The 111,654-nt window shown below is 36.9% G+C and overlaps 4 protein-coding genes across 19 annotated transcripts in view; 3 read left to right on the plus strand and 1 right to left on the minus strand.

Annotated features, from left to right (window-relative positions):
- The first annotated feature begins 7,527 nt into the window (after positions 1-7,527).
- Positions 7,528-8,579, plus strand: id1 (inhibitor of DNA binding 1, HLH protein). Its single transcript, XM_067387342.1, has 2 exons — positions 7,528-7,973; positions 8,076-8,579. Exons 1-2 carry the CDS (start codon positions 7,623-7,625, stop codon positions 8,109-8,111), a joined length of 387 nt encoding a protein of 128 aa, XP_067243443.1. The 5' UTR covers positions 7,528-7,622; the 3' UTR covers positions 8,112-8,579.
- Positions 8,580-11,651: 3,072 nt separating this feature from the next.
- Positions 11,652-62,739, minus strand: ncoa3 (nuclear receptor coactivator 3). Of its 6 annotated transcripts, none has more exons than XM_067388279.1 (23): positions 62,611-62,739; positions 26,807-26,911; positions 26,539-26,699; positions 25,269-25,369; positions 24,872-25,046; positions 24,242-24,427; positions 24,068-24,154; positions 23,469-23,612; positions 23,007-23,154; positions 22,407-22,903; positions 20,188-21,200; positions 19,901-20,027; positions 19,537-19,695; positions 19,214-19,435; positions 18,993-19,107; positions 17,801-17,972; positions 17,295-17,660; positions 16,357-16,458; positions 16,209-16,274; positions 15,862-16,042; positions 15,209-15,389; positions 13,675-13,858; positions 11,652-13,583 (listed from the first exon to the last, which is right to left on the minus strand). In XM_067388279.1, the coding sequence occupies exons 2-23, from the start codon at positions 26,890-26,892 to the stop codon at positions 13,572-13,574; spliced, it is 4,485 nt and encodes a 1,494-aa protein (XP_067244380.1). In that variant the 5' UTR covers positions 26,893-26,911; positions 62,611-62,739; the 3' UTR covers positions 11,652-13,571. The 6 variants fall into 6 exon arrangements, with proteins under 6 accessions (XP_067244380.1, XP_067244375.1, XP_067244379.1 ...); XM_067388274.1 differs by having other exon boundaries at positions 15,862-16,045; XM_067388278.1 differs by lacking the exon at positions 62,611-62,739 and adding an exon at positions 62,496-62,531 and having other exon boundaries at positions 15,862-16,045.
- Positions 62,740-65,122: 2,383 nt separating this feature from the next.
- Positions 65,123-99,212, plus strand: zmynd8 (zinc finger, MYND-type containing 8). Of its 5 annotated transcripts, XM_067388282.1 has the most exons (21): positions 65,123-65,160; positions 65,856-65,974; positions 72,373-72,440; positions 72,617-72,768; positions 75,354-75,575; positions 76,431-76,544; positions 78,931-79,023; positions 79,141-79,228; positions 79,320-79,375; positions 79,458-79,535; positions 79,630-79,745; positions 80,597-81,093; positions 81,303-81,440; positions 82,103-82,264; positions 82,963-83,523; positions 87,064-87,564; positions 89,713-89,912; positions 90,009-90,089; positions 90,179-90,257; positions 90,700-90,939; positions 97,563-99,212. In XM_067388282.1, exons 3-21 carry the CDS (start codon positions 72,416-72,418, stop codon positions 97,736-97,738), a joined length of 3,579 nt encoding a protein of 1,192 aa, XP_067244383.1. In that variant the 5' UTR covers positions 65,123-65,160; positions 65,856-65,974; positions 72,373-72,415; the 3' UTR covers positions 97,739-99,212. The 5 variants fall into 5 exon arrangements, with proteins under 5 accessions (XP_067244383.1, XP_067244381.1, XP_067244385.1 ...); XM_067388280.1 differs by lacking the exons at positions 65,123-65,160; positions 65,856-65,974 and adding an exon at positions 67,917-68,011; XM_067388284.1 differs by lacking the exons at positions 65,123-65,160; positions 65,856-65,974 and adding an exon at positions 67,917-68,011 and having other exon boundaries at positions 75,432-75,575.
- A 3,818-nt stretch (positions 99,213-103,030) lies between these two features.
- Positions 103,031-111,654, plus strand: part of dido1 (death inducer-obliterator 1) — a 21,518-nt gene continuing 12,894 nt past the window's right edge. For 2 of the 7 annotated variants that reach the window (XM_067388286.1, XM_067388289.1), the window contains exons 1-5: positions 103,943-104,316; positions 105,455-105,498; positions 107,046-107,159; positions 107,510-108,422; positions 110,819-111,164. In XM_067388286.1, coding sequence (XP_067244387.1) covers positions 107,078-107,159; positions 107,510-108,422; positions 110,819-111,164 — 1,341 coding nt within the window. In that variant the 5' untranslated portion in view covers positions 103,943-104,316; positions 105,455-105,498; positions 107,046-107,077. Of the gene's footprint in view, positions 103,135-103,941; positions 104,317-105,454; positions 105,499-107,045; positions 107,160-107,509; positions 108,423-110,818; positions 111,165-111,654 lie in introns of those variants that run through there. The other 5 variants (XM_067388290.1, XM_067388288.1, XM_067388287.1 and 2 more) reach the window with 4 other exon arrangements.

A 111,654-nucleotide genomic window follows, 5' to 3' on the forward strand; every position in this document is an offset into this window, starting at 1 on the left:
GGTGACTTGAGCACACAAAGATCTATTAGATGCAACCCAACCATACCATAAGCAACAAGTTGTGACAAGCTGCGAGACCACGAATAGTTGCTGACGGCAACTTTTTTGACAGTTCTGTTGAATATCGGAAATAGCACAGCACCTGACACACAGGGAGATTTGGGTTTAGAATAGAACGAGCAGAAGCTCTCCAGAGGGTCTCTGGCTAAATGGCCTCTGTCCCTCTCCCCTGCTGGTGGTGACAGCTGCCCGGTAGTAAGGGTCTTCCCTCCAAAACTTGGCCATTATACCCCAGCTGTGAGCAGCTGGTCTCCCATAAACACACACACACATCCTCTGGATCCGTCCATACAATGGCAATGTGATGTAAATGAGGTTAAGGCGAGAACATCATTCAGCTTCTCTTGTTTTGAGGTGGGACTAGAGTCATCTAAGCATCTTTAACGATCAACTTCTATCCACCTGGAGTGGTTTTAACCCTTTAAATGCACATTAAATAATCACGTCGAAACAGATGTCTAAGGGGCTGTTTACATGACAGTATTTTCAACTAAAAATGGAAAACTTTTTATGCGTTTTGGCCGTTCATTTACACGACGACAGCATTTTGGAGGCCTGAAAATGCAAACTTTTGAAACGGGTTTCAAAGTGCAAGTTTTTGAAAATGATATCATCTCTGTGTAAACTACAAAAACAAAGTGACTTTCTTTACAAAGTGACATCGCCCACTACTGGCCTGGCATGCACAATACAGCGTTTTTAGTTGTTTTCGCAGATCCGGGGATCTTTTTGATTACGTTGTCATCTGTACATAGAAAAACATTCCCGTTTTTAGTACATCGTTGTAGTGTAAACATAGCCTAAATGTGCGGTCAAATTGGCAAAATTGTCCATTGTCTATCGTCTATAGTGTAGCAATGTTTGAAGCACAGTTTTGAAGCACTTGACCTGTTGTGAAATATGCGTGGGGAAATATTTCGCCCCCAAGCGAAATTCCTAATCACATGGATTCCCATTGAAATGATTGGATTTGGCCTACGAATGCTAAATGTGACTCTTTTAGTGTCCACTCTGTATACCCCACGCAGACCGGACATTACACTGTCGGTTCCTTTCAGAAGCTCTGCCTTATGTCGCTTTTCAAGGATGTTAATATGGTGCTGTCTGGTTGCATTTATTACCCCACTAACAGCACAAAACAAACGTCTGTTCCCAGAAGATGACACAGTCACAGATTAACTCGAAGAAGCAGAGCTGTTGCCAATGAGCATGAGAAAAAAAGGAGGAGGAAAACAAAATGTGTTTGTGTGCGCGGGGAGCGGCGGGGGGCATCTAGGGGACAGAAAGAGCTCCAACGTTATTAGATTTGCAACAAGCCGCAACACTGTCGCCCATTGTGTATCGGCCTCCTCCCCCGTCCTGTCCCGTGCGCCTCCCGGAGTCCAGAGCTTCTCTCCTCTCTCTCCGTAACCCTGGCTCTCCTGTCCCATCCCTTCCCAGAGGTCCAAGTCCTCTCCAGGCAATCTCCAATGGAGTGGAAACGATCCTGGGACACAATGGCCACTCTTTGAATGGGGCTTCAGCATGCCACCGGTGCTCTGTCACCAGCAGATGGGGAGCTAATTAGGAGCCATTAAGGCACTTTGATAGTGTGCGTGGGAGCCAGGCGGAGAGTGTGGAGTGTGAAAGTGTGTGGCGAGAGTGGAGATCCGTGTTCACAAGATGCTACCACAGAATGTAGGAAGGAGTGGTAAATGCCAGAAGCGTTGATGAATCATTATGAGGTCAATCTGATAATATCTAAAAATGGTATTGGGATGTGTATTGAAACTTCACAAGATTAAATTCAGCTACCAATGGATTTGAAAGTTGCGATTTAACGAAAGTAGCGACAGATCTTCTCTTCTATGTTGTGATGGATAAGTGAAATAGATTATTGAAAAAGAATATAATGTCGGGTGGGGGTCCTATGCATCAGTTGTTGATTGGATGGAGGCAGATAGATTGTATGAAAGGGGTGGCTGAAATGATTGGAGAAGTCCTGCATATTTCACCAGAGAGAAGTCTGACGTTCTACCTGAAGATCCAGTTATGACATTTTGATTAGGAATTATGAGGTCAAAAAAGACGGATGCATGGATGAATCGTTCGCAATAAGAGCAATAACATGCATTTAGAAAATAGATGACTCAATTTTCCATTTCATGCAGACTTTAAAGCCAAAAGACAAAAACAAAATGATCAAAATCTGAAGCTCAAACAGTAGGGGATGGCACTACCAACACCATGGTTATGGGTTAAATTCCCAGGAAATGCATTAACTGGTAAAATGTATACCTAATGGGTTAGTTCACCCAAAAATGAAAATTCTGTCATTAAAGGGATAGTTCTCCCAAAAATGAAAATATGATGTTTATCTGCTTACCCCCTGGGCATCCAAGATGTAGGTGACTTTCTTTCTTCAGTATAACAGAAATGATGATTTTTAGCTCGAACCGTTGCGGTCTGTCAGTTTTATAATGCATGTCAATGGTAACAGTTTATAAGAGTCAAAAAATATACATAGACAAATCCAAATTTAACCCTGCGGCTCATGACGCCACATTGATGTCCAGAAGTAGCATTCATTGAAGTATATGCGCGAGACATCACTGCCGTTGTCAGAGCGCGATCAGACCTCACTAAGCGAGTGCTGAACGCAGTTGGACATAGTGGTGTATTAGAGGTAAAAAATTTGATAAATACTGTTCGGTTTCTCGTACAAACCGATCTTAGGATATGGAATGTGTCGTCACAAGCCGCAGGGTTTAATTTGGATTTGTCTATGCATATTTTTTGTCTCTTATAAATTGTGTTACCATTCACTCGCATTATAAGAATGTCAGACGGCAGCGGTTTGAGTTAAAAATCATCATTTGTGTTCTACTGAAGAAACAAAGTCACCTACATCTTGGATGCCCTGGGGGTAAGCAGATAAACATCAATTTTTCATTTTTGGGTGAACTATCCCTTTAATTACTCACCCTCATTAATTACTCATCCAGAACCCATAAGACCTTCGTTCATCTTCGGAACACAAATGAAGATATTTCCTCGATAAAATCCGATGGCTCAGTGAGGCCTGCATTGCGAGCAAGATAATTTACTCTTTCAGATACCCAGAAAGCTACTAAAGATGTATTTAAAACAGTTCATGTGACTACAATGGTTCAACCTTAATGTTATGAAGTGACAAGAATAATTTTTGTGCGCCAAAAAACAAAATAACGACTTTATTCAACAATATCTAGTGATGGGCGAATCAGGAACCATTGAATTTTCGAAACATTTCGAAACACTTATGATGTAATGAATCCTTTTTTACTCAAATCATGTGACTTTGGCAGTTTGAGACACGCTCCGAACCACTGATTCGAAACAAAAGATTTGTAAAGCTTTGAAGCTTCATGAAGCCCATCACTAGATATTGTTGAATAAAGTCGTTATTTTATTTTTTGACACAAAAAGTTGCTTCATAACATTAAGGTTGAACCACTGTAGTCACATGAACTGTTTTAAATATATATTTAGTAGCTTTCTGGGCATCTGAAAGTGTTAATTATTTTGCTGGCAATGCAGGCCTCACTGAGCCATCGGATTTCATAAAAAATATCTTAATTTGTGTTCCGAAGATGAATGAAGGTCTTACAGGTTTGGGACGATATGAGGGTGAGTAATAATGACAGAATTTTCATTTTTGGGTGAACTAACCTGGGATGAAAAAAGAAGAAAAAAAAAAAGAAACTGTAAAATGTCATGACTTTTCCACTTAGGCCTCGCCAGCTGTTGGACTATGTTAACCAATATCCAAATATCTATTGAGCAAACTTGCATTTATTTTGGCTTCATTCTGGTATTTAATGGCCACCATGCAATTAATTCCCAATGGATAAAACCCTGTTTCAGAAATACGTCATATTCCGGAAGCAAAATGTGTTGCAAAAAGCCATTCACGTTGACTTAATGTCAATTGACTCATACAAGCTAATTAGGTCATTTTATGTCTGTTCTTGGTGAACTGTATTGTCTTATTGCGCTTTGCATCGAGCACTTCCTTTCTGTGTCTACTGCTTTGTGTAGCTGTGATGTTGTGAATTAAAGACTTCATAGCCAGCTGATGACACAGCACAGAACACTGCAGCCTTGTCAGACAGCGATCACATGACTTCTGACAGGATGTGATTCCCTTGAGGACAATTATCTGAGGCCACTCTTCCCACGAGAGGGAAAAGTCAAAGATGCATGCAGATGCTTCAAGAAGAAGAAGAGTATTCACACTGATCCCGCACCAGCTTTTTTCTGCTGCATGACATATTGTGAGAAATCTTAAGATCAGGGTGGACAAATGATTTATATGCATGTTTATGTTATATAGAAATTATTCACACTAAATGAATGAAGGAATTAATGAATACGAATAGCCTATATTTTTAACAGAATAAAGATATGGGTCATTTGTGTGAATGAAAAACTATAGGCACACATGATGCCAATTATATATGTTTTACTGAACAAATAAAAAGAAGTGATTGCTGTCCAGTGTCCAGCATATGAGGTAGGCTAATCGAGCAATAAAGCATATATAATTTGAATAACTTTTTCTTTGAACTTCCTTTCTCCACTTCTAGGAATATGTTTTATATTTTACCAAGAGTTCATAAGGGTGTGTGAGTGTGTGTAAGGGGGATGTTACACTCTTTGCCTCTCTTTGCCTTGATGTGCAGTAAACAGGCTTTGGAGAGCCCAGCTGTGAGGGCTTATTGTTGGAGTCGGTAGGAAGTGCTGATAGCTTGCGCAGCTGAACAAAAGCGGGATGAGCGAGTGGAGGGGCGCTCCAGACTCGTCGGCTCCAGCCGAGATTCTCTCTCACAGTCCCGATACTGCACTCCCATTGTTCAGCTCCTCCTCCGCCTCCCCTCAACCCCGCTCAGCTGTGACCGAGCCAGAAACGCTCCAGTCCCTCGAACTCCTGCAGGATGTACAGCTATGTGCACGAGCCATCGGTAAAAATAACGTGCACACATTCGTGCACGTCATCGGTGCATATTTAGGTTTTATTTTAAATGAAATTCGCCTGTTACTGTTATAAAAAGTACATATATTGCAAATAAAATTGTCGTCTCTGTTTTATCATTTTCTTGGCAAATGATAACAAAATGGCGTCTTGCATGTTTACTTTTTATTTAGTAGACAAACTTGTTTTTCTTTCAAATTAGCCTACAAAAAATGCAGAACTGCTTATTTTTTTAAATAAATAAAAGCCTAAAAACATTAAAAATGACTTTTTATTCGTTAAACATGTTAAAATGTAATGTATTTTTAAATAACTTCGCAATAAAATAAAAGCTTCCCTCGAATCTAACAATCCCCTCTGGCTCAATAGGCTATTTTTCACTTTGTCTCTCACTTTTTGTGTCTTCACAAGAGTCTTTCGCAGGACGACAATGGCAGTTTGCAGGTGCGCGGAGCGGTAATCGCATCAGAGGTTTTAAGTGATAAATGAGCGCTGACCAGTTTGTTCTCAGGATTCCGCAGCGCGCAGGTGAATGGGGGAGAGCGGAGGGATGCTAGCCTGTTGTTTGTTGTTGCTATAGAGACCGCCCGCTCGGCGCCAGGCTGACAGGCGTCAAGGCTCGAATGAATGGGTGACGTCACGGCGCTGGCGCCCGGCAGTCTGCTTCGGTTTGTTTGGACAATCTGGGGGAAGAATCAGAGCACAGCAATGCGAAGTTATGTGAGTGCGCGCTCAAGGCGACGCGCACAGATGAAGGAATTTAAAAGTTTGCGCGAGGAAACACATTCGAAGAAAGACAATGAGACAATCATTAACAATTTGAATAAAAATGAGATTGTGGCGAGACTTAGTTGAGGATAAACCTCAGCACTATCCACAAGTCATGTAATGGACTATGAGTATTTTATACAATACAAAATAGTTTAAATGTAATGGTAGCAATAACATTCATTTTAACCTATAGCCTACTTAGGCAACAGTTCACAGTCTATTTGTATATCATGTCCTGTTGAATCACGATTTTATCAAATTTTATGCAAACCACAAAAACAAATAGGCCTATTTGATATTAAGCAATGATTTATAACTTCATGGCTTAAAAATGCACTGTAAAAAAGTTTCACTGCTGCTCTAACAGTCTGAAATTCTTGAAAAGCAACATAAATAGTTTGGCATATTATATATTTTCTTGTTTCTTTTGTTTTAAAATATTATTATCAAAATCAGTGTTGCATAACCAAATGCATGAAGCCATTTTGTTGTTCCCATGTGAAAAAAGTACTTTTCAATAATGTACTTAAAGTGCTCTATTTTCGTTCACTAATTTTGTTCTTAATATACTAAAAATTCTTCTTTAGTAGAAAAAAATAAAACTTAAATGTGCTTTTAAAATACTATCTCTGTATTTAAAAAATGTATTTAGATATAGTACATTTGAAGCCATAGTGTACTACAAGTGGTAACTAAATATATTTTTTAAATACAGAGATAGTATATTAAAAGCATATTTTAGTTCATATTTCATGGTGTCACACAGTTGAGTACACTTAGATGTTCTTAAGATGTACTAAAGAGGAATTTTTAGTATTTATTAAGTACAAAATTAGTGCGCAAAAATAAAACACTTTAAGTACATTATAGAAGTGTACTTTTTTCACCTGGGTTACTATGTGACTACATTGTAAAAAAGAATTGTTGGTTTAACTTAAAAAAGTAAGTTGGTTGTCTTAAACTTTTGAGTTCACTGAAATTAAAAAAATTGAGTTAATACAATGAAAGCGATTGGTTTAATCTACAGAAACTCAAAAGATTATGTTATCTGAACAACGTTAATTATTGAAGTTGATTTGATAAAAGAAAAATTGTTGTGATAACAAAATAACAAAAGTGTAGAAGGTCATTGATTTTTTTTTTAAAGCATAAAAAAAATCATATTTGTATAAAATGGTTTTGTGTGCACGTGTGTAGCCAAAATATAACATGTTTTGAACCTTTATGGACACTCACATGTGTTCAAGGTGCACATTTCGCGCTGCATAATGTCAAAAATGACTGTGACGAGTTAAATGGATGGAAACAAAGATGCTGATGAAACATTTTACAGTGTGCTTTGTTTCTTGAAGCAGCCCACATACGAAGAAAGCTTGTTTCATTTAAAAGTAATAACTGTTGCCTGTTGATCCTCGACCACCCCCACCCTCCGCTTGATCTGTCTGCTTCACCTGTGGAGTGCACGGACAGCTGGATATCCACAGATCATCCGCAGAAGACACACATTTGTTTCCATTTGTAACACCATCCCCCAAGCATATTGAAACTGCGATAACAGAGCCGCGCCGTCATTGGCTCAGCGAGGGACTCCGGTGAAATCCTATTGGCCCAGGCCTGCAAACACGAGTGTTTGGTGACGCCCACAAGCCCCGAGATCCTTTATATACCGAACAACTCGGCACTGTGAGCATGTGGTGAACTGTCATCGCACTCCCGACGCCTCAAGACCCAAAAGGAGTACGAGCATATCGCTTCAACTCAAATCTCTTTGACTTAATCGTCAACTTTTACAGCCAGAATGAAAGTTGTGGGACCTACCTGCGCGCTGAAGAGCGGCAAAGTTGGAGGCGAAGATGTTGTCCGCTGCCTCTCCGACCAGAGCCTGGCCATCTCCAAGTGCAAGATCCCGCTGCTGGACGAGCAGATGACCATGTTTCTCCAGGACATGAACAGCTGCTACAGCAAACTGAAAGAGCTGGTGCCCACGCTACCGACCAACAAGAAAGCCAGCAAGATGGAGATCCTGCAGCACGTTATTGATTACATCTGGGACTTGCAGGTAGAGCTGGAGAGCAAGAAGAACCAGAGCTCCGCTCCGCGCACTCCCCTCACGACGCTGAACGCGGAACTGGCCAGCATCTCCGTTGAGGTAAATATCAAATACTAGGCTATATATGGCACTTTCTGTTGAAATAAATATGTTCGTAACCAGAATGCCTCAACTCATGATGTTTCCCCTCTTGTCTTGCAGAACGGCTGTTCAGATGACCGAATCATGTGCCGTTAAAGCTGATGCTCCGGTTTCACATCAACTGATAGAAGCATCGCGAAGAAACAACAAGGTGCGCTGAGGTGATGATGGAGAACCGCCGTGACGCCTTGAACTGTGTTGGGAGAGTCTCATTCTCCTGTTGTAGAGGAAAACAACTTTCAGTAGAGAGTCACAAAACCCGTGGACATGAGAAGTGTGATGTGCTTTCTCTCTCTGAGATCTTCCCAAACATACCGATGTGTGTTAGCTGTGGAATCCATGGCGATTATTCACTTATAGTTCATGCATTTCCCTCTCGGTCAAAGTTTCTCCAATGTTTTCTTAACTCTTTAGAAAAAAAATTCTATTTTGTTGTAAATGTTTTCTCAGATTACTGAGCGAAAGAATGTATTGTATATTACAATGACATATGATGTGAATGCTTTATTGTGTTTTTTACAATGTATATTGTTTTTTTTAATTAAAACATGAAAATGAGACATATTTGGGACTTGTTTGGTCACTTTTGTATGTGAGAATGAATGAAAGTTGAACTTAAATACTTAATTTAAAAAAAAAAAAGTTTTTCTATTTTAAAATGGTTTTTTTTTTTTTTTTTTTTTTTTTTACAAGATTAGAGGTCATTTAGCTGGTTAATACATTAAACATTTTGCTGTAACATGTTTTCCTTGTGTTACACAGTTCTCTTGTCAGTAAATGAACCGAAAGTGATCTTATCACTGCAGATTGTATAGTGTATACATGAAACAAAATCAGCCATTAAACTTTCAGTTTTAGTGGCTTCACTTTAGTGTGTTTATCTGTTTGAAATTTCACAAACACAACAAATTTAGTTGGTCTACAGCAACATTTCATCTGATATAACTACAATAACAAGGAATATAGACTAAACCAAAGGCATTAATAAAAAAATAAAAAAAAAAACTATAGTTTAGGCTACTCAGATGGAACTAATCTTTAAAAAACAAAAATGCTACTTGTATAAATTTAAATAATTTTAAGTATTGCTTCATTCACTATTAAAGCTATTTTTAGCTATAGTGATATTTGCTAACTCTTTTTAAATCTATAATTCGGCTTATTTTTATACGCATCCCTGTATTTAAACACGGGTAGCGGAAGGGTTAAGTGTTTTCCGAGAAAAAGGCAGTTCGTTATAAGATTTATTCCGTCTCCCTGGTGCAATGTTTTTCTCATTTCCCTGCGGTGTGATGCGCGCAGCTGCAGGCCTCGCGATGTGCGGCTCGGCCAGTGTGTGTGATTGTGTTTGTGTGATCGCTTTGTGCCAAGGGCAGGGGAGGGCGCAGACTGAGCGGCGCCGCCGCACACCTGGGGAAGTTCAGGTTAAATCGCTCCACATTCCTCGGCACACAGCTGATTGAAACATTAACAAACAGTAATCCGCAAGCCCGGGCTGCAGATGGGCCGGGAACACAGCCAAGGAACTCTCACTCCCTCTGTATAGTTTCCCACATACTACAACGAAAGCTTCTTTTAATAAGAACTTAGCGCATTTAAACATAGAGCGCCACACATTATACAGCCAACTTTTCCACTAGAACATCAACTAAGCTCAACAGCACGACTTTTGAAACTGGGGGACAAAAACAACATGTTGTTTTTCAGGCCAGTGCGAGATATTTCAATTAATTATAGTTATGAAGTCCCCCTCCACTCCAAATTAAAACAATGTAGCCTACATGCTAATTAAGGGGCGTTTAGCCTTGCATATATGTAGGCTAAGTAGACTATTGAAACTTCTCTTAGACAGACGGGAAAGTGATGGATGATCTGTAGTCCAAATCCATTTTTAGTAATTCCTATGCTCATTGTTTTCATTGAATGACACTTATTTACAGCCTGTTAATAAGACAATCCCTTTTCAAGGATAAAGTTCGTTTTGTAGTTGAGGCAGGACATTTTAGCCTCTAGCGCCCCTCTGTGGTAACGCGGTGAACTTTATTTTACCTTCCTCCATCTGATCCCAAACACACACGTAGCCTATTGGTGTGTTGAAGACTTTCCGTTGACTTGTGACTTTTTGTTTTGAACTAACAATATTTTCTGTACCATCACAGAAACATTTTGAAGTATTATTTATATTTATTTAGTCGCTTTAAGTCACTCGAACAGTGAGGGGATTTTATTAGTTTTACACCGTTAGGAGGACACGCTAATGTTGCTTAACCTGTATTGATGAGGATTTTGTTAGTGTTTTTTTTTTAATTCGACTGCGATGATATTTTGTTAACTTACCTACTAAACTGTTAACCCTTGAAAAAAAACCTGTTGACATAGTGAAGAGCATTTCAAATGTCCTCAAAAGTAAGTTTTGAACATGTTTCACTATACACAAACACACTGCTCTATCGTTTACAGTTACTTTCCATAGACATAATGATTTTTATACTGAAAAAAATCCTGGTATTACGATCCTTATGGGGACATTTCATCCTTACAACAAATAGGGAATACCTGAACCGCACACACATGTTGGGTTTCCATGTTTTATGGTGACTTTCTATAGACATGAACTCCAACTTCTAAACTATTAACCTTCAAAAAAAAAAAAAAAAAACCTGTTGATATATGTAGGTTAAAGTAGCCTTAAACATAGTGAAAAGCACTTCAAATGTCCTCAAAAGTCAGTTTTGAACATGTTTCACTTTACACACACACGTTGGGTTTGTTTTTACTGTGAAAAAAATATGGTGTGATATGGTTTATGAAATTCATGGTATTACTATCCTTATGGGGACATTTGGTCCTTACAACATATGGGAATACCTGAACCACACACAATTTAGGATGACTTAAGTGAAGTTGTTAGTTAAGTTAAGACTTAAGTTGTTTTCCTTAATGGGGACCAAAAAAAAAAAAATTGGTCAAAATGATTGTTATTACACTCTTTGTGGTCCCCACATGCTAGGGTTTATCAGGACCACACACACAAAGTTTTTTTTTTTGTGAATTGTGGGGACATTCCATAGACGTAATGGTTTTTATACCATACAAACCATATTTTCTATCGCCCTACACCTAAACCTACCACAGGAAACTGCACATTTTTACTTTCTCAAAAAAAGCTCAGTCTGTATGATTTAGAAGCCTTTTGAAAAATAGGGACATGGGGTAATGTCCTCATAAGTCACCCTCTCCTTGTAATACCTATGTGATACCCATGTCATTATACAAATTTGTGTCCCGATATGTCACAAACACACACACACACACACACACACACACACACACACACACACACACACACACACACACACACACACACACACACACACACACACACACACACACACACACACACACACACACACGTTAATGGGGACATTCCATAGACTTGTATTGTTTTGCATACAGCTAGTTATAAAGAATATAAGCAAAACCTAACTGAAAATTTGCTGCATTTTTACAATTTAAAAAAAAAACTCAATTTACTTCATTTTATACCATATTTACAAATGAGGGTGTACTCAAAATGAGATTTAGATCACTTCTTAGTACAAATTTGTCATCAAAATAAAAAACGTAGGTACACACAAACTGCAGAACATCCATGTCACGTTTAAATAGAATTTTTATTTACAACAATATCAACATCAAGCAAAATAATTAAGTGTAATGTAATTTACATCCTGTAAAATGTGAGCTTATCTTCCATGTTCACACCCCTCCGTCAACCAGTTCTGAAAACACACCAGAATAACCTCAATTTCCCGGAATTATCATTTCAAAATATACTTTGTCACAATCAACAGTAATCTAGTGAAATGAACACAAATGATAGTTGCTTTCCTGAAAAGACTGAAGAGACTGTCTTATTATTAGTTTCCCCATTGTGTTTCATTCCCGCACATGGGAATCAGCATTATTTGAAGTCACTGATGGTAAAGACTTGACTAATGAAGCGGCCGAGGATCACTGCAACACAGAGATGCACGGATGAGCGTCTTTGTCAGAATGGATTCCTTATTACTCGTACTTTTAAAAAGCACATCCGAGAGGCTCTTAAAAGTGGTTTAAGAAACGTTTTAAAACGAGGTGTGTAGTCACAATTCGTCTTGGCAGTTCTGTAGATAATTCATAATCATTAAAATCTTACAAAACTTAAACTGAAACCGCATGATAGAGAAACCCTCCAAAAGCACAGACAATACTGCTAAAATATTAACTGGCCTTAAAAATAAACAGGTATACTTGGTTTTGTATGTATACAGTATATAGTACAAAATCATAATATGTAGTAATATGTTCATATGATATGTACCTTTTACTCTGCGCATTTGCGCAAAAACATATATAAATGGATACATTTCTGTAATCAAACTTGAGAAAACAGAAAAAGAAAAGACTGAAAAAATATCTTTGGATTGTGCATGTTTTTTTAAAGGTAGATTTCCGAAGAACCGACAGTACGATACAGTGAGAAAGTGAGTTATTTTCCTTAATAAGAGCTAGCTTAAAGAGCAACATCAAGCGTATCATCTGAAAACTTGCACCATTATTATTTTTTTCGGTCAGAACAACAAATGGAAATGAAAATAAAACGATGAAAACGTCACTGCATAACATTTCTGCGATAAAAAAAAAAAAAAAAAAAGTGCCATCCAAACATAATGGCAGTCATTGTTGGAAAAAAAAAAGAAAGAAAAAGAGGCTGTGCTGGAAAAGATAAAAATAAAATATTTTCTCCCTTTGATAAAAGTTAGAATAGATGTAAAACCCAGAGCAGTATTGACCTAAAATATAGATAAGATGGACCTAACCGGGCCCAAACTCTGTGCAAAAAAAGTATGTAGTAAAAGCATGTATGATACATATGTAGCATACAGTATTTACAATTCCAATCTTATTCACACAAAAAGAAAAGAAAAAAAATCCCGTCTAATACTGCAGTACCATTTGCTTTTTGTTGACACACCACTTCGGTGGATTGAGAGGAGGATTATTGCTTTGATATGTGTAAGTGATGAAGTTCTGGTGCTTACAATTCCCACGGTTTTAATTAAAACAAGGCTTGTCCGAAACAAAGTCAAAATAGACAATATGCACATAATCGTTCTATAAGGCTAGAAAAGCAAGAAATATATTGCAACTATCCTTTTCCGTACTAGCCTTAAAATAAAGTGCTCCCCACACTGTCAAGTTGTACCACAACCGTTCCTACTCTGTTCCCCCTGGTGGTTATGTTGTGTACTGCAGTACAGCCACGTGGGACAGGAGAGAGAGCCTGCTGCACTTGCTACTGGGCATATTCCGAAAACCCCCCACAGAGAAGGCTCGAGTCTCTCTCTTTTTCCCTTTCGATGTCTTTTTCTCTCTCAGTCAAGTTTTCACTGAAGAGTTCCAGTGATATCTCCTCTACGAGGCGTATTTTATAGCTTCATGGTGACATTTCCTCACTGGACTGATGTGCGAGTCCGAGTTAGACTCCAGCTTTGACAGAGATGGCTCATCGCCTCAGCAGTACTTCTGTAAAACACATTATATATGCACAGATTAGTCACATGTGATGTGTTTTAATGAAGTTATGCTAATGTAACTGAATCAACGCTGCCTGTACCTGATCGGGTCCCATTGGCATGCGTCCCATGCCCATGGCGTTCATGCCCATCTGGCCCTGCATTGGGGGCATCTGCCCTGCACCGTTGCCATTTACACCCCCCTGCATGGAACCGTTCATCATCATTCCCCCGTATTGTCCCGGCGCCCCCTGCTGGGGATATTGCTGCTGCTGAGAGTATGAACTAGGAAACAGATAAACAGGAGAAAATTTAAATACACATTATAAAAACCATTCATTAATGTTTGATGGTTTTGACTGACAGTTTCAATTAATTCACAATTATTTTTGTCTGAAAAGTTTCTCATTTATTTAGCAGTGTTATTTTAGTATTATTCATATACTATTATAATATTTATTAATTTAAGTTTAAGTTCTCGTAATTTTATGTGCTTTTGTCATTTTCATTATTATTATTTTTTTTTAAATATCTCTATTTAGCTTTAATTTTTGTTTTGTTTTGTTTTAGTTAATAAATTGTACAATTTTATAGCATTTCTAGCAGGTTAAATATTATTTTAGAACTGAACATAACTAGAAAAGCTTATATATAATAACAATAATATATAATAATACATATTATATAAAACCGTAATATAATCTCTAAAATAAAATTTATATATTTATATATATTCATATATTTTTATATTTTTTATTTTTATAACTATAGTAATTTCCATAACATTTTCAAGACTTAAGCACCATTCACAACAAGAACAATAACTATGACGATAACTATATTAGCATCCACACCAGCGAATTATATTATTCTGTAATGCTCGAGCTCCTTAAAGCAGGATGAATTCTGATTGGCTGTCTATATTTTTATTGCTCATCAGCTGAAAAAAAAAATATATATATATATATTGTTAATGTGATTACAATATTTTTTTCTCTGTGCTGTTATCATTATAGTTGTGGTGTGGACACTCCTCTTTTACGATTTTTAAAAATATATTATTATAGTTATCATCCTTTGTGTGAACATGCCTTTAAAGGAACACTCATTTTCTCATTTTCCAACTCCCCTAGAGTTAAACAGTTGAGTTTTTCCGTTTTCGAATCCATTCAGCTGATCTCCGGTTCTGGCGGTACCACTTTTAGCATAGCTTAGCATAGTTCATTGAATCTGATTAGACCGTTAGCATCTGGCTCAAAAATGACCAAAGAGTTTCGATATTTTTCTCGAATTTCCAGAATGAGAGTATAGTTCCTAGCCATATCAGCCTAGAAAATCACAACTTTTCATTTTCTGTCAGTCTTAGTACATGATGTAACTACAGAAGAGTCGAGTTTTAAATAGGAAAAATATCAAAACTCTTTGGTCATTTTTAAGCGCGATGCTAACGGTCTAATCAGATTCAATGAACTATGCTAAGCTATGCTAAAAGTGGTACCGCCAGAACCGGAGATCGGCTGAATGGATTCGAAAACGGTAAAACTCAACTGTTTAATTCTAGAGGAGTTGGAAAATGAGCCAAAATCGTCTTGACATTTCCATAGCTTATATGCTGCATAAGGGTTTATAACTTACTTATTCATAGGCATGGGCCCCTGTCCCCAGCCCTTCATCTCTGCTGATTGGTACATGGGATTGCTCTGTGGGTGCTGCTGCATCATGGGATTCTGAGGGCCACCCATACGACCAGATATCATATTGTTAGGGGGGCTGCTGCCTGTTCCCACAAATGAAGGGTCCCCCTGCTGGCCCATACCTGCAATCACAACACAGAGATATTTACAAGAAAGCAAGAAGAGCAAGCATAATTTACAACTGATATGCCTAAGCTAATCAATATTCTATCCAATGCTGTTAACCACAATGTTATTTTATAGTGCATCTCAGGAGTGTTTCTAGCTTTTTCCATGAGTACTTGGGCACATTAAAAAAAAAAGTGTCCCTATATTTTGATACTATTATAAATAAATGTGCACAATTTTTTTTCCCCTGCAGTAAAGAGTGGTTCATAATCTGCACGCAATTTGCCTGTAAGGGTGGGGCAACCTGTCACTCACTTGAGATTGCAATAGCAAACCACAAGCATCCACTCAATTCCCATTGGACAAAATCAAGTCCCGTCCATACATTTTTTTCTTGTTCGAGATCGGTTTTACTAGGATATATGTCACAATAAGGAATGTGTGTAGACTTTAAACAACGACATCCCAATATGATAACTAGCCTACCATAGTTGCCTCCATAGTTAAAGGCCTGCTGGGCAGGCTGGTTTATTGGGGGTCCTCCCATCGGATTGTCCATTCCTGTGGGAGCTGTGACATTTGGAGGGGGACTGAAGCCTCCGGCTGCAACCTGCTGCTGTTGCTGCTGCTGCTGCTGCATTATCATCATCATCCTTTGTCTTCTCATCTGCTGAAAAGAAGAAAACAAAGGATAAAACTGACACTGGTTATGTTTTTGTACATCAGTCTTACATAAAATTGTATACTTCAGTTACACTGCATAAATTGGGGGTTAAGTATGACATGTGCAACTCCACAAAATGCAAACGCATATGAATATGGTCTGTTTATACCTCTGTTTGAAGATTCATCATTTCTCGGCTACGCTGGGCCATCATCTGAGCATTCAGAAAACCGGGCTGAAAGATGAGGAAGGGTGATTTTAGAGAAAATTAACATGTATATAAGGTTTCAGATTTCATTAAAAGAAGAAGAAAGTACCTGTCCACCCATGCCTTGCTGCATGCTAGGTCTCATGCCAGGGTTTCCAACAGGGTTGTTATCTGGCCTCATCCCCATGCCCTGCCTGCTCTGGTTCAAAAACTGCAGCAAAGAAACATGTTGTTGAAAATGGGATTTCAAGTTTCAATCATGGTTCATTTAGGCCATGTACACACTGCAGCTAAATTAGGTTGTCAGTTCACCTTTTAGTGCTTAATCGCGTTCTGTACACACATGTAATGATAATTTAGGGGATTCACTCCCGCATTTAAATGCGGTTGTCACTCCTAAAACTTATAGTGTGTACGTGGCCTTAGATCCTAAAAAATAATAATCTGCAACAGCAACATTCTATATCTCTGTCTCCGTATTACTATTTTAAAAATTAAAACTACTTTAAAAAAAAATTAAAAAATGGAACTAAACTTTGAATCGCAAATATTTATTACTGAATTTTTTAAATGACAATTATGTTTGTAAAATGTCTTCATTTGAAATATTCCCTGCTTAAATATTCAAAAATGTTCAACTGCAGTCCTCAAAAATGAAAGCCCTGTTTATATGTTTATTCCAATAAAATCTATTTAATTACATATTATTTAATAACATTTTTGTCATTAATATTCTTACATGTGGTTACGCTACATAAATTTCATTATGTTTTTAATGTAAATATACAAGCATTACAAGTAAATGTTTTATATAAAAAGGTGTCCCACTTTTTTTTGTCATAGCAAAAAGATCTGACTGAACAATAATGATTTTTCTGCCATTAATTATTAATTAGTAGTCACAGCCCTACATTACACAAAATAATACAGCCAAATATATTCTGGAAAAGTATGATTTCTAAAATGTGGATCAGCTGTAAAACCATGTTAATCGATTACACTTCCTCATATTTGTCAGTTGAGTGCCACTGGAGTGCAGCTGCTCACCTGCTGTCCCTGCAGTCTCTGCTGGAGCTGTAGTCTGAGCGGCTTGGCCGTATTCATCCGAGCTCTCATCATGTTAGCACGAGGATGCATAGCTCCCATACCACCCATTCCGGGAAAACCACCCTGCTGGCTCATCTGACTCATCATGGGGTTAAACCCTGGTCCAGACTGCCCCTGCAGGGGACCAGGTCCAGGGCCAGGACCGGGGTTGGGACCAGGGCCGTATCCGCCCTGCATCCCCATGGATGGGGGGCCCGGGTAGCCCTGCCCATACATGCCCTTGGGCTCCATACCCATAGAAGAGTCAGGCCCCGGACAAGGACCAGAGAAGGGGTCTGTCGGAGGGGGCTGGTCTGAACTATGACCCTAAAGGGAGAAAATCGCAAGATGTTGGTTTTCAGGGAATGTGATTGGACGGTTGCTCTAAAATCTCTAATGCCACAGCATTAATGATTGTGATTTATAAACTAAACACATCTGTTCCATGAAGCGGGCTGGCTGAGTACCTGGTTGATGAGATCTGGTATGCCAAGGGCACGGTCGATCTCCTCCAGAGCAATGACGTCAGTGTTGTTGAGTAGAGAGTCCAGCTGGTCCAGCAGAGCTCGCTCATCACTCTGACCCTCAGTGGTGGACGGAGGGACCAGAAGATCATCCAGAGAGTTATTAAATGGCAGCCTGATATAGAAAAAGCAGAGAGCAAAGATGATGCTATTGACTTTTGGGTGTAAAAACATCTTAACATCCTTAAAAATTTACTTGAGAAGCAATAAGATGCAGATTTCAGAGAATATATCTTGAATTAAGTACTTTTTGGGGTTTCAGAATAAATCAAAAAAAAAAAAAAAAAAAAAAGTTATATATATATATATATATATATATATACACACCAATGCTATTTTACCATTATATTTTAAAATGTAATTTATTCCTGTGATGCAAAGCTGAATTTTCAATTATTACTCCAGTCTTTAGTGTCACATGATCCTTCAGAAATCATTCTAATATGCTGATTTGCTGCTCAAAGAAATCGTTTGTAACATTATAAATGCCTTTACTATCACTTTTGACCAATTTAAGGCACCCTTGTCCTTGCTTCTTTCCCAAAAATGCTGATTTCAACATTGATAATAATAATACACTTTTCAGCATATTAGAATGATTTCTGAAGGATCATGGGACACTGAAGACTGGAGCAATTATGCTGAAAATTCAGCTTTGACATCACAGGAATAAATTACATTTTATAATATATTAAAATAGAAAACAGTTATTTTAAATTGTAATAATATTTCACAATACTACAGTATTTTTTCTTTTTTTGTATTTTTAATCAAATAAATGCAGCCTTGGTGTGCAGAAGAGACTTTAAAAACAACAACAAAAATGGCAGTGGCAGTTCATTTTGAATGGCAGTGTATATATAAAATTACATGAATACTTTAAAATGCTATTATTTTATGGACTAAAAAACAATAATATTTAAAAGAAATTCAGTGCTGCTTTCTTATTCAGAATGTTTTTGTTTGCTAACATGAAACAATCAATTTGGAAGGGCATCGGGGAGAAGACATGTGATTGGATGTAAGGATGTGGTCCATTTTAGTGAACAAGTCTAATTTTAAGCATTTGGCATCATTAAAAGCAGCATACAAATGATCTTAAACTGTAGCTCTAGTGTAGTATCATCTAATTTACCTGTTTGCATTTTGTGGTCCCTCCATTCCCATCCCACTGTCTGGCCATGAAGGGGACTGTGGCGGAGGTGCCTGCCCTCTGAATGAATTCATACCCATTCCTACATCATAAGGCCCTGCAAGAACAACATCATGCAGTTTGAAAGATTAAAATTGAGATATTACCTGTTTTAATAGGCCCACTCTGCTGGTTTTTAATTATTCTGAATTAACAGCACTTACCCATATCCATCAACTGCTGCTGCAACATGGATCTGGTAGCAGGAACGCTGTTAGATCGGTTAACCATGGGTCCTCCCATCATGCTCTTAGGATTGTGGTCCATGCCTGCACGACCCATGCCAGGGTGTCCGACAGGGCTGCTGGCGGAACCGGACATTCCCCAATCTCCCGCACCTGCCATAGGGGGCCGATTGGGCATTCCCATTGGCCTGTTTGGACCTCCTGGGAACAACATGGTGGAAATGTTAAAATCCAGCTATAAAATGAATATATGCATGGTTTTAGTTACATTTATATAAGTAAAGTTAAAAAATGAGACTCACCCATGCCCATCTGGTTGTCAGTGTGCTCCTGTTTGACGAGAGAGGAAGGAGCACTCCTCCTACCCGTCATGCCCGGCCCGCTCAAGGGTTTGCCATCGACAGACACTGCTCTCTGGAAGGGCACACGCTGACCAGGGCCCATACCAACAACTTCCCGGTCTGGAACACACAATGATGTATATATTTTGCATTAAGAATAAAACACAATGGGCAGCACTTTTGGTAATCTACATGCTCATCTGCAGTTACCTTTAAAATATTTGTCGAGTTCATTTTCTGTTGAAGTTTACATGTTGTCATCTAGTCAGATTAAATTTTCAACATCCCCTCCTGGCTTTGAGGCCCTCGAGGTGTTGTGACTCACCATGTGCGGTGCTGTTAGGTCCATTGCCTTGCTTATTGACCCCTTCCATCCCTCCAGTTCCAGAATCAGCAAACATTCCAGAACCAGAATTCCTCAGCCCTCCAAGAATACTCTCCAAGTTATCCAGCTGGAAAAACAAAACAAAAAGGATTGATTATAGAATAATAAACAAATAAATCTGAATTGGATCAGAGTTTCATTATTAATTCCAAAATATAAGACTGATGTGATCTTGAGAAGTATAAACCCACCCCAAAAAAATAAATAAATAAATCAACCATGAATACCTCATCGGGTGGTTCAGTCTTGACTTTGCCCTCCTGGTTGTTAGAATTGGAGGTTGTGACACCTGACCCCTGCCCTCCATTGGCCCCTCTCCCTTCCAGCTCCTCCAGCTTTGGCTTGACCTCTGTGGCATTGGGCTCTTTGGAGTCATCCTTATTGAGGAGGTAGTGAAGAAGGGCTTGGGGCTTTTTTCCTTCTTTCGGACTGTGCTGCTCCTGTTTGAGATCCAAATTCCTCCCTTCAGCGCCTGGGTGCTCCGAACCGAGAGAAGTCTTTCCAGTGGCCTCGGCTGTTATGCGAGCCACCTCATCGGGTGTGTTTCCATTTTGAAGAAGCTTATGGAGTATCTTGTGTTTTTCCTGTAAGGTGTGAGAACCGTGATGTCCACTGGGACAAGCTGTAGACGACACTCCTCCCGAGCTTTGCTGATTTAGGTTATTCCCCGATGATGACCCGGATGAGGAGGACACCCCCGTCGAAGAAGGACTCATCATGCCACTTCCTGCCTCCTTTGAGTCGGAGCCCATTGGAGTGGAGGCACGACCTGGGACAGGTCCACCAGTCGCAGTCCCAATCCCAATCTCTTCAGTTGGGGATGTGAGCAACTGAAGTAACTTCTTGTGGCCCTTTCCATCAGGAACTCTCCGGTTGACTTCCGCCCCAGTGGAACCGTCCTTGTTGGACTGACTGTCTGGCTTATCCGTGGTTTCCGATGAAGAGGCCTGTTGTTGATCCAACCCTGTGCTGTGAGCACTTGACGGGCTCTTGGAGTCACCAGTGCTGGGTTTGTTGTTGCTGGCCTGGCCTTGCTGACTGGACTGGGTCGAGTTGATGCTGGGAGAGCTGTCGGATTTGTGGGCAGGTGAGTTGAGAGCTGAAGGTAGAGAAGAGCCAACACCTTCACTGATGGCCTGGAGGGCATTCAGTGAGCTGCTAGAGAAGGTGTTCCCAACTGACGGACCAGAAGATCCACCACTGCCACCCATACCCACAGGACCCATGGGAGAGTGCATGCCTGTGACATCAATAAAGTAAAGAAATTATAGCTAAATCTTGAGCTTGTTTTCACATGCAGCACATATGCAGATCGCACATATGCATTGACGTTTTATTGTACTAATTAGTTTGTCCACAAGATGGCAACACTGCCAAGGCCGGATTTTACATAGTTGAAAATGAAACCAATAAAACGACTACTAGAGATGCAAAAACAATAGACGGTCATGTTGACAAGCGCTCATGTGAAGGAAGAAGTACACACAACTGTAGTTTAAACAGGTACAAAGACATTTTTATCGGCGATAACTTCAGGAGAGAAATAGCGCAGATACACTGAACAAGGACAAAACTTTCTAGTGTGAATGTATCGAGTGCCTGTGTTCACGCACACTATCAAATGGAGTATACATTGAAGCACCGTGCATTTGGCTTACGCATACAATAAGCATTTGTGTTAAAACTGAAATATATTTTGGGCTTAATAGACAAAACACTATATTATATATATATATATATATATATATATATATATATATATATATATATATATATATATATATATATATATATATATATATATATATATATATATATATATAGAATATTTTTAGGCCAATGAAATCTGGAATATTTTCACATATTTTCTGTGATGGTTGAAAGTGAAGATCTGCAAAACTGATTTAAATACAATGAAATTTGTTAATATACCAATTAAAAAAAAAATAGACAACTGTGCTTATTTATTGGCAGGTGAGAAAATTATCAAATTTGCTAAAATATGATGGTGCCGATAGCCTCGTGGGCAGCATGCAGACATATAGAGTTGTTGCGCTTCGGGCAACCCGAGTTCGAGTCGCAGCTCGCAGACCTTTTCCGATCCCGTCCCACTCTCTCTCTCTCTCTCTCTCTCTCTCTCTCTCTCTCGCTCTCCCCCACTTTGCTTCCTGTCCACTCTATACTCTCTCTCTCCCACTTCATTTTCTGTCCACTCTATACTATCTTGTCATAATAAAAGGCAAAAATTGGCAAAAATAATTCTTTAAAAATTAAATATATTTGCTAATTATTTAACAAATACACAAGGTGCTTGGGATGTGTAGAACTTTTGGAATGATATGTTTGAATGCTGTGGAACTGAGCAGAGCTTTCAGTGGAATTCTGTTAGATTCCGCATGACTAATATTCCATCCATTTAAAGTAACTGCAAAAACAGGACACATACCTCCAGGTGAGAAAGGACTTGCACCCATTTTAGGACTCCCTCGTATCCGTGGTGACCCCATGAGGTTCTGCTGGGCAGGGTTCATACCGGGGCTTCCTTGTGAGGGACTTGTCATGCCCATTCCATAGCCACCCCCATGAAACTGACCCTGTTGGTGCTGATTCATACCAGGATGGCCCATCTGATTCATAGAGTTCATCTGATTCATTTGATTAATCTGATTCATAGAGCTCATTTGATTCATGCAATTCATCTGATTCATATTCATTTGATTCATTGAATTCATCTGGTTCATTTGATTCATCTGATGCATGGGGTTCATTTGATTCATCCTGTTGGCTGGGCCGAACATAGGTCCTCCTCTGGGTCCCATGTGACCTTGCTCGTTCATACCGTAGCCCCTGGTATTGCCCATGCCCATCTGGGCATTCGGATTTGCATTGCCCATAACAGATCGCATTACACCACCCTGGTTGGGTCTGTATCCATTTTGCTCCCTGTGTGAAAGAGATTGAGATGAGGGTGAGGACAGCACAGAGGTATTTTCATGTAAAATCAGAGTTGTGTGTAACTGTTGGCTTTGAGCAAAGGTGTACAAACCTCTGCAGAAGATGGGTAGAGAGGAATGTGACTGGATCATTGGTGACAGGGTTTCGGCATAGCTCGCTACGCGTTTGTGCCGTTACTGGAGTGCCATCTGACAAAGAGAACCGATAGGGTGGAGTCTCTGCTCTGCCATGAACATATGCTGAAAAGAAGTAGAAAAAAAAACATCATTAGCAAAACAAAAGTACTCAGTCTTTCCATTTCACACCTCATGCAAAAGCAGCATGTTTTCAACAAGTTACAGAATTCACACTTCCATTTTGTCTTTCAACATCTTTTCTCAAACTATATGGAATCATATATATAAATATATATAAATTTTCACACCAAACTGAGCTTCCATTCACCGCTATAGAAATTTACCCAGCTGATGCTTCTGAGAACCCCAGAAATGTAAAAAGGGTTCATAGTTCATACCAGAAAAGAAAAGATTCATACAGGCGTACTACCACATACCTTCATGATAGTGTCTCTTGTAGGACCAGGGCTGACCCTCGCTGCGATGCAGGAACATCTGCATACATCTGCGCACTAAATCCTCCCAGCCAGGACGCATGGTGGTGTGCAACAGGCTCTGCTGCTCGATCTCGATCAGTTTACCTGTGGTCAAATGCACACACTCAGATTTGGTACCAGATTTGTCTCAAATGTATGTCTATGCAATTCGTTTTATCCATTTCACTGTCCACCGGTCCAATATCATCTGATATTAATAGCACACTTCCTTCCCCATTTATTGTAGTCATTTTTGTTCTGTTGAAAGTGACCTTTATACTTATCAATATTATATATATAATATATATATATATATAGCTCAAAATTGGAATTTTCACATGAATTCTTTGTGCATTCACTTTGTAAACACTGTTATGGTCTTTTTAATATCCGGCAGTGCTATATAATGTTTTCATTAACAGTATTTAATGAATTTAAGTAATTTCAATTAATATCATCATATTAATGTCATAATTTTTCACCTTGTCTATGTAATGTAGACGAAATCAAAGAAAAAATTCACATGTAATTGAGTTGAATGTCACCGTAATCAATTTTACCTGATAGTTCGTGTCTAGTGCTGAATCGTTCTGTCCTCTCCACTGCTGTCACTCTTCGTGCTACACAAATCATACACGACTGCAGGTCTGAAAGACAGAAACACTATTTATACTTAAGCTGCACTGCATGCAATGTTGTGCAAAAGTATCGAAATGTATAAATTTAGAACTGACCTTCCCCTTCCTCCATCATTGCTTTAGGCTGTGTGAGAGCAAAGCATTGCATGGTCTCATAGCGTGGTCCACCGGCCCCTTCTTCACCTCCAGGACCGCCATGGCCGAACTTCACCAGCATGCGGCAGTTAAACGTGTGACTCTTCTGACGGGAAGCATCGCCACCCCATGACACACTGTTTGGACCTTAACATATATACAGAAATGCTTTGCGTTAATCAAGTGGCATTAAGTGAACTTATGTATGTATGCTTATGGTTTTTTGAAGAGTCAAAGAGCAACATTTACTTAAAATGCTGTTTTAGATATAGGGTTGTCAAAAGTAACGACTTTTTATTAATACATTTTAAAAATGTTACAATACCAGCATTTCCCCCTAGCATTTTGACCGCTGTTCTTAAACAGATCTGATTGAACGCTTCAAAAACATTCTGTAAACAGATATATTTGAAGCGTTAATCATTGTGGCCAATCACAGACTTATCTGTTGAGCATGTGAACACGATGACCAATCAGAGCTGTTTAAGTATCCACTCAACAGCACTCAAAATGCAAGGGGGAAATTTGTCAATAAAATTTATTTTAAAACTTTTGACAACCCCATTTAGATACATAGAGTAGCATTCATACCATTGCTTTTGGGCAAGTTTTTATGCAATTCTTCTCTGTCTTCCTCATGCAGTATGTTGTAGATGCTGGTGTTGATCAGTTCTTCCTGTTTATACTGCAGGTACTGAGTCACATTATCTGACACAAACACAATGCTGCCTTCACGACTCACCACAAACAAAAACCCATCCAGAGCCTGATTGAGAGAAACAGATGCAGAATTAATATTATTAATTCATTATGTATTATTGTAGTATATTAAAAAATAAACCTAAATACTTTTAACTTGTTTTGATCTTTTCTCAATCCTTTGGATACTTCATGAAAGACACTAAATTATAATTGATAAGGATCCTAGTATGAGAAATGAGCAAATGTTCTTCAAGACGACAATTGACCTTTAGGTCTGTAATCTAACCTGTAGCAACAGTGGGCCCAGATGGTCCTTGTCGATGACTCCTGGACCAGTAGAGGAGACATCCGCCTTCTGGACATCATCATCCCCACATGAGCTTTTACCTGTGTGACGTGTAATTATAAACCACATATTAGAAATATTTTAAAAATACACAAAGTTGTAAAGATGTAGATTACTGTTCAAAGGTCATCTCTTTATATTTCTGTAAGATACATTTATCCATCAAAGATGCATTAAATTGATCAAAAGTGACAGTACTGACATTTATAATGTTACAAAATATTTCTATTTCAAATAAATGCTGTTGACATTCTATTCAAAGAAACCTGAAAAAAGTTTCAACAAAAATATTAATCTGTACCGTTTTCAATTTTAATAATAAGAACTGGAGTAATGATGCTGAAAATTCAGCTTTACCGTCATTCGGGAATAAATGACACTTTAAAATGCATTAAAAAAAGAAAATTATTTTAAATTTGTAATAATATCTCACAATATGACTGTTTTTACTGTATTTGTGATCAAATAAATGCAGACTTAGTGAGATTAAAACACTAAAAATTGTTTTCTGTGTCACCATGCAAAAGAACGTAGAATATTTTAGCAAGAGAACAAGCTTAAACCTCAATCTGTTCATTCTAATATGTAGATTTGTAGGTTTCATTCCTGTAAGAAACGATTAACCAACAGAATGTCAAATAAGGAAGAATGAACACCAACGCCTATTCATTGTTTTGCAGTGTGAACACCGGGTTATATAGCCTAAATAAAAAAAGGCATGTATAGGCCTGTCTCATGCAACAGACTTGTGGAGAACACCGTTTTGAATGCAATATATAATTATGAGAGGAATGAAAACAGGGCAGTCATTGTAGAAAATATAACGAAAATCTTACACATATAGCAATTAAGTTAATTATTTTACACTATGTTTTTCTTTCTATAAAATTATTTATTGATTTTAGTCCAATTTGATTTGCAAGATAATCCAGTCTCATTCACATTTATTTACATCCACAGGTAAATTCATGATTGCACAATATTGAACAGAAACTTTTTTTTTGTTCAAAAAACTATTTTATATCAGCTAAATTCTAGCAAATGCATTAAAGACGCACTCAATGTTGATTCCAGACTGCAGTAACACAACATTCCCCTCGCCACCAGGTGGCAGTGTTTTATAAAACCAAGCAAATTTCCCACACACTGTGGGTTTAGTAAATATTTTTACAGACTGATATGTAAAAGAGCAGTTCGAGCAGATGTGTACCTTGCTCTTTAATCTGTCGTATCTGGCGCACTGTCTCTTTAAGGATGGCACATTTATCGGGTTTGACATTGAAGCTGTCGATGTCACTAAGGTTGGCGGAAATCAGTTCGGCCAGCTCCTCTATATACTTGCTCTCCTGTTCCCTCCTGCGCTTATCACATCTGTAATAAAAGCCACACATATGCAATTTTAGTGAGGAAAAAACATTTAATACATTGCTTGATTTGTGTTTCCGTTCAACCTAAAAAAAAAAAAAAAAAAGTCTCACCCTTGTCCTGGTGTGTCACAAGTGGAGAGTTTGCGCTTCCGGTCCGAGCACAACGGCTCAAGTGAGTTCTCACCCACTCCACTCATGTTTAAAACATATCAGCACCTATGAAACACACACAAAGTTTAGATTTGGGGCAGAAAACACACATCCAAAGGCATATTATGATCTCAAAAATGATAGGAAAACAAAACAATCAATTCTATTTCATCACAAGTGCACTACAAACAAATAATGAGCTGACTTTGGCACTTCTACACAATGCACTTGAAGGCTTCATCTCTTTCAAATGGTTTAGTAAAAAACTACATGTGTGTGTGTGTGTATGGCTTATTTTTAAGTGTTCCCACATAGAGCTGAATGCGCGGAATGTTCCAGGCCTCAGCAGCGGTGCTGCGTGTGTGTGTGTGTGTGTGTGTGTGTGTGTGTGTGTGTTTGTGTGACAGTGTGTCTGAGAAGAGACACTGATTATGATGGAGTGAAACGGGGCCCCAGGGGAAATGGATCAACCCTCAGTGTGTTTGTGTGTGTGTTTCTGTAGCAGCGACTGGGTCAATTATCTCAATCCGTGAAGCCGTACGCCGCACAACATATAAATGAAATGTATAAATGATCTAATTAAAAAGCAGACTAATGAATCTGAATCACTAATACGGTATTAAAGACAATATGGTCACTCAGCCCCCCTCCCAAAATGCATTCAGAAACACTGTGATATAATGTCCTTCCTCCACACGTCTCATTATGACACACAATCTTCCTACTTTTACCGTCATTGCTCCACCCACTTCACCAACAACAACACTTCCTCCTCTTTAGTGACACTTTTTTTTTCTCTTTTTGTTGTCGTTACTGGCACTGCCCTTTCGGATACGTCTGTCTTCCTTTCAAGTTATGTATGCAAAAACATATTAATCACACTTAATTAAGTTAATGAATGAATGAACAAAATATCAATCAAGTGGCATTTATTTAAAGTGTACTGATTTTAAAATTGCTATCTTCGTTTGAACAGTACCGATATTGATTCCAAGATCACACAGGCCGATTCCCAAAACAAATGGGCCGGTTCTTTTTAATGAATCCCAAAAAAAGCCTGACTAGTGTAGTCTAATTCCCAAATAGAATGACTCTCATGAGCCAGTTCTTATTAGTGAATCAAAAAAAAAAAAAAGGCTGGCCAGTATAATCTGATTCCCGAAATGATTGACTCTTATGAATCGGTTCTTGTTAGTGAACTGCCCAACCAGTGTAGTCCGATTCCCAAATTGAAATGAGCTTGTGAAGCTCCACTAGTGTCACCAAGTTCAAAAAAGATGACTGTTTTTTCCTGAAAATTCTGCCACTGGTCGCCCAAACAAATAGTCCCGCCTCAAACCCACAGCACTAACTGAGCCAAAAGTTGTTGTGTCGGGCTGTGCAGATTTGATCATTTTAAATGCATTTTTATTTCTGATGTATTATTAGAGCCATAGAGTGACATCATATGCTGTTAATATTTATTGCAGTGTTTGAAGACATTTTGCATAAGCCTACAATGACAATTTGCATACTCAAAGCCTATGATGACCACACCTTTATGTGGAACACATCCATAGTTAATATGATGAACTACAGCTGTGGTTACTCTGCTAGAACATCCGTGTGAACTTCATACATTCGCTAAAAATCAACTTAAGGCCAGCTGGTTAAAAGTACAAGTAATCACACATGGCTGTCTTTCCATCTCCGTTCTTTTCATTCTCCCTGGCTTCTTCTGCTGTTATCAGTCTCTGTCACGCTGGTCATAGACCCTCTGCTGTATGCGTGCATGTGTGCAAGAGTGTTTGTTTAGAGCCCTGACCTTGCCCCGCTCCTGACCCCTCCCAGAGTTCAGCGGAAATCTCAGAGCACAGACCATCGGCTTGCAGTCTTTTCCCCTTCCCTCGCTGAACACACACATGCAAACAACCTTTTCCCCTCGCTTAAAGAGATTGTTCACTCAAAAATGTAAATTCTGTCATGGTGTTCCAAACACTTTTCTTCATCTTTAGAACAAAAATGTTTTTTTTAAATATATACTTTTAATATTCTCTTATCATTTTTGTCCACTGATTTAAACTTAAGTTGTGATAATCTTTTCTGCTCTATTATTTAAGAAGCTATATTATTTATATATGTCACAAGAAAAAATGTAGAGTGGGACATTACTTTGTCAATTTTGCAGGATTTGATATTTTTTAATATTCCATTTTAGATTTTAATAGCAACATTAAAGGTGCCCTAGATTCAAAAATTGAATTTACCTCGGCATAGTTAAATAACAAGAGTTCAGTACATGGAAAAGACATACAGTGAGTCTCAAACACCATTGTTTCCTCCTTCTTATATAAATCTCATTTGTTTAAAAGACCTCCGAAGAACAGGCGAATCTCAACATAACACCGACTGTTACGCCCCCAATATTTACATATGCCAGCCCATGTTCCCAACATTATGAAAGGCTTTAGACAAGGGCAGAACGTCTGGATCTGCACAGCTGAATCAACAGACTAGGTAAGCAAGCAAAAACAATAGCAAAAAATGGCAGATGGAGCGATAATAACTGACATGATTCATGATAACATGATATTTTCAGTGATATTTGTAAATTGTCTAAATGTTTTGTTAGCATGTTGCTAATGTACTGTTAAATGTGGTTAAAGCTTCCATCGTTTATTACTGTATTCATGGAGACAAGAGCCGTCGCTATTTTCATTTTTAAACACTTGCAGTCTGTATAATGCATAAACAACTTCATTCTTTATAAATCTCTCCAACAGTGTAGCATTAGCCGTTACCCACGGAGCATAGCCTCAAACTCATTCATAATCAATGTAAACATTAAAATAAACACTGTACTTACGCAATTGAGGGTTATATTAGCTGTTTGAACTTTTTTTATGTTGTTTAAGGCAAGTGCAAGCTCTTGGGGCGTGGAGCACCAGATTTAAAGGGCCACACACCCTGAATCGGCTCATTTCTAATTATGCCCCAAAATAGGCAGTTAAAAAAAAATTATAAAAAAAAAAAATCTATGGGGTATTTTGAGCTGAAACTTCACAGACACATTCAGGGGACACCTTAGACTTATTCAACATTTTCACGTTTCAAAGAGTTCATAAAGACATCATATAAGTAATAACCTGAAGGCTAAGCCTTTAAAATACACAATTGCTTTATATGATGAACAGATTTAATTTAGGCTTTTATTCACATATAAACATTGATCAATGGACATTAAATATGAACGTCAAATATGGTAAACAGAAGGACAGACAAGCCGCTTCTGTTTACCATAAGCAAGTCTTCTGGATTACTTTTACAATGTCTTTATGTACTTTTTGAAGCATTAAAATGTTGATTTCTTAGCCTTTTAATGGATGAACAAAAGTTGACGAGAGAATATTAAAAATATCTTCATTAGTGTTCCGTAGGTACAGGATTGGAACGACACGAGGGTGATTAAATGATGACAATTTTCGTTTCTGGGTGAACTATTCCTTTAAGAAAAACACACACAGTTTGCCCTCTGTCACCTCAAAACTCTAAGAATGAGCTCATCATTCCTGACTGACTGAGAGACATTACACAACTGTACCCATACTGCACTACCTGTGCTGACACGTACAGCTGTCCATCACAAACCTAAAACACACCGAAAAACTGCTGCAGAATTGTTTGCATCTTCCAAATTTCTTTCTTACTTTCTCTGTCTCTACTTTTAGATATCTTTTACCCTTTATATCTCCTTGAACTCTGCAGTGGAGTGAAACAAATAATAGACAAATAACCGCTCATGACTGTTAAGGTCAAGGCACCGTTCAAATCTATCAAGCCATTAAAGAGATATTTTGTCCAAAATTGAAAATTCTGTCAACATATATTCACCTCCATGTCATTCCAAACTGTTCCAAATGTTTTCCGAATGTGTATTAGGGTTGTCAAGACTCTAAAAATGACCAAAAAAAGCACCCTGAATTGATCACAAAAGTGGTCAATGTACCTTGTGGCCTACATTCCAATCTTCTAAAGCCATTTGATAGCTTTATGTGGTGGAGAAACCCCAATATAACTGATGATTCATTGACACAACATATTTAAGCAACAACAAGGGGTTGTGGTTGCTGCGCCGCATGTTGTGCCAAACATCAGTCATTAGCCATGACTAAATTCAGAATATACACTGTAATCCAATTCAATCTAAATCCAGGAATTAAATTTTAGAGTTTTTTTAACTGAATATACGTGAACGCAAATTAGATTTGACAGCAATGGCAGAGGGGCAAATTGCCAGTAAACAATAACCCAAATTTGGGCTGCTCCTCACATAAAACTATCATAGGACTTCAGAAGATTTGAACATAGTGAAAGAGTCACATGGACTATTTATACGATGCTTTTATGGTGTTTTTATTTAATTTTGGAGCTTGACCGCCTCAGTCCCCATTTGTTTCTATTATAGAATACAGAGGTTATTTACAGGTCATACAGATTAGGAATGACATACTTACTAGAGGTGTGACGAGATCTTGTGCCACGAGATCTCACAAGATTAAAATGTAATGAGATTTCTTGAGGCAAAAAAAAAAAAAAAAAAATCATCATCTCATATTATCTCATGATACTGCCATGACGGAAACTTAGGTGAAATTAGGATAGAATATAATATGTCGTTTTGCTTTTTATAGAAAAAAACAAACATTTCATTCAGTTGGATAATGGTCGCTTCAATTCCATCCATTTCATCCAACACGAGCTGCAGAGTTGTACTTAGTGCAGCAGGAATCAGAGTTCACTGATCACGTGATGAGAGTAAGTGATGAGATGACTGACAAGACCATGGCGGAGGATTTGTTGCACAACAGTGTCTAAAGCCCAAAGTACAGTTCACTTTTTACGTGTACGTGAGGGTCAGCATATCGTACGTGTGGCGCAAATTTCGTAATCAGAAGAACACGTGCATACTATACGTGCATCGCCGTATTTTTGTAACCGTGCGTACTTGTACGTGTAGGTCGCATGCGCATTTATATTTTTTGCAGTAATTGATTTATCCTCAAGGTGGCAACCGCGACCCGGGGGCATCGATTTACAAGGTAGTCGAAGAAAAATTGCATAAACAGAACAGACCACATGCAAGCTACTGTGACAATAGAGGCATTGAATCAATCTGGCATGAAAGAATACAAAGATATTAACATGGGTTGTAACTCGTGGCAAGAGATTGCTCAAAACTGCGCATATGTCGAACGCCTGTTCAAATGAAGTACACTTTGCAAGGCCGTGAATAAGACTCTGCGCAAACGCTCGTGTACGTGTAAAAACAAAGAAGTATACTTTGGGCCTAAGTGTGTGACAGATGTCTTATCTTGAAGAATGTGCGTTCAGCACCGAAGCTCCCTTTTCACAGAGTATGCGAGATCGCAAAACCGAAAGCGAGAGTAAAACGCGAGAGTGCATTCAAGCGCGATTTCAATACCCAGAATTTTGAAACCAGCTCCCTGATGCATGCAAATATCTCCCAATAAATAAAAAAAAAAATCTACTTTAGGCTGGGCTTTGAAGTTGTAACCATCTCTTAGTTCTGTATCATTTGCACTTTGGTCTCAATTTGCACTCTGAATATTGAGTACATTTTATTGATTATGGTTGTACTTATTGTTTGCACTTAATAAGACTAAGAGAAAACTGTTATTCATTTTTACTGTTTTTATTTCTGTGATCAATTTGTGTAAGGGAGTTCAGTTAGGAGGTTAAAAGTTGTAGAAGCTCATAAATCATGTACAGTAAGGTCTGAAGAGACTCATATGAAATCATACAGGAGAGAAGCCAGTCAGTTGAGTTTGTGGCAAAACCTTTTACAGTGCTTGAGTATTGTTCTTTGACTGTCATTCTCAGAAAGTAGAACTGAAATGACATTCATTGCAAGATGATTAGTGAAAACATTTCAAATGTCAGACAATTTTTCTAGTCATGAGTATTTCATCATTGAGGATTTCTTAAAACAGATACTGTGTACAAATCTCATCTCGTCTCGTTCCTCTGAATTCAATCTCGTGTCTCATCTCATGAGCTAGCCGTCTCGTCACACCCCTAATACCTACTGGAAAAAAACAATACAAAGCTAGTTTTCTGCTCCAAATTGATATGCTCGCTGGTTTCAAGGTGGTTTTAGGCACCTTTCAGCTGGTCTAAACCAGTTAAGATGCCAATTGAGACCAATAAGCTAGCTTAGAAGTATTTGTATCAGCAGGAATGAGAAAGTAAATGACAGAATTTTCATTTCAACTGTTCTTTTACTACTCCATTCATGTACAATTCCATCCTCATCGATACTCTAAGTGCACCTGCAACAAAACCAGACACCACATCAACATTCTGCTCAAGAGAGCATGAGAGCGAGGGCGAGAGTGAATGCGAATGCGAGGAACGAGTGAAACCAAAATACTGAGAAAGAAAGAGCAAGAGTGAGACAACTTCAGTTCAGTCCAAGGATGAGCACTTCACATACGCTTTTAATTAAGCAGGAGATGTGGAATGTAGAAGCTCATGGCAGAATCAAGGATACAAAAAAAGAGTGCAACTTCTGTCTGAATGTCGCTCTTATGTTTCCGATCTAACGGTCGAGATGGCAAATGGGTTTTAAGGACATTATGGCTCCATTATACAGTGAGGCAGTTCCACGTCTTTCAGAAGTTCAAAAGGTGAACTGAATATCTGATAAAAACATACAAGAGCACCGCTCATTATAGCTGAGTTCTTGAAACGGCTTCTTGCAGAAAGCACAAGATGAGCATCTCTAAGCTAAGAGTCATTATTCTCAGAAAGACTGGACGTGGATATTTTAATGGGAAAGTTATCGAGAATATCCGAATCAGGAAGCAGCAAAAACAGGCATCCTGTTTGCGCCTTCCCACACACACCGAGTTCTGCGTCACCACTTCCTCTTCCTGGAAAAAGCCTGCTGGCTCTTTGCAATCATATTTACATATTCAACCTCATGGGCTAAACTGGTTCTTCTGTTCTGTCTCTTCTAAGCTAATCTGTCTGTGTCTTTCCGTGGGTACTTTATCTTTCACCACCACCAATCATCTTTATCACTCTCTTAATAAGAACTTCATTTCAAAGGAGCCATATTCTAAAACTCTGCAGTTTTTTTTTTTACCCTTAATAAGCCCATAAAATCATAATTTATTTGATCAGTCAGAGTTGAGTTGCTTAGAACTACTTAATGAATAAAATATATAGAAAAAATATACTTTGACGATGTTTGATCTCAATATTTATTAGGGGTGTAATGGTACAAAAAAAACGTACAGTTCGGTACGTACCTCGGTTTCGAAGTCACAGTTTGGTACGGTTTCTAGTACAGCAGGTGTGGAGAAAACTAAAAATTAAATTGCTTTTTTTTTATTAAACAGTGGTTTACTGAACAAATTGTGTTTTTGTCTTTAAATATATTAAAATAAATTATAACTAAAAGTTTCTTAAGGATAAAAAACATTATCTTTGCTAATGCTATAAACTATGTAGGGAGCCCTTACTTGAACATTATGCTATACTATAATATTAAAGGTTAACAACTGAGCCCAAACTATTAGCCTAAATTCAATTGCTTTTTATTTTTAACACTCAAATAACAAACTGTATGCAAACATGTAAGCTGCACATAAGGCAGTGTTTACATTAATTTCTAAATGTTTTTATTCCAATTCGTTGATGAAATATAATCGTTTCTACACTGTAAAAAATGACTGTGATTTTAACAGTAAAAGACTGTAAAAATGCTGCGGTGAAAAACTGTCAATTGGTTTACAGAAAGTTTCCGTACTATATACGTTGAATAACTGTAATAGATCTAACGGTACATTTACTGCAAATTTACGGTAAAATACCGTTAAATTCACAGTTTTTGGAAGTGAAAAATAACAATTCATTGTAAAATTTACAGTGAAAAAACGTAAATTGACATTCCCAACTTGTATTCTGTAACTAGTATTAAAGAGGAAGAGATGATCACGTTCACTCGCGCTGCCGGTTGAACTGGAGCGCCTGTACAGTGATCGGTCACGCCACATCAAAGAGCTTCAAAGCGGCATTTTCTGTTTAAATTTCGAGATTACGTGGACAGAATTTAAAGGATGACACTTTGCGCTTTGTTACTTTCGATAAGAAACAGAGCTTATTGCGATTATTGGTGGTTAGGCTATGTTGCAATGTAATGCTTTGGCACGCACGTGCACCGTACCGAAAGCCCTGTACCGAAACAGTTCGGTACGAATACGTGTGCCCTTACACCCCTAATATTTATGCAAAAAAAAATAAAAAAATACAACAACAAAATAGCTAAAGCCTGCACTGTCTATACAATGTAAACAGTGTAGGAGGCTGACAGGGAAGAGAAGACATTTTTAAAATAAAGTCATTATTTTTGTTTTGTTTTTACGTGCAAAAAGTATTCTCGGGGCTTCAATACATTAAGGTTGAACCACTGTAGTTAAGTTGACTATTTTAACGATGTCTCTACTTCTTATCTGGACCCTGAATGTGGTAATTACGTTGCTTTCTTTTGGAGATCAGAAACCTCTCGGATTCCATCAAAAATATCTTAATTTATGTTCTAAAGATGAACGGAATTCTTACGGTTGTGGAATGACAAGAGGATGACAAATTTAATTTTTGGGTGAACTAACACTTTAAAATGACTTAAAATGCATATATAATAATAATAATAATAATAATAATAATAATGAGGCAAAAATAATTGGTTCAAATAAAGTATCAAAAGCAAGTAATCATATGGTTCTATTGAACAGCACTGTTAAATTACATAATGTAATATAATATAAACAAACAACTTATGTTCAATATAATATGGCTGTACACACGTAAATAGCTAATTAAAGCATCACACTGCACTCTGAAACCCACAGCGCATATAATTATTTAATAAAAAAATAAATAAATAAATAAATAAATAAAAAAAATCACAGACTTTGTGATTTCACAATAGCACAATGCTACAGTATTTTATGATTTTTAAATGGTTTTCAATATATCGTGCAGCCTTATAAAATGGTCCAATAATGCGGTTCATGGATTCTTGTCCTTGGAATGCGGCATTTCAGGTATTTTTGATAAGGGTACTTTTTTTTTTTTGTTAAATCTAGCACTCGAATTTAATTGAGGATTTGTGACAGCCCTAGACACATTATTAACCATCGTCACTAGACAAATGTCGTTTTATAATATAGGTCTATGTGACAACCAAAATCATCATGCATTTATTGTGTGACATTCAATACGTTGCCCATCCATAAATACATAACACCTCAATCTTTGTTAGTGATTTTGTTGTAAAATTTGAATGCAGAAGCAGTGAATTCAATGATTATTTGTAAATTCAAATGCATCCGTCATGTTTTATGTGTATTAATACACTGGCTGGAGGGGAAAGAATAATTTATTAATGAAAATTAAGATATGAAAAACTAGAGATTTAGCTACTGACTACAAATTTGACAGATATAGGCTACAAAACCACAACCACCCTCCCCAATTGCTGCCATCTCCTCTGCCTGTTTCCCTGACGACCAGTAGGGTAACGTCTTAATATCCCATCATGCCTTGACCCCATACAGAGAGAACCTGCATTATTGATGGGGCTGCCTCCTGTCGCCACATACACACAACACACAGTCCACCTCAGCATCTCGGAGCCCCTTCTCCATACATATCAACAGTGAAATTCAATGGGCCGTTCAAAACTCTCACACTGAGTTAAAGGGAGAAATATATTATTGAAAAGAAACAGTCTTATAATTGTGTCAGCTGCACCTGCGACTGTCTGTCCTTCATGTGCGATAAAAGGTCTATCAAGCATTGATAAATCACATGAACAAATCATGCTTCAATCATGCATTAAGATTAAAGATGTCATTAGCTTATTTTCAATACCTCATAAAAACTGGCATTTTCTATAAAACTGATGTTTTGAACCAAACTGCCACTTACAGAGAAGGGAATGCAAGACATACGCCACGCACTGACTGTCAGAGGACAGCAAATTGCACATTACACAGTTTTTCCTCACTGTATACCCATTTACACTGGGAAATATGACATTTAGGAAGCCAAATAGGTTTGTTAATGCTATTTCATGTTCATTCACTTTTCACACACTGTTCAAACCCAAAAGTGAATGTAGGGAAAAAAAAGTATTCAGTTCACTTTGTATTTGCATTATAACATTTTCCAGTAGAACTGCATGATTCTGAATATATTGAGAATCATGATTTTGTTGTTTTTAAAATAGAGATCATGATTCTCCCACGGTTATGTACAGACAACTAAACAAAATAACATGAAATTAACTAGAGGTCCTGACAAAATGTTAAAGACTCAATATGTAAGATTCACAGCTAGAGGTCACTTATTCAAAACTAGGGCTGTTCAACGATAACCGTGGTTATCGTATACAAAATAAGAGTCTGTGTTTACGTAATATATGTGTTTGTTTTGTGTATAATTATTATGTATATATAAATATACACACATACATGTATATATTTAAGAAAAATCTTATATTTCTATACAAATATTTACATTTATATATAATTTAAATATATACAAATATAAATATATTTATATATTTATACATACATGCTTATATTTCTTAAATATATACGTGTGTGTATTTATATATACATAATAATTATACACAAAACAAACACACATATTACGTAAACACAGACTCTTATTTTGTACACGATAACCACGGTTATTGTTGAACAGCCCTATTCAAAACTATAATAAAGCCGTAGCTTGAGGAGTATGGAATCATGCGAGTTGTTGTCTTCACCTCCACAACCGATAGCAAGCAATCCGATGGGACTATGTTCATGGGTGAGCTAATGTAATAAAGTTTTATTAATGTTTCTGTGGTATGAAGCAGAGCGGGGCCGAGAGCCTTGTACATTTTACGTTGACGTTTTTAATATGCTTATATTCCACAGTCGACCGCGGCCACTGCCGCTCCTTTCGCTTTGTCGTTTATGCTTATTTTACTATTAAAATTACATTTAACATCCAATATTTTATTTAATTCTAATGAAATAGCCACAAGTGCTAAATTACTACTTATAAAGGTCACTTTACTTAAATTAAAATTTAATGGGTAATGCAGAGCTGTTTTATTTAGTAATGCTGTATTACAGTTACTAAAAAAAAAAAAAAGCTGTATCTGATTTTGCTATGTTAGCCACTTGACAAAATAGTGTTTTCTCTTAGGCATTTGTACAAATGTGATACGCGCAGTAAATCAAGAAAACAAAAGAGTCAAACAATAAGACTAACCTTGTTGAGCTATAACAATGATTAGTTTTCTGTAAAGTAAGTATCCAAGCAAGTATCCAAACAGTTGCTCACCTGTCTAATAAAACACATTATATATTAAAAGCATCTTTGGTGTTTCCATGGTTTCAACCAAAGGTAAAAAGGGAAATCGCTGATTTCTCTGGATTTAAACTTTGTTGGAAACATCTGGGATAATGTAAGTACTAGGGTTGGTGCGATAGACAATGCCATCATCCATTGTTGATGCTGATTGACATCACGATGTTGAGCCGGCATTTTAATTTGATCTAAAGCCAAACCCACTTCAAGCCCTTTCAGCTCCATGCACGTTCTCTCTTTTTCTTCAGATGCGCGCCACATTAACGATACATGTCCACTAGCGCGGAGCAGAGCGAGCGTTTTTGAAGGGATAGTTCACCCAAAAATGAAAATTATCCCATGATTTCCTCGCCCTCAAGCCATCCTAGTTGTATATGACTATCTTCTTTCAGACGAACACAATCAGAGATATATTTAAAAATATCCTTAGTCCTCCAAGGTTTATAATGGTTGTAAATGGGGGGGCCGCGTTTTGAAGCCAAAAATAATGCATCCATCCATTAAAAAAAAAAAAAAAGTAGTACTCCACACAACTCCAGGGGGTTAATACAGGTCTTCTGAAGCGAAGCGATGCGTTTTTGTAAGAAAATTATCCATATTTAAAACTTTATAAATTCAAATAACTAGCTTCCGATGAAGGACCGTACGCAGAATGCGCAAGTTGATTTGCAGAGGAAGAGTAACCTTTGACCTGACATACAACATAATGATGAACGCAGAGGAGAGAGCAACACAAATCACCGGTCACAAATTAGAAGTCTAAAACGCTAATTTTTAAAAGATAAATTTCAGAGGATTTTGATAGAAGAGAAGAGGAGCTTAAATTTGTTGCACAGCCCTATTTGTTTGAACCGCGAGAGATGTCTAAGCTTATCCTGCATCATACATCACGGCAGAGGATTAATTATTTGGCGCAAATCGACTTATTCTGTGTACAGACATCCACCGGAAGCTAGTTATTTGAATTTATAAAGTTGTAAATATGGATATTTTTCTTACAAAAAAGCATTTATTAACCCCCTGGTGTCGTATGGATTACTTTTTTTATGGATGAATGCATTTTTAGTTTAAAACACAGCCCCCCCATTTAAAACCATTATAAATCTTGGAGGACTAAGGATATTTTTAAATATATCTCCGATTGTGTTCGTCTGAAAGAAGATAGTCATATATACCTAGGATGGCTTGAGGGTGAATAAATCATGGGATCATTTTCATTCTTGGGTGAACTATCCCTTTAATTCATTCCAATTAATTAAATCGCCCCACCCCGATGTCATCGTCCATTGCGATGTTTCATCATGCCAATTTAGTGGAAATTGCCCAACCCTAATAAGTACACAAGTCAACACACTATATAATTGTTCTAGTGTTTTTGGGATTTTTTTAACCCAAAAATCTTTCATATTGTGCCTTTAATTGCTGCAGTCTATATAGAAAAAAGTTTCATTTGGATTAATTCTTTTTAGAAAATAGTTTTGAATGAATGATTAATGAATTTCAGCCAATTGCACATTTACTGAGCTCAGTTCTCTTTCTATTCATATTGTAAATTTACTCAAATCTCTGTCTGATCCACTTCAGTTTCACTTGCATTGAAGTTAGGGCTAAAGAATATCATACTACTGTCATTTTATTTTGATATTAAATATTAGACAGTATGTATGCATGTATTAAATATTACAGTATGCATACTAATACTACTAGGTCTTATTATTATTAAGCTGTAATTTGATGTTACAGTTTGAATAAGTATTATTTCTATTATTATGCAGTATTTTTTTTTTTATCCACTTCATTTTACTTACACTGTAGTTAGTCCATCTGAATATCATATTAATAATACACTGATTTTAAATAATAGACCTAATATAATATTAATCGCACAGTTAAACCCTTCAGCCTATAATTTAAAATGGGATAAACCAGCAAATTGCATGATTGCTGTTAATTGGAGCCTCTTTTTAAGAGTCAGGCGAGTAAGTATACATGTGACTGCACATATATCTGCCCAGTCATGTTTTCATTGAGACTAGGGCGCATGCAGTCACAATGGGAACACACACCATAGATACTAACAGTATGTATATTGTGCGTATGAATGCAAACTGATGAATTTAGAATGTAAAGAAACGGAAGAGATGTAGGAATGTATGAAGAATGACTCTGAAGCAGGAGCCATTCAGACCCAGAATAGCCACCACATTCTGGCAGAGCCTGAAATAAAGCATGAAATCTGAGCTCAGTGAAACACTCACTAAATAACAAACAGACAATACAGCATGCACACACGCTCTGCCTTTTCAAAACGAGGATGAAAACACAGTGGAAATGAACTGTGGCAAAATCTATTCAGACACGGTGCAAGAGGAGGATGAGGTGGCACAAGTTACTGGACGCCGCTCTCTTTCTCTGCAATAGACGCTGCATGACCACTCAGGACGGCTCCATACTGCAGCAGAGAGGAGCGAGACAGCAAGTGCAAAAGATGAGCTGAGGTAGAACAAAAAAGGAAAGGAGGGAGGGAGAGAAAAAGAGAAAGAAAACAGAACAAGAACAAGGGATAGAGATGGGATTTGATTGGAGGAGGAGGGTGAGAAAAAGCAAGAGAGAACAATAGCGAACAGCCCAGACATGCAGACATGTGCCAAGCATGTGTGTACATGTGCAGACATCCAAAAGCTTTTCGCAGTAACACTCGTTGCATTATCTGAGCTCAAGCGTACTGACACATGATTCACTTGCGCCAAACCTGGATTCACTCACAGACCAGCACTGAAAAAAGTGGCAAAGATATTTGAGGTCTAATGTCTTAAAGAAAAATCTGGCTAAGTGATGAAATCATCAAGTAAAAATGATCACAATCAAAGCATTGTTCATTCCAGAAGGACGATACGGTCTTTGTCTTTCTTGAGCACACCAAGTTTCCATCCACTAAATTATTAAAAAATTTTGTAGCAATATAGACATAGACGGAGTTGCCATACTTGTGTATTAAGGTGCACAATTTCATTTCATACGGCGATTATTTTAAGTATTCTGATTTCAACTGCGATATGATGTGCAAAATGAACATCTAAAATGTTATACCTCAGCAGCTTAGATAAAACAGGTATAAAAGGCACATGACACTGACATATCCCATGATCAACAGGGTGTGCACAACCTAATTCGTTCTAGTACGGAATGTTCACTTTTCATGGGCCAATGAATTCCTGATGAAGGAAAATTAAAAATCAAAGTTTTATTCTACTTTTCTCTTTGTTTAAAAACCAGTTCAACTTGGAAAACTGTCACATTACAAAAATAAAATGGATTGTCAGAGCAGTTTCTTTTTGAATTTGTATTATACCTGGACTTTAAAGTAGACTCAGATCAATAACAATAATAATAATAATAACAATATAATAATAATAATAATAATAATAAAATATTATTATTATTATTATTATTATTAATGCTATAATTTTTGATGTTACTGTCATTCATTAGGACTGTTTAACAATTAATAGCATCCAGAATAAAAGTTTGTGTTTACATATGTGTGTGTACTATGTATATTTATTTTGTATTTATAAACGCATACATATACGTTTATTTATTTAAGAAATACATAAAAAAATATTTATATACAAATTTAAATGATATATAAATATAAATAAATACATGTAAATATTTCTTATATAATATATATACACATATATGTGTATCTGCATATAAATACAAAATAAATATGCAAAGTACACATATTATGTAAACACAAACTTTTATTTTGGTTGTGATTAATCATGATTAATCGTTAAACAGCCCTAATTATTATTAAATTTATATATTGTTTTATAAAACGGTTAGTTCTTGTCCTTGATTCTGATTGGTCAACAGCTGTGTTTTATTCACAATAAAACATGGCTATGACCGCTTCACCTAACAGTTCTGCGTATCACAACACAACACCCTTAGCAACCACTCTTAGCAATGTGAACTGTTTGTACTCAATTGATATTGTTCATTGAAGCTTACTATATTACGTAGAAGAGTATTGTGAGAAAGAGATCGGGTGAGCGAGTTTATTACCTGCAGATTTAGCATTTTCCTTCAGGTCAGTCCTATGTTCATAATAAAACATCTGTTTAAATATCCAATGTATTATCTTGTCCTTTTAACAGTTAAGGGGTTTTCCCATGACTGACAGCGCTAGTTAAAGCACTTGTCAGTTGCGTCTTGTTCCGTGTTTATCTTGTTTAACAGTTTAGTCTTTTCAAAGTAAAAGTCTTCGCTACTGAGTGACACACTCATAAAGACAGTCTTTACCGCCACCTAATGGCGTAATAATGTAACTTCTGTTGCTGTTCACGGCCAGGGACTATTTTTTCCAGCGGAAGGAAGGTTTTTAGTGACAGTTCACTTCATGAAAGTTGCATTGATACATATTTTTGGCTTTAATATTTGTATAGTATGGTAACCGTTTTATAAAAGCAGTAAGGTACTTGAGGCTAATACTGTATCGTGAATAAGTCACGGCTGAAGGGGTTGCAGGCACTCCGCTTCAGGTCGTGCCTAACAATGCCCTTCAGCCGTCACAATACAGCACAGCCTCGAGTACCTTATTGCTTACTTATTACTTATATACACTACCGTTCAAACATTTGAGGTTAATTTTTTACAGAAATTAACATTTTTATTCAGTAAGGATGTATTAAATTGATCAAAATATTACAGTAAAGACATTTACAATGTTACAAAAGTTCTCACATAAATGCTTTTGAACTTTCTATTCACAAGTCCAGAAAAAAAGGCATCACAGTTTCTAGAAAAATATTAAGCAGCAACAACTGTTTTCAATATTAATTATAGTAAGAATGTCTCTTAATCAGCAAATCAGCATATTAGAATGATTTATGAATGATCATGTGATTCTGAAGACTGGAATAATTATGCTGAATATTCAGCTTCGCATCAGAGAAAAAAAAAAAATTAAATATATCCAAATATAAAACATTTTAATTTACATGTTACTTTAAATTGTAATATTTCATAACATTAATATATTTATATATATATATATATATATATATTAATAAATATATATATATATTAATAAATATATATTAATAAATATATATATATATATATATATTAATAAATATATATATATATTAATAAATATATATATATATATATATTAATAAATATATATTAATAAATATATATTAATAAATATATATTAATAAATATATATATATTAATAAATATATATATATATATATATTAATAAATATATATATATATATATATATATATATTAATAAATATATATATATATATATATATATTAATAAATATATATATATATATATATATATTAATAAATATATATATATATATATATATATATATTAATAAATATATATATATATATATATATATATATATATATATATATATATATATATATATATATATATATATATATATATATATATATATATATATATTAATATATATATATATATATATATATATATATATATATATATATATATATATATATATATATATATATTTATTTATTTATTTATTTATTTATTTATTTATTTATTTATTTATATTACACACACATAAAACACATACATACAATATATATACACTACAATTATTATTATTATTATTATTATTATAGAAAAATAAGTCTCTCTGAAACAATGACATGCAGCAAATATGAACATCATATTACAAGCCACATGTGCTTAAAGAATGAGCAATAGATTAGAGGGAGATCAGAGTGCTCTCCTTCACTGTGAAACACACTATGCATTTATATTTATTGAATTAAATCACAGCCTTTTGAGGTTTAATAACACCATATCACACCAGGCTATATCACGATTTCGATTTTAATCCGATTAATAGTGGAGCCTAATGTGTATGTGGTGTTGCTTATGGGCGTGCGCCACAGGCCCACTTTGTGATACATAACAATAAATCTGTTAATCCAACTGTGATACTGTACCAGACCACCAGATAATAAGTCATTCCTGCTGTGCAATACCAACACACACACACACACACATTACATGTGTTTAAGTACTAGATTAGGGAGGAGACAGAGAAGGCACTTTAACGTTCGTCTTCCCTCTCGTTCAAGAATCTGGCACACGCACCTCGTACCAACAATGAGGAGCAAAAACTGCAGAGTTCAGGAAAAATGCAACAAACGCTGACAAAATCACCTCCGCAGGAGAGAGAGAGAGAGAGAGAGGGAAAACAAGCAAGCATGGGGGTACAAAAAATGTATTTGAACACAAAGTCCATACTATGCAAATTCATTCATTAATCTATGACAGAGAGGCTTTCAGCAGCCTGACAGGGAGAAAAAAGCATGGAGGGAAAGAAAAAGACTGCAAAAGTGAGGGGGAAAAGTAGCAAATAAAGAGGAACAGGGGGTGAAAGGGTGACATGTGCCTGGTCATCTAGTCCAGTTTTACCCAGGGAGCTAATGTAGCATCCACTCTTTCAAGCACATAAAAACACAGAGCTCTGAGGGCAAATGGAAAAAGCAGAGGGTGGGCCTCATTTTCCTCATAAAAAAGCCCATTTAAAGAGCACAGCTCCACTCTGAAAAACATCCATGGATTTCTGAACCCATAATGAAGGGAGAAAAGAGAAAGAAAGAGAAACTTGTGCAGCATTTCTTGTTTTTTTCCATCTGTGTTTTTTATTTTTTCTTGAACTCATGTTGACTGCTCTGCGCGGTTGAACAACTTATTCATTCCAGACTGTGACTGTGTCGATTCCTTTTTCCAGCCTCCGCTCTTTCTCCCTCCCTCTCCCTCTCTCTCCGAGTAAACAGAGGAAGAGCGTAGGCTCCATTCCAAACTGGTCCTGGGCGTTCCTGCGCAGCTCCGGCAGGGTCAAAAGTTTACAGTGGTTTTAATTTCACCTTTCCTCAGCCAATAGCAGCACAGCAGCTGAACTCTGACCTCTACAAAAGGATTCTACTGGCAGGAGGATCGCTGCTCTCTTTCGCTCTCCCGTCTCCCCCCTGCACTCTTTCTTTTTACTACTCCGTTTCTTTCTCACCGCTCGGATTTGTTTTGAAATCGGTAGAACGTGGGATTTCAAACAATGTTAAAAGCAGGACGACCCAGCAGAGCTAAAGCGAAGGTTTTAGTGCTGATGTTGAAGATAAAGTAATGCTGTAAATATGAATTTGCTGTTGCTAAGGTGAAAACTACTTCCTTGTGGCATTTATATTGGCTACAAAGTACAAATGTTTCAGGAGGAAACTACTAATAATCATTTCAAAGTCACAATTCACTTTTTTTAATAGTATTTCTACCTACTGATGTTTATTAAACAAGTCTTTTCAACAATCGAATGGAGGATTTTAAATGGATAGCTTGCTTAAAGCAAATAACACAAAAGTAACAATATAACCATACACTAAAAAAAGGATTGTGATTTTAACAGTAAAACACTGTAAAAATGCTATGTTAAAAACCTGTTAATTAGTTAAATGATCCCATGATTTACTTACCCTCATGTGATCCTAGGTGTATATGACTATCTTCTTTCACATAATCGGAGTTATTTTTAAAATATCCTGGCTTTTCCAAGCTTTATAATGGTAGTGAATTGGAATTTTGATTTTGAAGCCCAAAAAAGTGCATCCGTCCATCATAAAAATAATCCATATGGCTCCAGGGGGTTAATAAAAGTCTTCTGAAGCAAAGCAATGCGTTTGTGTATGAAAAATATCCGTATTTAAAACTATATAAACTAAAATATCCAGCTTCTGGCAGACATCCGTACGCATAAATCGACTTGCGCTACAAGAGTAACCCCTGACACAATGCGTATGGCGTATGGATTTTTTTTATGATGGATGGATGTATTTTTTTTGGGCTTCACAATCGAGCCCCCCATTCACTACCATTATAAACCTTGGAAGAGCCAGGATATTTTTAAATATAACTCAAGATTGTGTGAAAAAAGGTAGTCATATACACCTAGGATGGCTTGAGGGTGAGTAAATCCTGGGATAAATTTTCATTTTTGGGTGAACTATCCCTTTAACAATAAGCTTCCTTACTATATACGGTTAATAACTGTAATATATCTAATCTTTTAATGTAATTTTACAATAAAATACTTTGTATTGAAGTGAAAATGATAAAAGAAAATACAATGAAAAACGTAAAATGACATTCCCAGAATTCCCCGCGTGACACTTCACATTTTCATTGAAATAACTGTGTTTCTTAATGAATGTTTATTGCATAACTTTATTGTCATGTGTTTTGTATCGGTGCGAAAGACACACCTTTTATATTTCAGTATTTACCTTCTCAGCTGGAAAAGCTGCTTGTCATGTGCTTTGATTCATCATGTGACTTTCTAATCACCAACTGTTTTTGATGGATGTATTACAATGGTACAAAATATATATTAGTACTTTAATAGGTTGGTATATTAACACCAAATCGGTTAATGAAATACGTTTTTTACTGTAAATTTCACAGATTTTTTTTTTTTTTTTTTTTTACAGTGTAGATAGTGAGGACAGAAAAAAAGTCTTTATAATCTTTAAAAGGACTGAGAAGATGGTTGTTTAAATTGATGTCAACAGCCAAACTCAAATGCCAAACCAAGCTGAAACAGTAATTTGGTTACATAAATTAATCGGTTACTTATTTGTCTACAATTTTTTGACTTTTTTTTTTTTTTTTGTTCCGTATGTTGGCAATTTGCATGTCATGGCAACATTTTAAATATTTAATATGATTAATTATTAAATGATTAAATTCAACATTAAATAAATAAAATAGTAATTAAATATGAAAAAAATAATTATAGAAATATGTAAATGACTTGCTGAAATGTTTTAAATAATTAAGTCCTTTTTGCATTTAATTTTTTTATGTAATTACACCATTTTTAACATGAATGAGTATTTTCATGCCTTTCATAGTTTGATTTTTGGGGGATTGTAAACAATTTTGGTATTTCAATGTAAAATGAAGGTCATTCAATTAAATTGGACTGGCTTAAGACAGACCCAGCCTGTGACTTTCTCTCTCTTAAACTGCTGGTTTTCTTGGAGAATAAACTGAATGCTTTTTTCTCCTCCATCGTCCTCATTCACAAATCAAATTATGCAGTTTTCATAGTAAAGGGAGCTAAGTGCCCCATGCTGACCTCAGCCTGTGACCCTTTCTGTTCTCCAGGTTCTCTTTCCTCTCCCTCACCACATGCTGCCCCAACACGGGCTAAACGCCAGCTCGACGTAGGCTAACACTATTAAAAGCGTGTTTAAATGACTTATGAGCGCTGAGACAACAGAGAGGTCGAACGGGCCGAGCACCCAGGGAGCACGAGAGAAAGGCCGAAGGCTGGGGAACGCTTCAAAGTGCCTCCAATATTGAAGATAAAAATCAACTAATCGAGTTTGAACTGCCAATACGTTCGATGAAGCCCGGTTGGGTTCAAAAGGCTTCTCTGAATATTTCAAGGTTACACTCTTAGTCACCTTGGCAGAAAACCGTTGGCTGACTGGCAAGTCACAGTTATTTCATGAAAATGAATTGAGCTGCAAACAATGGAAGCTCTGAAACCAGTCAAATGGTAAAAGCTACACAAAAAGGGGGTTTGAAGGGGGACGTTATTTCCTTTAATTTACAATGTCAAAAGAGACGGAAATCAGTAAATAAACAGTAAAAGACGGGTGCGTGAGAGAAAACTTACCTCAAAATGCATGCGAAAATGGTGCAGGTTTTTTTTTTTTTTTTTTTTCACAGCCATCAGTGTCAACTAGGTGAAACTCTCCAACATATCAGTGCAAAACCACAGTTATGCCGTGACCTTCCTAACCTGAATTACATCAAAACTAAACTAAACCTATAAATAAACCTGGAAACTTCCTGTAACAGCACATTCTACATATAGACTTGCTAAAGCAAAACTGCAGCTAGCTCTCAGCGCTCTAAAGAGCAGAATGAACGGGGTTAAAGGCCAGTTGCTTTTGTTAGCTTGTTCTTTTCTTAAAGATAACCCTTGACCTGTTCTGGGGTCAGCAGTGCTCTCTCGCCACTGCTGATGGTGTCTGACTGGGTGCTGAGTGAGAGATCGGTCACTACGCACTGATCCTGAACACTGTTTGGTCAGATGCTGATTGGAGACAAGCACAGGTGATGAGTCAAACTGTCAGGAAGCATTGTGGCACTTTCCTTAGGCAAAAAAGCACATCAGCCTTTTAGCGTGTTCCGATTTCTAAGCATCTGACAAACAAATAAATCACTGTGGATCAATCCATTGGGCAGATATTGGTACATTACAATCAATCAGAGAGATTTTTGCATTAAAATCCTGTTAAAGGGATAGTTCACTTACTTCTGTCATTTACTCACCCTCATGTCATTCCAAACCTTTATGACTGACTTTCTTGTGTAAAACACAAATAAAAATGTTTTTAAATGTGTTTTTTTCAATGTTTTGTCCATGTAACATTGGACCAAGGTCATTGATGTTTGGACCCCAACGTTCTTCAATATATCTTTATTGTGTTCTGCAGAAGATGCTTATTTTGGGGTGAATTATCCCTTTAAGTTATTTAAGTTTTATTAGTATATTAGTAACTGATGTAAAACACAAAGCTTCTAAATGCATCGAAATGTGTCGATTAGAGGCGTTCTTTTTTACTTTGAATGAAAGAACTAATCTCAGAGCACTATTATTTTAGCATTATTAATACACTAATAATAACATGAATAAAAATAATGCAAATAAAATTAACACATTTAATGCACTCGCCCCGCCCCAGACTTACGCAGGACATCTTAAACGAATGCTATTCATTTTCTCAGGTTAACGCATTAAGAATATTTAACACAATTAACGCATCAACCATTTTTCTGTCATAATTTGGCTAGCGTTACATCATATGATCACGCTCTTATTGCATGCAAATGCTTTTAAACCATTCAAGCACCACAATTCATGTGCACAGAAAGAAGTGCGACAGTTTCGAGTTCTCTTTCGCACTGGAACAAACACCACCACACAGGATTATGCAAAAATGCCCGTTTTGTCGAGTATCCTCAAACGAGCAGTCTTAAATGAACAAAGAGTTGTAAGAAAATGAGATGCGCGTCAGATCTGCATCATATTCAGCAGCGACAGGTCTTACGCCTGTTTCACACATTATCCGTCTGCAGTGCGTATGCGTTGCGTATTTTTTTACGCACCCATGTTAACGTATTAGAGCGTTCACACTGCACGCGGTTGCGGTCCGTCATTGCGTTCCAGGAGCGGTGCGTCTGCAGCAGTGCAGCGATCGTTTACGTACCGAGTCTATTTTTGCTGTACTGCAAGTGCAGCACAGCAGATTGTGTGTGGGCAAAATGAACATGGATTGACCTGAAATTGTAAAAAAAAAAAAGAAATTATGCACATTTAAACTACTTTGTATATTTAGTACATTACATAAAGGATTTTTTTTTTTTTTTTTTTTGATTTAACGCCATGCCAGCAACAAGCTATATTCATGCCAAAAGGAAACATTTCAATTGAACATGGATTGTTGGATACACAGTTCAGTTGTATCATTTCAAAACAATTATTTTATTTTTAAAAAAATGAACAGTGTTTACTTGCATAATGCGATCAGATATGTTTTTCCCCATCGTTGGAGGGAAACTCGCATCCCAGCAGGCAATGACGTGACTTGGGTAAAGTTGGTTTTATATTCACACATTCGGACATCCGTATTCAGTAGCCTTGTTAATCACACTACATTGGACATTCAGTGGACATTCACAAGTAAATATGCCATTAAAACAATACTTGACTATTTTGATCGACTGTGAAAAAATGTTGTAAGTTGACAATCGTTGGTTGTCAATATCATGTCGCTGCTTAAAATTCGCAAACATTTAATTTATTGCACATTTATTGGAAAGTCTGAATTTATCAGAAGTCCGAATGTGCGAATATAAAACCAACTTTACCCAAGTACGTGACAGGCGGACCTAAACCAACCTATTCAAAAACAAGGTGACATGGATGACACTCGTCTCATCGTTGAGGTGGAAAAACATAAAATTCTGTGTGACCCGCAGAATGTATTGTATAAATATTTGAATGCGAAGGAAAAGGCTTGGGAAGCAGTTTCGTTGACTGTTGGTGTCGACAGTAAGTTTTCAAATCTTTGTGTCATGTTTACGTGTACTAAACTACTCCAGCAACTGTCAATATATAAGCGTAATGAATATAACTTTACGCACTGCAAACGTGTGCTGTGTGAAAGCACAATGGCCGCTTCCTGCTTCAGCAACACATACGCACTGCATACGGACCGCACATGCACTGCAGACGGATTATGTGTGAAACAGGCGTTAAAGTGACAGCAGCCTAATAAACCAGTGGCAAAGGTAACAGAAAAAAAAAACTGTAGCTTTAATAAGGATTAATCTACATTTAATTTATAATTCATGCTGTGAAGACTGTAAATTGATTGATAACTTTATTACAATTTCTGTTTTTCCTACCTGTTAGACTGTTATGACATTTATTATCATGGGTTTATGTAAAGATTGTTTCATTTAAAAGCTATTTTTTTTAAGCCTCATAAATGTTGAAATTGATAGCTTTCAGTTATACTGTAATGCTGAATGTCTAAAATTAATGTTTTTAAAAAAAATCTATTTCATAGAGACATCAGTATCAATATTAGTATCAGTGATACTGGCCTTCATTCATAAAAGATGCCATTTAATCAAATATTTAAAATATACTGTCTTTAAGATGTTTCTACATTAATTTAGGAGAGTGTGAAATTGTGAAATTAGTACAATATAAAAATATTAAAAACTTCTTCAGAGATATTTTGCAGATTTAAAATTCATTGAGCGCCTCCCAAAAAGGCATAAGATATAGACCAATTTGGTGTTTGCAAACAGCGATGACGTTTTTTTATGGGCGGAGCCTACCTGGTTGCAGAAAATGACAGTTGAGCAGTAGCAGTCTATGGAAGTCACGAAATAAAAGAATAAAAAAAGTTAATTTCGAGTTTATATCTCACATTTCTTACAAAGAAAAACAGAATTGTGAGATATACTCATTATCCTGTTTTTTCTGAATTGCAATTTATCCCGCAATTCTGATTTTTTCTCCTCAGAATTGTGAAATATACTCACAATTGAGAGTTATAATGGCCGAACTGGGAGTAATAAACACGCAAATGCAAGAAAAAAAAGTCAGAATTGTGAAATAAAAATTTTATAGACTATGTTTAAAAGTTATCTATGTAAAATGTTATAGGTTTAAATATTATTTCATGCTGTAACTGCTATGTATGTATGTCCTCTGAACTGCATATGTGAATATTATGTAGACTTACTGTTTACATCAAATTCCTGCTTTAATAGTAGACTAATCATTGCAGGTGTCATCAGTCCAGTCTGTGAAACGTCTCCGTTTAGCTTCAAAGGACGTTTTCAACGATGGTTTTCTTTAAAAATGAAGACTATATTTTTTTGCATTCCGATTCCAACATCCAGAGGCACAACAAAACGTTTTTCTCTTATTCTGTGGATTTTGCACATTTTCCTCCAATTGCTACCACTATTTTTCTGCAACCACTATGCGCGCGCAGCTGCAAGTGACGTAATTGTGACGTATGCTCCAAAGAGGTCTATATATTTATTTATTGTTGGTTGTAATAAGTGTTTTGTCTAATTTCACTGTATGTTGATGATAATGCAATGGAGAGAGAGATTTTAAAGCAGAACTAAGTAACTTTTTTTACCTTCATAAATAGTTTTCTAACTCCTTACGATGGTTAATTGACTTGTAGTGGTGTGTTTGAGGCGTGCACTAACCCCCTCTGGCACGTCTACGCCAAAAACAGCACTTGCAAGTTGAGCTGCGCCGACCCGACATAATCTCGCCTCATGATCACGTTCACGCGAGAGTGACAAAATGCTTTACGGTAATTAAAAAACAATGTATATTATGACTTTATAAGACAATTTCGAAAATTACCCGCCTCCAACGAGATTTCTTGTACTGTATTTGCAAAACTACTGCGCTGGTGAGCGTTGTAGTCGTTGTAGTCCAGAGCTGGAGTATTTACGACAGTGTGATTCACTGAAAGAACCTGTAGGGGGAGCTTCACAAATCTTACTGAGTTCCGCTTTAACGTGCACTTCTTGTTTAGCTCTTATGGTGATTTTCTTTTTGGAGTGAAAACGGAATAAACTTAGTAAAGTAAACTCAGTAAAGTTTTGGTCATTATTCGGATGCGGTCCGCTACACTTATGAAAGTTACAAAAGTTGCTTAGTCAAGAATAGTGTGCAATCTTTTGTTATTTGATTAGCATTAAAGCGCAGACAGCAGCGCTAGGATTACGCAACAGTCATTATACAGCTCAGTGCCTTCACAAAGTTAATTTATAAACCATCAGTTTGTTATATCGGCCTTTTTCCTGCTACAGCCGATATGTGATGGTTGTAAACTGAGCAAAAATTGGCCGTTAAATAACGGCGGGCGATTCTTCGGTGCATCCCTAATTTTATATATATTATATATAGTTACATTTCAACTTATTTCCAGTTAGTTTCCAAGGAAACATTTCTAATTTTTAGTTTTAGGTATTAGGGTTATTCAGGGTTTACATTTTTTTATTTTTTTTATTTTTAGCTAACAAAATTGTCGAATCAAATTGTGGTGACTGACTGATAAAAGTTAGCAAAATTACTTTAAGCACTGTTAGAAACTTAACCATAACTGAATGAGTCAAAGCATGTGCGTAACGTGCACTAACTGCTAGGCTCTGAAACATCTTACAAAAGTCAATAGGGGCACCTCCCTTCATATCAAATGTTGTACAGCAGTCACAACAAGTTCCATTGGGACACTTCCTGTAAAATATTTACCATTTGTCATCACTTTCTGTGTCTGTACTCCATGCTAAAGACAAAAGATTGGATTAGTCCACCCATTGAAATGCCTCTGAAGAAAATGGCAAATGTCAAGATGTGAAATGAATGCAATAGATCATCCAAACAGTGTCAACCTGTGTTTTCGGCATCAGGGTTTTGTATCGTCATTTGCAACCACAAAGAGTGAAAGGTTAAGCAGCTCACTCCAATATGGTATGATATATATATAGCGGAAGGACCTTGGCAGTGTATGTACACATATTTAAGTTTAATTAATATTTCGTAATGACAAAAGGCCAATACAATTACAAGCTGCTCTATTAATAGTGCATAGATGGACCTCCTAAAGGGAAGAGGACGCCCATCATCTTTTCCACAGCGAGGAGAGCTGTCCCCGCCCACGACTGGCCTCGTCACCTTGACAACAGGCCACAAACACAAGTGAAGCCATGGCGACAGGCAGACAGACAGCAGAGACCAGGATGTAATCTGCTTTACCACACGGTCTTGGAGTGTGTCCAGTAGAATGAAATGCATTTCAAACCAAAAGCCATAAGACCCTCCTACATCCTGTGGCATAAGCATCTAAATCCAGATTCCTAACACAGACTGACACTGATACTGAAATCGTCAATATATTCAATGCAAATATGCATTTTAGCCATATTGGTCAACCGTAGATTGCAGACTCGTGGTGTCCGTTTCATCTGTCACGATCTTTGATGAGTGGCACGTGTGTCTCAGGTGTGTGACCGGTCCCGACAGCACACGACGGCTGCGACAGTAGCTAATTAAAACATAAATGATGTGATTAAAGGGACAGACCGTTGCTTTCCCCACCTGGTGCAATCTTTTTTTTTTTTTTTTGTCGAGGCAGACGCATGTGGTGCATCTGCTGTGCTGCAAAGCTGCGATGACACCGCATACCTGTTTTTCCTCACAAGCTTGTATTCTACCTTTGATTTAATCACTGTAATGCTAAAATCCTATTCAGCGTTGTCCCTTCAACATCATCAGATTATCTTCCTGAGACAGAGAGATTATGGACTCTGTGACGCTCCTCAGGAACAAAGAAAGCTGAAGCCTATGGAAATACACTGAGCAAAAGAGGGGTGCATCAACCATGGATGCAAATAAGCTTCACGGTGTGAAGGTAGACATAAAAAAAAAAAAGTCTACTTCTCCAATAGTGTTGCAATGACGTGCTTCCACAACATGCCTCATCCAGTCATATTTATAATGTATAATAATTATAATAATAGTAATATAGTATAATTATATTATTACATTCATTTATAACCCAATACTAATTCATTATGGATCTAACCTTTTGTTTGACTAAATTATCAACAAATATAACGCATCTTTGTTGAGTACCAGAATTAATTTCTTAAAGGAGTCATGAACTGTATTTTTTAAAATTTTTAATTTTATAATGCTTTTTGAGGTGCACTTTAAGGGCCCTATCATACACCCTGCGCAATGCGGCGCCAGGCGCAACGCAGGTGTTTTTTGCTAGTTTAACCCTGTTATCATTTTCACATCCAGTTAAATACCATATGCATTTGTGCGTCCATGGACGTGCTGGTCTGAAAACGAGGTGTGTTCAGGCGCATTGTTGGCGTATTGCTATTTTGAGGCAACTAAAACAGACAGCACCATTGACCAACAAAAACCTGGTCTAAAGTCAATAGCGCAATATTTTTTAGTTATTTAAAGAGCGCGTTAGTAATAATAACACAATGTGCGTACACTCCACTTATTACACACAAAGGGCGGCAGCGCACAAACAAGCCAAATATTAAAAATAAAAAGGATTACAATGTAAATAAAATATTGTGTGCATAAAGATAAAAATGCTTTGGTGGAATCTGGCTTGGTCTGCTAGCACGCTTTAACCTCACGCACAAGCAGATCCGTTTCCTCGCTAGAGACGCATTCAGTTTTCCCACTTATGTAAATAGCGAATCCGCCATGGCACAAGCGTAACTGGCTTTTAAAGGGAATGGCAGATATATTGCACATTACAACCAAAACACACCCATTACTCATTAAGAGAATAAGAGACAACCCTTTTAGACCATGCGCCGGGCACGCCAACCATTTTTCCCTAGCAAAAGTGGATTCGGACACGCCCTAAATGCACTTGCACCGTGCGCTTTAGACAATGCACTTAGATTGTTAAAATAGGCCCCGTAATGTTAATATGATTTTTACATCAAAAAATTGTCATAATTTAGAAATAAATGGCTATTTTCTACCCCGATTTTAGCCCTGTGATTTGAATGCTCTGTTTGAAGGGGCGTGTCTGCTGTGAGACTTCAGTGTAAACACCCACTGATGTGATTGGTTGACATCTTTGCATACGAAATAAGTATTATGTGTGGAATCCTCTCGAATACTTTTACAACATTTTTACTAAAGCAGCTGTCGAATTTAACGAATCGTGAAAAGTGTTGATTATTGCATTATATTTAGATCTATTCCCATCACATAAAAGGTTGCAGTGATGAGCATTGAGCAGATGACAGCCTGTTGATCGCGTGAATGCTGTGATCTCGTCAATGCAATGCAATTTCGCACTCTCACAAAATGCTTTCACCATAACTTACAATGTAAATGCAGTAAGAGATTAATTATGTAGCGTAAGAGCGTCGGTTCTGGCAAGTGTCCAGATAAACTCGTGCTGCATGATCGATAGCTTCAACCATTATAAAAATACTAGGATTATTCATTTTGAATTTAACTTATTTCCAGTTTAAAAATTAAACATTACTTACAGTTTGCAGGGTACTTGCTGGTTCCAAAAAAGTTGGCACAGCCTGATCTTTGAGCAAAAGTTTTTGGGCAAAGCCAGTTGCTGGTAAAATGCATGGTACAAACATGTCAGTACTGACATGACTAGGACGTTCGTTAAAAATAAACAGAAACCGTTTTTCTCTGACATCGGTATCCTTCAGCAGCTCATGTTTTTCCAGAGCCAGGAACAGCACAACGTCTGCGTGGCATCGCAATCTTATTATTATCAAAATCTTATCATAAAACAACTACTTTAGATCCACTGGCTGCTCATCGACTGAACACCAGTGGGTGGGGACAACGATGTTATGATGTAAAAGTAGCCGTTATTGTCTTGCTCTAGAGGCGTATGCAAATGATTGTGACGTCACATGCCCCCTCGGGTCCAAACGAAGCTTTTTTACTGCTTGATTATATAAATGCTTTTATGCTGATTAGGAGGGCATTTTAAATTATAGAACTTGCAGGATATATTAATGACACAAAGACCTCTTATATGCCAAAAGATCAAGGAAAATTTAATTTCTCATGTCATGACCCCTTTAAAAAAATTATTAACCCCAAACTTTGAACGGTACTGTTACTGATCATGCAGCTCATCCATATAGGTAAAAAAAGAGTGGCGCACAAACTTAGGCACAAGAGGGCAAGAGGTGAGGAGGGGTTACTACACACAGGAAAAGGTAAGCATAGAGTTTTAAAGGGGCATGCAATACAAAAAAGAAGAAAAAAGGCACAGTTCATGTTTAAAGATCACTTTCATATGTCAGAAGCAATCATCAAAGGATGAACACTTTAATTACTTGTGTATGAGACAGTACGTCCACATGACCCACAGCTGCACTGAAACAAAACTCTCACCTGGAACAACAGTTCAGTTCACCCAGAAATGAAAGTGTTTTTTTAAGACATTTTGAGTAGTGACAGAGTGAAATCTGTCTATATTTAGCCATTTTAAAGGAATAGTTTAACAAAAAATTTAAATTTTGCCATAATTTCCTGACTGTGGAACAAAAAAGAAAGTCAAACAACATTGACTTTCATTGTACTGGCAAAAAAAAATAAATAATAATAATTCAAAATGTCTTTTGTTTGTTTGTTTGCTTGTTTTCCACAGAAAAAAGTAAGTCATCATCGACTAATTTAAAAGCTGGCACATTGAGATTGGTCAAGTGACAACGAATGGAGCTTTGTGACTGGAAAACTTGATGCACGAGTTTGAGAATAGGAAAAAGAACTTTCAATATTCTTCAAAATATCTTCTTTTGTGTTCCACAGAATAAAAAGAATAAAAAAAAAGTCATACAGCTTTGGAACAACATGAGGGTGATTAAACCATGACAGCATATTCATTTTGCGTTGAACTAATCCTTTAATTGTAGAATAAATATTCAACATTATTTCAGTTTGGCTGTAGTTCATACTCCAGCAATACAGTGGAGTTTTGTAAGTGTGGAATTCTGACTAACTCTCCACAAACCTTTCGTCAAATTGGGGGCTGGGGATGCTGGCAAAATGAAAACAAGGTGGCCGCTAAGCAGTTGAGAAGTTCATCCAAAGTTGACTTTCTCTCTTTCCATCGACTTCTCTCTCTATCTCTCCCCCCTCTCCTTCCTCTAGGCTCAACTGCTGGAGAACGCATCTGGTAACATTTACCTCGTGACTTAAAACTTTTCTCTACTATTATACAACAGGGCCCTAAACACAACACAAACACACACCAAGTCTTGCTAACTTTTTACAATGGTAACAAGACCAGACCAGGGCCTTACCCTCCCGTGGGCTTATTCAGGTGAACCCGTTTTACGAGCATTCTTCAGCAGAGGGTGAGAAAGCCAAAAAAGAGAGAGGGAAAAAAAAAACAGGAGTGTGCACTTTTCACTCTTTAAACCTCGTTAGCCGTTTTCCCCCCTCTTTCTATCCTCTTTTGACAGCAAAAACAGGAAAACAGCGACGGAATCGTGGAGAAATCTGAACTGGGCTGGAAAATGCACCAAATTAAGTACGACGGCAATGAGTAAATGAAAAACCAAACGCTATATTTTCCTCCTCAAGCCCTTTCGCCGTCAAGAGAAAGTCTTTATGCACAGAAAGTGTTTGCATGTATTTCCAAGTTTCACTTTCAGACACCCACAGTACTGCAGAGAGCTTCCTTCCGCGTATGTGTGCATATCGTGCACACACCGTCGTCAGGCACATCTAGCTCGTCGTCACCGCCCGAACGACCTTGAGCCAGTCGTGCAGGAGTGTCGTCATGGCAACACAGCTTTACACAAGCAGCCACAGCTGGATGCAACTTACACATTCCTCTTAAATTCGACTTGTGCTATAGGACACTGAAGGGAGCTGTAAAACGTATCCGGCGCGCACGACGACACTCGCACGCAGATGCCATGCAGAGACTCTTAATTATGACTCATATGTTTCCAAATGATTCGCACAGAATTTTTGACTTACGACAAACAAACCTTCACAGTTCATCTCTTGATTTGAGTCTAAAGAGCGAAGGGAGAAAGTTCACATGTTGTTTATCATCTCAGCAAATAGAAGACAGAAAGGATGCATTACTCTCTCTGGACTGTATTGAGAAGGACTAACTTTACTTTGCTGCTCGTTTCTCTAGTTAGCAGAATGGAAACTTTACAGCGGTCTACAGATTTGCATCGTAAATTACACCGTGAGCTCCAAATCCAGAATATTTACGTTTGAAAATGTTTTCGTTGAGGATCATGGAGGTGCAGTAAATCATTAATATCCTGAAAGTTCCAAGTGGTTCGTTTTTCAAATTCATTTTGCACACGAGTCACTGAGATGCGAGTCAACCTCGCGGCACGTATTAAAAGTTTACAGGGCTAAAATAACCCGCCTGCACCAACACCTTTAACTACTGAGAGCAAAAAGCCATCGCAAGTAACAGGTATCACATTTCAATTAGTGCAACAATCAAGCTTTTGTTTCAACCCACTGCCACCAACACAAGCACCTTGGAGCAACACTATACACCCCCCCACCCCACCATTAATCTTACATTTGAAACAAACACACAGATACTTGATATAACTGGACCATTTTCCCTGCTCTGAAAATAACCATCACCCACAACCACACTGTTTTCCTTCTTTCACTCTCAGAGAATGGCAGCATTTCAACTCGAGGATTGAAAAATGCAAAATGAGTTAGGACGATCAGATAAGTGTCAGAAAGGTGACGAGAAGCACATTAGTCATTCTGCTGTTTCGCTAGTCACAGCCTCCTGAGATCCAAGAGAAAAGCCACAAAATATCTGTCCAAAACAGAACATCTATAATAGATGAGACATTTTAGAATAGTTCAACCAAAGATGAAAATAACTTCCATATTTAATTTCTGACTTCAGCTGAATGTTGCATGAATATTCTAGTTGATCGTTTCCAAATAATGGAAGTGAATGGGGACTAGGGTTGGCAAGCTCCAAAATTACCAAATTAATATAAAAATAAGTGTGTGTGTATATGCTACATTGCCATTATATTTTAATATAATATAATATAATATAATATAATATAATATAATATAATATAATATAATATAATATAATATAATATAAAATATATATATATATATAAGTAAAATGGATAATAAGACTTTTGCACAAGTTTTCCGAAGTCACATGATAGCTTTGCGTGATTGATAGACCAAAACTAAAGTCATTCTTCTCTGAAACGCATGACTGAATCAGTCTTTTGAGTCAGATCATTTCACTGAATCGAATGTCATGAGTTCAAATAGCGTTGTTACAGTTTACTAAAACTATTAAAAGGGTTTCCGTTAATTGAACTAAAGTTCTTTTCAAGTTATTTGATTAAAAACTAAATGAAAATTAGATGTCTTTCTTTAGCAACTAACTGAAATAAAATAAGTTGAAGTACATTACTAAAACTAAAAAAGCTAAATAGACATAAAAAATTAATACAAATATAAAAAAATAAAAAAGATTTAGTAACATTACTGAAACTCAAATGTAAAAGAAAAGTAAAAATTTAAAAAAATAAAAGCCGATTTAAAAAAATATATAAATAACTAATATAATATAGCTGCAAGCGATGACGGGCACAAGTCCCGGTTTAGGGCAACTGTGCATGGTGGGCAATATGAATAATATAATAGTATACAAATAATACTAAAATAACATTGAATAAATTATTCATTTTATGGCCACTGGGTGGCAAGAATATCAGTGAATAACAACTTAAATTTTGGTCAGCTCATTACACAATGCTTCAGAAGACATGAAATAAAGTGCACAAGTCACTTGTTCAACCTTTATAATACTTTTATGTTGCTTTTGCCTCCAGTTGTTACATTGAAAAGATATATAGGTACATCATTAAAAATTATAAATATATATATTTTTTTATTTTGTTGCATTAACTATTCCTTGAACCACAACAATGGACATTAAAATAAGAAAAAAAACTAAAAGATGTTCAAATCAAAACTCAGATGGTCCTTCAAAAATCATGGGAAAACTTTTGCACAAGCATTTTTTTCTTCCCCTGAGAGTGTCCGAGTTAATGAGTTATAGAGCCCGAGCTAACAAATGGACGAGGACAGAGAATCTATGCATCCTTTAATTCTTAACCCCATCTGCAGTCAAAGCGTTCAACACAAGATTGATTCATAGTTAATGCAGCCTGACGCTCGGCGTGTGAGAGAGAGGGAGCTGGGGAGAAAGGAACAGATAAAGGGGGAAGGGGGGGGCTCAGCCTGCGACCAGTGTGAGGAAGAGTTCAGAGGGTCTTTTCCCACACGCAGTCAGGGCATCCGTGGGTCCCGTAGCGTGTGAGCAGCAACATACATCGCTGTGCATAACGCATGCTCTGTTCTCATACATCCACCGAAATGCTTCAAAAATATTCACACTTATATTAAACTATTTTTAAGCTGTGAAGAAGTGCATTAGTACTGACTCAAAAGGCTGCAGACCCAGCTTTGAAATTAATTAACATAATTTTCAGGAAGATTCTCATTACACTGTAGACGAGGCAACTGGTTCTAACAATATGTTATTAAACAGCGCAAGCATGTTATATACCTGTGCCTTCAGTGTGCAAATAATAACAAAAAGTATATTTCAAAGCGTATATATATATATATATGTGTCAACATAAGTGCATGTGGATTTCAGAGAAACATTGGTCCTACAAATATGGTTATGTTGTGTTTCTATAAATGGGCAGTGAATATTTTTGAAACGGTAGGATGTGGTCAAAGTCTCCTAGCTCACAAACTGCTGCATTTGGATCACTACAAAACGTGAATCGCTGTGAATTCAGTGGAACTTCCTCTAAATTTCCAGTAGCGCTGCAGTGCACTGAATACCTCAGGCTAAATCATTGCAATTAACATTGCAAGAGCAAAGAATGGAAGTGTTAAAAATAGTGTCTGATGACTCTGATAAGAATCGTTCATGTTCCTCCGTTCACAAAGTACACGCCTGCCATGTCTAACAATACTGTCTGGGTGGCGAGATCACTGGAGTTTGAGACACAGCCGTTATTCCAGCATCTAATACAGTAGGTACAACCTACATCACACTTTATCACCATAAATACGCAATACAAAAATAAATAAATGAATGCACACACATTTATTTATATATACACACACGCACACAAGATAAGAGTTATTCGGCTGACTTGAGCATCACTAAAGTGGTCAATGCTGATTTTAATTTTATTAACCCTTCAACTGATTAATACAGCACTGTTTGGTTGGCAGCAAAATAAAAGCATAAAACACAGTAAATAATCCCTAGCTTTGATTTGTTCATTCCTGACCTATGATAATTTAATCTCCACCCTCAGTGTCATTAACCAGGAAACCATCTTGTTGTTTGGGTGATTTGAACTGAGAACTATCCTCATAATATAACACCACACAATACACCTGAACGGATCGTTTAAGGGTCAATAAGTTGGAAGTCAAAAAAGTTGGAAGAATTTATAAAAAAATATGTATTTAAGACAGTCACAGATAAAGGGTTAAGAATATGTTATGCTTAAGCAAACTAACTTCAGCTCCTGTAAACTATCAGGTGATCCACAAAATGGTAAACAAACTAGCTGCTGATCAAAGATTTAAAACAAGGGAAAAACTCCATTGATTTTTGTATTAATCTCAATATTATATAAACCAACAACGGCAGTAGTACAGTAAAGTGAAAAATAACTTCATTATTTAGGGTTGTAGTTCATCTCAAAAGATTCAGACTGGATTCAAACCTCTCCAAAATGTTCATTAACTTAGGGAAACAGTGTTAAACTGCGTCTATTAATGGCAAAATGTTATTATGGTCACAGAAAAATACAAAAATCCACAAACGGAGCTTGTTATGAAAAGTAAACAAACATGCTGGAGAATGTTGTATCTGGCAACACTGTGTTACTACGATTATTGTCTCAAAGGCAGAATAACTAGGTGGCAAGATCCTCACCGTGGACAAGAATGTACTTCTGAATAACCGGCATCACGTAACATTGTTTCACGAACATAACAATTGCTTAAATGTTTCCATTTACGATCGCGATGAAGTGTTTCGGTTCACTTACCGGTGTAAATGTATCCCGTGAAACACTCCAGTTTCTTTAAGCCACTTCTACGCATCCGCCATCTTCAGCATTAGCTATGTTTGTTTAAATGGGAAACACTCCCAAAGCTTAAAGAAGCCTGCCTCAACCATGCGCGCGGGGAGTTCTGGGTAGTGTAGTTCTGCCATCCGGGTGATCAGCGCATTCCACACAGAGCAAAAGAGGAAAGAAACTACAAGTACATGAACCCCCGCAGATCGAAAAATAGACATCCAGTAGGAGATGGGCAGTAGTAGCAATATCGTAGAAAAAAATATAGTGCATTTATTTTTAGCTCATCCAAGGACCACATAGAGATAACAGTCACGAATCCCTAATGAGTAGGCTGACGTGCTCCTTTATTTACATAATTTGAGTGTGATTAATTCACTGTCTTCGCGAGAGATCGAATTATTTGTTCGTAGCACACCTTTTTATTCATAGTAAGTCAAATTGAATCACTTTATTGTCACTACAACATATACATAATTCTCGTGTGGTCCAACAACATTGCAGTAGTGACAGAAACAGACAATGTAGTAAATAATACACGATATAGGCCTACACAGTTTATACATTTGTATATATTATACACACAAAGTACACATTACGCCATACACAAGTTTCAAATAAGTTGGCGTTGCAGAATGTATTTCAATTTGCATAATATAAAGTAGTTAAATTTGCCAGCAAACGTGACAAAAATATCCGGATATTTAAAGTATAGCCTGTATAAAAATGTGCCACCACATTTAAATATTCAGGTATTTTTTTGTCACTTTTGGTGGCAAATTGATCCAAATGGGTGACAAACTGTGTGTTTTATATGGTTACAATGAAATATTTTAATTTAAAGGTAAAAGTGCCCATGAAAATCAATTGTAAGTGTGCAAATATTGCCAAGTAATTAAAAAAAGTTCATTTCTGATGATTGTATGTACAGAAGGATACAAAAACAAAACAAATTGTTTATAAATGGCACGGCAAACCTTACTGTAAATTATTAAAGGCATGTGGATGTGTGACATACATAATAATCAAATAATCAAAACAAATAATCTGCATGCAAGAGAACTGAATGGTCAAAAGGGTGTTTTAGGATGCACTGGTGTTCTTGTGGTCTGCAGAGGCTGTAAGTGCTCTGCCCTCTGAAGACCAGACATGGAAGATAGCAATGAACTCGTCTCCATGGTGATCTCTGAGGCATACCAGTGTAGAATTTCAACTGTTGGAGGAGACAGCGCTAAAGAGGGAGGGAGGGAAGGAAAAAGAGATGGGAGGTAGGAACGGTGGGAGGGAGGGGGAGGGGAGAATGAGAGAGTTAAACTGAGAGAGAGAGAGAGAGAGAGTAGTAATTAGCTCATTGCTTGCTGTTTCCTGTCATGACAGTTCCCTGCTATACAACCTCTGGTCACATCTGGCCAAAAAACTTAGACGTGAAACTGAAGCATCAAGCAATTTAGCTTGTGAAATTCAAAAAAAAAAAAATTTTTTTTCAAATTTTATTTGTCGACTTTATTTAACCTCACGGAAATGCCGCAGGTTAAAACGGAGTGGTATTTTTTAATATTGATGAATCATAACACGCTATATGAGACTGAAGTTATGAACATATTCGCATTTGACCACAAGACTGAGGGTGCCCCAATAACATTCTTGAGAAACCCAGAAAGAGGCCCATAGACCTGTTGTTGTTCCCTCCCCCAATTCACAGCACAATCTGACTTCCCCCTTCCCAGAGTGTGAGATGGTTTACCCCCCAACCCCCTCACTGTCTGTCCCCTTTGAAAGGACAGGAGATAGCAGTTTAAAAGGACAGGAGATTAGCCCCCAATCATCTGCATCTATAGATTCTCTACCTGCAAACATGCAGTCATGAACCTCTCTTTCAACCATCCCCTCTCCAGATGAAGTGCCTTAAGGATTTATTAGGTTAAATCACCTCTTTAGGAGTGTACAAATGAGCATTGAGTATGAAATTGAAAGCACAATAATTGCATCTGTTTTAATATATGGTTAGGAAATTATATCACTGGGGTTGAGGCTGCTTGAAGCAATCAAGTGTTTCATAAAAGAGATAAATGAAATGCTATATTACTTATAGATCTCTTTGGAGATCTTCAAGACGATGTATATATATATATATATATATATATATATATATATATATATATATATATATATATATATATATATATACAGTCAGTATATGTATACTAAACCCGTGACTCATCTGAGAGATACTGTAGATATGGAGCTGAATGAAATCAGCGTGCCTATGGAAAAACTCTCCATATCATCAATATTTCTTTGGCTTGAGATCTTCCATGCTGTGAGAGTGTGTGTCTGTGTCAGTATGTGTTTTGATTTATTAATGCAGCAGGGAGTCTCAGACAGCTGTCCTCAGCATAGATGACAACATGAGGAGTAGATAAGTTGAATAGCCTCCTCTAGTGGACAGCTTGTGACATGACCTTACAGGCCTCGCTGAACGGTACTGACCTCAATGAACGTTTTTAGTTGAAGAATTGTGTAAGTAGGCCTATTTAAAAGTCTGTTTAAACGGTTTTGAGTGATGCTATTACAAATCTGTGAAATATGTTGTACTAAAATCTCGTCTGTGATTTGCAGCGAAACTATTTGTGACTCATTGCTAGTAATACATTCTCACACAAGTCATTTGACTGTGTTTGTATTTTAAAAACTTAAAATGTGACAGATATTTGACAGTCCTGTGAAATGTGAAATCGTCTTTGGTTTCATTTTGTGTGTGTGTGTGTGTGTGTGTGTGTGTGTGTGTGTGTAGTGTTTATATCTTTCCACCAGAGATATGTGACCTTGCCAGATTAAATTCATGACCACTGCTAATGCCTGTTAGCTTGTTATGTGATAAGTAACACATTTATGTCATAGAAATACTGACATATTTAATTGACATGAAGGAGGGACCAAAGGTATATCTAGGAACAAAGATGTAACCAATTATTCAAGTTTGCGAGGACAAATGTAAAAACATATGTGGATAGTTCACCCAAGTTGTTCCAAAGCTTCTGTGGAACACAAAATAAGATATTTTGAGTAAAAATTGATTTGTTTCAGTATCCTTCACATCAGATTTTTGAAACCTAACCCTACTATAGAGCATCTAGTTATGTTTAGCATTATAAATTATAAAAATAGTAGGAGTTTTCTTTGGTTAAATGTGTGTTTTGTTGTTTATTTTTTAGATACTAAGATAAGTTTTGCATGGGGTGTGTTCTGGCAGATGACTCACTCAAAGGTGCTTCAGAACCTGTCTAACTAGAGTGGGTTTTAGATAAGCTGTGCCCAGACTCCACCCTCTCAGGTATGTCGGAAACATATGCTCATAACATTTTGATTTTACGTTAAAGCTGAACTACACAACTTTTCAAAAAGTTTTAAAACATTAGGCATCATATTCTTGCCAACTTGTTAATGTTGAAACTGGGCATCATACACTAAACGACTGATGATCACACACTACTAGACTTTTGAAGTCTTTCCAAACACAACAAACTTGCATGGAAACATGCGCCGTGCGAGATGAATGACAAATGAAGACAAAACGTGTCTAAAATCAGCTCAAAAAATCAAACAAAAAAAATCAGTGTGTCCATAATGCACTATTTTCTGTGAAATTTGTCAACTCAAAACTGCAGAATGGCTCTGACTTTAGCTAACTCGGGGCAAAAACTGTCACTTATTCCAGCCCTATGATTCCAGCCTTAAAGGGATAGTTCACCCAAAAATGAAAATTTGATGTTTATCTGCTTACCCCCAGTGCATCCAAGATGTAGGTGACTTTTTTTTTTCAGTTGAGCGCAAATTATGATTTTTAACGGCAACCGCTGCCGTCTGTCAGTCAAATAATAGCAGTGGATGGGAACTTCAACTATAACAGTAAATAAAACTTGCTTAGACAAATCAAAATTAAAACCTGCGGCTCGTGATGACACATTAATGTCCTAAGAGACGAAACGATCGGTTTGTGCAAGAAACCGAACATTATTTATATAATTTTTACGTCTCGCACAAACCGATCGTTTCGTGTCTTAGGACATCAATGTGTCGTCACGAGCCGCAGGTTTTAATTTTGATTTGTCTATGGAAGGTTTTTCGACTCTTATTGTTCAAGTTCCCAGTCACTGCTATTATTTGACTGACAGACGGCAGCGGTTGCAGTTAAAAATCATAATTTGCGTTCGACTAAAGAAAAAAAGTCATCTACATCTTGGATGTCCTGGGGGTAATCAGATAAACATCAAATTTTCATTTTTGGGTGAACTATCCCTTTAAAGTCACCATGAAATCAAAACTGTTGATTCTTAATTTGTATGGAATATTGTAGTATTTATTAGACCCTAAATGAGCTTAAATAAACTTCCCCTCCCTCTTGCAATGACATGACACTTCCTGATGAAGTGTTTTTCGGCATGAGGGCGGGACAACCTGTCACTCACATGAGATCACATCAATAGCAGACCACAACGATCCAATGATCCAATCAATTGCAGATGGACAAAATCCAATCCTGCCCTACTTTTTGTCTTGTTTGAGAAGCTGTTTTTGTTCAGATATGCATCACAATGGAGAAGAAAAGAATATAGCAACTTCCGTTTCATGCCGACTTTAAGTCTCTCTCATTATAGTTTGATTAATGACCAAAATGTCCACCACATTTAGCCAGAAATCAGTTGTTAAGATCATTGTAAGGCATACAAAATACATTTGTTAGAGTAAAACAGTAACAGTACTTCAAGAAACAACTAGATAGCCAGCCCAGGTTTTTATTATTTTGTAGAATCAATGATGTTGTAAGAATTAGTGAATGATTAACAAATTGAGTGAACGTCTATAATATGTATCCAAATATATGTATTAAGGCTGAAAAGCTTGATATTCATCATTTAAGTTTGATTATTCTCTCAGTGTAGAGTTTCATTTCAGGACTCAAGGCCTGGTATAGTGACACTCCTGTAACTTTAATAATTATTTGGTTTAATTAAGTGTAAAACATCTTTAACACGAGGTTGACTGTGTCGAGGTTGAGTAATTTAGCTCAGTTTTAGCTGTACAGATCAAGGCCTAGCTCCTCTTTGAGTCCAAAATCCTGCCACAGCCTGTCTGTACTGAACAAAAGACATTTACTCAGGAAACGTATCAGCCAATCAGCCGCTGCCTTTCATCCTGCCTGTGAAAACCAGCCAATCACGGAACTGCTTTCATAGCCGTTATCACAATGTTGGCTTGGCTGGCTTGGAGAGCCGAGACTGCTGTGTAGAGAGAGAGAGGGAGGGCTGTCCTCCATGTTTTAATAAGCATTGACATTGCCCACTGTGTTTTAAGCCATGCATCCACAGAGGTAAGAGATTTTTCATTGCTTATATGCTTTTTACACTACCTGTTAATGCTAATGGTTGAATTATGTCATGCAGAAATGCTGGATTTTCTGAGAGACAGGGGACAAAACCTGTCCCAACTCCAAAGAGCTGGATCCTGGCAGGCAGAGACAACTCAGAAATCACACTCACACTGTGTTTTAGTCTCCAGGATCGCATGACTGACCTGTGCTAACACTGTGACCAAAATGGCCTCTTCTGGTCTATCTGCTAGTAATGTTTCTCTAGAGCCGGAGAAGAGCACAGTCGTGTCAGGTTATGTCACAGGCCAGGCCTCTCAAAATGGAAGGCCCTGAGGAGCAGACAGTGCAGGCTGTAAGAGGAAGCGCACACGTAGAATGGCAGAAAGAACGAGCAGCAGTTTTGGCTCAGGTTGCATGTTAAAGCAACACTTTTCAATGGCCGACATAATGCTGAATGTCCATTTTGCTCAGGATATAGGCCTAATTCGCAAAAGCATACAGCAGATTGGTTTTGCTGACAGAGTTATTGGATCTGTAATAGAAGAGACTTTCTTTTCTATAAATAGATGGGGAATTAGGCTTGTGTTTGCCTTTCTAAGTTAAATACAGGCTTCTATCTGTTTACTCGGGTTGTAAAGAGTCAGTACAGGCCAGGCATTTTATCAAAACTTAGTTGTGGTATGAGTTGGCAGCCATTTCAGACAGACTTCCTTTTTCGGCTGCGCAACCACAAAGATGTTTTTTGTATCTGTGTGTGAATATAAGCATTTTTCTTGATGTGGCATAATTAATATTGCGTTTGTATCCAGTATTTTAAATATTTCTCTTGGATGGCAAGTATTTGGAGACTTATTTAATTTAGCAAGGGTCTGATCAAAAGGTTCAGGACTCTGAACTAGTGGTGTTTTTCCACAACCATAATGTCAAACTGATGTCTTTTTATTTTTTAACCTGCTGTAGCAGTCACCGTCTGCTAAATAACCTGCGCATTTCACAGTGCCTCTGTTAACGTAAGTGGTTAAACCAGATTGTCTGTTGGTGTCACCTGTCTGAATGACAGTGTATGCGCACTTGTGATTTCCTGATATCTTTTTGAGCTCGTACTTCTAGACATGGGATTTTTTTCTTTTGTTGCTGAGATTTTTGGGGGATGAGTCAGTTTATGTGTTAAAAAGAGCAGAGGATTATTACAACAGGAATATAAGAAAATTCAATTTTAAAATTATTAGCAATTTATTACAATTATTAGCAATAGACAAATAACATTGTTCATGAAAAAACTTAGGAAACTTTTAAAGCAGTGGTCTCAAACTCAATTCCTGGAGGGCCACAGCTCTGCACAGTTTTGCTCCAACCGTAATCAAACACACCTGATCCAGCTAATCAAGGTCTTCAGGATTACTAGATACTTCCAAGCAGGTGTGAGTTGGAGCCGGTTGGAGCGGAACCATGCAGAGCTGTGGGCCTCCAGGAATTGAGTTTGAGACCACTGCTTTAAAGGTTTTCATTATTAATTCTTGTTTCATTGTTTTAAAAAATATTTTCATGCAATTTTAAATGTATTTCACTCAAATGTATGTAATTTCATGTGGTCTAACCATCATTTTTTTTGCACCATGAATAAAACTGTTTACACATTTTAATCATTACTGTCAAAAAAAGTCATAAAATATATTTTTCATGGTGAATATATAATAATATATGTATATGTTTTACAAATATCATCACAAATTATTGATTGATGAATATAAGTCGCACCACATGACATTGTACAACCTGAACTAACCTTGTCTTGTCATAAAATGGTCAAATTATCTGATATTTAAGAGACTTACTGATCTTGAGAAAGTCATAAAGGGTCCATAGGGGTCCTCTCTATGACATAATTTCCTGTTTTTATTTTCTTCATCTATTTTCTTTGGTTATACCACATGACTTGGACCAAGTTTTTCAAATGTTGCAGTAAATAAACAGCAAGGAAGATAATAATTAGGCTTTTTTCTTCATTATCAAGACAGTACCACCCTGACATTTTTACTTTATGCCCCCCCCATCCCAAAAAAAATCTAAATTATTAAAAATTAAAAACATGCCAAGTATTATGTCATTATATGTATAAATTGTATTTTAAATGTGTAAAAGAAAAAACCAAAACAACAGATCCAGACCGAAAAATGAGCTTCATCATGTCACTGAACCTATTACAACATTACTGTGCAAACTGATATTATTTTTAGTTGGTACATGAGCTCATTTTGGCAGGCGGCTGACTGTAAGTCAGTCTTGAGCAGCTAAATGGGTGAACATAAGGAGTATTCCCAAGACCTGCAATTTACCATGACTCCGATTACATTTTCCAGCCTTTTCTTTGTCTCATGGTGTTTACAAGGCCCTTTCTGCATTCCTGTAAGCCGCTCATTTGTCAAATCTCCATCCGGCTCTTGCTTAACGCGGCAAGGAGAGAGAATGTGATCAAAATGGTCGCCCTTTGCAGTGACTGCAGGAGGAAGAATAGAATAAAACCATCGGATATGTTCGTCTGAACATCTACGTCCTGTGTTTATTCACACCGGTAGTTTTCAGAGCAGAATATGAGTATTTTCCTGGTAAATGGCAGCAGCAGCCCTCCCTGCATTGCAGCAGTGTATCAGAGCAGAGAGAGGGGAGCAGGGAGAGCCTGTGTGGCACACACAGCGCCAGCCGCCCAATCACGCGCCTCCGTGTGGCTCTCAAACCAATCGGCAGCACACAGCTGAGGTTAAAGATTGACAATCGCTCTGAGAGCAGCAGGGAGAGCAAGGCCCTTCTGGAAAATTCTGCACCCATCTTTGTCTCATCCCTCACTGCCTTTAAATCTGAAAAAACACATTTAAAAGGCTCAGCCTGAAGAATCTGTGTACTGTGCCTGTAAAGAAAAAGGTATGCTGTTATTATATGTCAGTTTTTAGATGGAGGATCATACAATGCTAGTGGGATTGTGTGTTTTTGGGGGGAGGAATCTTGTATTTTAAGGTTATACGAGTATCTGTGATTGTATTTTGCCATTTTTAACTCATGTTTTCGCGTTTTTGCTTGTGTAAGAAGAACTGGATTCTGCTGTGGGTGGGGAGTGGATGGTGCATGTAGGTTGGACGTGAGGAGGCCAAGATGGCAAGTGCTCATGCTCTACAGATGTTTGCCTTGTGCATGCTGTCAACACACCCCCTCCCCATCTGCATCTCTGAAGGTTGGGGGTGCAGGACACAGCAAGAAGATATCGCTGCCACATCAGTGCAAACGCATGAGAATAGACCTTGTGGCTGTCAATAACTGTGTGATTGTTGTCTTTGATAATTTTGAGGTTTGTTCTTCTAAGAGGATGTGCTCTGTTCCTCAGTTCATGAACGAGAAATGGTGGGGGGCGTGTGCGATAATGACCCAGGCATCAGGAGAGAAAAGGGGCCTTTTTAAAACCATTCAGGCTGCAAAATGGCTGAAATGGAAAATGTTATGTCGCATGGAAGGTTTCAAGTCTACGTGCCGCATCCAAAATTGAAATGGAGGTTTAGCGTTGGCATCAACCGATACTATATCTGATGAGTTATGGACCATCGCTCTGATGTGCACATCACATTCAGATGGTGTTTGTGTGTTTATTGGGATTTCTAATAGAAAATTCTCTCTTGGCAGTGAGAGGAAACCATCTTGGCACTACCTTTGTCAGCGTTATAACTAAACTGAACTGCCTTTGATTGGAGAAAAGCACATTATTATTATTATCCAGAAAGGAAACTGCTTTGCCTTTTTACATAAAATGTGATGTTTTTATGCCATTCCACTTGTTAACGAAACCATCAGGAAAGCCCACAGCTGATTTGTTTTCGCTAGTATCAAATGCTCATTTTTATGTGGACTGCCACATGATGTTTCATCTAATATGCTTATTCTTAACATGTAGCTTTTTCAGCAATAAGTGTAAGATACCTGTAAGTGTGCATTTTGGATTCAGATTAGCATTTGTCCAGAGCGAGTGGGCCCTCAGAGCAGAGAATAAGCATATTGTGTTGACTTTGAAGGAGGCCCTGCTGTGAATCTGACGTCAAAGGGCTCATTCACTGTGAACTTCCTTCTCTTCTGCATTCAAAGCTGTTGAAATAAAGCCTGAATTCAGTGTAATACTATATGGAGGCATTTGCTTTCTTGGTGTTTGGTAAAATGGTGAAGTTAGGTTAGATTTTATCATGTTTTTTTAGCTTCATAATTGCTAAAAACTTTCGGTATGAAGGTGAAAAATGAATTCAAGCATAATTTTAGTAAAGCCACAGTAGATATAGGTGTAAAAATGGACATTTAATATCATTAATTTCTTTTCATTGTGGCAGTTTGGCTGAAGGAGAAGGGAAGGAGTCAGATGCAATTGAAGGGATGGAAATCGCAACACGATCCAAGGGTGAGAATTGTCCTTGATGTGATGAGAATGCCACATTTATTTCCACATTCAAGTGTGAAAACGGCACAAAAGTGTCAGCTGCCATATTTGTTGATGTTTTTCAGTATGGTTTAGTTTATTAGTACAGTTTTACCTGTACTATGTTCACATCAGTAATTTGTCCTATTACTGTGCAGGCTCTGATCAAGGGTCAGCGGAAAGGAGTGTCCCTAAGCGCAAGGTTTCCAGCCCCCCTCACTCCTCAAATGGACACTCCCCTTCCGAATCCTCCTCCAGTCCTGTGAAAAAGAAGAAAAAACCAGGAGCCGTTAATAGCAGTAAAGATCAGGTGCAATTTTCGCTCCCTATACAAGCCCTTGTTCAGTCCTGCATGTCAGTCATTCACTAATTTCAGTGTCTGTCTGTTTTTTTTTTTTTCTTTTTTCTTTTGGGTGGCTTCTTCGTGGTGATACACTGCAAGATTTGATGGTATTCATCATTACCTTCATCCTGATATAGATGTACTTTTTATGATATAGTCACTTAGGGCCATTTGTTTTTCTGTGGTTTTAGATGAAAAGAATTTAAACCTTATTGTTAAACTGTGTTTTAGGACCCCTCTAAACAAGCCTGCCTCTCACAAATAATAAAATCAGAACACTATTGACCAGACTGTACTTGTGTCTAGTTTAACATATCAGCAAGACAGATTTACCTGGGTGATTTTTGGCCACTTTAAGATTTTTCTGCCCACTTGGGCAAATAATAGAAATGTGTCTGTTACAAAATCTGCCAACAGCCTTGTTAATTAATAATGCAATTTTCTGTTAAAAATGTTCTGTTTTCTATTTTGTTAAACAACTACAATTAAATAAATATTTATTTTTTTAAATCATATCACTCACTAAATATTTAGGTCTATATTTAAGATTTGTGTATTTTAATTCCATATAAAATATCCATTCATTTAGAGTTTTTAACAAATAAACTAAATGTATGCATATTTATCAGTAATGCATAAATATGTAATAGTACTAATAAACCAAATATGTTTAAAATACACAATTTAACTTATTGAATGTAAAATTGTTGTACATTTTGAATAAAGAATTTAAGTATTTAAATAAAAAAGTGCAGAATACATTAATATTTAGAAGAGAAATTTAAAATAACAAGTTTAATCTAATTTTTAAAAGATTTATAATTTAAATAATAATAATATATTTATATATTTACATACAAAACCATTATAATTTAAACACTACTACTACTAATTGATTTACATATTTATACAAAGGCAAAGCCACATCTGAAGGACATGATTGACTGATGTCCTCAAAATGAAATAATTAAATGAATATTAATTCGGAAGTTCATTTTAATAAGTCTGTTATAATGTCAAGAGTTAATCAATATATTAATATATTCCTGTGTTCTTGTTTTATTTGTTAACTGTTGGTATATGTTGAATATTCGTTTTTTGACTGATGTGGCCATTGAATCACACTGTTTTTCAGCATCTCACGTCATTAGCGTTTTGCTCAACAGCAAATGTTTGCAAACAGACCATCCTTAATGTCAAGCCCTGGTATCGGCTATTGATAAACCCTCTTGAGTCGACCGCTACCTATGTTTTTTTCAGGGGATCCAAACCACTTTCGACAGTGACGTTTATTTTCACAAATAACCTAAGGTCCTCGTCTTCAATTTTACAACCTGAATTACGGAAATGTTGGGACGTTGATAACTGACTGATAACACACTGGAAGGTCTCCCTGCTCTTTAGCCCGGAGAATGTCAAATTTGGACTCGTCTGACCATAGAACACTTTTCCACTTTTAATGAGTGTTTGCCCACAGGACACGATGGCGCCTCTAGACCATGTTCACATATGGCTTCCTTTTTGCATGTTAGAGATTTAGTTGGCATCTGCAGATGGCACGGCGGATTGTGTTTACCTGACAGTGGTTTCTGGAAGTATTCCTGGGCACATTTAGTAATGTCATTGATACAATCATGCCGATGAGTGATGCAGTGTCGTCTGAGGGCCCGAAGACCATGGGCATCCAGTAAAGGTCTTCGGCCTTGTCCCTTACACACAAAGATTTTTTGATGATGTTATGCACTATAGATGATGAGATTTGCAAGCCTTTGCAATTTGACATTTAGGAACATTGTTTTTAAAGTATTCCACAATCTTTTTACGCACTCTTTCACAGATTGCCCATCTATAATTCTGAGAGACTCTGCCTCTCTACGACATCCCTTTTATAGCTAATCATGTTAAAGACCTGACATCAATTAACTTAATAATTTGCTAGATGTTCTCCCCGCTGAATCTTTTCAAAATTTCTTGCTTTTTCAGCCATTTGTTGCGTCCATGCAAACTTTTTGAGCCCTGTAGCAGGCATCAAATTTGAAATGAGCTCATTTAGTGGATAAAAGTGTAAAAATTCTCTGGTTAAACAGTTATGTTATCTATGTTTCTATTGTGAATAAACTATTGGCTCACGTGATTTGAAAGTCTTTTAGCTTTTATTTTATTCTTTATTATTTTATTTAAAAACGTCCCAACATTTCTGGAGTTTGCGTTGTATGAGACAGATAATGAGCTTAGCCAAAAAAATTCAAGGCAGGTGGCAGTCATGCAAGCTAAGCAGAAATGTGTATCCAGGGACAGACTATGATTAATGTTGATGCAGCTGCAATGAATTATTAGACCTGAGCTTGTTTCTGCCTCTAACAAGGATGCATTTACCTTTGTTTTTCAGACTAAAATGCCATTAATTCAGTACCCATTTGTCTACATTTGCTCTCCTCTGTCCTTCCATGCCACTCCCTTTTTGATAACTGTTGTGCCTGCTTGTTTTGTCTTGTTACCTTTAATACTTGTTTTGAAACCCAGACCCTCTGTTTCTCTCGCCCGCATTCCAGTCAGAACTAAGACATGGTCCCTTTTACTATGTGAAGCAGCCCGCACTCACCACAGACCCTGTTGATGTTGTACCGCAGGACGGGCGGAATGACTTCTACTGTTGGGTGTGCCACCGCGAGGGCCAGGTGCTCTGCTGTGAGCTCTGCCCGCGCGTCTACCATGCTAAGTGCCTCAAACTGGCCGCAGAGCCCGAAGGAGACTGGTTCTGTCCTGAATGTGAGGTACTGGCTCATGCGGCTCCACTTCGTCTAAAAAAAAAAAAAAAAATAAATAATAATAATCTTTACAATGCAGATTGGTAGTAATTAATAAAAAAAAAAAAAAAAATATATATATATATATATATATATATATATATATATAAAATATATATTTTTTTTTATGTCAAAATTTATAATTGCCTGGCGATTTCACACCCTTTTGAATTAAACATGCTTATTTTGCTACTGTAGCTTTGAGACTTCTGTACTGTATGTAAATTACCTCTTTTTGATTGACTAACCTTTTCACATGTGAAATGCAAAAGTTACTAAGTTGCTGAATACTGAACATAAGCTGAAGCGTAAACGAGGGCAGTCATATATCATGACGATGTTTTCTGAATGACCCATTTTTGTAGCCGAGTTTCAATTCATTTTTTAAAACGTATTCTTATCTGTTTTTTATAACATTTTTTTAATCTTTGCATTTAAAGAAAGCTGTAAAGTAAGCATGAAACAGAAGTTGCGATAGTCTTTTGTTCCCTATTGTGACAAATGTCCGAGTGAAATGGCTTCTCGAACAAGAAAAAAATGTTGGGTGGGACTTGAGTTTGTCCATCGGGAATTGATTGGATCATTGGATTGTTGTGGTTTGCTATTGCTGTGATCTCGTGTAAGTGACGGGTTGTCCTGCCCTCACACCAGTAAACACATCATCAGAGAAGAGATGATGAATAAAGATTACGATGGCATGTGAATTTTAATTATATAATGATGTGCATGGATAAATAATTTATAAAAATAATTCTGCAATATTCCATAATTGTCCATTTTGATTTCATGTTGACTTTAGGCTTTTCTTTCTTTTCTTTACAGAAAATAACAGTTGCCGAGTGCATAGAGACCCAGAGTAAAGCTATGACGATGCTTACATTGGACCAGCTGTCTTTCCTGCTGAAGTTTGCTCTTCAGAAGATGAAGCAGCCAGGTGTAAGTTTCATGACTTTTGATGGTCCTCCTTCAATGGATCCAGGATTTAGTTTACATTAGAGAGTTGTGCCTAGATCTAGTGCAAAAACAAAGCAATGATGCAAAATTTTAACATTGTACAACTTTTTTTTTAATATTGTATACTTCCAAATGAAATGAGAATTAAAGCCCCCTTTCTACTTAGAACAGGCACAGACACATTCAGCACACTTAAAATGCTCCATTTACATCTCAATGGTGCTCTTTAGAGTTGCTTTCAAAGTTCTGTGCAAGTAAAGTTTTGGTGGTTAATCCAAAGGGTACTGTAAAAAAACTGTTAAATTTATGGGGGAAAAAACTGGAAGCTGTGGTTGCAAGAAATTAATTGTAAAAAAAAAAAAAAAAAAAATACCATGATAATGTTTCCAATATTACAGGATGACATATTGGTATAATGGCATATAACTTATAACCATATATTTCATTGAAATATTGTTTCAAAGCAGCTTCACAGAAAATACATGTTTCTATGTTAAAATTAAGAGTAATCTGTTATCAGGTGACTGTTAAACTAATGGCCATATTGCAGAAATGTACAGTTCTAAGACAATACAGATCATGAAGTTAGCTAACATCATATATTCATTTAAGTGAAAACAATGAGCATGGTAAAGCAAAGTTTACATGTTGTGATGATTACAATATATGGGGAAAAATGGCAATTTTGTATGTTGATTCAGAGTTTGTGTTATCTGAAGTCCTCACAAATGTTTGGTCATCTGAAAATCTTCATAAGAGCCTGATCCAAACTTTTTACCATTATAGTAATCCAGTCTAAAGGTCATGGATGCATGAACTAGCTTGTCTGCATCAGAAACAGACAACATGTTCTGTAGATTGATGATGTTTCTGAGGTGGAAGAAGGCTTTTTGTAAGTTGCAAAAGAAAAGTTGTGGTCTAATATAGCACCCAGATCTTTAACTGTAGAGGATGAAGTAATAGTACATTGTTCAAGATGTAAATTGTATTCTAAATGGCTTCTGTGTTTAGGTTTTTGAGTCCAATAAGTTATATCTCTGTCTTATCTGAATTTAATAGCAGAAAATGGCAGGTCATCCAAAATGTTACATCTTTAACACACTCTGTCAACTTGGATAATTCAGAAGTGTTCTGGTCTAGATTAAATATATGACAGGGTATCATCAGCATACAATGAAAAATAATGTTTGAAATTAGCAGAGGGCCCAAAACAGATCCTTGCAGCACCCCATACTTTACTGGTGTTAAATTAGATAATTCCCCATTTACATAAACAAAATGATAACGATCAGACAGGTAGGATCTAAACAACTTTTTATGGCTGTCCATTATATCATTAAATGATATAATGTTAATATACCATGCTACTTGAACTATCAAAATCTAAATATGCCTTTTACCTTAAAATGCACTGATAACCACCATAGGTGGCAAAATAGAAAGCCACACAATAAATCAGAGTTCATCATAAATGGCCAATATACTAGACAATGAACAGGGCAAAATATGCCTTAACTGTTTTTCACCATACATTATATAGTAATTCATAGTTTTTACTTTGTAAAACCGCTTGAAATAAAAAAAAAAGTTAAAATCTCTTATTGGTTAACTAAGTTATTAATTGTAAATGGTTTAAGATTGCATTATCTGTAATTTTACTTTAGAATACTGTAAAATGTATGGTTTTTAGTGTACAAAAAGCAGACACCCTTAAAAAGCCACCTCAGATCATGGAGCAGTCTTTCTTAACAGGAAAAATCTCATTTATATTCTCACCTTCTTCAAACTTTTTCACAGAGAAAGACTTTTATTTGGGAAAACAAATGTCTCCAATATATTTGGAGTGTTTATGTAGTATCAGTAATATAGTATTACTATCTTGGCCTGTAGTCTAAATGCCATAGTTGGTGGAGGTGGTAAAGTGAAAGATATTCTGCTCAGTACCAGTCATGCTAAGACATAAGGGCATTATTGCACTTTCGTCAAGACAGTTCATTTCCTCACACTGATGTTGATCTAAATGTGAATGTGTGGCTGTTAAGCTCCAAAAAAAGCCTCAAGCAAAAGTTATCAGAAGAATTCATGTACTACATCTCAGATCTTTTGAAACCATATGATAGCTTTTTGTGAGAAATAGACCAAATTTTTATCGTTTTTGAAATAACTAAATCATGCACACAATTTATGGTCATCATTCACTTTCATTATATAAAGAACAGCTTGGACATTCTGCTAAATATTTCTTTTTGTGTTTCATGGAAGAAGGAAAGTCATTCAATTATATAAAGACATGAATATGAGTAAATGATTTTAATTCTTGGGTGAACTATACCTTCAATACTAAAATTTCTCCCTCTTTTTTCCCCAGACTGAACCATTTCAGAAGCCGGTGTCGTTAGAACAGCACCCTGATTATGCAGAGTATATATTTCATCCCATGGATCTCTGCACTTTAGAAAAGGTGAAAGTGAAGCATTTGACTCTGGAAAAATCAACATTTTCAAATCTTAGGAATGTATGATATCTGGCATTTTATGAAAGGGTTTCATTAGTGTGTTCACTTTTTGTTCCTATTTAGAATATCAAAAAGAAAATGTACGGCTCCACTGAGGCTTTCCTGGCTGATGTGAAGTGGATTTTGCACAATTGTATAATTTATAATGGAGGTTGGTTTTTAACAGTTCCACAGTATTGTCAAATTTGTTTCTGCTGAGTGTTTATCTTAAAACTATCTGTTTCCATCTGTTTTTTTCTTAGGCAACCATAAACTTACAGCAACGGCTAAAGTTATTGTAAAAATCTGCGAGCATGAAGTATGTATTGTAATTTTTAAGAATTATAAGCCAAAATAAGCTTTGTTCAGTGGCAGTTTTTTAATCATGAATTACCTTTCAGATGAATGAGATCGAGGTCTGTCCAGAGTGCTATCTCTCTGCATGCCAGAAAAGGGACAACTGGTTTTGTGAACCATGTGTGAGTGTTTTACACTAAACAAAATGAAATTCCTACTTCACATAGTAACCAGTGTGAGTTACTCATCTGTTCATGAAATATGTGTGTGCATCAGAGCAACCCCCACCCTCTGGTATGGGCCAAGCTGAAGGGATTCCCATTTTGGCCTGCCAAAGCTCTTCGAGACAAAGATGGACAAGTTGATGCACGGTTCTTTGGGCAACACGACAGGTGAGGAACCATTGAACCACGTCATAACCATCCGCTATGTGGCAAAATGTCAATCAATAACTTAATTTGCTTAATTTGAGTTTTTAGTCGTAATCAGAAGTGAGCATCAACAGTGTTGCATAATCGCACATTTTGACAGCCCTACTACACGTCACTTATTTCTTTGAATAACTGATTAATCCGATAAAAATGTATATACATATTTAAAAAAATATTCCACATTCTGCCCAATGTTCTTCTCCAAATTGAAGGCAATAAAGTTAATTTTAAATGTAGGTTATTCTATCCATTTTGTGCATAAAAAGTTTTTAAAAAATTACTAAATAAATAATTTACCTTATCCTGAAAAACGTAAGAAACATCTACATTCATTTACAGTTTCTGTTACAGTTACAATACTTATTAAAAACATCATTATGTGCCTTTACTTAAAAAGTACTATCAATTTAAAATCTATTTAACATCAAATATTTCATCCAAAAGAATATTTTAATTATTTAATTGACATTTAACATTTATTGTGGTGCCTTGTTTTTTTTCCCAAATGTTTTTTTACCATAAAATGGTTTTTATTTTCATAATTTTCATAAAATGGGTGACTGAGCTGCTTTATGCACAGTGCACAAATTACTTTCAATATAGATTTTTTTTGTTGCAATTTTATAGATTAGATAGTTGTTGCAGCCCTGTATTTCTCCACTTCTGATATCTGTTTATTAAATAAATATGTTTTGATTGGCTGTGATTGATATTGTGCTTTGATTGATATTGTGCAGAAAAATTACTTGACATTAATTATTATGTACGTAACTTCTGTTTTTATTTTATTCTAACTTCATTTTAATATACAGGGCCTGGGTTCCTATTAACAACTGCTACCTCATGTCCAAAGAGATTCCCTTCTCTGTGAAAAAGACCAAGAGCATCTTCAACAGTGCCATGCAGGAGATGGAGGTGTATGTAGAAAACATCCGAAAAAAATTTGGAGTCTTTAATTACGCCCCATTCCGCACACCCTACACACCAGACAACCAGTTTCAGATGCTTGTGGACCCGGGAAATCCTGGCGCGGGCTCCATCAAACCTGAAAAACTTGAGAAGATCAAGTTTAGCTTTGATGTAACGGCATCTCCTAAGTTGCTCGTGGGCAAGAGCATGGTGTCCAGTGGGAGCGTAGGGGGCGGGACAGGAAGACGAATCTCATTGACGGACATGCCTCGTTCACCAATGAGCACTAACTCCTCTGCCCATACGGGATCTGATGGAGAACAGGAGACTGCAGAGAAAGGTCATGCTAGAGCGGCCCTGCCCCATTACAGCACTGGAGAGGAGTCACTGGATTGCACTGGTATATATATGATTGAAACATGCACACTGCTGCACACATATGGAAGTCAAATATATTAAACAGGGCTTTGAAGATATAGTAGAGATCAGAAGCAACCTGACAAAAACATGTACTGCTATAGTTTTAGACACAGTAATAAATGTAATTATGTTATAATGGTTTTCAAATATAGCAGTATGTATTAATAAAGCTCATTTCTACTCTTACAGCATCACCTGCCCCTCCTAGAGCAGGTCTCACGGGCAACACCTTAGAGAGCCCTAAACCCTTCCACTCACCAGCTCCCAGCACCCCGGTTAAACAGGAGAAGACCCCCACCACTGGCAGCATCCTCAACCTCAACCTTGGTAAACCTCCATCAGTTGATTAATTTGTTGATTATTTCTTTGATTAATTGTTTAATATGATAAAAAAAAAATAGCCAAATTTATTTTCTGAATATACACTAACATTCAAAAGTGTGGGGTTTAAATGTTTTTGTTTTCTTATGCTCAAAAAGGCTGCATTTATGTTGTGAATATTATTACATTTTAAAATAACTGTTTTCTATTTTAAATATATTTCAAATGTAATTTATTCCTGTGATGGCAAAGCTGAATTTTCAGCATAATTCAGCATAAGTCTTCAGTGTCACATGATCCTTCAGAAATCATTCTAATATGTTGATTTGGAGCTCAAAAAAACAGTTCTTATTATTATCAATGTTGAAAATATTTTCATGATACATTTTATTCCAGGATACTTTGATAAATAGAAAGTTCAAAAGAACAGCATTTATTTAAAATAGAAATCTTTTGTATTTTCTTCACTGACTTTTGTCAAATGAATGCATTCTTGCTGAATAAAAGTATAAAAAAAACAATTTATCTTATTTATACAAGATATACCTAAAAACAAAAAAAAAAAGAATTGGTAAACTCTCTCAAAATCTTTAATTTTATTAAATTACACCCATATGCTTTTATATGCTCATAAATGGTCTTAGTGAGAGCCTTATGATTTCTTTCAGATCGTAGTAAGGCAGAGATGGACCTAAAGGAGCTGAGTGAAAGTGTCCAGCAACAACAGCAGCAGGGGGCTCAGCCCTCCCTCACTTCCCCAAAGAGACAAATCAGAAGCCGTTTCCAACTCAACCTGGACAAGACCATAGAGAGCTGCAAAGCACAGCTGGGTGAGTTCAGAAACACAAAAGTCGTTTTCACACTTTAAATTAACGTAAAATTGCAGTGACAATTGCTTTCAGTTTTATTCACATTGGTGTGTGCCATTCACACACCATAAACAACATTCTGCTAACCATTTCATTTAATTAGAATTTTGTAAAACTAAAAACAACCACAACAAAAAACCCTTTTGAATAATTATGCCTATTTATTCCGTTAATGAGAATATGGTTTTGCTTAACCCGTTTAATCCCAAATTTTTCCCAGAGATGACATATATGAATTTGTATGGTATTTGTAAGGATATTAAACAATCAATGTCAATTATGTAAAAAAAAAAATTGAAAAGTCCATGAAAATTGGGTTTTATGTCCAGTCACAAAAGTGACCGGTGGTAGAACACAGGGAGTCTAGTTCTATGGTGTCAATGCATTTACAAATATGAGGTTCAATACACCTTTGGGAATATGTAATAGTCTTCAGAATAGAACTTTTAGATTTCTCAAGATATTTAAAAACATTTAAAATGAAACTTTTGTCACAAAAAAAATGTTAGACAAAGACTTTTTGTTTATTTATTTCTTTTAAATCGTCCTGTCCAGTCATTTATTTTACAAAGCCTTTTTATTTATGAAGAATTATTGATAGTAAATGTGCAAATGTGCCATTGCTTATCCAAAGGTTAAGCATTTGCTCTGTCTCACAGGTATAGATGAAATATCTGAGGATGTGTGTAAAGGTGTAGAGCACAGCGATTCAGAGGAATCTGACAAGTCTGACTCCAGCGACAGTGAATACGGCAGTGACGATGAACAGAAATCCAAGGGTGACCAAGACAAAAACGCAGCTGATGATAAAAATGAGAAAGAGCCACCCAAGAAAAAGTTAAAACCATCTGCTGCTGCTGGTGAGGACAAAGACAGCAGCACAGAGTCTGCTGCTACGGCCAGTACAGCAACCAAGGGAGAAACCAGCCAAAAAAGCACCTCCGACCCTATAGCTAAAGACAAACCAGGTATGGACTCGGAGAAAGAACCTCCTGAGAAACTCAAAACGGCTCAAGCATCCTCAGATTCCAGAGAGAAACCCAAGAGCTCTGAGGAGGCCGGGCAGCCGGCATCTGTGGATGTAGACATGGACTCAGATTCTGAGAGGGAGCTGGTCATTGACCTTGGGGAAGAGCAGGCAGGGAAGGAGAGGAAGAGGACCAGGAAAGATTCAGCCGCTGTCACCGCACTCAAAGAGCCCACAGCCTCCAAATCTGAAGGTCAGATTTCCTTTATGAATCAGTATCAATATTCAATTCAATATAGTACGAGGAGCAGGGTTGAAGACCTCTGGTCTAGGGTACACCCAAGCACCTAGTTTTTTCTAGTTTTTGCCCCAACCTGAATATGAGAGACCACACATATATCAATGGCCGTTCGTGGAAGGCTTTAAAGGGGTCATGAACTGCATTGTTATATAATGTTTCCTGAGGTCCACTTATAACGTTAGTGTGGTTTTACATCAAAAATGGTCATAATTTAGAAATAAAAGGAATTTTTCCTACCCTGAATTTAGCGCTCTTATTTGAAAGCTCTGTTTTAAAGGGAATGTCTACTGTGTGACTGCTGTGATTGTCTAACATCGTTGTATATGAAATCGCTAAGTATTACATGTGGAACAGTGAAACTCTCTCAAAAAAGCTCTCAAGGTTAACTAATCATTAAAAGTGTTGATTATAGTATTACATTTAGATTTATGGCATTATATTTAGATCATGGCATGAAAGGTTGCATTGATGAGCGTTGTAGCCGATTACAGACATGTTGTTTAGCATATGAAAGCAGTGATCTCGTCATTTTAACTCGACTTCTGCACACTAATGAATGCTTTCACAATGCAAACACAATGTAAAGAAGAGATTCATTTATTTAAACAGGAGTTTCGGTGAGAGTCCAGAACTAAGTCACTGATAAACTCGCTCTGTTTGATTGACAGCTTCTCCAGCGATTGTAAACACGCCGGTGGGTGGGGCCAGAGTTGCAATGATGAAGTAGCCAGTAATTTTCTATTGCAAAGGCAGTCTTTTGTCGCACTATTACTTAATAAAGAGACACATTCCACAACGAGTTATTTGTTATCTGGGCTTGGCTACAAGTGCTATCTATCTAGTCCGGTGGCTGACGATTCTGTGATTTTGGTCAAATGCAGGCAATTTTCGCTGTGTATAAAACATACAATATGCTTCAAAAGATTACACATATATGTAAATGTTCATATGCAATTTTTTACCTAGGAAGCTCGTATTTATAATTCCAATAGCACGTGAAGGCAGAATTAATTAACATTAATTAAAATTTTGCATGCACAAATTCTAGAAAAAAGATTTTCTGCTTAGGTAAGGCTTATTTACCATAATTTCTCTGCAAATATGTGACGCTGTTGTCGATTTGAAATTTGTGGAATGGTTTTCTCTTTTAGATAGTTGCTTAAATGCTTGTAATGTTCAGTGTGTGTGTTTTGCTGAATTCAGCTGTAAATGCAAGTCTTTCTTGGGCTTGCTTATATTTATTTTTATTTATTTATTTTTTTTACATACGGTTTTGCATGTAGTCCTCATACATGCCTTTTATGATGGAAATAAAGGGCACTTCAAATATGGTCACCCTAGGGCACTACACTGTGTTAAAGGTGCCATCGAACGTTTTTTTACAAGATGTAATATAAGTCTAAGGTGTCCCCTGAATGTGTCCGTGAAGTTTCAGCTCAAAATACCCCATAGATTATTTTTTATAATTTTTTTTTAACTGCCTATTTTGAGGCATAATTAGAAATGTGCCGATTCATGCTGCGGCCCCTTTAAATTCTCGTGCTCTCCGCCCACGGAGTTCGCGCTTGCCTTGAACAGCATAAACAAAGTTTACACAGCTAATATAACCCTCAAAATGGATCTTTACAAAGTGTTCGTCATGCATACTGCATGCATACATCGGATTATGTGAGTATTGTATTTATTTGGATGTTTACATTTGATTCTGAATGAGTTTGATAGTGCTCCGTGGCTAACGGCTAATGCTACACTGTTGGAGAGATTTATAAAGAATGAAGTTGTGTTTATGAATTATACAGACCTCAAGTGTTTAAAAATGAAAATAGCGACGGCTCTCTTGTCGGCGTGAATACAGTAAGAAACAATGGTAACTTTAACCACATTTAAGAGTACATTAGCAACATGCTAACGAAACATTTAGAAAGACAGTTTACAAATATCACTAAAAATATCATGTTATCATGGATCATGTCAGTTATTATTGCTCCATCTGCCATCTTTCGCTGTTGTTCTTGCTTGCTTACCTAGTCTGATGATTCAGCTGTGCACAGATCCAGACGTAATACATTGAACATGGGCTAGCATATGCAAATATTGGGGCGTACACCCTGACTGTTACATAACAGTCGGTGTTATGTTGAGATTCGCCTGTTCTTCTGAGGTCTTTTAAACAAATGAGATTTATATAAGGAGGAGGAAACAATGGAGTTTGAAACTCAATGTATGTCATTTCCATGTACTGAACTCTTGTTATTTAACTATGCAGAGGTAAATTCAATTTTTAACTCTAGGGCACCTTTAATTTGGGCCTGGTTACAATAAAAGCTGTTTTTGGACTAACAAGGAAGTTTTCAGTTCTGAAACTTAAAGGATATTCTTATAGTATGATGACTTCTTATATGTCAAAAGCTCAAGGAAAATTTAATTTCTCAGTTCATGACTCATTTAAAGTCGGCATGATAGTCTTTTCTACTCTTGTGATGTATATTCAAGTGAAAAGGCTTCTCGAAGAAGAAGAGATCATATTGAGATCACACAACCTGCTGAATACTATTTGTTTTATCCCGCAATATTATCAGACACTTTTACTCACAAAATAAATAAATGTCGTTCTGTTGCCGTGTTGAATATATGTCATATTTATTATCTATTTATTACACGTCTTTCTTGAAAACGTAATTTTGATTTATCAATCGCACCATTTAGCGGCGGCGACGAAGTATCAGATTGCACGCTCGTATCATGCTCATGTCGCGGAGGCGCGGACACGCGCTTTCGTTTCAAACAAACTGACGCCATCTTGCGTCAAAGTACCGACTGTAAAAATCTCTGATCTTCAGTATTATAATATGTCTTAATATGTATTAATATGTCTTTTAATATTGTTTTAGTGTTCGTCTGGTTGTTAAGCCGATTGTGTTGTACGTTGTAGTAGACGTTTTCGTTGCCTATGTAAAATATTAAACAGGTAAGAATGTAAAATAATTGCAGCTCAAATCAACATTTCATGCCCATATAGACTTTGTATTTATTTGCTGAGTACCCGTGTGATAATGTACAGTACCTTAGATGTCAGGTGTAAGATGACTGCCATATTTATCTTCACAAAAAAATAAAAATAAATAAATAAGAGTAAACTTTTAACATTTAGCTATTTGAACCACTGTAAAAGTTGGGATAACCAGCTTAACTGGACAAAACTGAAACTAATAAACAAATATTCTTGAAAAATTCTGTTTAACAAAGAATAAATGATTTAGTTATTTATTACCAGTTTATATTGTCACCCTGGTTAGGATACAAGGTAAATAAAATTCAGGGTTCTCATGCCAGTGTTATTTTAAAATCACTGACACTATATTACAGTTTTTATTAATATTTTGAAATAATTTTGTTGTTATTTTTTTATTTTCAAGTCATAGTAATTGTTGCATTGGCAACAATGATATATATATATATATGTATATGTGTGATGTTTTTCTTTGACTGCAGGTAAAGCCACTCCAATTTCAAGCACTCTCACCCAGCCTCAGAACTCAGCGGTCCTTTCCTCCTCCCCAAATATTAAAGACCCATCTCAGTCCCCAATGTCTGTCCCGCTTAACATAATACCCCTCACAGCAGCCCAGACCAGCACCACTCTGACCTCCACCCTCCCCATTACCACTCCCTCCACCACCAACAGTTCTTCACCCATCTCCACCAGCACAGTAAAGAAACAGCGGCCCTTATTGCCCAGAGAGACTGTACCTGTGGTGCAGCGGGCCGTCGTGTGGAACCCCACTACCAAGTTTCAGACGTCCTCTCAAAAGTGGCACATGCAGAAGGTGCATAGGCAACAGCAGGGCCAAGTGCAACCGGCCACTCAGGCTCAGGTGTTAACGCAGGTGCAGCACAGCCAACAGCCACAGCAGCAAGCACAGGTCTCCTCATCCTCAACGGGACAGCAGCCTTCATCCAGCACCAGATACCAAACACGACAGGCTGTGAAAGGTATTCAGTTCAATACGATTCAGTGAAGAATTAACATACAATAAGTGTCATATACAGTCAAACCAAAATATATTCAGACACCTTGAACATTTCATTCATTACAGTTTATTCATTATAGTTTAAAAAAAATGGTAATAAAATATGACAAGATCTTAGAGTTAAACTGTGTCAGAAAAGATAACACTTAAGCAAAACATGGTCAGGTCAAAGTGTCTGAATAATTTTTGGTCCCAAATTTTTATTAATTTTACTGGTAGTCCACTGCATGAATAATTTTTGGGTATAATATGTCACAGTTTCACAGTTTACTTTATTTTGCTATCCTCACTTACATATATTTTTACTAGTGGGTACAAGACACTATAGTTAATTTAACAAAAATGTCTGAATAATTTTTGGTTTATATATATATACACACACACTACCACACTACCGTTCAAAGGTTTTAGATCGGTAAGATTTAAAAAAAAAAAAAAAAAAAAGTCCCTTTTGTAACATTAAACATTACAATTCAAAAGTTTGGGGTCAGTAAGAATTTTTTTTTTTTTTTTAGAAATTGATACTTTTATTCAGCAAGGATGCATTAAATTGATCAAATGTGACAGTAAATGCATTTATAATCTTACAAAAGTTTTCTATTTTAGATAAATGCAATTCTTTTGAACATTCAGTTCATCAAATAATCCTGTTTTTTACACAAGTGTTTTCAGAATTGATAATAATGTTTCTTGAGCAGCAAATCAGCATATTAGAATGATTTCTGAAGGATCATGTGACACTGAAGACGGGAGTAATGATGCTGAAAATTCAGCTTTGCCAACACAGGAGTAAATAACATTTAAAAATATTTTCAAATAGAAAACTTTTATTTTAAATTGTAAAAAATATTTCACAATATTACTGTTTTTACTGTATTTTGGATCAAATAAATACAGCCTTGGTGAGCAGAAGAGAATTCTTTTAAAATCATTAAAAAATCTTACCGATCTAAAACTTTTGTTGACTGGGTAAACCCAGCCTGATCTGCCGGCGATTTGATTGCGCCCGGCAACTCAGTCTGGAAACCCATACATTCATTTCTGCTGCATCTGTTACACTTTTGCGGGAACCAATCACAGACTGGCTTATCCACCTTGCTCGCTATTGGCGGGTACAGAGCTCTTTCTGTGGTTCTGGGCGGGTATAACGCGATGACGTCTCTCGCACGACCATCAATCCAGTTCCTTTTAACCTCTCGACGATGCTGAATGACTTCTTTAGTTTAGCAAACAAATCACTGGGTGTACTCACTTTCATGCTTTTTTGCACAACCTGCAAAAATCGCTCGATGCCATTGCTGCTTCTGCAAACCGCTGATCGATGCTACAAACTAAACCTGTCTGGAGTTTTTGCGTCGCTCTGCAAAAGTACGTCACCCGGATTGTTGATCTGATTGGTTGAAGGACTATCCAATTGTGTGAATAATGCTCGTTGATCACGCCTCTTGTGCAGTAGAAAATACATACAGACTCCCCAGACCAATGTTCAATTTTAAATTGAGCTTGGTCTGGTGATAGCCAGACAAAAACTTAAAATGACTCTTTTATATTTCAATATATTTCAAAATGTTATTTATTCCTGTGATGGCAAAGCTGAATTTTTTAGCATCCATTACTTCCATCTTCATCACCAATGTTGAAAACAGTTGTGCTTCTTAATATATTTATGGAAACCATGAACCATTACCATTAAAAAAATTTAAGACATTTATAATGTTACAAAAGATTTCTGTTTCAATTAAATGCTGTTCATTTAACTTTCTATTCTGCATGTTTTACTTTATTTTTGATCAAATAAATTCATTCTTGGTGAGCATAAGAGACTTCTTTCAAAAACACACACAAAAAAAAAACTTTCCAACAGCAACACCAGTATCTTCTCTCTTGCCTCCCATGAGCCCATTGAGTTTTAACAGATTCCCTAAAGCGTGCCGTGGGTTTGGTGGGGGGTAATGAAAAATGAATCTGGAAAAGTCATGTGAGAGAAGCAGTGTCTCGTTATGATTGGCTATTGCTCTTTTCATGTGAAATGTTCAGCCAAATAATTTTATATATATATATATCTTATTAATATGAAAAGTGTTACATTTGTTGTCGTGTTTAAATCCAGCTGTGCAGCAGAAAGACTCCCCACACACCACCTCCACCTCTGCAGTCACCCTGGTGACCAGCACACCGGTATCAGCCACCGTGATGGCAGGAGCCACCGTCAGCTCTTCCTCTTCATCATCAACTTCCACAACCGGAGACTTCCAGATCCCCACCACATCTGCAGATGTAGCAGCAGACATAGCCAAGTACACTAACAAAGTGAGATTGCTGATAGAAATGGTCCATAATTTAATTGGTCCATAAATGTAATTATGTATGTGTTTAACTAACTGATTGTTTTTACACTATTAACAGATCATGGATGCAATTAAAGGGACGATGACTGAGATATATAATGACCTTTCCAAGAGTACGTCGGGAAACACAATAGCTGAGGTTTGTATTTAGTGAAGAGCAAAGCACTATTGGTGAATTATTTAACAAATTAAGAATATGAATAAAACTGCCTTTCTACCCTGTTACAGATTAGACGGTTGCGAATTGAAATCGAAAAACTGCAGTGGCTACATCAACAAGAGTTATCGGAGATGAAGCACAATTTAGGTATTTAATTTTCTCATATACTCTTGCACATAAAGGTTCTTTATTGGCATCTATGGTTCAATGAAGAACCTCTACCACCCATGGCATCTTTCCATTCCACAAAATTCCTTTATAGTGGAAAAAGGTTAGATTTTTTTAAACATTCTTCACACTAAGACTTTTTTTTTTTTTAGAACCGTTCACTGAAAGGTTCTTTGAGAAAACAAAATTGGTTCTTTATATGGCATTGCTGAATGGAACCTTTTTTTTTTTTTTTTTTTAAATGTAATAATAATAGTTTATTTAACTTAGGGGTGCACCAATAATCTGATAATCTGACCTATACTGATAAACTGATAATTATTTTCATGTCATGGCCTCAAATTTATAAATGGCTGATATGTCTTCCTAGCGATAAATTAAAAAGAAATCTGTGATATTGATATGGTATCAATGTACACAGAGCTAACCATGGCAGAGATGAGGCAGAGTCTTGAGCAGGAGCGAGAGCGAATTGTGACAGAGGTCAAGAAGCAGATGGAGGTGGAGAAACAGCAGGCCGTGGATGAAACAAAAAAGAAGCAGTGGTGTGCAAACTGCAGAAAGGAGGCAATTTTCTACTGTTGCTGGAACACCAGCTACTGCGACTATCCCTGCCAACAAGCACACTGGCCTGAGCACATGAAGTCATGCACACAGTCTGGTAAGACAAAATGAGGCTCAGAATCCAACAGAACTTTCAATGGTAATACAAATAAGAAATACAATGCTTTTATTTGTTATATATGCCTTTTTTTTATTATCATTACTTATTGAACTTAACAAATACTACAAAATCATCATAATTTACTAGTGTAAATGTTTATTTTTGTCATATATTATAAATCTCCTGATAAATATAAACTATCATTCAAAAGTAAGATTTTTAAATGTTTTGAAAGAAGTCTCTAATGCTTACCAAGTCTACATTTATTTGATTAAAAATAGTTATATTGTGAAATATTATTTCAATTTAAAATGACTGTTTTTTATTTTAATTAGGGCTGTCAAAATTAACGTGTTAATTTTGTGATTTTTTTTTTTTTATTGTGATTTTAACACATTACAAATAATTAGCGTGGTTAACACAGCATCTGTTTTTTCCTGGCATCCTATAGCTAGTGTTACATTAGCTATATGATTATAAGTGCGATAAGATGCAGAAGAGAACTCAAAGATATACTGGTGTACGGGAGGGGACGTGTTCGGTTCACTTAGTTTTGTCGTGGCCACAACATATTAACTCGTGGCATCACGATAATATGTTGTGGCCGTGAATGTGAAGTCGTGGCCTTGATTGTGTGTAAACGAACCTGCGTGACCATGGCAACCTGGGATTATCAGAAATGTATATTAAGAATGACAAAAAAGTGCAGAATTAAGAAATTATTATATTAACCTACTATTGCAGCCTATTATAAGTATTTCCTGTGATGCTGGCTATAGACAGCATTTGAATAAAGTTTGTTATTATCAAAAAAAAAACAGTTAAAAGAATAAGAACTCAAAATAATAGGCCTATAAGAAAACATTTTTATATATCCCATCCCACCGCTTTTTTTTTTAATCTATTGACCAATCGTTTCTTTTTAAATATTAAATATTTTTAAAAATTATTTTTTTATGTATTTGCTTTATTTTTTCCCTTCATTATATGTATCTCTTTACTTAATTAATGTTCTGTATGTTATGTTACTTGTGTTTGTAAATACTGTAAATGCCCGATCATATGACAATAAAATTTTGACTTTATGACTGTATTTCTTTAGGCTTATGATACGCCAGTATGTGACGATAAATGAGCGTCTGATTTCATTTACAAATGTAGTATAGGCTCGTGCCAGCATTCAAATTAAGTTCGAATAATTGTTATTAGCCTAATAATAGGCTAAAAGAATATTTAAGCTTCAAAAAAGGGGAAAAAATATTAATCTCTTCCCAAAGTCTTTAAAATCCATTCACTGATATGTAGACTATCTTATTTTTGTTTAATATTTGTGTAGGCTATTTTATTTTCCACTTGATATTATTATCTCTTTACCCAATTACCATTCTGCATAGGCTAAAGACCTACTTTCATAGCCTATGTATTGTAAATACTGTAAATGCCTGACAGTCATGCCAATAAAGCTTTGATTGAACTTCCTGTAAAATTTCTGTAAGTGCGCCTACAGAAGTTGAGCATATAGCAATTAACGGGAATTTAACATATGCTATATATTCTACTTCATTTCATTTTGCCTACTAATTAATAGGCTATAGGGGTTTTTATAATGATAATAGTACAAATATTTAATAAAAAACACATGATCAGTGAATGGATTTAAAAGGCTGTGGGAAAAGATGGATAATTTTTTTTTTTTCTTGTAGCTCTATATTATTTTATGTTCTTACATAATCTTTTAACATTTATTGATAACAAACTTCATTTGAATGCTGTCTATATAGGAAACATGGTGCACAATATAATATAATATGCTTAGTAGTATAGTTAATATAATCATTTCTTAATTCTGCACTTCTTGTCATCCTTAATTCAAAATAAAATATTAATTTATTAATAATATCATATCAATAATATCTGATAATCCCAGGTTGCTATGGTCATGCAGGTTTGTTTATGCATTAGATGTAGTTCCTTCAACATAAGAAGTCATGGGCACGAGAAAACTGTCCCTCCTGCAACATAGGATCTTGAGGGGGACTTAAGGATGTCGTTACCTCGACAAAATGTTCTCATAGCCACGATAAAACTAATGCTACATTTACACTGTCAGTCCAAATCCAATTATTTGTGTGTTCGATTGGAATCTGATCTAAATTATTGACTGACCACATTGTGTATCGCAACTGTTCAGATCCGACATAAACATATACGACATATACGGCAAAAACAACAACCGCCGCAGAACGGTTTGCATTACAGATGTTGTCTTATTTACAACATAAAGTATAGCCGCCGAACTGGACTACTGTGTCTTCTGAGGCAGGCTGGTATGCACGGCTTTACACTGTGTGCAGAATTATTAGGCAAGTTGATTTTCTGATCATATTTTTTTTCCAAGCACATTTTACCAATTCCAATCCACATCAATCTTAATAACTACTATTAATATTGTTTTTAATCATTTATAAGTGATGTATAATTGTTCATTAAGGGCGGAAATGAAAAATGCCCTATATTCAGGTGTGCAGAATTATTAGGCAGGTTTTCTTTTACAGATAAAATGAGCCAAAAAAGAGATTTAACTCAGACTGAAAAGTCAAAAATTATTAAATACTCATGAGAAGGACGCAATACTAATGTAATACTAGAAATTGCAAAGTTAAAGCATGACCATTGGACAGTGAAATGCTCATTGGGTCAGCGGGGTCATACAAAAACAGCTGGAGAAGAAAAGACATGTTAACTGCAAAATAATTAAGAATTAAGGTGAAGAATTAAGTGTGAAACCATCAGGAACCATTTAGTCTCCAGCGCCACCATTTCCCAGTACTGAAACCTACCTGGAGTCTTCAGAAGTGTGAGGTGTCAGGATCTCAGAAACTTAGGTTAGGTGAAGAATCCTAAAAAGCGACCTGCTCTTAATAAGAATCACAAGCTGAAGTGTTATAAAGTACATGAAGACTGGGTTTTTATAGGCCTTATAGACAGACAGCTTGAGAGTGACTCCTGAAGGACCAGCACCACATCCTCTTGTACCACTGTTTGAAGAATTTATCTTCCAGAATCTGGCAGTAAGTTTTGGAAGATCATTTAGTCCATCTCTGCAAGATGGACATTTCAGGATAAGAGATGGACTAAAAGTGAACTCCCACACCTTACTGCCAGATTCTGGAAGATAAATTCAGTGGTACAAGAGGATGTGGTGCTGGTCCTTCAGGAGTCACTCTCAAGCTGTCTGTCTATAAGGCCTATAAAAACCCAGTCTTCATGTATTTTATAACACTTCAGCTTGTGATTTTTATTAAGAGCAGGTCGCTTTTTAGGATTCTTCACCTAACCTAAGTCTCTGAGATCCTGACACCTCACACTTCTGAAGACTCCAGGTAGGTTTCAGTACTGGGAAATGGTGGCGCTGGAGACTAAAGGGTTCCTGATGGTTTCACACTTAATTCTTCACCTTAATTCTTAATTATTTTGCAGTTAACGTGTCTTTTCTTCTCCAGCTGTTTTTGTATGACCCAGCTGACCCAATGAGCATTTCACTGTCCAATAGTCATGCTTTAACTTTGCAATTTCTAGTATTACATTAGTATTGCGTCCTTCTCATGAGTATTTAATAATTTTTGACTTTTCAGTCTGAGTTAAATCTCTTTTTTGGCTCATTTTATCTGTAAAAGAAAACCTGCCTAATTATTCTGCACACCTGAATATAGGGCATTTTTCATTACCAGCCTTCATGAACAATTATATATCACTTATAAATGATTAAAAACAATATTAATAGTAGTTATTTAGATTGATGTGGATTGGAATTGGTAAAATGTGCTTGGAAAAAAAATATGATCAGAAAATCAACTTGCCTAATAATTCTGCACACAGTGTATTCCACGCTGTTGTCTCCGCCGGTTTCAAAACATGACTGCCTTTTATTGTCATTTTCTACTTGTCTGGCACTTTGCAACAACAAAAACTTGTTTCTGCAGCGACTTTCAGGATGTTTCCTATAACAATGTCTGACGTCTAGGTTTTACGTGCCATGAGAAAGTCACATAAACCACGCGAAAAGCGATCAGCGCAGTCAGACTGAAATGGATTTCCAGAAAAGCGATTTAAATAGGATTTCAAACCACATATGAATGTAGCTCGAAACTTTTTCTTTTTTTTTTTTTTGCCGTTCACACTTGCTAAATCTGATTGGATTTCAATCAGATATGCACAAAAATTAGATTTGGACTGACAGTCTGAACATGGCCTAAGTGACCTGAACATTACATGTCCCCTCCTGGTCACCATACTTCCGATGAAACGAGCACACAGAAAGCCGCTCCAGACAGCGTGCCAGTATTGAGTTCTCTTTCTCATATGAACGGACAGAAACACAAAATTTTGTCGTAATGCCCTTTATTGGCGGCTATCATCATCAGCACAATGAGATAAAAAAGTCTTAAGTGACCATAAAGAGTTGTGAGAACATCAGAAGCGTGTTAGATCCACGTCATGTGCGTCAGGTCTTAAAGTGAAAGCAGCCAAGTGAATTAAAGGTGCTCTATGTAAGTTTTTGACTGTTCTAAAAGCATAAAAATACCATAATATATTTGCAGATATTTGTTAAACATGCTGAGTTCACATACTCGTTTCTTTGAAAACCATTGCTACAGCCAGTTATTTTACTTTTAAATTTGCGTTCCGTGTCAGAATTTCTGTTTTTGTTTTGGTCTGAGCAAGACCGCATGTTGCCAATTTACCAAATAGTATTTCTCCACCCCGGGTTGCCAGTCGGCAAAAAACACATGTAGCGAATTGCAGCCATAGAAGCCAGCGAACAAACTGGGTCAGAGATTGCAGATTCTACACAACCTAAAAAGCTTATTAAATGCAATATCAACTCATCATAAAGCAATAAATCAACTTATTATCTTACAGTGTGAAAGTCTCCTCGCTTTCTAATGTCAATTGAGCTCGCTCCTGTTTTGTGTCTTCAAACTGGCAACCCGCGAGAGCGTCAAGTCTGAGGAGGCGAACAATATTTTGAATTTGGACTGCAGTACCCATTTCAACCACTAGTAGTCATTCTTACAAAGAGCACCTTTAAAGGGATAGTTCACCCTAAAATGAAAATTAAGTCATCATTTACTGACCCTGGTGTTGTTCTAATGCTGAATGCCCTTCTTTCTTTTATGGACCACAAAAGGAGATTTTTTTTTTTTTTAAAATGTCCCACTCATGCTCATTCATATAATGGCAGTGAATAGCAAGTCGCAAAAGTATCACAGAATGATCCCATGCAACACATGCCATATATTCCAAGTGGGGGTATACAATAGGGTTTAGTTAAAAAAAACAAACCAAAATTTAATGTATTATTCAACAAAATTCTTGACCTTGGCCATTGGTCTTCTCTGCACAGCTGCACGACTTGGGCATTTGACTCACTCTGTCTAACCCAGAAAAGGCACATAAGTTTTTGATGAATAGAAAGTTAAAAATAACAGCATTTATTTGAAATAAAAATTTATTTTGACGATGTCTTTACTGTTACTTTTGATCAATTTAAAGGTGCAAAATGTAAGATTTCTGTCCGCTAGAGGTCTATTCAAAACAAAGGCGTAGCTTGATGACACCAAGTTTGAGCGCGGAATCTTGGGACACGTGGTTGCAACATTGGCACAGCCAGTGGAAACAATCGGGATAGGACTCAGGAAGAAATCATGTTCATGGATGAGATTATTAACGTTACTGTAGTATGAAGCAGAGCAGGATCGAGTGTTGTGGGAGCTGAACAAGGCCGCTGGAGCGATTGCGCAACACACGCTGCGAGCAGCGGAACTTTTATTATGCCACAGTTACCGACGCTGCTTTCGCTTTTTCGGTCATGAGTATGAGGTAACACAGCTCTGTTTATTATTAGATACATTTGAGAGTGTTAAAAATGATGTTATAACGTTACTCTGTGTGTTCGCTCTGCTGCTGCTGTGAGACACTGTTGCACACTGCAGTAAGCTAGATCGATTTTAGAATATCATATTAAATGCTGGATGGCTTGTGTTGATAAATGGCAGGTAATTAATTTTAAAACGTATTGTATGATGGAGAAAATTCTGTACTGCTGTTACTAAAAATAAAGCTGCATCTGATTATGATATGTTAGCTTCTTGATAAAATAGTGTTTTTCTCTGAGGCATTAGATTTAAGACTAAACTTGTTGAGCTATATAACAATAATTAGTTTTCTGTCTATAAATGTAACCAAACAGTTGTTTCCTTGTCTATTAAAACATGTAACATATTAAAGCATCTTTTGGTGTTTCCATGGTTTTTACCAAATAAAACCGGAAACCGAGGGTAACGCGGGTATGACGCAATTGACAGGCGACTCCTCACACGTCCCAGAGCCTTGGTTAAAATAGCAATTTTAGCAATAGTTGGAAACATTTGGGATATTGTAAGTATTCAAGTGAACAAAATATATAACACTGGCCTAGTGGTTTTTGGATATTTTACTGCAAAAATCTTACATATTGCACCTTTAAAGCATCTGTATATATAATATCCATATGGATAAAATGACTTGTTTTATTTTTAAGTATTAATAAGTATATGAAATGACTTTGTGAATTCCAGCAACATCATCACAGCAAGAACAAGAGTCAGAAGGCAGCACAGACGTTACTCCCAAAGCTCCTGGGCAGCCGAACAATGGACCCAACTCCCCTAGAGAGACTGTATCTGCTACACCTGCAGACAAAGACAGTGAAGCGGATAAAGTTAAGGACAATGTCACTGTCACTATGTCCTAGCTCACATGTACAAAACATACACTACAACAGCACTTACGTTTGTACAGCTGTACATAGATGTTGTCAAATTCTTCACTACAAAAATTCTTTTAACTAACGTTTGTCTTGCCTGATTGTGCTTTTGTGTTTTTTTTCTGTTATGAATATGTTTGAATGTTCCAAAACTAAGACACAAACAAAGACCATCCAAACATTTCCTGCTGTAGGATTGAGAGGGTTGTCTAATTCTCTGTTGAGTTCGATTGTAAACAGAATTTATTTCTTTTTCTTTCAAATCTTGTGGGTATGTTGGCTATGATAACTTTTGAGTTCCTGTTTTTTAATGTTGCCAAATTTATATTTATAGTATTTCAGAATACCTGATTTTCAGGTATAATCTTGAAAGAATGAGTCACATCATTCACTTTAAAAATGGTTACAGCGACATGTTTTTTTTTAAATTTCCAATTCCAAAAAAATGGTACAGAATGTGGTTATTTTTTATTTTTAATATTTTTTAAGAAGAGTACTGTGCTGTATTTATTGGAATATCTTATTTATGCTAACTTATCAAAAGAACATTTGGTTATATAGAACCTAAGAGGCTACATTATATCTTGTCCATACATCGCTATGACAAGTTTAGACACTGTTTCACAAATTATGACTACTTTATCTTGTTCGATTTTGTGTCTACATGGAAAGGAGAAGGTTGAAACATGTTGTAAAACTGTATTATCACTAGGTAAGAGTGAGCATTATAAATGTGAGGCTCTGTTTATTTGGTTTCCTGTAATATATCTTAAATGCCTTCAATTTTTTGTTTTGCCAGTTCACCTGTCCTGTTGATGTTATTTTGTAACATCTGTAGGATCTCATGGGCTCTCTTTTTATTTACGTTTATCTTTAACAGTTGAAACGTACGTTTAAGTTCAGCAGTTGCAAGGTAGTGTTAGACCATTGATGACAGATTTTGTCTTGCCTATATTGTTGGTGTCAAATAATTATTTGCCTTTAAGATGATACTTACTTTTAGACAAGTAATTTATGCATCCTCCTTGATCTTTCAAAAATACTTAATTTGTGTTTAAACATTGTAAAACTTTTATTATTGGTTTTATTTAAATTAGGTTTTATTATCCATGTTAACAGGACTGTAATTTCACACCAAAACAGGTGATTAAAAAAGTACATGTTTAACACTTTTTGTTAGCTATAATTTTGCATATAGCATTCCTTTTGATGCTGTATTCTCAGTGTTTTAAGAAAAAATTCTTATGAACCCATAAGATACTGTATCTATGAACCACAAACAGAAACATTCCTCCATGTTATGCTATTAAAAGTGCATAAATATGTTATTCCAAAACATGTACAGAAAAGGAGAGCGGTCAAGAAGAACATATAGATGTTTACATATTGTATATAAATAAAGATCTGGTGGTCTAAATTGTAATTAATAGTTTTTGTATGGTGCAAGTGAATTAAAGAGAACACCTGATGTAAATGTTTCACATTGGAGTCATACTTTGATGGGTGATTGACATTGACAATAGAAAAAAAAATTTCACTCTTTGTTATATTGCAGCCATTTGCTAAAAGTTCATTTTTTTCCTCATTAATGTACACACAGCTCCCCATATTGACAGAAAAACACAGAGTTGTTGACATTTTTGCAGATTTATTAAGAAAAACTGAAATATCACATGGTCCTAAGTATTCAGACCCTTTGCTGTGACACTCATATATTTAACTCAGGTGCTGTCTATTTCTTCTGATCATCCTTGAGATGGTTCTACCCCTTCATTTGAGTCCAGCTGTGTTTGATTATACTGATTGGACTTGATTAGGAAAGCCACACACCTGTCTATATAAGACCTTACAGCTCACAGTGCATGTCAGAGCAAATGAGAATCATGAGGTCAAAGGAACTGCCTGAAGAGCTCAGAGACAGAATTGTGGCAAGGCACAGATCTGGCCAAGGTTAAAAAAATATTGCACTTAAAAAAATGCTGCACTTAAGGTTCCTAAGAGCACAGTAGCCTCCATAATCCTTAAATGGAAGACGTTTGGGACGACCAGAACCCTTCCTAGAGCTGGCCGTCCGGCCAGACTGAGCTATCGGGGGAGAAGAGCCTTGGTGAGAGAGGTAAAGAAGAACCCAAAGATCACTGTGGCTGAGCTCCAGAGATGCAGTCGGGAGATGGGAGAAAGTTGTAGAAAGTCAACTATCACTGCGGCCCAGAGTGGCCCGACGGAAGCCTCTCCTCAGTGCAAGACACATGAAAGCCCGCATGGAGTTTGCCAAGATGTTGAGAAATAAGATTCTCTGGTCTGATGAGACCAAGATAGAACTTTTTGGCCTTAATTCTAAGTGGTTTGTGTGGAGAAAACCAGGCACTGCTCATCACCTGTCCAATACAGTCCCAACAGTGAAGCATGGTGGGGGCAGCATCATGCTGTGGGGGTGTTTTTCAGCTACAGGGACAGGGCGACAGGTTGCAATCGAGGGAAAGATGAATGTGGCCAAGTACAGGGATATCCTGGACAAAAACCTTCTCCAGAGTGCTCAGGACCTCAGACTGGGCCGAAGGTTTACCTTCCAACAAGACAATGACCCTAAGCACACAGCTAAAATAACGAAGGAGTGGCTTCACAACAACTCTGTGACTGTTCTTGAATGGCCCAGCCAGAGCCCTGACTTAAACCCAATTGAGCATCTCTGGAGAGCCTAAAAATGGCTGTCCACCAACGTTTACCATCCAACCTGACAGAAATTGAGAGGATCTGCAAGGAGGAATGGCAGAGGATCCCCAAATCAAAGTGTGAAAAACTTGTTGCATATTTCCCAAAAAGACTCATGGCTGTATTAGATCAAAAGGGTGCTCCTACTAAATACTGAGCAAAGGGTCTGAATACTTAGGCTCAAATAGTGAAGGAATAGTTGGGAGGGAACATGAAGAATAATTTTCACAAATGAATTTGCACCTCTGAGTCCAGAACTTAAATTCATTGAGTAGACTTTACAGAGTGCTTGACTCTTGCATTGTCAGTACAAGGTCTTGACCAAAAATTGTTGCACATCTTGATGGAAATAAATGATGTTATCTCACTTTATTCGTCCCAAAGACTGGCTCATGTCAGTAGATCTGAAGGATGCATATTTTCACATAAGCATCTACCGGGCACACAAAATTCCTCAGGTTTTTTTTTTCAGTCTCTCATTAGCCCCGAGAATGTTCAGCAAATGTTTTGAGGGAGCTCTGATGCTGCTGAGAATAGCGGGTCTCAGAGTGTCAGCTTATTTGGATGATCTGCTCCTCTCTGCTCCATCATGGCAGCAGGCAGAGATAGATACAAAAGTGCTCATGTCTCATTTAGAGAACTTAGGTTTCAAAATAAACAAGATGAAAAGCTGTTTGGTGCCTATACAAGAGATAATCTACCTAGATCTCTATCAGAGGAGTGCATCAGGTCAATGCTCAGCTGTTTATCCCTTTTTTAGCGGGGAAGAAGGTCCCATTCAGACTATGGGCCAGATTTTCTAAACGGGGCAAATTGGTGTGAGAGCGCATTTCCACAAATGCACCGATGGGAGTGGCAAGTGCGTGTGATCTACTGCTGACGCACAAATTAAAGAACACAGACACAGTCAAATAATTTACATAATGACCAACGCAATCTACCAAGAGCAGTGAAAATTAGCGCTGGGTCGCAAATAAGCAGAGGTGATGCTCATCAGATGCGGGTCGACACAGGAGCAACTTGTTACATGTAATATATATATATAGGCCAACATGGCTGGGCAAACGATATGGTTCAGATAACGTCTTCCTCTGGCATTCCAAAGAAATTAATACGAGTGGAAAATATTTTCTCCCTTCTAACACGTGCTCTCTGTTCTCCTCCTAGAAGCAACAATTGCAGCCAAGTTGCAAAATAGGTTAAAACATGCTTTTTTGGGCGTCAAATAATGGCACAAATACCAGTGTGGCGACCAGGGCGGGCGAGAGCCGTGAGGGAACGGCGCGAGGCCGGTGACGCAAGTGATAACAAGCATCACCTGGGAGTTAAAGTTACGTTGAATGTTCGCCGGTTCCCGCCTCCTTCTTCCCATTTACGAACTGTGTTACATTGGGTAACACGTTCGTAAATATGGGAAGAAGGAGGCGGGAACCGGCGAACATTCAACGTAACTTTAATTCAAAAATAAACAAAGAACAAAAGGAAAGTAATGCCGGCAGACCCTCGCGGACGTCTGCCGGCCACACAAACATAACAAAACCATAACATAAAGTCCAGGCCTGGTCCTCTCTCGTCCTCCACGGTCGTCGCTCCTCCTTTTATGCTCCCGGAGCTCCTCCGTGAGAGACTCAAGGCCGGTGCGCCTCCCAGGTGATGCTTGTTGTGCACTTGCGTCACCGGCCTTGCGCCGTTCCCTCACGGCTCTCGCCCGCCCTGGTCGCCACAACCAGTAAATTGACTAGCTCAAACATTAGTAAATCACATTACGTGATTCATTTAAATACTCTCCTCCCATAAATTTTGCGTCTGAAAGGGAAACTCCTACAAATGCATATGCAATAAGTTCAGCCGCAAAAACAACTCAGTCCACGCCTTTTCAGAACTAATTTTACACCGCTCGTCTTTAGTAAATCCCAACAGTAGTATTTTTAATGCCAAAAGAGGGCTTCCGCTAGCGCAAGCTGTTAGTAAATCTGGCTTTCAGAGACTGATGGCCTCGACTGTCTCAGTTATTCCACTGGGACTGTTGTGAATGAGAGAGTTTCAGTACTGAACAGCGGTACTGGACTCTCCACCCTCAGGTAGTGAGCCTGTTGTGGGAAAGGTTTGGCCGAGCTGCTGTAGATCCCATCGTCTAACACGAAAACACTCATTGCCCTCTATTTTTCTCTCTGGTAAGAGACGGTGCACCTTTGGGTGTGGAGGCTCTACCGCACACATGCATGGCCAAACGCGTTGCTTTAAGTGTTTCCTATGCTGAGTCTGATCATACCAACACTAAAAAGAGTAAGAGAATGCTGTCACTGTCATACTGATCGCCCCAAACTGGCTTTTGGAGATAATCCAGCTCCTGTGTGACCATCCCTGGCCTCTCCCGCTGCACAGGGACCTCACCGAGACAAATTCCATGTGTATGGGAGTATATTGGCAATATATCTGATTCTGCAGACTAGAGGGCGCACTTCTACATGTCAGATATCTGTGGATGGTGCATTTTCACCCCCACGACACTGCGTCGCTGTCTTACATTGTAACTTCAACTTTGTGCTTCGTCTCACGCTATCTGGACTGGAGCACTAGAGGCAAAAATTCGCCGCCATCACCAACAAGAAAAGAAAATGGAGGTCACACCGTTGCATTGACCGTACGCCGAACGACATTAATGCTAACAAGTAAGTATGCATTTGCAGCTGTAATGAACACTAGCGCATGCTATTTCGCTGTTCATTTGTGCTTAATAAACACAGAGGTGCAGACAGTTTGTCAGATTTACATCAGTGAAACTCGCGCTCCAGTAATGGCGCCACGAGCCTCCGTATATATTTGATATGATACAAAAAGATTATTTCAGACGGAGTAAAAACAACCCGAGACAAACGAGTAAACAGCGGTTTTGTATTTTGATTAAATAACAGCCTTTGGTATGTGAGTTTAAACGCATGTCTGTCTTATGTAAGGTAATTATGTTTCTATTACAATTTGACTGTACGTTATTCTCTAAACTATTTACAGATTCCTATGTACCCAGTTGCATTATTTGCGTCGTTTTAAGAAATGTGGTGGTTTAATGTGCATTTTCATGCAGTGAAGTTTTGAATTGTATTGTGTCGACAAAGTGGGTGTGTGCAGTCATCTGCATCACACTAAACGTGCACATTGTTTGTTTTAGTCGGATTTATCGTAACGTTAGGTACGTTTGTTTATATATATATTTATGTATTTTTCTGCATGGGAAACTAGCCCGTGCAGATAAGGCTATCTGTGATTTTATATATATACTTTTAAAACGTTATAAATATTTAAAGTCTCCAGCATATAGTGCATTATTATGAACTATCTCTTAATTATTTTGGCATTCAAATGATAAAAATTACGCGTAGACGATAACAGCTTCTCACGTGGCAGCTCTCCGTGACCTAAACCCACCATTGCGCTTACTATACATACGATTCGTAAACGAATCCTTTTTTGAGTCGATTCAAGAAAGTAGTCTGAACGATTCGATCGCGACACTGGGGCACATTCAATAATACGCACTTACACTGAACATACGCATCAATAACGTTATAAACAGCAATATTTACGTACATACGGTTTTAATGGAACGCCGAGACGTAGGAACCACGTGATGGCGTCATTACTCGATGACGAGAAACGGAGTGTTCGAAAGAACCGATTCGCAGAAATGAGTTCGATTTAGCAGCAGTATTACATTCCAACCAGAATTATATTCAACGCCACATACACACAGACTCTTATAATGAATAAGTCTAAGGAACAACATAGCAGGAATTAAAGGATCTCTCAGACTGTGCAATGGAGGTCGTGCGCTAGCGATTAGCTAAAGCTAACGGGCAAGTAACAAATCTCGATGTTTAACCCTGGAAGCTGTTGTTTTCTCATTTTGTCGCCCTTTTCTTTATTACGCTTATGTATATTTTACAGCAGTTAGGGGTTATAACTTAGCTGTGCTGATTTGCTCGTGTCAGTTTTGTTTGCGTATACGTGAGTTACTATGGCACTCAATGCTGTGGGCGGCCATTCCAGAGCACACCGATGTAACGTTATGTTATTTATTTATTTAGTTAGTTTAAAACGACTAATGTAGCATGTATGCAGGAATGATGTATTCATAAATATACCACACTCCTTCTGAAAGTGGATTATCTTCCCTTAAATTACACCAGACATAATTTTATGAATCTCAGACACGTTTAATGACTAGGCCTTGAGCACGTTTGTAATGCAATTATACGTGTCTTCAAATAAAGGTGCAGTTTCTTTCCTGACTTATTTGTTATATTTTGTATTAAATCAATATTGTTGTTTAATTGACTGTAAAGGTTTATACATGACGCCCATGTATTTTTCGAAATAATTTCACATTAAGTGCTGTGAGAGGGATGAACCTTCATTCACTTGTTTGTGTATATATGTAAAAGTGTTTATTGTATAATTAATTGACCATGACTAATATGAGTAAAGATAATTAAAAATGCATTATTAATGTTTTAAAGTAAATGTTTTCAGTAGGACTGGCTTTCAACCTTAGTAGGTTGGGTCTATTGCAGTGGTTGATGAATATTTTGGTGGTTGTTTGTACTAGTAATACTATTCAAATATATGGCATATTTAATTCCATATAGAAGATCATATTGCTGATAGTATTTAGGTAAACTGGTTTTTAAATGCAAATGTTTTAACTGTAGGGTTTTTATAAATTTGTAGACATACTAATTTGCAATTAATGCAACATTATGTGACAAACATGCATATCTTCATTCAGTTGATCTTGTGTAACAGTTTTGGTACTCTTGATTTTTCTTGTGTAAAACTTCATGGACTTAACTGGCTGAATAGAAACAGATTATATACAGAAAAAGAGTTATATGTTGTGCTGAAAGGACAACCTAACACATCAAGGTAGCCTTCTTAACATGAGAGGTTAAGTTTTCATTGCTAATTTTTAACTTCCTTTTGTGTTGTTTTTAGATCAGTATCTTAAATACAAGAGTTCCAGTCATCATAGCAAACAGGTACAGCATTTCACTACTGTTAGTATGAGAGTCTGCATGGTTTTTGACAACTGAAGTCACACTGTTACTGTATATTGTAGTGAGAATGGTTGACAGTAATTGTGTCCTAAACACTTGAACCTTATAAATATGACTTTTGGAACTTTACCTCCATTGCCAAATGCATGTTAGAGCTTGCAGGTGTCTTCTTACAGCAGGTCTGGTTTTCTGGTCTAGATTGTTAAATATCTTTACAGCCTTTATTAATAGTAATTAATGCAGGTCTTGCCATTAAAATGATTTTCATTGTTCTGTTAGCCTTAAACCAGATATAATTGATATAAGTATCACGTCATACATAAAAAGTCCATCAAAGATGGACAATTCATACAACATGCTGTTGTATGACATTCAAAATAATCCAAAGTATTTTTTGCATAGTAATATGAAATTAATTCCTAGCTTGTAAAAATGTAAAATGAGTGAAAATGATAAATTCAATGCATCAATTATGTAATTAGTCTGCTATAATAATACATACATGTATTACACTGTTGTATGAAACTTAAAATACACAATTATGGAAGTTTTCGTGCAAAAGTAATTTTTCAGTAGTAATACAAACTTGATGTATGCATGTTGTCTACTTGAAATGTATTGATTAGTCTTTGTCAGAAGGAAGTTTAAGGAGAAATATATTCAAAATGGCAAATTGCACTTTTTATGATGAAACCTCTTGTTTATAAATTAAGTAGATGTTTTCCACTGATCCTGCTTATTTTTTAATAATAAAAAGTATAATTTTAAGGAATATTTCTACTTGTATTTCACTGTTAAGGTTTTTGATTCTAATTAACGTGTGTGTGTGTGTAGACTTTGAAAGAAGTGTCTTGCGTTCATCAAGGCTGCATTTATAGCAAAAAAATATATAGTAAAAACTAATATTGTGAAATACTTCATTTTAAATGAATTGTTTCTATTTTAGTATAACTTAAAATGTAATTTATTCTTGTGATGGCAAATCTGATATTTTTTTTATCAATTCAATGTGTCCTTGCTAAATAAAAGTATTACTTTATTTTTGAAAAACTTATTGTCTGTTTATATACGTTCAGTGTCGGATATGTTCTTTATTTCACCAGTGTTTTGTGTAATAAGATTCAGGGGGCATCATTCTCTGAATTATACAACTCAACAGAGATGTTCTAGATATTTATTATATTTAGATATTAACAAATATTTGTTTCATGTAATGTAGTTTTTAAGGAGCCCAGTGTGCACTGTATGAACAAGAAGAGAAATAGTTTCCATCGGAATTATCAATGTCATAGTTTTGTTCTGGTTTTCTAAAATGGATGGAGCACTTTTAAACATCTGAAGCATGTTAAATCCTTTTTAATAGGCCTCAGTGACACAATTTACTAAATGCATGCATGACACATCCAAAGGAAAGACTCACCGGCACAGTCTACTAGAAAGCCACGAGGCTTCAGCCTTTTCGCTTAGGAATTTGTAGATATATTTGGGAGTTGTGCTCTCCATTAAATCTTTGTTCTTTTTAATTATAGATATTCTGTTTGAAAAATAGTGTCTCTCTGCTATGGAGGAGAGTGTGAGCCCTGAGCTGGCTCAAGCCCCTGAGCCTGAGCCTAGCCAGGATCCTGTGGATACCAGCTCACAAGGTACCCACGGCCCACTCCAACACATGCACTCCTGTACAAGAGAGCCGTGGGATTTACTGCAATCAGGGTTTCAAATTTAGAAATTACTGAAACAAGATGTAATCACTGAGATTTAAGAGTCTCTATCTATTCTGGGCATGCAATGGAAAATATTAAATGGCTAAAAGCTTTTTTCAGTATGTGGTGTCATATATCACCATATCAATTAACATGTTTTTACTGAAATTGCACCTGCATTTTGATTGATTTATCAGCTTGGATGCATGTTATCACAGTTTTGTGATCCAAATTGCATATATGTAGCATTTAAACATTTATTGACGACTAATATTGCTATGTTTCACACACAGAACCAACATCGGTCTCAGAAGAAGTCAAAGATCAAACAGACCAAGGTGATGTTAGTGAAGACAAAGTAGAGGACCCTGACAAATCCACAAAGCCCTCACGCGAGTTCAAGAAGACTTGGGGCTTTCGTCGGACCACCATTGCTAAGAGGGAAATCCCTGGAGAAATGGCAGCGGAGACCCCAGAGGGCAAGGGCGCCCCAGTGCGTCGTAGCGGCAGGCAGGCAAAGCGCACAGACAAACTGGAAGAGTTTCTGGTCACTGTGAAGCGAGGAAGAGGAACGGGCAGGAGAAGTTGTCCGTCACGAATTGAGGGAGGGGATCCTCCATCCCAGACCCCAACAGATGCCGAAACGGCCTCCGAGGCCAGCTTTGACGGAAACGCAGAAGCCAAAGCAGAGGAACAGAAAGTACCCTCACCAGAGAAAAGGAAAAGGGGCCGGGGAAGGGCGAGGAGGGCAGTAAAGCCGAAAGCAGGCGGAGGCTCGGTGAGTGATGATGGCAGCTCTGAAAACGAAGAGGAGGCTGGAAGCGAAGTAACGAAAGAGACTCAAGAACACGTTGAAACTGCGGCCTGTGCTGAAGATGGAAAGGATGTGGAAGCAAAAAAGGAACAAGCGATGGATTTGATGATGAAAGAAGAGGAAGATGTGGAGGAGGGTAATAAGAGCAAAGAGGTCTCCTCAAATGAGTCTGTAAATAGACGTCCTACCAGAGCAGTCAGTAAAGATTCTAAAAGAGACACTAAACCCAAAGTAGGAGTGAAGCTCCGCAAAGAGAAGAAAGAGGATGAGGACGATGATGATGAGGATGAGGATGAGGATGATGACGACGAGTCGTCGTCCAGTGAGTGCGACAGTGATGGTTATGACCCTAATGCACTTTACTGCATCTGCAGGCAGAAACACAACAAAAGGTATGTGTCTTTGATGGAGGTGCATGAGATGATGTTTGCTGGAATTAAATTATTACTGATACATGTAGATTCAGCAGAAAAAAATGACTAAGAAATAACTTTTGATAATATTTGTATAAATTATATTTAAAATCTATAAAATGTATAATTTTGTTAATTTAATTTATGAAATATGCAGATTTTATACATATACAGATTATAAATATATGTTATAAAACGACTAAGAAAAAAAGAAAACAGTTTTAATTATTTTAATAACATTGGTATACATAATTTATATCACTTCTATAAAATAAAGTGTTTTTTTTTAGAAGTTTAAGTTGAAGTACATATTAAAAGTAAAAGGAGTTCTTATATGAGTGTCATCAGCAGAAGATTGAGAGCACAAAGGAACAAAACTCAAGTGTTCTTATGCCCTGTAAGTATGTGCACATGTATCGCCTGGAGTATTTTAAACTAAATCATGGGTTTCTCAGCCTAAACGGTTTTATTAAGGCCAAGGAGGAATCAATATAATGAGTACTAGAAAGTGTTTTGCATGTTAAAACTATTGTGCAAGTTATTGGTATGATGTACATCTTAAAACTAAACAGCAAGTAACTGCCATTGCCTATAAAACATGTATTTGACAAAAATGACATCCGTATTTGATTTACTTTTGCATCTCAGGGTGTTTTCACACAGTAGATATAGTTTGTTCTATGAGTGCATTCCAGTATACAGACAATATCTGGTGATATACGATCTATGCTTTTTTTTTATCATTGTTTTTACTGATTTATATTATGATTGTGTTTTATAAATGATCAGCAATGAGGAGTTTGTTAGATTGCAGAAAGGGTTGTTGAAAGGGTCAAATTATGAGTATCCTGACAAATTATTGGTACAAGTTCCACAATTCTATTTAGGTGGATTCTCAATCATTGTTAGTTGTTAATTTAACACTTGATTAATGTTACACACTGTCCTCATCAGGGAAGAGGCAAAAAAGTGGCATGTGTTTTATTTGAGGCAAAGATTGCCCTTTGCTTGCTTTCTGTTTGTCAGCAGAGGTTATATAACTTAAGAGTGCTCCGATTAGGAATTTTGGAGCTGATCACCTATCGTCAAACACAGAAAGTAGTGTCTGCCGACACCGATCTACTTGAAGCCTTCTTTTTATCATGTACAATTATTTATAGGAATTCTCCAATGAGGATTTTTACAGACATTAATACAGGGCCTGAATTTCATTTTGGGAAATGGGGAGAATCCCCCCTTTAGGTTTTTTTTAAGACTTTTTCAAAAAAATATATAGTTCTCACTTGATGTTTTGATAATGCAGTGCATTTTTTTTTAACATTGGGTTAATTTTGTTGCACAATAGTTGACGCAGCACAAGCCTGATTTCAAACACTGAATTGAATTCACACACAAAAAAAGAAACCGTAAGTAATAAAATAAGAACAAATAAACAATTTACAGGCAATAGCACAAATAAATATAATAGAATAAAGATTTTTTTCAGGTAGGTCTAACAGTAGTATTAAGGTAAGAAATTGAATAAGGAATCAAATGTAAAATACATGGATAGTCTTCTCTGAATAAATAGAGAATAATCCTTACAATTGAAGTTGCAGAAGTTATTCAGTCAAAAGTTGTGGCATTAATGTTATTCAAACAACAAAAGACAAAGAAAGGATTTTTAGGCTGCTATCACTTTAAGAGCTGCACGGATCCAATATACTGTTACACATGTATTTTGTACATGGTTATCTCTATTTGACCATTTAAGCGCAATTTATTGCAATTTGCTACTTGCGAGCTGTTAGTGATGCTTTGTGTGCGCGCTTAGAGCGTGCATTAGCGCAACATCTGTAGAACGGCACGCAAGTGATGAGTAGTTAAAACACTGGCAAAACTTAAAAAGAAATGCAAATTATACAATTTAGTGATGATGCAACACTGCCTCAAATGTGTAAGTGACAATTCCATCAACTGTGCTGCCCGCTTCAGTTATAGTGCAGACGCAATGTGATGATGTGAAGCCATTTGTGCATTTTGAGAGGGATAGAGAAAGAGCGCACAGTGATTCCCTCATGCTGTTTGTGAAATTACACCTCACAGAAAGTTTTCAAATTAAGTTATTTAATAAAGAAATATGAATTGTACCTCACTTTTAGCATTATAATTATTTTAGAGAGATTGAGACGGCACCGCTGTATGTCATTCCATACCTCACACCATAGGCGCTCGTCTTTATGCATTGTCAGCATGAGATCGTCAAATTAAGAGTTCAAAGCGATTATTGGACGATAGTAATCGGTAGCCAAACAATCAGAGCCCACCTAATATGTCTTTTGTGGATTTAATGATCATTGAAGGTGTTTGGTCATTGTTTAAATCCTTGTGCTTAGGTTCATGATCTGCTGCGATCGCTGTGAGGAGTGGTTTCATGGCGACTGCGTTGGCATCTCTGAGGCACGTGGCCGACTGATGGAGAGAAACGGAGAGGACTATGTCTGTCCAAACTGCTACACACAGAAAGGACAGATTTCCAAGGCCGGTTCCTCCACGGCAGCTGCAGAGAATGGCAAACGGCCAGTAGCTGGCCTTCGTAAAACTGAGACTGGTCTCACTACACCATCTAGCACTTCTGCAGCCACCACAGAGGAGAAAGCTTCTGATGACCTGGGTATCAAGGGCAGGATCGAGAAGGCTACCAATCCTAGTGGGAAAAAGAAAATAAAGATTTTCCAGCCGGTATGTCTCCGTGTGAAACACGAGTTTGAATACTGCACTTTTGTTTACATGTAATTTAATGGGGTTAAAGAAATAATCCTGTTGGTTCTGGATCAATGCTTTGTTCTTCCATGCTTGAAATTTGACAGTTTTTCTCACAGGATTTTATTGTCAGTGACACATTTTTGAACGTTTAACTTAAATGTAAATTACAACAATATCTGATTCAAATTATTCATACAATTCATTTTTTGATGTCAATATTTGGCATTTAGCTAATTTTAAAGCTGTCATATCTGTGCTTTTTCTGTTTTATTATACAATATAATTATGATGATTACCAGGTTTGGCCACTAAAAATGTTATTAATGTTGGGAAAACATCAATAGGAAATCAGATTGCTGCAACAACATCTGAGAAGAACCCTTTTTAGTGCCATATACAAAGCCTGAAAAATGTTTTTATTGGGTGTCATGTCATTATTGGGTGTTTTTCTCAACTGAATACCTTT

This window comes from Chanodichthys erythropterus, chromosome 6 (assembly GCF_024489055.1).
Source record: "Chanodichthys erythropterus isolate Z2021 chromosome 6, ASM2448905v1, whole genome shotgun sequence".
NCBI classification, from domain to species: Eukaryota; Metazoa; Chordata; class Actinopteri; order Cypriniformes; family Xenocyprididae; genus Chanodichthys; species Chanodichthys erythropterus.

Coding starts and splice junctions, on each gene's coding strand:
- id1 (XM_067387342.1), top strand. CDS start 7,623: ATGAAAGTTGTGGGACCTACCTGCGCGCTGAAGAGCGGCAAAGTTGGA. Junction 7,974..8,075: donor TGGCCAGCATCTCCGTTGAG/GTAAATATCAAA, acceptor CTTGTCTTGCAG/AACGGCTGTTCAGATGACCG.
- ncoa3 (XM_067388274.1), bottom strand. CDS start 26,892: ATGAGTGGAGTGGGTGAGAACTCACTTGAGCCGTTGTGCTCGGACCGG. Junction 20,028..20,187: donor AGACTGAACCACCCGATGAG/GTATTCATGGTT, acceptor TTGTTTTTCCAG/CTGGATAACTTGGAGAGTAT. Junction 19,108..19,213: donor GCAGCAGTTGATGGATATGG/GTAAGTGCTGTT, acceptor TTGTTCTTGCAG/GGCCTTATGATGTAGGAATG.
- zmynd8 (XM_067388280.1), top strand. Junction 81,094..81,302: donor GGAGTCACTGGATTGCACTG/GTATATATATGA, acceptor CTACTCTTACAG/CATCACCTGCCCCTCCTAGA. Junction 82,265..82,962: donor GAGCTGCAAAGCACAGCTGG/GTGAGTTCAGAA, acceptor TCTGTCTCACAG/GTATAGATGAAATATCTGAG.